The 112,126-nt window shown below is 40.8% G+C and overlaps 4 protein-coding genes across 6 annotated transcripts; 1 reads left to right on the forward strand and 3 right to left on the reverse strand.

Moving 5' to 3' along the window:
• Window positions 1-13,318: 13,318 nt before the first annotated feature.
• ASPRV1 (aspartic peptidase retroviral like 1) lies at window positions 13,319-14,893 on the forward strand. The gene has a single exon (XM_033124827.1). The coding sequence runs from the start codon at window positions 13,556-13,558 to the stop codon at window positions 14,315-14,317; it is 762 nt and encodes a 253-aa protein (XP_032980718.1). The 5' UTR covers window positions 13,319-13,555; the 3' UTR covers window positions 14,318-14,893.
• A 17,416-nt stretch (window positions 14,894-32,309) lies between these two features.
• On the reverse strand, window positions 32,310-55,481 carry MXD1 (MAX dimerization protein 1). Of its 2 annotated transcripts, XR_004424801.1 has the most exons (7): window positions 55,147-55,481; window positions 54,313-54,412; window positions 49,746-49,775; window positions 37,042-37,156; window positions 35,082-35,241; window positions 34,584-34,827; window positions 32,310-33,727 (listed from the first exon to the last, which is right to left on the reverse strand). XR_004424801.1 is itself a non-coding variant. In XM_033124423.1 (6 exons), the coding sequence occupies exons 1-6, from the start codon at window positions 55,217-55,219 to the stop codon at window positions 34,640-34,642; spliced, it is 666 nt and encodes a 221-aa protein (XP_032980314.1). In that variant the 5' UTR covers window positions 55,220-55,480; the 3' UTR covers window positions 32,310-34,639. The 2 variants fall into 2 exon arrangements, 1 of the variants encoding a protein (XP_032980314.1); XM_033124423.1 differs by having other exon boundaries at window positions 32,310-34,827; window positions 55,147-55,480.
• A 171-nt stretch (window positions 55,482-55,652) lies between these two features.
• Window positions 55,653-71,326, reverse strand: SNRNP27 (small nuclear ribonucleoprotein U4/U6.U5 subunit 27). Of its 2 annotated transcripts, XR_004424802.1 has the most exons (7): window positions 71,204-71,326; window positions 70,070-70,193; window positions 69,263-69,375; window positions 68,140-68,219; window positions 64,589-64,653; window positions 63,391-63,562; window positions 55,653-56,256 (listed from the first exon to the last, which is right to left on the reverse strand). XR_004424802.1 is itself a non-coding variant. In XM_033124424.1 (6 exons), the coding sequence occupies exons 1-6, from the start codon at window positions 71,235-71,237 to the stop codon at window positions 63,508-63,510; spliced, it is 471 nt and encodes a 156-aa protein (XP_032980315.1). In that variant the 5' UTR covers window positions 71,238-71,326; the 3' UTR covers window positions 63,149-63,507. The 2 variants fall into 2 exon arrangements, 1 of the variants encoding a protein (XP_032980315.1); XM_033124424.1 differs by lacking the exon at window positions 55,653-56,256 and having other exon boundaries at window positions 63,149-63,562.
• A 4,338-nt stretch (window positions 71,327-75,664) lies between these two features.
• Window positions 75,665-110,749, reverse strand: GMCL1 (germ cell-less 1, spermatogenesis associated). The gene is made up of 14 exons (XM_033125368.1): window positions 110,218-110,749; window positions 104,799-104,922; window positions 102,642-102,738; window positions 101,461-101,558; window positions 99,215-99,327; window positions 98,527-98,592; window positions 96,485-96,569; window positions 94,269-94,359; window positions 91,821-91,958; window positions 88,213-88,282; window positions 86,771-86,846; window positions 82,714-82,859; window positions 80,690-80,777; window positions 75,665-77,013 (listed from the first exon to the last, which is right to left on the reverse strand). Exons 1-14 carry the CDS (start codon window positions 110,475-110,477, stop codon window positions 76,885-76,887), a joined length of 1,581 nt encoding a protein of 526 aa, XP_032981259.1. The 5' UTR covers window positions 110,478-110,749; the 3' UTR covers window positions 75,665-76,884.
• Window positions 110,750-112,126: the final 1,377 nt, after the last annotated feature.

Here is a 112,126-nt window from a genome sequence, read left to right on the forward strand (position 1 = left end):
GTGGAGCCACTTCCTTGCTCACTGTCCGCTGTACCCCCCACACCTGGTAGCTGTCATCCCAGCTTCCCCACCTTCTCCATCCCTTTGCTGCCCTGCACTTTTCCTCACCAGCCACTCTTCCTTCACCTAATGCCACCAGGGCCACCAGTGAGCCCCAAGTTGCTAAAATCCTTGGGTACCTCTCAACCTCTGCCACACTTAATCTGTACTAAACATCCTCTCCTCCCTGAACCACTCTCCTCTCCTGACTTCTGGGACCCCATTCTGCTCTCTGTCGCCTTCCTCTTTCACCATGTCTCAGCCTCCTCATCCAAGGCCAGCCCTTCAAACCTGTGTCCCACAGGGCTGGTGTGGGACCCTCATCTCCTCTCAGTCACCTCCCTCCCTCCATGAGGGAGATGATTCCCAAATGCCATCTGTCAATGAGGAATTTTTCCTGAAGTCCAGATTCCAGTAGCCAGTTGGCGAGGGGACTTGTCCACTGGCTGTACCATGTGTACCGCAAACCCAGCATGTCCCAGGATGAACTCATAGTCACCCCACAAAGCCAGTCCTTGGGTTTCCACTCCAGAGAGTGCCACCATCATCCTCCATGTGACCCAGGCCAGGAACTGGGGCAGCCCCCTGAGTCCTCCCCTCCAGGTGGTCACCAGGTACTGCTGATGCTACACCTACACTCTCTCCTGATCTGTCTGCTCTCCTCATCTCTGCCCCTGAACGTGGCCTTCAGCCATAACCGTGAGAGCCAGGTTGGGTGTCAACCAGATTCCGCTATCTCAACCCAGTGTCTTGCCTCTCACCCTATGTCTCTCCATTACATTCCTCAAATGGAGCTTTCCGAAAGGCCTGTGATTCTGGACTGGAAAGACTTCCGGTTCTCCCATTGCCTTCACCACTACCAGCTTCGCCATTTATCAAGCTTTCTCCATGTGGCAGTTAAAACACTCTGGATCTGGTCTTGCCTTCCTCTTGAGCCTTCGAGGGTGAGCCAGACTGAATCACATGTAGCTCCCAACACGTCCTGCACTCTCGTGCCTCGGGGCCTTTGCACCTGCCTCCCTCTGCCTGGAGCATTCTCCGCCATTCCTCTCCTCGCTAACGCCTACTCATCCATGAAAGCTCAAATGGAGGACTACAGTCCCCAGGAGCTTGAATAAGGGTGTCTCCCTTCTGCTCTTCTCCAGCACCTTCTGCAGAGCTCTGTCTACCAGAAGGCTTATCGCCCTCGTTCTGTTTCCCCTACTAGACTGAGAGCTTTCTGAGAGCCGGTCTCATTTCTGCATCTCCAGCACCTAGCACAGACCGGCCCAGAGTTAGCCCTAAACAAATACTAGTAATGAAGGAATGCATGAATGAGCAGATGAATGAATTCTGGTTGGGGATGGGGGTGCTCACTAGGTGTTAATATTTGAAGTGAGTCCAAAAGAATGACTAAGGATTTGTGAAGCAGGAATTTGAATGGAGAAGGGCATTCCAGGGACAGGGGCTCGTATGTGCAAACCATGGAGGTTTGGAGAGGCGGATGTGTTCAGGAAAGTGTAGTGAGTTCTGCAGCTGCAGCAGAGGTTGGGTGTGTAGGGCATGCCAGAGATGGCTCTGGAGAAATGGGACGAGAGACAATGACTCTTGGCCTCTGGGAAGCCTGACTTTGTCCAATATACAATGGCAGGACAGAAAGAGTGCTTCATGAGGAAAGCAGTGCCAGGCCATGGGGGCCTAGGGAGGAGGTGATGGTCGTGACCCTGAGCAGGCCAGGGGACAGAGAGCAGGGGCAGAGGGGACAGGGGTTTAGATGGCAGTGACCTGGTGCCGGAGGAGATGTGAAGGTTGAAGTGTGGCGCTGCTGTGGTCTGGCTTGGGTTTCTGGTGGATGGAACCCTTCACCAAGATGGCAGCCATGGGGAGGAGCAGGTTTGAGAGCAAGAGAATGAGTTCAGTTTTGCTTGTAAGTTAAGACCTGGAAAGTGTACAGTGGAAGGGCTGTCAGGTTTGAAGAACCTTTTGAGGGCCCCCTTCAAGGCAGAGCTGGAGGGAGGGGGTCAGATCCGGATATTTTGTTCAATTTTCAGGAATTTTGTGAGGTAGTTAAACCTAGCTATTATTTAAAAATTAAATTATATAAAATTACAATTAGATAAATTATATTAAAAAGAAAGATAAATACTCAAAACTTATCACTTCCTGAGAATTTTACAATATTTCATAGTTTATGCTTTCAAGGTTATTTCCATCTATTATGTCTGTGGAAATACTATATGTGTTACTATGCTTTTTTCCCAACTCTGAATTCAGTGACAGCATATTGATAGTTTAAAATCAGCCATGGTGGAAATATTTACACTGTGGAAGTGGGCAAACCCCACAAATCAGGGCTTGATTTATTGTTTTGTTGACTGTCTATAGTTACGAGTTATAGAGAAAATATTAATTATGCACATTAAATTTAAGTGTATTTGTGCCATTACATTGTGACTGGCACAGAAAAACAAAGCAAAAGTTCTTTAGTGTTCAAAAACTATTATCTGGTTCCATAAAGAAGTTGCTTATATCACTGACAAAGGAGTGAAGTTCCAACATGTATCTTCACTGTTTCACCTTTTTCTTACTAGTTGGCACAAACAAAAATATCAACCAGTATTCATGTAGGAACTACAGTCATTTGTCAATTATAATTATAGGTTAGTTATGGATTCAGCAGGTCGATAAAAATCAATGAAAGCATGTGTAAGATTCAATTTGCTCTTTGCAATTTACAATAAAGTGTACTGTGTATTTTATTATTATGTATAAACTTCTAAACATCCTTTATTTCAATAAAATTTATAATACACTCATATATGCACTAATTTCTCTGCCACATGGGATGCCAGCCATCTTCTGAGAGTGAGAGACAGAGAAGAAGAGAGAAGCTGAGTGGATGAGAGGCCAGAAAGGACCTGCGAGGACGAGGCCAGAAAGATAGGAGATGACAACATGACAACAACAGAATCATAACCGTGAGAGCTAGGTGGGGTGTCAACCAGATTCCGGCCCTGGGCCAAGCCCCACTTTACGGATTTGCTTTATTAACCTCCCAGGACAACCCTAGGAGGACATGGAGGCTTGGAGGAGTTAATTCCTTTATCCATGACCCACAACCACTTAGTGGCTGAGTCAGGATGCGAACTCCGGCAGCCCGGCTCTGTTGGCAAGTCAGGAGCCTCCCTCCCATCCCTTGCTCCTTAGCAAAGCCCCTCGGACTACACACATTGGAACTGGTCCAGGACAGAGATGGGCAGGGCACGTGTGGACACCTGCCAAGGACATGGGGGCATCCAAAGGACTGGCAAAGCTGCCTCAGGCCTCTGGCCCTGGTCAGGTGTCCACCTCCCAGCTCGGTCCTGCCACCACTCCCCGGTGTCTACTTAAGCTAATAATAGGAATCGGGGCTTGGGTTTAAAAAAAAATCTTTGTTCTTTTCTAATAGTTCATTCTTTCTGTATTTTTAAAGAGTAAAATACGTAACAGATTGGAAATTTCCAAAAATTGGTCCTTCCCCTTAGAACATTTGAGAAGCACTGTCCTAACCCGCCCTTCTAATCACAATCCTCTCCTGCTGGAAGCTCTTCGTGATCCCCACGGGCTATAGCAGAGGCTTCAAATGGTGGGCGGGGACCAATCTGCGGGTTGGGAACTTAATTTAACGTGTCATTACCAGCATTAAAAAAAGAAAAAGAAGTGGCGTGAAATAGAAAATATCAGGGGATATTACATGTGGTAAATACATTTTGTTTCAGCTATATATAAAAATAAATATATACTTATATATTAAGTATATAATATATAATGTATTGATACTAAATCTGTGACACATAATTATTATATACCATATACTAATATTAAATACATATTAAATATATACATTTATATATTTATAGATAGGTATATCTATCTATCTAATATATTATAATGCATACGTGTACTGGACTATGATGAGAAATGTCTTTCTTACTATGATCACAGTAAAAACAGTTTGAATGCCGCTGGTCTATCAGGTAAAGAGCACTGCCAGGCCTGACGTTCAACGCCGTAGCAGAGAGAGCAATCGCTGAGGAAGAGCAGGCAGTGCTTCCTGGGAAAAGGGTGTAGTGAGCTGGGCTTGGAGGACGTCCAGGTTATGGATGAGCAGAGGGAACGACATGAGTGAAGACCCAGAAAGACCACGACTTTCACGCCTCAATTGTGCCGGTGCTCCAACCTGCACGGTGCTCCGACCTGGCCTCTGGGAGCGTGCCAGTCGCATGACCACCACAACCCCTGCGGTGGCATCTTAGAGGAGGGGGAGCCCCTCAGTCTGCTGGGGGAATCAAAGGAGACAGCTGGTAACACCTTAGCTGACTTCTGAGGTAAGAGTTAGGGTTCATGGTGAGAACAGGGGTGTGGGGAAGGCTCACCTGGCCAAGCGAGTGGCTTGTGAAAAGGCACAAGAGAAGCCCGTCATGTGTAGGGAACTACAAGCCATTTAGTGTAGGTGGAGCATGAAGTAGGGAGGGGGCCTTCATGTGTCACCTTGAGAGTCAGGACTTTGAGGATGAGGAGCCAAGGAGGAATGTTGAGCAGAAGAATGGCATGCGTAGACTTACGTCTCGGGACTCTGGCTGCCCCGACGAGAGTGGATTAATGGAGAGGGGCAGGAGGCAGGGAGACCTGCAGAATGACTGGTGCCATAGTTGGACCTGAGCTAGGGCACTGGGGGCACAGACGGAGGGCCGGAGGGAGACCCCACAGGAGGAGCCAACAGAAGGTGGCTGCTCATCAATCATTGGATGGGGCAGTGAGAGAAGGGGTTGTCCCGGGTGACGCCGGGGGTGCTGATTGGGCAGCTTGCTAGATGGCGGTGCCTTTTGCCCAGATGAAGAATGCAGGAGTCAGAGGGGGTCTGGGGAGAAGATAACGGATTCACTGAAAGTGGCATTCGTAGAGGACATGGCAGTGGGCAGCTGGAGCCGAGGAGTGAGGCTGGGCCAGGAAGACACACACTGGAGAGTGCAGGATGGGAGAAAGGGCTTTTGAGGGAAGCCCATGAAAGACTGAGGGGAATAGTCTTTGAGGCACAAGATCCAGAAACTTGGGTCACAAAAGCCAACTTGGTAGAAAAGACCTAAGAGGAAGAGTCGCGATGCAAATGCTTCAGAAAATCAAATTCCTGAAGGGGCCGTTGGATGTGGCCATTGGGAGGCCACTGCTGTCTGTCGCAGGGGTACCTCCAAGGGTGGTGGGGCAGGGGCTTTGGGAGCGAATGGAGAGTGACACACAGAGGTGGAGAGGGAGCAGGGTGCATCTGTTAATAGGCCCAACGCTCTGGCTTGGCGAGAGGGGTGCGGACTGGATTTCAGCACCCTCGTGCCCCACAAAGGGACATCCACATGCTGTGGCCTTGTGAGTGTGGACCAGCCCTTTTAGAAACTGGGAAGAAAGGAGAGAAGTAGTCATTGACCAAGAAGGAAGCTGTAATATGTGAGGGCTTTATTTTTTCAGCTGTGAGAGACTGGTGCGCGCTGGCTCAGATGAGAGGGGAGGACATGAAGAGGAGTACAGGACAGGGAGACCAGCAACGAGTAGCTGGGTGGGAGCCCAGGCGGGGGGGAGGGAGGGGATGCCGATGGGGAGCAGGGTTCTGTGCTGACCGGGGGCCTGGGGCCCAGTGTGCAGGCCAGTTAGCTGGGAATCTCTGTAATGGGGCCTGGGGGAGGACACCGAGTGGGAACGCTGAGGTGTGGCTGACACAGCCTGTCCTGGATGATCAGCAGTTCTGGTGACCTGCAGGCTGCCCAGGCAGCAAGCCTAGAACTGCGCAGGTCAGGCTGGGGAGGGTCTTGGCACAGAGCTTGTGTTGACTTATTATTTTATTTTTCACTACGGAAAATTTTCAAACACACCGAAAAACTGTGGGAAACGCAAACGATCGGTCCTCTTACACCTATCATTTAACTTCCATGGTTATTACTATTGTCAATGTTATTTGATGACACATTCTCCCCCTTTTAAGTACCTTTTTAAAAACTTAAAAGAAATTTAATAGACTTCAGTTTTTAGAGCAGTTTTAGGTTCACAGCAAAATTGAACAGAAGATACAGACATGTTCCACATAACCCCGGTTAAAAACTTTTTTTATTTGGACATAACTTTAAGCTGAACAGAAAATGGCAAGAACAAGTTTATTTTTAAATAGTGTTTTTCTTATTAGAGAATATAGTCTCAGAATGTATATAGAAGAAAATTGAGATCATTCATGATTTAACCAGCCAAAAATAAGTACTATCATTCTTTTGGTGTATTTCCTTCCCGTTATTTTTTTCTATGCTTATATATGTATTTTCAATTGGACTATTTTATCCAGAGACTAACGCCACCCCCCGGAGCCCTCCTGTCTGGGGTTTCCACGTGGCCTGTCCCATGGCCGTCACCCCACATCCCTCCACAGAGTCTGCCTGTGGGCAACAATTGATCCACCAGATTTTTGGTTTGTGGATGATCCCTTTCCCTGGTTTCAGTGCTAGTGCTGGTCTCCCCAGTATCATTTGTTGTTGTTGTTTTTCTTGGATACTATTGGCTGATTCTAGTGGGACGAGTTGCCCAGTGCTCCTCAGGCTACCATCTTGCCCGCCTCCCACCCTCATCTCTCTGTCTCTGAGTCTGTCTCCCTCACTCACCTGAGTGCTCACCTGCGAGGGTAGGGCTCAGGGCTGACTCATTGCTCAACGTGAGGCAGAGCTGGCCTTAAGAAATATGTATGGAATTGAATCAACCCACTTATTGGGCATTGCCTCTCCCCGTCTATGCTGCAGACTCTTGAGTGACTTACACTAACTTACAGCCACCAGTGTGGTGTCTGGTACACGGTAGCTGCTCAATAAATGTTTGTTACCACTGCCGCCAATACCCTGGAGATTTCCACACGTGGTAGGGCTCAGCTGTTTTTTCCTTCTGCTCTTTCCCGCCTCCCCCTACTCCTTCCGGATGGTATAGAAGAGAGAGACCACTTTCACATGCCAGAGGGAAGGTGGCCCTGCTTTGTCCCCCATTTTCTGTAAGTTAGGAGCAAAGCGAAGTCGGCAATGTATTCAAAGGCAGCAGTTTGCTGCGCTGAGGCTATTTTATATGCTTGCCTTGCTGACAATACCAGTTATCATTAGCAGCAATTAAAACTATTTCAGGATCAGTTCAAAGCTGCCTTTGAGGTATTTTAAGTTGGACCAAAGTCCCCCATGTGTCTAGCTCTGAGCCAAGTTCTAGTGGGTGTCATTAGAAACCCACTGGTATTTGGAGAGTACGCAGTCTGTACACTTTGATTGCCTGGATATTTTGTAAATTTCAGGGGTGTTTGTCAGAAGTGGATTAATGTCTCCAGAGCTGTTTCGACTGTCTTCCAAGTCCCAGTCCCAACCTCAGGGAAGTGGAGGGGGCCCTGAGATGTGAGAGGAGGCGGTGACGTGCCTGGGGTCTTCCCTCAGAGCCTGTCCCTCTGTCCAGGCAAAGCCCCTGCGCATCTGGGGCGTGGAGGGAGGCTGGCAGGAGCCGGAGCAGAAAGGGATGAGGGCTTGGTCGAGGGTGGGGGCACGAAGAATTGGGAAGAAGACGGGAACCCAATTTGCAGGGCCGGCCCGTGAGGGGTGGAGCGGGGAGACCTCAGAACTGTAAGTAATCTTCGGATTTGATTGAAAGGTGAAAACGGAAAGAAGCGGTTTGGGGTTCTGGCTATTGGACTGCGAGGGAGTTAGCCAGCAGCTTGTTCTGATCAGTCCTGGCCGGCCTTGGCCCTGACCCTGGGCCTGGAGGGCTGGTAATGGCTTCAGGGCCTGGGATGACGGTTCCCTAAAACCCCCGGGACCCTCCAGGGGCATCCAGGGCCACAAGGGGCAGGAAGCACGGCTGCCTGCTGATAGAGGGCGTTTAGCTTGTGGGCTGAGCCGGGTGGCTCCCGGGCGGAAGAGCTCTGGCCTGGGTGGTAAAGGAGGATGGAGGGCCACTCAAACGGGAGGAAGAGAGTCTGTAACAGTGGGAACCGGGGAAGGGCCCTCTGGCAGCGGCGCCCTGTCCCTCAGCGGCAGCACTGGCCTGTTCAGTGCGGCCTGAGGCAGGACCGAGAAGAGGGGCCAGCAAGGCCAACTGTCTTGCCCACGTGCTTCTGGCTGTGACTGACGTGACTGCTGGGTCATTTCTGCTCGGGAACAGGGACGTTAGTCTCTGAGGTTTGTGGTTTGGGAATAAGGAAGCTGCTGCGACTTAGGGTTTCCCCAGATGCCTTGCTTTGGTCAGAGCCCACCTAGATTCCCGTGGGCTCAGATCAGCACGGCATCCCTAACCAGATGTTTGTGCAGAGTTCACCTCTTTGCCCATCTTTTCAGCTTGAGGGCCTGATGCCAGAACCCACGGAAGCAGAACCTGGAAGCAGCTGGCGCTGTGCCCTCAACCCTACATCCACACACTCACACCAACCCTGGGACCGGGGCCACAGCCTGGGCTGGGGCGGGGGTTGTGCAGGCAAGGGGGACCTCGCTTGTGGCAGGGAGTGCCCAGAGGCGGGCGGAATGGAGGGCATCATGACCTTAGCGCCACAGCGTGGGGGGCAGAAGGTAGGATGACCCACTTTCAGAGCGGCGTGGCTGTGACAGGTTGCTTCAAGTGGTCGGCCTGCACATACACGTTGGTCTTAAACTTCAAAACTGGGTGTTTAAACATCTGTATCCTGTTTTCATTAGCTTGTAAGCCATGGTGATGGGGACCTGCCTAGTTTTCTGAGCCAGCAAGTGTGCCCAGAGGCTAATAAACAGCAGGTGCCTCCAATAAATAGGATTTTAATACTCAATGTAAATGTGTATGCAAATAAATCTGTGAAATGAAAGGTGGGAGCTGACTTCTATATTCAAGTTACACAATTTCTTAGCTGTGTTGAACTGAGAACTGTAGTGTGACTGTGTGTACGATGTATGTCTCACATGTGCATGGTGTATGTACAGTGTGTTTTTGCAGACAGTGTATATGCGTGTGGTGTATGGTAAGGAGTGTGTGTGTGTCTCTGTGTGTATGTTTGTGGTGTGTGTGTGTGTGTGTGTGTGTGTGTGTGTGTGTGTGTGAGGGGAGTCCTCATCAGGTTGGCTGGAGACAAAACCAGCTACGTATTTACAGTGCTTGGTGTAAAACGAAAGTGTGGGGTCTCTCATTCCAAATTACTGGTAATTTCAAGATAGCAACAGCAGAGTATCAAACCAAGCTCAGGCTTTCTGAGTGAGAGCCCCGTGAGACTCCATCGGTCAAATACCCATGAAACCTGCCCTTCTGGCTCCCTTCAACCTTCTTTTGCTGCCATGAAAAGTCCTTGAATCCCCTTTTCTCTGTCCCTGTCCAGCGCCCAGGGAGACCTTGACCTTGGAAGTGTCTGGAGCTCGCAGCCTGGAGAGGAGCTGAAGCAGTTGCCCTGTGCACTGTGGAGCTCATTTGTGCCTTTCCTGACTCTCCTGTTTCAGTCTGGGTGTCACCGGGGCACCCAAATCCATAAGGTGTCTCTCAGCTCTTTGCTCAAAATGATCTCCTGAGCAGCTTCAGGTCCCTCCCGGCCTACCTTGTGTCACGGGGCCCTGCCGTCCACCCGCAGCATGTAAAGTCTTCAAGCTCCTCCCTAGTCCCCACTCTGCTCCCAGAAGTGAGTGGTCAGACAGCAGAAGCAGAACAGAGAAGGAGTCGCAAGGCGTCCGCGTGCATCCCGCCATGGGCTTTGGCTCTCAGTGGGCCCGGTCCTGGGGGAAGAAGTGGCAGAGGGGAGCTGGGGAGCTGGGGAGCTAGGCCAGTCGGGTTGGCAGAGTTCACAGCTTGGAAATCTCAATGAGGGGGTGTGGAGGGTGGGGTCTGCCTCAGTCCTTCCTGTTTACTGTCCTCGTTTGCCTCCTCTCGGGTAAGTGCCGTGCGCCTGCTTCAGAACACCCTCTGCTAATGGTACAAGAGGGTGCCCCGCCCCAATACCTCTACTTGTCAATAATTAGCCATGATTTCTGAGGTTCCGGCAGGAGGCACCCGGCCTGACCCAGCTGGTTTAGCTCATCAGTGTACCAATAGCCTAGTGATTCTGAGGTGTGTGGTTCTGGGGTGTCCCGAGTGTGGGCATCTCCAAGGGTTAAGGGAGCGTGAGCACTCACTTCACCATGTTCCTTCTCCTAGCCAGAGCCTGGCCCCTAAACTCAAGCCCTTCCAGCTCTCAGATGGGATCCCAGATGGGACTGTGTGAACAGGCAGCCTGGAGGGCCTCCCAGAGTAGGGCCACCTGCTTCAAGGTAAAGGACCCAGAAGTGTAGAGGTTGTGGGGGAACGTGGAACAAGGTGGGCTAGAGAGGGGATTTGGGACGAGTGGAAATTGCTATAAACTTGTTAATGGGTTTTGCCTGCCCCAGAGACCGACAGAGTGACCACGGTCCCCAAGTAGGAGTATAAAACTAATCTGGCTTCCGGGGGTGGGAGGGAGTCCTGATTTAGAATTTGCCAATTCTGTGGTATAAATACTTCCACAAAGTCCAATTTCAAGCTACCAATGGGCTTAACAACCGGCTCACAAGTTTCTTGAATATTTAAAAAACCAGCTGTTGCTCAGTGCCCATTAGATCACTGCCATCAACAGTACAAGCCCCCAGGGAGTAGCTGTGCACCTTTCTGAGCCCAGCACACCCACTTCCCCGACTTTATTTGCAAAATGCCCGTCTCTGTGCATTGGACAGCCTGGGGCCCGAAGCAAGCCATCCAGCCATTCAAGCCCCTAGTGCTTCAGATCCTAGAGTCGGTGGGCTGGTCTGCCTTGTAGGTTGTCCTGCTGCTCACTGAGGTGATGGATGTGAAACAACTTTGCCAAAACAAACATCAAGCCCAACCAAGTGAAGTGCCACAACCATGTTCCAGCAACCGCCTGTTTCTAGCGCAGAGCAATGGGGAACTCTGACTTCAGTGTCCACACATTTGTTGGAAGAGCCAGTCTGGGGCATCCAGCAATCCTAGTTTGACAGCTGACAAACCATCCTGCCTCTCACCTCTTGGTTACATGCCAGCCTCCTCACACATTCTCACTTCCAGGGGACCAGGTGTGGGGGTGAAGAATGCCACAGAGCCAGGAAGCCACCAGGTCAGGTGGATGGGCCACAGAACAACACCCATCCTAGGGCTGGGAGTCTATCCACAGAAGTCCACCTGCAGAAGGGACTTCCTGGTCCTGCGGGTGATGGGGACATTTCTCCAGGTGTTTTTTTTTTAATGCAATCTTCTTGGAGACCCACCTGCCCTTGACACCTTCCCAGTGACTCTATTTCCCCCTTCTCTGGGCTCCTGGGATGGCACGATGGCCCCACCTTAGCCTGGCAGCTGTCATGAGAGATGTTGACCCAGCTGCCTCTCTGCTGGCTCACTGTGTCAGGTGGAAGGGTCTGAGATGGCAGCGAGGACCGAGGGTCTTTGGGCATGATTGGGGACTTTGAGACCATCAGAGGCAGGACTGGGGCCAGGGTCTTCTGGGATTCGGCCAGTCACTGGGCGATGAATGGTACAGGAAGCCAGTGAGGAGCAGACTATGGGCCAGGAAAAACAGCCCAGAGCCGCACATGTGCCTTTGGTTCTTGCTCCTCTCCTGTCTTAATCCCTCCTGTTTGGTGACAGCTCACGCAGGCCTGGAGCCCAGCAGAGAGCACCTGCTGACCCCAGAGTAGGTTTCTGTGGGGGCTGGAGACAGTGACATGTGTGAGCCTCACTCCCTGGTTCATCAAAGGAGACAGACTGGTGAACAAATCTGCACAGCTCACTCAACACACACTCAGAGGGGAGGGGCACATGTTGGAGAGCCAGGGGAAAGGGCTCGATGGAGGGGGGACACTTGAATGGGGTTGGAAGAGCCAGTCTGGGGCATCCAGCAATCCTAGTTTGACAGCTGACAAACCATCCTGCCTCTCACCTCTCGGTTACATGCCAGCCTCCTCACACATTCTCACTTCCAGGGGACCAGGTGTGGGGGTAAAGAATGCCACAGAGCCAGGAAGCCACCAGGTCAGGTGGATGGGCCACAGAACAACACCCATACTAGGGCTGGGAGTCTATCCACAGAAGTCCACCTGCAGAAGGGACTTCCTGGTCCTGCGGGTGATGGGGACATTTCTCCAGTGAGACCCCCAACAGCTTCAACCTCTCTGCACGGATCCAAATCAGGCTCCAGCTCTAAGACTCACAGATCTGCCTTCTGGGTATCCATGAGGGGGGGCCCAGGGTGGCCCTGCATTCCGCCCCCCAACAGCAGGAAGTCACACAGCCAGCCTCCTCCAGCCAAAGCCTTCCAGAATCTTACCCCCAGCTTCACCAACACAGCAGACATTTCCCCCTCAGAACAAAAGGGAGTGAAACTCTCTGGCTGCCCCCTTTATAAATGATCAGGTGTGTGTGCATGAGCGGTGCGGTGGGTACAGTCCTGGAAGAGGGGCTCTTGGTAGGCTCCTGGGAGGTGAGCGGGGCCAGCAGGGGAGGCCACAACACATGTGGAGCACCCAGAGCTGGAGCTGGAACCTGGTCCCGGATCCCAGATCCCAGCGTCCAGCGTCCACTCCCAGAAGTTCAAGAGCCACACCAGCCCACTTTCAGGGCCTTAAAAAGGGCATAAGGGCTGAGGCCTAGCCCAGAAAAGTGCTGACTCTGAATTATTTGTGACCAGTGACAAAAAATTACTGTAGCAATTGTGTTCATGGAAAATGCTTGTGTGTGTGTGTGTGTGTGTGTGTGTGTGTGTCCTGTCATTTAAAAACGATTTCTGTGCATTCTTGACTCTGAGACTCTTCTTTCTTTCTCTCTCTCTCTCTGTCTCTCTCTCTCTCTCAATTTCTAGGATTCCACACTTCCACACTTGGTTCAGAAAGTGTGAGAAGCACCTACTCCATGCCTCACACATAATAGGAGCACAATATAAGCTCCTTTCCTTTAACAACTCAAAGCGGTCATTTGGGGCTGAGAGCAAAAGGCTTCCCCAGTCCAGGCTGGTCCCTGCCTCCCCCTTCCTTCTCCAGCTGACGACAAACACCTAGATATCATAAGCCTTCCATGTCCTCATCTGTTATTCTGAGACAGGCTGGGGAGGGTACCTGAAAATGCCCCCTCTGACTGGGGCTGGCCTTTTTTGCAATGTGGGCTGGCCTGTGCCAGTCGTGTGGATGGATGCAGAAGGGTGAGGCACTGAACCTGCTCGTTGGGCAAGATGCTGGCAGGAGGGCGGGACAAGCAGGGGCGGAGCATCCAGAACAAAGGAGAATGGGGAGCCCTGGGGGCCCAGGCTAGGCATCAAAAAGGCTCTGCAGAGTGAGCAGGCCACAGCAGCTGCCCGCCACTGCGCCCAGCAGTCTGTCAGACAACGCTTGCCGGTCCCTTCTGCCTGCCCCAGGCTGGGCACCTAAACAACACCCTGCTTCGAGAGGCCTTGTTCTCCAGCGTGATTGCGCGGGCACTGCTCTGTGGCTTTTTCTGTTTGGCGTGGGTGGCTGCCGCAGTTCCAGAGGACAGCAGAGGCATGGCTGGGAGCGGAGCCAGGAGCCAGAAGCGTACCTTCACCCCAGAGCCTTTTGATGGAGCCAGTGTAGCTCCCCGCCTCTGGCTGCATCGCCTTGAGGTCATCAACGACCTCAACCATTGGGACGAGGGCACCCAGCTAAGGTTCCTGAAAGAGTCCCTCAGAGGAGACGCCCTGGAGGTCTACAACGCACTCAATGCCAAGGACCAGGGCAGCTACGGAGCTGTGAAAGACGCCCTGCTGAAGGCCTTCGGGGGGCCAGGGGCGGCCCACAGCCACAAGCCCAAGGAGATTGTCTTTGCCAACAGCATGGGTAAGGGCTACTACCTCAAGGGAAAGATTGGCAAAGTGCCCGTGAGGTTCCTGGTGGACTCGGGGGCCCAGGTCTCCGTGGTCCACCCGAGCCTGTGGGAGGAGGTCACTGATGGCGACTTGGACACCCTGCGGCCCTTTGAGAATGTGGTAAAAGTGGCCAATGGGGCAGAAATGAAGATCCTGGGCATCTGGGATACGGTGGTGTCGCTGGGCAAGCTGAAGCTCAAGGCCGAGTTCCTGGTGGCCAATGCCAGCGCGGAGGAAGCCATCATTGGGACCGACGTGCTGCAGGACCACAACGCCGTCCTGGACTTCGAGCATCGCACCTGCACCCTGAAAGGGAAGAAGTTCCGCCTTCTGCCTGTCGGAGGGTCCCTGGAAGATGAGTTCGACCTGGAGCTCATAGAGGAGGAGCCCTCGGAGGAGGGGCGGCAGCTCTCCGAGTGAAAAACCCCCATTTCCTTACCCCCCAAACACTGGTGGGAGACCCACCACAGTGGAGGGCAAGGGCAGGTCCTCAGGGGGGCACTGGGCTTGCCCCCTCCTTCCCTCTTCCTCCTCCCTCGGCAGGGGTCTTAATCTGCTCCTGGTGGGGGAGGCTTCCATTTGAAAAGGCACAGGTGAGGGAGAGCAGGCTGGCTTTCTGAGAGGGAGAGAGGGTCCTCATGGTTGTCAAGCTGCCGTCGCTGGCAAAGCCTCTAAGGCTGGAAGAAGGTTCCAAGACGGCTAAAATGATTGTCTTTGAGAGACGACTAGAGGAACCCTTTGATCCCCTGAGACATGGCTCAGTCACCTTCAGGTCTGTGTGGCCTGAATCAGCTGGGCTGGGTGCCAGCTGTAGGGTCCTCATGAGCCAGACCCAGCTCTCTTGGCTGAGGGTCACAGCTGCTCAGGGATTCTTCCATAGGTTCTTCCCACCTGCACGATGTATATTTCCTTCTGTCATTTGCTTTGAAACCCACGGAGCCTTGTGCCAATAATTCATTACTTCCAAAACCAATAAAGATTGAGTCATGGCAAAACCATGTAGTGTGTTGATTGGTGATGAATGGGATGGACGTGAGAGGGTGGGGAAAACAGGGAGTAAATGTCAAAGAGAAGGAAGATGCCGGTATGTACTGAGCCCCTAGCCTGGGTGTAGGAGGATGTGTACAATGACTATATATAGCTTGGACTTAATGACAGCCTCAATGTAAAATATTTTGACTTATTTCCTCCATAATTCCTGCCATTATTTCTGATTTAATCATAATTTCACTAGTCATTTCAAACTGGAATATCTTAGCATCCAAATTGCCCCTTGTACCCAAAAGTGACCCTGAAGTTATTTGTGAGATGTCTTAGTGGGGGATTGGAAAATTATGGTTATTGTAAACAAATGGGAAAGTATCTACTTGGCAAAAAGGTTCTTATAGCTTCCTGGGAGCCAGGGCTTGGAGGCGGAAAGCCAGGTCAGGGGACAAGTGTTGACCTGCCCTGGGCCAGCCCAAGGGAGTTCTGGAGGACAGAGGAGGTGGTGGCCGCAGGGAAGGTGGCGGCTCTGGTGGTGAGAGGACAGCTTCTTCCTGGAGGGACTTGGAGTGAGCCTGACACTACAGGAGTGGGATGGAGTCAGGAGACATTCCCAGATTTGGGAATGGGGTGCCCATCTCTTTCAGGATCCACCACACATTTGCTTCCAAGTGCCTGCCTCTCTCTGGGACTCAGCAGGACCAGGAATCTGAAAACCCCCAGCCTAAAGGGAGACTGAGGGGGCAAAGCTTCAAGAGCTTTCGTTGGGAGGTGGGAAGGGCCATCTTCCCTTCATGAGTGTGGAATGAGCCTTTCCTGGAGGTTTCTACCTGGACATCCCTGAGAGAGAAACAAACAACCTGCCCGGGAGCCAGAGGGAGGCATGAGGCTTCTTCCTAAGAAGCCTCTGGGACTTGCCCCGAATCTCTCAGAGCTGATCTGAGCCGAGAACTGCTGCTCCTCCTGCAAAGTCCAGCTGTCATTCCCCCCGGGAACTGAGACACCTGTTCTGCCCCTTGGCCTCCTAATTACTGAAGCCCCAGCCCTGGGCAGCCAAACATCTTCACAGGCATTAGCTCATCAAGCCTCAGGAAACTTTGGGTGATGGGAGGAAGTCTTTTCCCAGTAAAGTGTGGCCTGGAGAAGCAGTGGGCCCAGCAAGATGCCTCGAAGTGGAGGTAGGAGAACCAGGGAAAGAGGTGGTCTCCTCAAGTCCCCCGAGTCCTGCATCCCTCTTCTCAAATTTAGTTTTCAACCCCTAACAAAAGCTGCTTCTTTCCTAGGTCAAAGCCTCCCCTGAGGGGAAAACCCAGGTGGCACCTCCCTGTGACCTATTTCCTCTAGGTCCTTCAGCACATAGGCCCAAGCTGGGCTGAAGCAGGGAGGGTGAGAAGTGGGTGGGTGGGGAGACGGGCAGGGGCATGGGGGAATTGCTGGGGCAGCACCCAGGTTGTCCCCTCCCTGGCCTTCTCTAAGCTTGGCCAGCTGGTGAACAAGAATGGGTGACCAGCGTCTCAGCTGCGGAGTTCTTTCCTCTGTGTTCTGAGGGAGGAGAGCCTCTCTGAGCCACCAGGCTCTGGGCCAGCTCTCTCTCCTGGAGGAAAGTGAGCACCAAGGGTAGGCCCCGTGAGAGGAGGGGCCTGTGACATTTGCAGTACAGGCCCCCATGGAGGAAGGAACTAGGCCGTGGTTCTTACCTGGAGCACCTTAAATCTTACTTTACGTCTCACTGACCCAAGTGAGACTTATGATAGGTACTAGTGTGCAAACGTGTGAAGGTGAAACCGGGGCTGCAGGGTGGTGCACGCTGCTCTCCTGGGAGCCCCATATCAAGGGGGTGCCCTGGAGAGCAGCCAGGGAGTGGGCTGGCCCACCGCAGAGGGCTTGATGCCTGGGGAGGAGCTTGTGCTTGACTTGCATGCAAGTGTTTGAACAGCGGAGGACCTGAATGGTTAGTCTGGCTTCTAGGTGTAGGGTGCAGTAAAGCAGCACAAAACATCCAGCTTGGAAGCCACGGCTTAGGGTTGAATTTCAGATGATGGAAAGGAGACAGGTAGGCATCCATGTAAAGGTCTAATCCTGGATGTACATTGGAATCACCTGGGAAGATCAATTAAAGCTGGTTCTTCCGGTGGTCCTAACGAGCAGCCAGGCTGAGAACCCCTGGTGTAAATCCCAGCTGTACCTACCCCTTTGTGACTTCAAAGGTGATCCCCAGACTAGCAGAAAGGCAGCGTGAGCACCAGCTGGGAGCAGTAGTACAGAATCTCATTCCCACCCGGACTGGTACTAGGACCTGCAGGTGATTCTTATGCACACGAATGTTTGAAAAACCCTGGCCTAGAGCATTCTGATGGCTCTAATTAAGGGGCTACTCATGGCTCCCTCGAGACCCCTCTTCTCTAATAATGGCACTACACAGTGAGGGCCTACCAATTCCCCTGACAGTGCTAGATAATTTCTCATGCATTTATCCAGCAAACATTTATTTTTAAACTTTTGTTTTGAAATTATTTCAGACTTACAGAAAAGTTGCAAGAATAGTGCAAAAAATTTCCATATGCTTTGCCTAGTTTCCCCAAATATTAACATTTTACCAATTCATGTTATCATTTAATCCCACTCATTCTCTTTCTCTGTATCTATATGTATATGAACTATTTGAAAATTGCAAATATAATATAAACTTACTCCTCAATACTTTAGTGTTTATTTCCTAAAAAACAAGGAATTCTCTTATGTAAGCAAGCATATTACAATGATCAAAACCAGGAAATTAACATTAGAATACTATTATTATTATCTAGTCTGCAGACCTTATTACATTTTTCCAATTATCCCATTAATGACATTTATAGCAAAAGAAAACAATTGTCTTCTGGTCCAGGATCCAATCCAGCTACACATTGCCTTTAGTTATGTCTCTTTCGTCTCCTTTGATCTGAACAAATCCTCAGTCTGTCTTTGTCTTTCATGACCTTGACATTTATGAAGAGACCTAGCCACTGATTGTATAGAATGTGAATCCACATTTGGGTAACTCTGCTGTTTCCTCATGATCGGACTCAGGTTATGCATTTTGGGCAGGAATGTCCAGAAATGTTGTGTTCTCAATGCATCGTATGAGGAAGCCAGGAGGCCTGTGTGTCCATCACTGGTGAGTTTTCGTCAGTTGGTCTGCCAGGCATCTCCACTGTAAACTATTTTTCCCTGTGTAATTAATGAGTGTCTTCTGGGTTGATACTATAAAAAATATAGTCTATATTCCATATGGTATATAAATAACCTGTTTCTCATCAGATTGTCACCCACTAGATTCTTGCCTGCAAAGGTGATCTAATCCTACCTCTCTATGTGTATTAGCCGGTGCTCAACTCTAAAGAAATATCCCTTCCTGTTTATTTCTTTATTATTTACTTATATCATTGTAGACTCAGACTCTTACTTTATTCAACCAGTTATATACTTTGATGCTTAAATTGTTTTAGATTTGGCCTCAGGAGCCTCTTCAAACTGGCTCCTGTCTTCTTAGGATAGGTCTCCATTATAATCTGAGCCCTTCCTTATTTTCTGTCACAAGATGTTCCAGGATCATCTCATATCTTCCTTGCACCAGCCCTAGAATCAGTCATTTCTCCAAGGAGCCCTGGTTCCTTCTAGTGGAGTCTGGTACGCAGGACCCAGCAGCTGGGTGTTAGACGTGCTCATTGTGACCGGGGGGGGGGGGGTCATGACTTCTAGGTCCTCTCAGTGATCAGAGCTAAGACAAAAACATACAATACATCTGTATATATTTTTATATCCATTGCTCTCTATATTAAATTTTTGAGTTCACACTGATCCCTCCAATTCCAACCCAGCATCCTAGGGTTTATTCTAACCTTCCCCCTTTCCATATTCGTAACTTTTTTTCAACAATGAGAAACCTGTCTCCAGGATACTCATTTACTCAATCCTAGAATACCCAGAAAGTAATTTCAGAATTGCTAACCCATATACATATGAAAAACAAACCTAGAAGCAACCAGTTATTAATCACCTACTCAGTGCCAAGCATGGGTGGTTCTTGACAACAAATAAGAAAGACAAATTATGACATCAGACTGTAGTCATCTTAAGAAGAGCTCAGGCTTTCTGTGCCAGTTTGAAGGTATTACTTTATCTTGAGGACATAATGTGTCCCTCAGGAGGGCAGCTGGAGTCAGAGACCGAAGGGCACAGTCCTCTCATGGTGAGGACTGGCCACGAGGGAGTGGCCACCTCCGTGCCCCAGAGAGGTGACCTGGCCTGCCCACCTGGTCCTCAGCCACTGAAGACACACTGAGGCAGCTGTCAGAACTGACACTATCACACATTCCATTCCCATTAGTCACTGTCCTATCCAGAATCCCCTGTTGCCAAGCAACCCCGGGTAATAAATGCGGCTTCCCTGTCTGGGCTGCAAGAAGGGCAAATTCTGGTCAGGCCACTCTGACAGAACTCTACCCCGTGGAGTTCCTCATTGTGGGGTCATAAATTGGTTCTCCAGTTCTGACTGCTCAGATGTTGTGAGCCAGCCTTGCGCAAGCCTGGACTGGGGTGAATTCTCCAAGGCCCACATTGCCTGTGGGACTTGCCTGGGGCCAGCCTGGCCCTGCTGTGCATCTCTGAGCTCCTGTTAGAGTATTTTCCTGCTTGTGAAGTGGGCCCTGCCCTCTAGGGATTTACAGTCAGAAGAGGGAGGCAGCCAGGCCTGGGGCTGTGTCCTCTCCCATCTGTACAAGGGCACAGGGAAGGTCATGTGGTGGGTCAGTAAGGGCTCCGCAGAGAGTTTTAAGCTGACCCTTGACAGACAAGTGGCCATTTCCCAAAAGAGGTGGGAGAGAGGGAGGAAAGGGGTGGGGGGTTGGGAGACAGAGGGCCAGGTGTGGAGGATTCTGTATGATCTTTGAGGACACTCCAGAAGGCTAGGAATAGCTGATGCTGCATTTCTTCAGCTCTAATATGCACTCAATTAAAACGTACATTACACATTTAATATTATTTTTTGCAGAAAGAAAAACCCTGTAATATAAATGTATGTACCAATGGTATATCCTGATTTAAGAAGCAGTAAAACGTGTGTGTGGGGTTGGTAGTGGATGTGGGTCCTAAAGTAGAGAAAATACCTGACTTCAGCTCAGTTACCAAGTCAGATCCATGTAGCTGCCTGGGGGGTGGTGCTGTGAAGGATTCAGGGACTGTGTTCAGACACAGCCAGAAAGATGCCCTGATTGATTAGTGATGTCTGCCCTGGGAGCAAGTGTGGAGAGTGAGCGCCTGCTGTGTGTAACCAGGGCCTTCATCCTTAAGTAATAAGGAGCCTGGAAGGGTTATAGGCAGGGAAGTGACATGGTGACATCTGCATTTTTAATACGTCTGAGCCTCAGTTCACAAACTCAAAGAGGTGTGAGAAATGTCATTTTAAAATATTTTTTCTGAAATTAAAGCTAATTATGTCCAACTCTGAGTCCGCATTCAGCCAGCCTGTTGAGACAGTCACTCTGTCACTTTGGAGGCACTCCCTGTTCTGGATTAGAGAAAGGTCCCAGAATCACATGCAGCATTGAAGCACTGCGGGGAGAAGGGATGTGAGTCATGGATGCCCAGGGCACTGTTACATGGGGACACCCATGTCCCTGTCCACAGGATCCCTTTAGGCCACACGGCTGTACTACGTTTGGTGTGGGAAGCATTAGAAGACTGGATGTCAGGTCCTGCTTTCCTAGGGACACCAGGAAGCCCCTCCCTGTAATATCTTGCCAGTTCCTCAGGGTGAGGCCACTGGGTGATATGTGGGTGCCTGTTCCCCGCAGGACTGACTACCATCCATCCCATCCAGCAGATCTGTCCTCCTCGTCTCCGCTTACGCATTCCAAGGCCACCCCACACCTCCCTGTCCAGGTCACTCGAACAGATTCTCATCCATGGGGCGAGGAGGTACAAAAGACGGGGAAGAAAGGTGTCGTGTTTTATAGGCGATACTGGCTTTTGGCCCGGTAACATAAGATAGCCCTAAAAGGCCAGACTACTTACTGAGATGGAAGAACTGGGAGCAAAAGCACACATTAGTATTGCCCTGTCCCACAGTCCAGGGACAGGGAACAGGGAATCAGACTGGATGGAGGGAGGTTGTCTGGTGGGGATTCTGCACTGGTCCAGGTGCAGGCTGAAGCAGCTCCATGGGGAAGAGGGACTGACTCCCGAGGTAACGGGAAGGGGAACCAACAGGGCCTGGGGTATTAGTTATGGGATGTGGGAGCCTAGTCTAAAAGGCAGTGGTTCTCACTGGCGGCAGCTTTGCCTTCCGGGCACATTTGGTGATGTCTGGAGAGATTCGTGGCTGTTACACTTGTCGGGGGCGCAGTGCTACTGGCATCTACTGCTGACCCTCCCACAATGCACAGGATGCCCCCCCAAAACAGAATTCTCCAGCCCCAAATGGCAATTGTGCTGAGGCTGAGAACTTGGCCTGAGGTGACTCACAGGCTGCTGATTTGGCAATTTCTTTTTAAGTCTCACAAACCCCTGCAATGTTGGTTTTATCTCCATTTAACAGATGAGGAAACTGAAACTGGGGGCAGGTTTGTCTGCCCAACGGTCAATTGCTCAAAAGTTCAACGCTGAACTGAGGTTGGAGTTTAAGCTGGCCTGACTTAGACTGTTCACTTTAGTCCGCTGGAGCAGTCTGGACAAAGATTTGATCAAAATGAATTTAGGTTATTTTCATCTATTATAAACAGAGTAAGGCAAGACAAAGTAAGTGGAAGTGAATTTGAACGGTTGAAGTGTCCAACAAATAGGTCTTTGTTAACTAAGTTGTGTAAAGTATTTGCAAAGCTCGTGAACGTGGAAACATTCGTTGTTGTTGTTGTTTTTGTAATCAATTTAAAATTAAAAATTCATAAAAATCACCAAACAAGTAGAGGAGACATAATTGGCTGAAAATAAACTGGGAGAAACTACCCCCCACCAAAAACAAAACAAAACAAAACAAAAACAACTTCCACAAAATTCCAGATCCTTTTCTTTGATTGTTACTTATTATTGCTTGGTTAAGTTTTTAATCATTTAAATTCCTTTTAGTATTTTTTCATTTTGTTTTTTTCTACAGAAGCAATGAATGCTCATAGGAAAATCAGAAAATGACGTCAATCCAAAAATATATAAAGAAATTTCATGAAGAACCTTGTACCCACTCACCCTCCTTAGGTCACACATGTCATATTTTTCCAGACTTTTCTTTTTAGACATTCATATGGATGTATTTTCCTTCCTTCTTTCTTTCTTTCTCTTTCTCTCATTCTCATTATTTCTTTCTTCCTTTTTAGCAAACATAGGATTATATAGTACTTTGTTTTATAAACACCCATACTTGATTGAACCAATCCCCTATTTTTGGACATTCAGATTGTTCCCACCATTTGCTTTTAGAAACCTCACAGCACAGTAATAAAAAAGGAGTGTTCTGCAGCCACGTATAGCATACACAAATCTCACAGCTGTGTTGAGTGCAAGTAGCCAGACACAGACATGCACCGTGTGGTTCCATTTATATAATATTCTAAAACAGACGTGCAAAACGAAACTACAGTGCGTAGAAACGCAAGCTCAGGAGGCAAAATTATAAAGGCAAGAAGGGGTGTGACTATGGCAGAAGCCAGGCCAGGCAGCTGAGGTGCAATGTCAAGAAGGACATTTGGGGACACCTGGGGGCCAGCAGTGTCTTCATTCTCGACTGGTGTTTATATGGGTGTTTGTGTTATAATACACCAAGTAGCATATTAATGTTTTGTGCACTTTTATCTATATGCATAATATTTCACAATAAATTTTAAGAAATGAACAGAATTAAAATTGTTGGCTGAAATATTAAACTAGAAATTTAAAGCAAAGGGTAAAACTATTCTGAAATTTAATCAAAATACTTGAAAAGACACAAAAAGGATGTAGTTCACCTCCATACTACATCAAAATCCCAATTTTTGAAAAATAATGTAAAGTATGCTTTTAGACCAAATTGTCCTTTGGGCTGAATTGTTTGCCTCCCAACTTGTTCTTATCCAGATTGTTTCCCATCAAATTTCTTTTGTTTATGCTAAAGCCCAGTCATTTTATGTGGCCCTCACCGTGCTGCCTTTGTACATCGGCTGATGGTGATGAAGTTCTTAATTTGCAATAAAAACCTCCCTGCCTGTGTCTCACCATCTGCCCTTGGGGTGTGTGACATTAGAGACTATTGTCAGGCCTCAGTTCTGAGCCTGAAGTTTGTCTCTCATGTATCCACCCACCCCCCCCACCCATCCATCCATCCATGTACATCACTGAGCACCCACTGTATACCAGGCAACGTTCTAGGTGCTGGGACAGAGCCGAAAAGGAGAGTTTAGTCTCTGAGCTGGCAGAGCCCCATTTTTGCATCAGACAGACAAAAAACATGTCATGTGGTGGTAATGAAGTAGGAATATTTCTCTATGAGTCCCCAGATGATGTAGGGGACTTTTGAATGAGTGTCGGGATTCTGTCTCTGAGACTGAAGAATGGAAACATGGACCCAGGAGAGGCAAAGAGTTTTAAAAAGAGGATAGTTTATTGAAGAGTCAGAGCTCCCGAGTGTGGGGGATCCCGAATGGGGGTGCCCTATGACTGAGGCAAAAGCTCCTACTTTTATACCTTCCCTTGCCTATTTGGGGAAAAGGAGCTGTTTGAAGAAGGGAACTGGCGCCTTCTAATGAAATTCGTCTACCAGGTTTGTTCTGCTTGCCCATCCTGAAGGAATTAGCAAAATAACCCACTCTTATCTATCAGATCTGTTCAGTACGTCAGGCCAAAAGGAATTTTATGATTAACCTCAAGGCTTTGTTACATTTTGTCCTGGAGCAAAGGAGTGATTTCGAAACCTGGAGTTTTAGAATATGGCTGTCTTTGTTTATTCCACCAGGGAGCTCCCTGTCTACCTAACGACATGCTAAGTAACCTGTCTCAGTAAGAAGGAATGAATCAGGACAAGGGGGTTAGTAGATAGAAAGCCATGAGGGATGTGCAATGTTATGCAGAGGGAGTTGTGGGGGCCTCGTGGATAAGGTGACATTTGTACAAAGACCCAAGTGAAGTGAGGGAACAAGCCGTGAAGGTGTCAAGGTGTTGGGGAGAGCTTTCCGTGCGGAAGGAGTAACAAGTGCAAAGACCCTGGGTGTTCCAGGAACAGCCCACAGGCCAGAGTGGGTGGGGAGAGTGCGTGAGGGGTAGGTGATTGGACAGGACATCACAGAGGGTGGCCAGGGCCGGATCAGGTGTGGACTCGCCACTGAAGACACTTGGAAGTCCAGCTGAGTGGGATGGAGTTCCACATGATGGCTTTGCATCCAGGGAGCTTGGGACCTGATGTCTGTTTTGAAAAGATCTTGGAGGCTGTGGAGATAGCCTGGGGAGCAGGGAGCAGAGCCGGGAGGAAGCCAAGAGACCAGCTCAGGCCTTGCTAAGGCCTGGTGCTGTCCTGTCTCCTCTGGCAGCCCCTCCTTCCTTCTGGTTTGCCCTTTGGCCTCTTCATGTGACTGAGGGCCTTCACTCTGTGGTGGTCCCTTCACTCTGCAGACCGGGCGCTGAGGCCCCTTTTCCCTTTGACCCGCTGGTGGTAAACAGCACTCACCTCCGAGACTGGCACATTCGTGGCCAAGTACAGGAGCTTGCACTTCTCTCTTAAAATGCATTTTGTCCAAGACACCCTCTCACTTCAGCCCGTCAAACACAGTTTGGGTCCTGATTCTGTCAGGTGACCTGGGTGCCACCGTGCTACCTCGAGGTCACTCCAGATGTGGGGAACGTACCATCCATAACTGACTCCAAATTATTGTATTCAGGTTGAATGAGACAGGCTGGGGACAGGGTTCCATTCACGACATTGGACACCTTTTTGCAGGTCAAACTGCGTCTGCTAATTTAATTGCGGTGGAGCCACGAGTAATTTGTTAATAAAATGAATGTGAAAGTCATTTTCTTTTTAAAAATATGCAACAGTGCAGAGTCCAGGCTACTCCTGTAAAAAAGATTATTGTCATCTATTTGCAATCCAGTGAACTTTTTTAGTTGGGGAGAATAGGTGGTGTTCTTTCCACTTCTGACAGGTGACTCAGAGCCAGGTCAACTCTGCCGCTGCCTCTGGCATCTGTGGAAACCCCCAGAGAGCCCTGGTTCCCCTAGATCAGTCAGGATTACCTTCAGCTCTGAGGCAGCTCCCTTCTATTCTTTGGCATTTGTTTCCAGTACTTAAGGAAAATCCCACACTCACTTTCTTGCTCACCACTCTCGATTCCAATAACCTTATTCTTGCTTAGTCAACCTCACTATCTTCTGCTTGCAAAAGAAAAGACCAGATCATTTTTTATTGTACACAGGCAGGTCTCTTATACAACCATGTCTTCTTTGTTCTCTACAAAGGTGGATTTGAAATTGACTTCAAAAATTACATATATTAAAATAGGAAAAATTTTAAATAAATATCAAGATCAGAGAAAAGACTAGGGAGAGTTTAGGACACAAATATAAAAGTCACATAATTACTAAAGGTGAGGTGTGAATTTGGCTCTGAGCTTCCTGGCAGCCAAAGCAAGAAGAGAAAGATGATCCATTTAATGATTCACTGAGGAAACACACACCCATTCTTCAGGGAAAGCAATGGGATTCCTGGACTGAGTTTTGAAAGGTTGTTTTGCCCAAGATTGGAGGATCTAAGTGTGGTGGAGAGAAAGCAGGACCCAAGTCCTGTCCTGATGCCTCTTCTGGACCCCATGCTGTTCCATGTCTTATTGGTCTTCACTTGGCTGGCAGCTGCTTTGACCAAAGCTTTTAACTGCAAAGTTGCAGGGACTTGTCAAAACCTCTGTAGTTACTCGGAATATACATTTGAAGTGTGGTGTCTTTGTTGATTGTCTCGCTAGAGCTCTAGCTGTTATTGCTCTGAATTTCCTTTCTGTTGGAAAGAAGCATACAAATTATGGGACATTAGGCATTTCCCACACTTCTGATGAGATTCTTGCAAAATGTAGGCATTTTAGCGAGGGCCTCTCTCTCTCTGAACCACCCCCTCACTGCCTTGTTTCTCTTTGAGAGTCTCTGAGCTGCCCTGCAGGGCTGGAGGGGTTTTAGGGTTTGAATTTCTGAACAGCACCTAGATGACATACCACCTGAAAAACACCCCATCTCCACTGTTGGCCACATTCTGTCCCTGAGTCACCCTGTTCTCTGCACCCCCTTTCAGTTTAACCACTTCCTGCCCACTATTTGTTGTCTAAATAGCACAGTCAGAATGACATATTTGAACACTCCCCTATGATCTAATGGAGTTTTCCCTTCCAAACTGATTACTTTTCTCAATGTCAAAAATTTGTTTTCTGAAAATCTAAGTTACATTCCTGACAGTGCTCCAGCTTTTCTCCTTATTAGCAAAATAATCATAAATGCTCACATGTATCGACCGCTTCCTGAATGTCAGGCACTGGGCTAGGCTCTTTTTAATACCCTATCTCACTTAACCCCACCCCAAAACCCCAAGAAGTAAGTACAGTTAGTTCTCCGATCCACGGGTTTTATACCTGTGAATTTAACCAACCGATACAAGAAACATCTAAAAGCAAAATCCCACAGTTCTAAAAAACAAAATTAAATTTGTCACACGCTAAGCATTACACTGAATCCACACGAATGAAGTAATGTGTAGGCATATCCTGTTGTAGTCTATATGCAAATATAGGTTATATGCAAATACTACTCATTTTATATAAAGGACTTGAGCATTCTTGGATTTTGGTATCAGAGTGGGGAGTGTCCTGGAACCCTCAGGTACTGAGGGACGACTGTGCTCTCCTCATTTTACAGACTGGGAAAATAGAGCCCGAGATCCCTGACCAGGTCACCCAGAGTGTAAAGGGTGGAGTTGGCATTGGTCCTTGGACCCATCTGACCTGAGTCCATGAGCTTGATCTCCACCCAGGCCCCCTTCCCTGGTATGTGAAGGGCATGGCAGCCATGCTGTGTCCACTCCATTCCTCTTGGGCAGCTTGCTCATCTTTGTGGGTCACCATTAACTCCAGTGGTTTATGATAACAGCATCTGTTACCTTCTGAGTGATGGGAGTGTCAGCAAGGCAAGAGTTTGTCAGACACTGTTTTTAACTAAATGACTTTTCTAGCAGATGGATGTTGGGGTCTGCCGTCCCCACTGGGGACTGCCCCCCAGCTGTTACCCAGCCTGGCCATTGGGTGGGCAACAGGATTGGTCAGGCTGAGGTGTTTCTCCCTTTCCTCTGTCCCCTAGGCCCTCCCAGGTGTCTTCTCACCCCGGCACATGGGTTCCTTGAAGATGGATATATTCCTGACCCAGAGCTCCCTACCTTGCCTGTCATTGCTCACCTCTGCCCCCAGGCACGGCCAAGAGCATAGAGCATCCTATAAAAGTCTCCTCCCTCTTCAGCCCCCAGACACCCAGCTCTGTCTTGGCCGTGGGGCCATACCCTTTGCTTCTGCGCTGGCTCTTGCCTCAGTGGTCCCACTATCTTCACCGGAGATGCTGCCTTGTGCACGTAGAGGGCAGGCCCAGAAGCTCCCGTCTGGCAGAGCCTGCCCTTTCGTCACTATCTCCCAACCTGTAGCTTCCTTTTCCTCGGGACAGTTTGCTTGCCCCTAGTCAGCAGGCAGCAGCCCCATCCACCTTGTGAGTCCTCCACAAATATGCGCTGAGAATTGCACACAGGACAGGGTGGGCAGGGAGCTCCCTCCCAATCAGTGCTGAGCCCTGAACAATGTGGAGCCCCTGCCTGTGGGGCCCTCGGCCACTGGGAGCCGAATGTTCCTAATGGATGGGAAGGCCTAAGAGAGTCGTGGGAGCAAGGAGCTGTTCCAGAGTCTCTTGGCAGAGAGCCGTGGCATGTCCTTCCTCGTGGAGGCAAGTCCTTCCTCACAGTGACATCGAAGTGGTAAACCAAAGTGGTTTGATAATGGGAACACCAAGGCCTTGGAGGAAGTCGTATAATAAATCCTGGTTGAATAAGTAATGCCACGGGGTCCACAACCAAAAAGATGTGGTATAGAAGGAATGCCTTCTTCACCTCCTGCGTAGGAGGTCTTCCTCAGGAGCATGCTGGGTGATTGCCACCAGCCCCGCAGGATGTGCAGGAGCCGCGGCTATTCCTCACAGCAGGCCGAGAGGGAAGTGAAGATGGAGGGGCGCGCCATGACTTAGCAATGACAATCCACAGTCGTCTCGTGCATTCCCAATTTATGCCCCAGTAGCTGGAACCTAAGACCCCTCCACAGCAAATGGGCAGCTGCATTCAAAGGCTTCAAAGAAACAAGTTGCTCTACCTGGACAAATTGATTCTAGTTGGACACAGCTCTTGCAAACATGGAGGCAGAGCTCACTAGCTCTGTGGGCTTGGAGCAAAATGCCTCACCTCTCTCTTCCTACTTCCTCCTCTGGGAAGTAGGGATCATGCAGACACCCACCCCCCAGGGCGGAGGGCTGATGTGAGAGGTCGTGGGGGCAACTTGGCAGCCGAGTACTCAAAGTGCACTGAGCACATGTGAGTTGACCGTTATTGTGACAAGGACCCGTACAGCATAACGAAGGACACTTTCCATCAGGCTACTGTGGACACAGTCAGGAAACCTTGGAAATACGTTTTGTCATCTTGTGGGGGAGATTATCTTTATGTGAGTGCTGTCTTCGTAACTATCTGCGGTTCAAAGCTTCCTCCCTCAGTCACAGTGAACAGAGACCCTGACGCCGCAGTTGGATGTCACTTTATTGTTGCTGACAATTCGCTCTCTGGGAGGTTTAGTTTGGAGCCTGTCCACAGAGATGGATCCTAGAATCACAAATCCTAGACAGGCCTAGCATGCTGCCCCCTGCTTTTTGGAGAAAGCAGATGAGCTAGGCCACATCTCCCAAGTGGAAGTTCCAGAAAGATCCTTTTCTTTAAGACCTGCAGGCTACGTGCCATCATAGTTAGCATTGAGGGCACCATGAAAACCTTTCATAAAATTTTAGGCAGTTTTTTGAATAAGAAGTCACTGATCAAGGTGAAAAAAACCCTTTCGCTTCCTCTTGACTCTGAACAAATGCTGTCTGGTCAGGATGGCATGTTTGGCTCAGCGAACTTGCCAGGCCCAGGACTGGTGCTCCAAAGGCAGTCACACTAGAAAGGCAGCTCCAGAGGGCAGGGTTTTGTGCGTTTTGTTCATTGGTGTGTCTTCAGCTCTATGACAGAGACTGACAAAGAGCAGGTGCTCAATCCCTGTTTGTTAAATGAATGAATAAATGTCAATTAATCAAAGAGGTTAATATGTAGAAGCACCAACCTCCTACACCAGGTGCCTTTACTCCTCTGTGACTTGTGCAATACACGAGGTCTTTCACAGCGTGGTGTCCTCCGGAACATGTCCCATCACCTGCCATGTGCTCCCGGCCTCCCGGCCATACCCGAGCCCATGGAGCTGGTCCCTTCCCCACACCTGCCTCACTGCACCGGATGGCCTCCTTCCCTGCAAGGGCTCCTTTCTTAGCAAACACCACTCTTTTTTCAGGGCCCAGCTTGAATGCCACTACCTCTGTGATTTCTCATAACACATCCGTGTACAACTTTATTCCACAACTAACTTACAGTGGTGTTATCTTTCCCACCAGACCATGGCTGCTGCAAAGACGGCAAGTCTTTTGTCGTGCAGCCCCTGCACGCCAGAGATGTCGCAGTGAACAGGGAGCCAAGAGCGAGTGCACAAGTGGGTGAAATGGGTAAGTGGAACCGCCGGTGCTGTTATGAATTCTGACAAAGGGGCTAAACTGGAGCCACATGATCAAAACTCTTGTCACAGGCTCCAAGGACTGAAAACTTCTGGCCAGTAAAAATTTCCACGAAACTAAAAGAAAAAAGGAATCCGGTTAACTCAGTTCTGTAAGTAAAAACCATGAGAGGTTCAACTGGGGTACAAAACATCAATTAAGACCAAGATTTCTTTAATAATGAAATAATTTATTATTTGTTAAACGGTTGAACAATACAGAAGTTTACATGTACACAGCAAAGATTCTCTAAAACATGTGGTTGTTCTAAAAATGCATGTGCTAACTGTAGTAAAAAGCACCATTCTCTATGTCTTGACACAGGATTTACATTGGCGTAGTATTTACATAAAGAAACATCTGGAAACAGAATTGCGTACTCTCTCATCTGCTGCTCCCTGTGTAGGCTGTTTACCCCTAGGATGAGGGTCCCCAACATTGATGGTTAACGCAACATTCCCAGAGCACCAATTCTAGAGACGGGGTAAAGGCAAGTCTGGCTCTCAGGGAAAAGCTAAAATGAAGAATGCCCCCTCACCCCTCCTGCCCAGACCCCCAAAATGAGAATACAAAATTAAAATTTAAAAATCTGGATAAGTCTTGGAATTGCCTTACTAATTCTCATTTTATGATTTTTTGAGAGAAGACGAAGATACTCAGTTTCTTCAGTCATTCAATAGCTGACTCTAGCAGTGCCAGACAATTCTTTCTTCTTTCAGAAGAATGTAGTATAAGAAAATCACCCATGTAATATTAATGAAAGTCATGATAAATCACATATTGCACTCCCTCCCCTCACCCCCAGGCATCTTCAAAACAAAGAGATCTGATCATGTAGAATGAGAAATAATACCACCTCGTCTACAGGGCCTGTGGGTCGTCTTCTCCCAGGAAGGATTTTTAAAATCAGTAGTAGCCAGCTACCTAAACGTAATGCCTCCTTAGACAGAAAAACAAGAGATTGCTGTGCAGGAAACTGCCTTGCAGCCTTTGGCTTCCTGGTTCTCAACACACAGAGCCAGTAAAGGGGGAAGACAAAGAAACTTGGGGAAACAAAGACCGAGATGCAGGGAAATAGATTAGAAAGCACAATGAAAGTGGTATTCTTGCTAATACAGTACAGTATAAAAACCTAAATAATAATGTGTATGTATAGACTTTGCAAAAATAAGTTTTCTCTTTTAAGGATGGGGGAGAGGTAAGCAAAAGCCCACAAAATCCTTTAGCAAGCCCCCAAGATATTGCTAAATAATTCTTTTGAGCATCACAATCCTAACCTAGTTTATACTGGTTTTTTTTCACACCCTAGGATTTGCTCTTGGCTACTTCAGGGATGGAGAAGTGAGGCCCCATTGGGAACTCAGGTAAGGTCTCCTGTTTCTTTTGAAACAAGTAAAGGTTAAAGGAAAATGCCCATCTTAAAGAAACCCAAACCACTCCAGTGGCCCGTGGCAGGGTCGGGGACTACTTACTGCCCTTGTTTTAGTCGTGGGCTGAGAGAAAAATCGACGTCCTGCTCAAAGATGTGATGCTCTTTGAATCACTAACTAGCATTCGATGTCTGTGACTAGAGAAAGGTATCAGCAGCAGTCGCTATCAGCACCTTGATGAATTCTCGATCTCTGCTTTGCAAAGGAAAACCCAAACGAAAACACCCTGGGTGCTCAGCCTGCAGTTCTAAGCCAACAGGCAACAGCTATGTTTTCTGGGAAGTTACCAGAAGCACACATATACCGTGTTTCCCCGAAAATAAGACCGGGTCTTATGTTAATTTTTGCCTCTTAAGACGCATTAGGGCATATTTTCAGGGGATATCCTATTTTTTCATGTACAACAATCTACATTTATTCAAGTACAGTCATGTTGTCTTCTTCTGGAACATCGTCATAATGTACTAAATGCGTTTCTGGCTGACGATCTTAACTGGGGCTTATTTTCAGGGTAGGTCTTATTTTCGGGGAAACACGGTATATTTTCTCACTGCATACAGTTAAATTGGACTACATACTCTTATTTTTCCATTTGCATTGCAATGGTATCAATAAGAGTGTAGTTTAGATTACTTTTTAGTTCTTTAAAATCAATTTTCACATAAAAATATGCATGTGCCTATACTTATACACATCTCTATTTACGTACAATTGTCAAAGTCTTAAAGGCTGGGGTTTATCTTTGCCCATCCCCTCCCCCCAACAACCCTAATAGAAAGGCTTTTCATTTTGCTTTAAAAAAAACAAACAAACAAACAAAAAACAAACCCAAAACAACCAAAAAGACTGTATAGCTCATAAGTCAGGCTGGTGGCTCAGTGAATGAAAGGACAGATTGGCGAATCAGGGCTGCCGATTAGCCAGCCGCGTGGGGAGGTGGGATTAGCTGCCTTGGGCTGAGTTTGCTGGTCCTGAAGATTACAGTTTTGGTCAGAGAGAGGCCCTTCTAGCATGCTGATTCAGTTTACCTCGAGCTTTGAAAGTAATGTCTAACCCTGGTGTCAGTTTATCACAAGCGCATTAAAAATATAGCGATCTATCAAGTTCCACATTTCTATGCAAATTGAAAAGGACCAGACAAACAGTGCAAAGGTCAAATAATTACTGTTTTATATTGGGACAGTACATTTCATATTTCAACCAAAAGACAAAAATGCAGTTTAACTCAAAGGCACAACAATTAAAACACAGAAAATGGCACCACCTCTCAGATGCCTTATTTCTAAATTAAACAAACAAATACACAGATTTTGTTCCCTTCCCTCCCCCAATGCAAGCCCACAAGCTTTTTCCCAAAGTCTTGAGTTCGATGCCATCCAGCATCTAGCATCATGGACTTGTGAGGCGCTTGAACGTAGCAATTAAACAAAATGCTTGAGAGGTCTAGCGAATGGCATTCGAAAGGGACCTCAAAGTGCAGATTTATCTTTTTCAAAACTGTTACAGGCTGAGCTGGCTCTTTGAACACTATCACTCTGCTTAAATTCAGGAAGCAGGCTTTAAAAATGCAAAAGGCATACAAGTTGTATTTCAGTGCAAATCTTCAGCTGGTAATTGGAAAAGATTCCAACAATAAAAAAATCCTTTGTGTCACCTGCCCCTCTCCCCCACCCCAAGCTGAAATGAAGGGAAAAATAAAAAACAGGACAAAACAAAAACAGAAGAGTTATACCATATGACTCTGGGATCATTTAGCAATCCACTACTTCCAATTAAAAATTTTTTTTAATGCGTTAAAGAATCACGAAAAAGAGAAACACGCAAAAAGAATCTTGCTTTGTTTACACTGCTCCTCTTATCTAGAATGAGCTTCTGTGTAGAGTGCATTTGAACATTTGGTTGTGTGGAAGGTGGGGGGGGTTGGAGGCGTGGTGAGGCCGTGGGGAGCACAGGGAGGCCGCCGCTACTGGTTCAGCCGTTGAGCCCTTAGGTTGCAGTGCGTCTGTGGGTTACAGGAATGTTCTCATCACTCTGTGACATACACTGTTTCAGCGTCACAGACTTTACAAATGGTTCAAATTCAATGAAAAAGATTTGCCAGAGGCTGAAGACACCAAGACCTCAAAAATATTAAGGGGAATGAACCAATTTGGTAGATACCTACATACAAAGTTTCTAGAACATCTATAAAAGCACAAAGTCATAAGAATTTGTTTTCCATTACATTAGTTTATATAAAATGAATAAATAGTATTTATAGATTTAATGTGTCTTATGTACATATACATGTGCTCTGTTTTAGCTTAAATAAAAATGCTACAAAGTGGGAGACCACTTAAGGGAGAAATCATAGCCCAAAAGAAATATCAGCCTTTCACACTATCTACCCAAAAGCCTCCATAAAGAAGTTTCTGGGTGTGTCCAAAAATAATCAGTAAGGAGAGGAATTCTAGTAACACTGTACCATCCCCTCCTGTTCACCTGCAACACAGAGTAGAAATGTGGACTTTTCCTTTCACTGGTGATGGACACTAGCTCAACTAGTGCCAAAGCTCAGTTATTGCTGAAAGTTAAATAGGAAAATAGATTAGAATTGGACCAAATGTCACTTATTCGGGGGGGGGGGGGAAGAGGCATAATCACTTTGTGTTAAGTGGGAAATGGAGATCTCATTTATCTCTGAGGTAGGAAAAAAAAATGTTCCAGAGACAAGTAGCATAACAAACTTTGAGGGGCAATGGCCTTGTGGGTAGCCGTACACAGCGTGGTCCCAAGCACGTCGCACAAAAATAGATTGTACCGTTTTGTTTGTGAGAACAAACAATATTGGAACTTTTATCAGCTGTGCAACCCCAAAGACCTGCTCTCCAGGTGTCCATTTTAGAGTGAGAAATACCGCTCCCATCCACACGCGGGGAGGGGAAGGAGCTGGGGGGTGTGTTTGCTGGAGGTATTCCTGACTCCTCACGGGTGTGAGGTCCACGGTTAAGTGCTCTTAAATGCCGCTTTCAAGGCTTACTTTGGAGTTCTGAGACCGGGATCTCAGCTTTAGAAATTTGTTTCCTTCAGTTTCCTAAGCACAAGACACACTCGTACATTTCTGCTAGGCGAGTAACACGGTAAGCCAGAGAACTTTAAGAAAGGTCTGGTAGGTTACATGGGGACAGTAAATAAGGGGGGGAATTGCTGAGACGTGAAAGTTGCTTATTCGGTCTAAGAATTCTTGGGTGTTTCAAATTGATTGGAATGTACAGTCTCTCGGAGACAAATTTTTATGGAGAGAAAGAGAAACTAGTGGATGCAATCAGAAACCCACAATCCTAAGCACTTCCTTGAAAACGTTTACAAAGCTGATTTTGGTAAAGGTGGTACACTGAAGTTTACGTGCAAGGGGATTGTGGGCAGGTCCAATACGCTACCTAATCAGATCCGACAGGGAGAACCATCCGGGGGCAGCCGAAGCGACCGCTCTCTCTTATAGACCCAGACACGTCTTGTGATTGTCCTGGAGCTTGACTCTCTTGATGCTGGCGCTGGAGTAGCCCTCGTCACTGCCAAGACTCTGCGTGCTACCCCGCTCGTCAGAATCACTCACGCTGCTGCTGCTCCAGTCCAACTCACCCGTGAGATAGTCTGTGCTTTCAACGTCCACGTCGATCTCTTCTGTGGGAGGGCAAGAGAGACGCGTTAGAAAACTCAGGCTGAAAATCAAGGCCACGCCCGTCAAGCCCTGCTTTGGAGGCGGCTGCCTCACTGCTACCAGGAAAGAGCTTCGTTCCTGGAGGTCACGTGACTCGACTTCTCTAATTCACAAGCAGGTTCTTAGTTCCCTCTCTGCTCTGCCGCTGGCAGGTGGGAGAGCAAAAGGGATGGGGTGGGTGAGGGAGGGTGGGGGAGGGTGCAGGGAGAGGGCTCACCCCTGTCGGAGTCTGAGCGCTCGGAGGACACCGTGGAGCCAATGCTGTCCATCCGTATCCTCTCAATGCCCAGTTTCTCCAGCTGCCGCTTCAGGTGTCGCTGTTCTCGCTGAAGCTGGTCTATTTGGTGAATGGCTTTTCTGTCACAATCTTCAAGTTTCTGCAAGTCAAAGGGGCAGTTAGTTGTTGGAGCTCACAGGCAGATTTCAAAATTGACAATGACCCGGCATCTTCCTCTCTAGCAGGGAAATGGGCCACTTTTCCTTAGAAGCCATCTGGGGTGTCACTTGTCTAGCTTCTTGCAGAGACAGGAAGCTGACTGGCCAGTGACTCCTGTCTTCGTTTAACGTTTTCAGCATCCACAGGCTGTATGTAGCTGGACTGTCACAGGAATTCTAGGGTGAGCTGACACTCCAACATCCTAGTACCCCTCAATTTTGATACTGAGAAGACTGCAGGCAGGAAGCCCCAACGTGGTCTCCCTCGTCTGCAGTGATACCTGAATACCTGATCTCTGAAGTAGAGCGTGGCATGTGATGGGAGGCTTAAGGAACAGACGTCCATTAGATGCGTGCTGATTCACGTCCATGTCCCAATTACATAGGCACTTTTTTGTGTCACGCCAAATCTCAATTAACTTCTGTTTGTTAGCAGGAAATAACAATCCCTTTTGACATCTGGATTCCAAATTGTTCAACATAAGAGCTTAGAAGACACATTTCCATAGATCACTTGATTTTACAAATCTGTCCTCTAGCTTCTCATATTCTTCAAATCATTAAGAAGTTTAATTTTGATGGTTTTGCTCTAAACAGAGGTTCCTTCCCCCCCAGAGTTGTCATGTATTCAGGCTACTAACCATAATTAAAGTGACATTTGTCCAGTCATGACTATAAAAACATGCTGCACAGCGACTGGGGCTGTGGTTCTGAGGAGTCTGAACGTAACTCCCTCACCCTCTGCTACTCCAGCTTTGTACTGAGGCCGACTCTCTACCAGACCCCTGGAGGGGAGAGGCTGGGGATACAAGGTGCGTACAAAAACCTGGTCCCCTCCCTCACGGAGTCTACCTTGTAAGGATGGAGACAACCAAGTAATCACATAAACCACTGTCAGATGTCAATTGTGACAAGTGGGGACAGGTGGGTAGAGAGGGAGGGTGGTAGGGAGAGAGAGAGAGACGGACCGACCCAGTAATAGCACCACCTGTAGCAGGAAGGAGGTCCCCAGGTCATGGCAGGTTTCCCTGACAGCTGTGCTGAGCTCTGTAGGCTGACAAGCAGTTAAGTAGGTGAAGAAAGGAGGGGAAAGCAGACCAAGCAGAGGGAACACCATGTACAAAGGCCTGTGGTCAGAGAGCACGACTAGTGCCAGCGACGGGAAAAAGGGCTGGGGCAGAGAAGGTGGTGCAACAGCCTGAGGTGACGCTGTACACAGCTGAGGGTCAGGCCAGGCGGAGCATGGGGCAGGCCTGGTGACAGGGAATGTCCTGCGCCCGAGCCACAGAGGAGTTCTAAGTAGGGTGCCACATTGATTTGAGCTTTGGAAGGAGTGTTCTTCGGAAGCATGGCGATCAGCTCAGAGGCAGGCCTTGAGGAGTTTGTTATAGTAAACGCTGGGGTGAAAACGGAAGGAGACAAGGCTGTGAAATATTTATGTCTCGGAGACGACTTCGATGTAGATGACTGAGGAGCAAGAGCGAGCAAGGACAAGCCTTGTAACCAGAATGAGTTTCCGGCTTACACAGTCAGATGGACAGTTGGATGGACCACTTAACTTCTGGTGCCCAGGGGTGAGAGATACCCAGCTGGGTCTGGACGTGCTGGCTTTGGGACGCCTGTGATTCAGGACAGAGAGTGCAGAGGGAGGAACATGCTGCAGATACACATTTGCTATCATACAGCAAACAAACCCGTACTGGACGAATAAAGATAAAAAGGCATCACAAGGGTACACTTACCTTTATGTGCAATTTGGCTTTTGTTAATAAACTCAGTGTAGTGTGTCGATTTGATTCGGGACCAAGTGGCACGAGCCCCTTCAACTTCTCCAGGCACAAGCGAAGATGGGCCCGTCTACAGAAACAAAATCAAGTAGCTTTTGAGAATTTTGCGGTGGGCCAGAGGGCACCGCTAAAGAACAAGTTCTAAAAGAGTTTGAAATTCTCCAGGTCCAGTGATGGCAGATGCCACCAACGACCTCTTGCCAAATAAACACCTTTTGAAACCAGACAACACTGATGAAAACCAAGTGGAAGCAAAATCCAGGATTCTCTACAGTTAAGCCTATTTATAAAACAGGTGTCGGGGTAGGGACTAATATCTGCTATTGTTGGGCACATTTCTCAGGTTATCTCCAGGTTTCAGGGGAATGATGCAACCAAAGAGAACACATCCATATTCAGCAAATAACCACATGCCAGGGGGAGAATCCTTTGAACACCACACTTCTCTTTCCCCATTCAGGACCACTAAATCACTATAACTGTTTCATTACTATAGATGGTATTTACACATGAGTGACGTATGGGTATGGTTATTCATTACAGCTTTATTTGAAATAGCAAAAATTGAAATAACCCAACTGACCATCAGTAGGGAACTGGTTGAATAAATTGTGGTACCTCCATACAGTGGAGCACTATGCAGCTATGAAAAGGAAATGAGAATGTGCTATTATGCAAGAACTCTCAGATATATTAGGTAGAGAAAAGCAAGATATCAAACTGTGCATATAACATGCTCTCTTTGGGTAAAACATGGAGGAAAAATTATCTGTATTCGTGTTTTTTTGTATGGACATGACATGCAGAATGATACATAAGAAACTAGTCAGAATGCCTGGGAAGAGAGAAGTCAGGGAATAGTCTGCCTGGGACAAGGAAAGGGGGATAATTTTTACTAAATAATTTGTGATACTTTTTGGTTTTTCAACCATGTAAACTATTGCTATTCAAAAAGTTAAATGTATTTTTTAAAAATGATGAGAAAGTATATCCTTGGTATTGCTACACTAACAAGCACGCTGAACAGCTGGAGGTGATCCCACGCATGTTTAGAGGGTGGCAGAATGGCACAGTGGAAGGGAGAGCGAAGAGGGGAAAGGCTAGATGGGGCAGAAGCCACAGTGACCCACTGGAGAGAGAGCCATTCATCAGACTGACCAGAAGAAGCACAAGAGGTCCTAAAATTTTGGAAACTGAATAACATGTCACTGAAACCTTGGCTTTATTCCAGAACCTGGCAGATTCCATGAATGTGAGAAACAGCCAAGACTCAATGTGCTTGTTTCAGCCTACCACCTCCTGAAAGCCTCCAGGGGCCATTCCAGCCGTGCCGACTCCTCCATGTTCTGAGGACTTGTCTGTCTACACTGTTCATCCGGAAGTTCACTGTTCTGCCTGAATCGTTGGGCAGTGTTACTCAACCACCCCCTGCAACCTCCTTAGAAGGCTGGGACTGCAGCTTAATCATTGCCGCGCTGCCAGTGCCTTCCCCTCCCACGTGTTCAATGTGCGCTGAATGGATGATGCCGTCTAGTCAACTAGACTTTAAGCTCCTCGAGGACAGAGTCCATCTCTACTACATCTTTGCACCTTCAGCAGTACGCAGGGCCCTGCGGTTTTAGACACCTGGCCACCACGCACACACAATGACCTGGCGCAGAGCTCCTGAAAGCCTGGGAGGCTACTCACAGCTGAACCGGGAGAAAACCTTACAGCTTAGTTTGTCCTTTTCCTCCCTGTTAAAAATTTTACTGTATTAACAAAGTTGGGAACACAGACCAAAAGAAGAAAACTGCTTCCGGAAGCTTGAAGACAGGCCAATGTATATGGTACTGACCAAGGAAGTCAATTCACACCCTTCATATCAAGACTTTGGGAAGTTCCCCGCAAGGTGCATCTAACATGAGACACCCTCTGAGCTCCTGCCTCATCTGCTTCTGTGCCTCCTTCCTCGTCTGGATCTGGACGGAGCTGTCTCCAAGGGCCCTTTAAATCCTGACAAGCTTGAGAACAGCATTCATTCCCGACCCAGGGAGATGTAATGGTACAAATGCCTTTCTATTTTATGAGACTTCACTCGTGCTGAAAACCTGTCCATGTGTTACGGTCACAAGCAAAGACTCGCATTAAAGATCTGTTCCTTCCACTACTGCATGGCAGGGGGTGGAGCGGGGTGGGGAGAAAAGTAGAGCTTGTGTGTAAGATGTACTTGTTCACCTTGGATGATGATAATCTTCAAAGACAGCAATGGAAACAGATCCTGTTACTATGTACACCATTAGAAAATATAATCAGTCACTTGTACAGTTATCCAACTTATTTCTTGCTACAAAGTTTAGACTAATTGTCAAGTTAGAAAAAAAGCTCAGAAATTAAAATTAGATTTAGACATTTTTCAGCCTACTTATTATTTGCAAAGACGGCATGATTCAGAACAGTGTCCTATTAGTCTTTTTATTATGTGGGTTTATCTACAGATATGAGTATGTACATTTTTTAGGAAGTTTGTCTACTGGTAAAAATATAAAAAAAAAGTCATCTTTCCATGCATCGTCATTTCTAGTGACACAGGGAGTCTAGCCCAGAAAGTATGATTTTCACTACCCAAATGTGGGTTTCCAAAGAACACTCCCAGTTGTGAAAGTAGAAATAACCAATTTGACTAAATCGATCTGAGGATAATACATGTTCCTTCAGTATTTTCTGGCCTCGTTCTATGAAAATAGGACTGAAGCACTTTCTGGATTTCTGTAGCATCCAGAGCCAGCCTCTGGCCTTGGCAGTGCCTGCCTGACCTCCTCCAGCCTGATGGCTGCCCTGTCCACCTGCCACCCGTCACCCGCCTGCAGACACCCCCGGGTTGGTGCCTGGGCCAACCACAGGGAGGAACGAGGTATTTGAAGCAGGCTCAGTTCCATCACATAGTAATGAAATTCAATTTCTGAACCGGATAAAAAAGCAAACAGACCTCTATAGCAGCTCCCACCGAGGCCCCTCCCCCTGACACACACACACACACACACACACACACACACACACGCATGCACGCACGCGCACTCTCTGCCCCTGGCATCTGGGCTCCTCCAGCCAGGCCCGAGCATCCATGGCTCACAGATCCCAAACAAGCCCTTGTCTCAGCTCTCTCCCCTCAGTCCTGACCAGCCTCTTGCCACTGGCTCTGGTCTTCTAGGAGGGGCTGAGTGTCCCGTTTTGAACCAGGTCTAGCTCCCCTTTGGGGAACTAGCAGGGCTTTGCCACATATCTTCAACAGGAAGCCACTCAGTACCTCCACCTGACGTCTCTGTGGGTCTCCTCCCTTCCTATCGTCTTCAGACAGTCCCCCTGCTGCTGCCAAGAGCTGCCTTCCAGCTCCCCACCCCCAGCAAAAAACAGTTGTGCCAAATCCTGGCTCCCTCCTGCCCCCAACTGCCTCTTCTTTTTGCCCTGATCCAACTGCTTTGTACCTAGCTCATGAACTTTGACAATCTTCACCTGCTGACTCTTCAGAAATATCACTTTCATTATTCTGAATGGACTGATATACCTTTGGTCTACAGTAGCATAAAGAAACCAATCTTTGATCTGTAGGAGGAGGATGGCAATACTTAGCTGAGACGGCCACTGTGAGTATTAACTACAACAAGGTAGGGAAGCCCCTGGGCCGGGTGAAGGCTCCATATATGGTAGCAGCTTTTCTATCAGGCCTGGCTTCCTCTATAGAAGGATAATTACTGGGAGCAAACAGAGAACTATGGCACTGTAATATTCCTTTTAAATCAGTAGGGAACTCTGAGTGCCTCACTAGGTAAATAGAGGCTGTCTGATAAAATCTAATTCACTAAACTCTTCCTTTAACAAAAAACACAAAACACTAGGTATCTTTTGTCATTAAAAAAATTTCATGGAGAAATCCCACCTGAGGACAGAAGCTTCAACTCCTGCCCAGGAATTCCAGCCTGTCCTATGGATTTCAGATATGTCTAGCCATTCCTCAGTTATGTAAGCAAATTTCTTCTAATAAATCTCTTAATATATATATATATATATATATATAAATTTTCATGGAAAATCTAATCCGTATTCTATGGAGATAAAGACCTTGCTTGTGCTAAAGGTACTATTTTTTACATTAAAAAATTAGCAAGGATTTTATAAAGCTATTGCATGCAAAAGGAGAGACTCCATGGCCATCCATATATGAGTACACAAGAGGGGACGAAGGGACTTCAGGGTTGGGAGGGAAGTGTCTGAAATTCTCTGGGCCTTCCTTCTATATCTCTACTGCGATGGCCAAAGGAAAATAAAAACGGGCAAAAAGTATTGATCTTGGAAATCCAAGCTCATCGCTAGATGTGTATCCATATCCAGAGACCCTAAAATATCTCACGTTCAATAGTAACAAAAAAGGATAGCACACTTAAGAACAAACTTAAAACAGTTTGGGAAGGCTCTTTGGGAAGAAAATTGTAAAATTATGCTGAGAGACGTATGAAAATTTGAATAAACGGAAACAAGGCACATTCCTAGATATGAACTCTCAAAGTAAAGATGTCAATGTTACCAAGTTTGTCTACACATTTAACATAATTCCAAGGGGAAAAAAAATCCCAACAGTATTCTTTATAATGCTAGCAAATTAGCCTGAACTTCATCTAGAAGAATACATGTGTGAGAGACTGCCACATTTTTTTGAAAAAGAAGAATGAGGAGGAATGTGCTGTATTAGATATTAAATATGTTATAAAGATTCAATAATTAAAAACAGTATATATTAATATAGGAATAGACAAACAAATCAAGTGAACAGAATAAAAAAATTTCCAGGAATTTAGCATATTAGGGAGATAACTGCGAATTCTTGGGGAAAAGAATGGATTAGACAATGGCAAGGAAGTGGGGAGATTAATATTAAAATAAATTCTAAATATAATAAAGATTGAAATATAAAATATATTTGGACGCCACACAGTTCCGTTGTTACTTTTCCTTAACTCTAGTCAGCCACGAACCGCAGAAAACTAAACATGCGAGTGAAGGAAGCCATGAATGAAGAGGCTCGGGGCTGTGCGAGGCGGTGCCTGCCAGGGCTCTGGCACTGACGGAAGGTGCCCAAGCCAACCGGCGCGTTCTCAGACAATTTCGAATGCTGCTCTTTTCATTTCTGCCTCCACACTCAAGCTTCCTTGAAGCTGTCCATGTCTCTCAGACCAGCAGGTTTATAGGTTGCGGAATAGATGCAACGCAAAGAGTAAGACGGTAGGTAGGCTGTGCTATCTGCAGACAGTGCCCCTGAATTTACTGTGTTGCCCTTCAAGTTCTTCGTGAGTTGGATGTAGTCAAGACCGGAAAGGGTATCACATCAGGTGTGCGCATATGTGTGTCTGTGTTGTGAGGGAGGCATTGTTAACAGAGATTACCCTTCTTTATTGAAGGTGTGACCGAATGCTCTCCCTCAGATTTTCAAAGTGAAAAAAGATACAAAAAAGAATTACAAGGTCAGGGCAGAGTGAGCAGGATGGCAGCCAGTGAAGAGGGTAGATAAGTAATTAGGTTCACAGGTGGAAATCCTGAAACATACACTTGGCTCATTCATTTATTCCGCTAACATCTCTCAAAGGATTACTATGCACTGCTACCTTCCTACCTAAGAGCAGGGGACGTAATGTCGCGTAAGAGCAGGTCCCTGCCTTGGGGGTACTTAACATCCAGTTGGAGTAATCAAACAAGGAAACAGATTGTTGCAGAACTATCCATCTGAGCTCTGCAGACCATTACGACTGGCAACTCCCACCGAACGTTCCAGAATGAGCCCCCTTTTGCCCCCTAACAAGCATATTCCTTCATTTCCCTCACCCACATCTTGTTTGACTTAACTTCTCCATACAGGCTGCCAAGCTTCCATAGTCAATCATAAGCTTTTTCTTTTTCCAATAGATCACATTTATTTATTCATGCATTCATGTGCTGCAAATCTCCTACGTATCTAATTGTTCTGTTTCTTTCATTACCAAATAATGGAAGAGACCAAGTCTTCTATTTTATGTTAACCCATTAGCCTAAAAATAATAATCCATCTGCAGATGTTGACCTAGGAGTAGAATCTGGTATCTTTCGTAATTTATCCCTTCTTTCTGAGGAAAACCCTACTTCATGAACATGACACACTGGACCTCACCGAGTACGAGTTTTCATTAAAATTGGGCCTAAGATTATTAACCAAAGAAGAATCTATCTTTGTGTGGACACAGACTTAGCCAATTATATAGCTTCATAAATCCTATAGCATAACTGGAGGTGAATAAAAATAATTTCAGATATGGGTATGTGTGAAATGTATAGTGAGAAAAAGAAGTTATTTAGTATAAAGTTAAGAAGAAACAAATCTTAAGGGGTCAAAAATTACTTCCTAAAAGTGATTATAGGTCACAAGAGATTCTAACCTTCTCTAGATTTTGGGTTGAGGACAAAGCCTTACTGGGTTAAACAAAAAATCCAGATGAGGGCTACAAGTCATGCTTTGAGGGGAAAAAGTACTCTCCTCCTTTTTGTAAAATGACCCCTCTATAAAAAATTGTCAAATGCATTATTATTACCAACTTAATTAAAACTTTGGGAGGTTTTAAGGAGTTGTCAAAATTGTGATAGTAATCTCTGTAAAAAACACAAAGGTCGTTCCATACTCATATGCTAGCTGCATGGGAATATGGCCGTCTGTGAACAAGTCAGCAATTCCTGGTGGCTACATTTTGAAGTTATAAAATCACTTCTCTATTAAAAGGATGAAATATATGTCTCACTAAGATTTTCTTTCTAGAGTCCCATTTAAAAAAATACAAAATATGTATGATAATTAGTACTTGCTAGCTCTGTCTCACCCTTAGACTATTACTGTTATGACAAAAAGTCAGGGAGTGCTCCCAAGGCTCCAGGTAGGGGGTTGGGAATTGGTCGAATAACGAGCATAATCTTTTCTCCAAGTTTTTCCAAGGGCAAATGCCATCTACCCAAGAGGTATACCGTTTAGGAAAGCTGGATTCTAGTGGTGCAAGTCGAGTGCTGCTCTACCCCATGAACACAGACCAGATTTGCACACTGATACTTGTGTCCTTCCTTTGTAATACCCAGCCCTCATGTGGCAACAAAGCAATGTGGGTTTGTTACAACATCCTACAGTGAAATCTGAATGTGGTCAAGGGAGATCAGAAGCAGTAAGCGTGGTGCAATGCATAGCACAACAGGCCCCACGCAAAAGTCAGGCCCCTATCCCTTTGATATAAGGAGCTTGGCCATTTGAAAAGCCAAAAACCCAAAAGAAAGAACTATAGGGACCTGCAACGAATTAGAGTAGCCTGCCAGAATTGAGATCTGACTAAAATGGTTTCACATGCTGGACCAGATGCCACTGAAATACTGTGTCATCTCGGAGTGGAGTCCTGATGAACACCAATTATTCAGAATCTCTCAAGTGCCACCAAATGAAAATAACAGCTTAGATCAGGGGGCTGAGACCTCCTCACGAAGCCCACACAAAAATCTTTTGTCATGGGGTTCAGAAGACGCTGGCAGAGGTCATCTCTCTGGACCAGCTGTCTAATTCCAGGAAGACCTGCACATAAACCATTCCAGAAAAATGAGTGGCTGCTATTAAAGGAGATCCTAGAGCCTTCTTTTGAAAAAAGAGTCCATTCTAGCACCTGACTCCTGATAGACTGGCTGCAGTTTCTATGCATTCACTCATCTCCATTTGCTGAAGGGCTTATCGAAAGGCATTCAAACCAGAGGAATTCCATCTAAGAGAAGGCAACAGAATTATCACCAATAAAGGGCATATAACAAAAACAAAAGATGTCCTACATTCCAATAATAATTACTTAGTAATTAACAATGGGAAACCAGTTATTTAAAAATTATATAAACGCAGGAATATATATTAAAAATATATAAACCCAGGAATACCTTTTACAATAAATGTGTAAGATCTACATGGAAACACTACAAGACAGAAAGATCTGAATGAAGACGCACACCAAATCCTGGATGGAAAGATCTAATATATAAATAGAAACTTTTTAAGGTTAATTTATATTGGAATTATTTAATTTTGATTTTGAAAATCCCCAAAAAACTTTGGTGATGGGGAATTGGATTGATTACAAAACTCATCAGGAAACATAAATTGATGAAAATAGCTAAGAACATGGTAAAATCAGAAAAGTAGGGCGGAAGAGTAGAGATTTGCTTTACTAGATCCTGCAGTGCATGATAAAACGTAACTGATTAAAAGAGGAAGAGCAGATGGATCAGTGAAAAAGAACAAATCTGGAAACAGACTCAGCCATAAACAAGAATTTAGTATACAATAGAGGCAGCAACTTCAGTGAGAGAAGACTGATTCTGTAAAGATAAATGATAAATTTAACAAGTTATGTGATACACAAAGGGGCAATCTCTTTCATATACTATATCCTTTGTATTATAGAATCTTTTCAAAAGAAAGAAAAAGATAAACTCCTCAGTAGAAAACTGGGCAAAGTTTTAACAGGCAATTCTCTCTCACACACACCAAGATATGAAAGTTGTTAAGCTGTACTAGTAATACAAGAAATGCAAATCAAAACAAGTTGTCTCTGTGTTTTTGTTTTTTACTTATCAAATTCATAAACATCTTAAATTATAAACTTGTGAAGGTATAAGGAAAATATAGCCTATAACCTACCTGGTGGGTCAATATCAAAACCTATAACAAGGTGTATACCATTAATTCCATAACTATAAATTTACCTTAAAGAAATAATTATGATGTTGGACAGAGATTTATCTCCAAGGTAGATTAAGTTCATATTAGCGAAATACTGGGGAGAACCTAAAACAGGGGATTGGTTATGTGAGTTATGGCACATCCCTATGCTGTAATACTGGGTATTCACTAAAAGTAATGTTAGAAAAGGAGACTTAATGATATTGGAAAATGTTCATAATGTAGCTTAAAAAGAAGATGCAAATTATTTACTATATGATCCCATATTGATTTTTAAAAAGTCTTCACAAAAGTCTAGGTGGCTATAGAACTTAGGACTGTAGCAATTGTTCCTGCTGCAAGGTATTTTACAGGTGATTTTTATATTCTTTGTGCTTTTCTAAACTTTCCAATTTTCTACACTAAACTATATTTTTAAAGTTGTTTTCCAAAAATAATTGGAAAGAGACAATTCAAAATTCCACTGGCTTCCTCTGGCTGCTAAAATTATGGATGATTTATTTTTTGTATGATTTTCTGTATTTCTCAAAATTTTCTACAAGATTAGTTTTTTAAAAAAGAAACACGCCACACACACACACCAAGGGTGTTTCCATAGGAGGCTAGACCCACAAAATTAGTTAAAATGCAGAGAAGCCTAGGCCAATGGCAGACTCTGATATCGACGGTGATACTATACCCAGCCACGCCACCCCAGGGGCCAGGTCGTTATTGGGCTCTGTACTCCCAGCACCCACTACATGCATTGTGGGTGGTCACGGAGACCGAGTCTACTAAATGGAAAATACTACCGCCGCCACCAGCACCTCCCACCTCCACCATTCTCGAAGTCTTTTCTCTTCCCACCAATGCCAAGATATTTAAACGGTGGAGTCCCATGAACATCAATTATTCAGAATGTCTAACGTGCCACAGAAGAGGTTTCTGTGTAAAAAAACTAACCCAAGTATAATCAACTCCGCAATATCAAAGAGAAAAAAAATTCCCACTGTTACAACTTCTTTTCCTAAGTCGCTACTTTTTTTTTTTTTTTGAGAGCCATGCCAATCTTTTTTACGTGATGTTAAGGTGAAAAATGGCTAAGGTGGAGTAGCATTCAGCAAAGCAGTATTGTTTTATGGCATTCAGCTCCTAAAACCAGGGAGACTACAAGAGCAGCTGTTCAACTGACCTCAAAACCCTAAAATCTTAAGTACCCACACTAATAATGGAGAAGAACTGACAACTTTAATTTCCTCCCCTGAACGGCAGCAACCAATGCTTTGTTAAATTAAGTAAATTCGAGTCCTTACTTCCTTCTCTTCTGTTCACATGCTGTAGACTAGAGAAAGAATTATCAAGGCCTTAGAAGACCAAATTCCAAACAATAAAGGACAATAAGGAAACTAGATAAGTTAACCCTTCAACAAGCAAAACTTGACTAGTCATACAGAAGCAGTCGGAGTTATAAGCAGCTTGCCCAGTGGTGACTTCAAGTCAGTTTTCTAGAATCGTGGCCTCCAGAGCCCCTGTGCCTACCAGTCTCAGAGCTTAGTATGTTCACTGAAACTGTCTCTGTGCCTTTCTCATTAGACAAACTGCATTTCTCTAAGATGGGCTCCACGCTGATTGAATACCCCCGTGTGAACTCATTGAACACCTAGTGCTGAGCCAAGGTCTTAGGACACTGTAGGCAGAAAATAAACATCTTTGAACTGCTCTAATAAATGATAAAATCGACATTCTGCAGCATTCCCGCAGAGGTGAAAGGCACAAATCTGTGGTAAGCCTAAGAGCTCTCACCTGAAAGGACGAAATTTTAATAATGAAAATAAATGCCTAAGCCAATGTCAGAGGGGAGAAGAAGAACTAGAAGACTTTTCAGCAGAAAAACTCCCAGTTTACCCAGTTCACCCCAAACGCAGGAAGATGGGAGAGGATCTAAACATGAAAAAGAGAAGCCACATCTTACTCCCTTTGCACCTTAAGAAGAGGTACTTTTGAGTTTCCAGTTCATGATATATAAATTCCTAAAGCACATAGGAAGCTCCGACTTCAAACACAGACAGTCACAATCACAGAGAAATTAAAAGGGAAGAAGTGATGGGGAGAAGCACATGTGCAGGGAGGCACACTTACTGTCTCACTGTCTCTGTCTCTCTGTCTCTGTCTCTCACTCAATCAATTCCACAGTAGAGGAATGCTGCGTGTTCGCCTATTTCTAAGATTCACCTTCCTAGGAAGGGTCTGGTCTGCCCCTTCACTGACAAAACATGTCCTGCAGATCCTGACTCTCAGAGGAGGGCTTGCATGATACAACCACATATATTTACAGAGCCATATTACATATCATCTTGTTCATGCAGGGCACCAAGAAAGCCATTCAATCTGGATGGGTAGCCCGTATTTCAAACTGAAGGGAATTCAGAGACCAGAATGAGGCTTGATCAGTAGCTTTCAGCCCTGGCTGCACGTGAGACTCACCTGGGGAGATTAAAAAAAAAAAAAAATAGGGGCCAGCCCAGTGGATCAGGCGGTTGGAGCTCTGTGCTCCTAACGCCGAAGGCTGCTGGTTCAATTCCCACATGGGTGAGTGGGCTCTCAACCACAAGGTTGCCGGTTTGACTCCCGCAAGGGATAGTGGGCTGCGCCCCCTGCAACTAATAATGGCAGCTGGAGCTGAGCTGCGCCCTCCATAACTAAGATTGAAAGGACAACAACTTGACTTAGAAAAAGTCCTGGAAGTACACACTGTTCCCCAATAAAGTCTTGTTCCTCTTCCCCAATAAAATCTTTAAAATAAAAAAATAAAATAAAAAATAAATTAAAAAAAATACTAGGGCAGAGTCTCAACCCAAACCAATTAAATCAGAATTGCTAGGAGTGAGGTGTGGGTATTGTGTGGGTAGTGTGTGTGTGTGTGTGTGTGTGTTTAATGATCCACAAAGAATTATCATTATTTTTGTTTTCAGCATGGTAAAAGCAAGTGGTTATGTTTTTTTGGGGGTACAAAGTCTTTACTAAAGATAGATTTGCTTTAAAATATTCCATGGAGCGAGGTGGTTTTAATTATACAAGATTGGCAAAATGTTGATAATTGTTGAAGCTGGGTGATGGATACATAGGATATGATTACATTATTCACTCTACTTTTGTATATTTTAAAAAATTCTATAATAAAAAGTTATTTTATAAAATCAGCAGAAATAAAATTTGTTCTCTTCTTCTTGAATGTATTAATGTATACATATAATCTATTTACCGTTAAAAATATTTTTAAATAACATTACAATAAAAATTTTGCAAGTGATTCTAATGTGCAACCAGAGTTGAGAACCACCACAGGCTACATCATTGAAGGTGGGGCAAACTTGATTTGGAAAATAAAGCTTTAAATAAGCAGCAAGAGGCAATCCAGGTAAGAGAGGTCAGCTCAGGCTTGCAACAAGATGGAGCCCAGTGAGGATGGCAGGCCAATTTCTGCTATCATATATTTGCCTGAGTTTTGAGAATCTTTATTCACAAGTAAACTGTAAATACACACAAGTATGTGTATGTACATATATCTGTGTACGTACGTGATTTAAGACAGCACTGCCAATAATATTCAGTAGCATGTAATTTTTTTAAAACAACACCATTTGTGGAAACACTAGCTAGGCCCTAATATGCTCTATGCTCTGGCTTGTGGAATGGTCACATTGAAAGGGATTCCCTCAGGCTACAGGGGTGAGGTGGGGGGAGTAGTCTTTGGAACTGGCCAGCCGCCCCCCCCCCCAGTGATTTCCGCTTAGAGGGCCCAGAGTGAACTCTTAAATCAGGTGCTGCTTGTGGGAGGAGTCAAGGGGAACAAAAGTCTCATCTTAATGAGTAGGAAATGTATCAAAGCTACCCCATTGCAGCCCCCAAATCCCCAACTCACCTATTCTTCTCCATTTCATTGTGAGTTGATCTGAAAGAGGGAACAATATGAAAAAAGATTATTTTTATTTTTGTCTTAAAGGACTACTTCAACACCAACAAAATTATTTTAACTTCTTTCTTTCCACAGTTGGTAGGAGAGAAGACAGAGAAAGAGGGAAAAAAAAACCTCAGTGGGCTCTACTAAAGAAATTAGTCCCTTTGGGGAGTTACATAAATGTAAATATCTAAAATAGAGTTCAAGGAGAAGTGACAAACTCAGAGGCATGCATTCCCTAGTGGAAAATCCATTTTAAGAAAGGAAATAAAAGGGGTCTATTTATACAAAGAGAAAAACAGCTACACAGTGCGATGTGAATTTGGGTTATATAATTCCACAAAGCTTTCTTTAGGCTGAGGGTACAACAGTGCAGGTGGCACCCCCACCCCAGCTCCGCAGCTTTTTCTAGGTGCAGTAGCCACTCAAATTTTATGCTAAGTTGTTTGACTACAGGATTCTTTTAAATGGATAAAAATAACCCCTCAATCTTTCTACTCCCTGAAGTAACAAATTTATCATGTACAACCTCCTGAAAGATGCTACTATTGAATAGCTACCCAAGGATTTTAGGAAGGGGCTTCAAAACTCAGCTTAGCATAAAGATGACAGACTGGTTAAAGCAGCAGTTACGGTGAAATTGAAGTCCAGCTTTGCCAGCTGGAGTCCAGCTGGTACTGTGGAAGAAATAAAATTTTGTACCATCCTGTCCTTGGTTAACCCCTCTGTAAAATGGGAATAAAACTTATTGCCAATTATCTTCTGAACAAGCGTGGATCAATGAGGTAGCAACTGTAAAAGTGATTAGAGAGCCTTGGATGAAAGTTGTGGTGGACGTGAAATCCTATTAGTGTGTTTATAGCTGTCCTTGAATATAAGGTCTGGTCTCAGAATTTATGGACAGGTTTCCACAAAAGTCACAAGAAGTCAGGTAATGTGACCACGTCAGTGTCTTCCTCACACCATACCTCCCTGACTAGTTATAAACTTGAGGACCCCCTAGTGTCCTCAATGTTAAAAGGCGCTGAATCTTGACCTTATGGAGATTCTCTGCAGTCTAACCAGTTCAGGAGATTTCGCCCACTCAGGCTATGAATTCTGTGGGGCCGTAATCAGAATCTTACTGGGCCCTGGAGATAAACGGAGGATCACTACTTCCATGAATGCTCAGCCACTCAGTTACACCTGACGGGCAACCACCAAGTTCATTCACACCAGAGATTAGAGGCGGGGTGAGTGAGTGAGTGAAATTTCCAATCTGGCACTAAAACTTCTCTTCCATGAGGCTCTTGGGATACCAAGTTTTATTTGTGAGGAAAAACAAGAAAATGACAATATTTTCAGTTTTAGAATATTTGTTTCCTAGATACAGGATATGTGAACCTTCAAATTGGTTAACTTAACAGCTTTAAGTTGATTCACTTGGTTATCCCTCAGCATTCTCCAGTCATGTTTTTTCTGAAGGTTTACTTCCTTCAGTGGCTAGCAGGATATCACAGGTAACAAGATTCTGGTCTGCAACTGCAAACCTTTGGCTTTAAAGCACGTGGCATTTCAGTTTTAACAGGGAATAACAAGTTCAAAGTCTGACAGATTTTTTAAATGGATGAAAGTATACAACAGCTGGTCACGATTTCCCTGTAGACGAGGACCATCCTCAGAAAGTGGAGGAGGAGAGGAGGGTGGATATTTGAAAAGAATATGGTCGCTGATTAGAGAAAATAACAGCACACAGGGCACTCTTACCAAAATTTTTGCATTCTTTGAAATACATATAAAAAAATTCTGAGTCTTCAAGATAAACTTTTAAACAAATTTCATAGGAAGCACAACTCCTTCCTAGCTTTGAACAGAGTTCTAGAAACTTCAGATCTTATTCGATTACTTAAGGGTATTGAACACATGGTGATTTTTACAGGGGGACTTATAACTAATGGCTCAGGCATTACCGAGGTGCATTTGGTTTACTGAAACTGAGTTTGTGTTTAATAAAAAGCAGACCTTTCAAAAAATGATCAGTTCAGAGACTTCCTGCCAACTCTGTTGATGGGTCAATGTTTATATTTTTAATTAAAGCATTACAAAAATACATAGATACTGTGTGTCAAATTATTTTCCATGTGATTACTGAAAAGATTTGATAATTCTGCAATCACTAATGAAGGTCAAATGTCACCATTTAAAATATATATTCTAACTAAAAGCTAACTAAGCCAAACTGCAAAGTATCTGAGAATGGGTTCAAAAGACTCCTCATGTCAGGTCACCTATATAGCCACTGTCTCATAAAAGAAATGGGTGGCAAGTCCTGAACTTCCTCTTTCACATGAGTGCCAAAGCCTGCTTTAACAAGTTAACAGAACATAATTTTTAAACTCTGGATTTTAATTCTAAATATTTAGTAACTGATTTCAGAAATCAGTAGGAAAGAGAAAAAAAGATTCCATCTCCTTGTATTCCAGTCGTTCTGTGGATGATTCCAAACCAACCAATGTTCACAATTTCATTTGTTTTTGTTGTTTTTTTTAAACAAGCAACTAGAGAAATTTAAGATCTGCATTTCCAGTTCCAAGGAAGTTTGATATTGTGGCTAAACCTTATTTTTTATTGTCCAAGGAAAACTACCCTCCAGACTCTATATGCAAAGAGAACAGCATTTCAACCTGAATTAACAAGAATAAACTGTTATCCAATGGTTACGTAAACCAGCAGCAATCTCTCTATAGCCCTTACCTCAGTTCAAAATCCTGACCATACATAGCCTTGGACATAAGTCTAATTCAAATCAAGGGATCTTACTGCATTCCCTGGGGAGATGTCTCATTGCTCAGGTAGGGGTCATTCCAAACAGGTCATAAAGGATGTGATCACATTTAAACAAAACAACCGGTTCTTGCTTCAAATGATTGCTCGGTGCCAACTCCAGGTTTAATCATGGTCTCTTAAGAAAATGGTCTGACTGAAAATATTATACTAATTCATTATTAGTCAAGAATATGGACAACTGTGACAGCCTCTTGTTTCTAACCATGGAAAGCACACCAAACCCATTAACAGAACAGAGCTTTTCAAAAAAACAGGAGATGCAGCCTTTTTTTTTTCAGGAATAATGCTTCATATTAAAAAGAGAAAGAATATGTTTCTTGGCTTATAATTCTCAACTACCATTATTTTTCTTTCTTAATCACCTTCTGAGACCAAGCCACTTCTCTTCAACAACATCCTCTTTTTTTCCTCTCCCTACCACTGAACACCCCCCAACAACTTTGCTGTGAAACTTAGGAAAAAATAAAGTGCTAAGGATTAAGCCTTGACTGTTAATGAGGACAATTCCTCTCAAATCATGAGTGAACAAGAATAAATGCAATGAATGGACTACACTTTTTCAGAAAAATAAACCAAAAGGCTTCAAAGTTCTTCCAAACAAAATTTAAAAAATTAATACTGAAACAAAATGCAACACAGCTAAATTGTTTTGTACTATTGCATAATCCAAGTCAGTATAAACATCGTTCTTAAAGGCTCATAGTACCCATGACAGGTCTATTGGCTACCCCCTCAGGTAATGCTAAAGATGGGAGGGAATGGAAAAACCACCAGGTTCATCCTTCAGGTGCCTTCCTATTCTAGAGCTCAGTACATGTGTGCTCCTTACATCCTGTGGTTCTAAAAAACACTAAGTAAGGACAACAGAGTGAATCAAAGAAGAGGCAGCAAGAACAAGTGAGTGGTAGGTTTAAGTAGAAGAAGGCCTTCTGGTTTTTAGTGGTCTGTATTATACCACAGAGACTAACCAAATACAGTTACTTGCAGGCTGTTATTCATGAGGATGGGAAAGGGATAAGGATTTCTAAGTCAGTGATGAAAATGTCAATAATTTTATTGGAATGAAAGGTGTAATTGAATGGATCCTAATAAAACAGATTTCCTAGGCTAACTTACATTTTAAGAGAAAAGAGGGGGGAAAAGGGCAATGGCATTAATGGAGGAGTCATATGTAACAGGAAACTATGTTCAGGGCGTTAATGTATGATTTCACTGACCATTAACCAATAAACCTGTAAACCTCACCAGGAAGTAAGAACTATAAGGCTAACATAAAAGAGTTGTGACATATTAATATTTTAATATTACATGTTTCCTCCATCACCAAAAGGGCAGATTTAACCTGGCTCATTCCTCTTTGCCATTATAAATAGATATGACAAATTAGATGATCAAACCACTATATTTAATTTACATGTCAAATATGAATCTACCACCTATGCCAAGTCAAATACTTTAACATGTTTATAAAATTTTCACTATGAAAAGTAAAGAAATGGATAATATCCGTTTCTCTTTTCTTTTTCAATCTCCTCAACCAAATCAGAAGGGCTGCCTCTCCAATGGCTTAAGACCTTGTGTGCATTACTGAATCATGATCGCTACTTAATTATTGGGTTATAATCACAACAGGTAACTTTCATTCTGCAGTTTGTGTCATCTGCAGTATAATCAAAAAGGGAAAGAGAAATGTTTACCAAATTACCTGCTACTGCTGTTATTCTTCTTGGATTTGTTCCTCCGTTTTAAGGCACCTCTGTCCTTGTTATTGTATGGTAACATGGAGGCATAACCATGTTCAGCTTCTAGAAAACCGGAGGATCCAGTTAATGAATGAGCCTAGGACATCCAATACTCTCTCCCCTCCACAGTATTTCCTTTTAAAAATTTACTTATTTTTCATTAAAAGACTATTGTGGAAATAATTAAATGGAGCAAGGTGGAATTCTTCGAACAATAATTGTTTTTTAAATTGTGTGAACACCCTCAGTTCGGAGCAGGTGTAAGGAGCATTCCAGCTGCTCATTGTTGAGAAACACCCAGCAAGTCGCTCAGCGCAAGGAGCCTGGGTTTCCCATTGGCAACGTCCAGCAGGTGTGTTAAGTGGGACCAGCCTCAGGCGAAGATGCGGGGCAAACACCGTGAGCAGGGGGTGGGAGGACAGGGAGGCGCTGCTCCTCTGGCTGGGAGACCCGGCGCCAGGCCCACCTGGGAGCCGGATGGGACCAGCCCGGTGAGGTAAACCAGGGGCCTGGTTGAGGGGGCCCCGGGCACCCCTCTCAACGGATTGGGGTGGGGGAGACACTCGGGACCCCGGGGTGCAGCGGCCCCCTTTCTACCTCCATTCATTGCCTTTGGGGCAGCGGGCGGCCTCCCTTCGGACCGCGCGTGGGGAGAGCTGGAGGGGTTGGGAGCGCTCGCGGTCCCGCTCTCCGCGCCTCCAACCACCCCCGGAGCGGCCGGGAGACCGGACCCGCAGCGGGGCCCCTGAGAGACCCTCGGCCCCTGCTCGGGTCGGACTCCTCCCGTCCCCGTGCACCTCTCTCCCGCCGCTCCAGGTAGTCGGCCGCCTCCAGCAGCATCTGGATGTTCATCCGAACCGCCGCCGCCATTCTGCACCGGGGGCCGGAGCCACGGGACCAACCCCCACTGTCCACGGGCTCGCCGCCGCCGCCGGACACCCGCGCCCCGCTGTGGACCGGGCAGAGCAGGGTTGAGACAGCCTCTCTGGCGATCACGCTCGCAGGAAGGGGGAGGGGGCTGGTGAGCTGGGCACCGTCAACACCGTGACAGAACCCAGAGAAGAGCAGCAGCCACCACCGCCGCGGAGTGTTTATCCCGACTCACCATCCCCCCGCCCCCAGTCCCTTCTCTTGACAGGCCCGCTTCGGCTGCGTTCCTCATTGGACACCCCAAAGACTGCCCCGCCCCTGGCCTTCTCCGATTGGGGAGGGCATTACGGCCCCGCCCCCTGGAGTCCGCTCCTCTCGCTGGTAGGTCGAGCTTGACAAGGCCCAGGCTCCACCCCCCCTTTCCAATTGGTGACAGAATTCGCAACTCCGCCTCGTGCTCCTTCCCTGTTTTCCATTGGTTCTATACCGACAACCGGGCCCCCTTTTGCTTTGTTAGTATTGGCCAAGAGCTACAGAAAGCAAGCCACTTCGCCAGTCTCCCATTGGCGAAGCATTCCGAAACCTCCCAGCTACGATGACATCACCCTTCTCCAGGCCCAGCGATCTCTGAGTGGCTGGTGGTCAGCAGCCAGGCTACTCCTCCCGGGATCTGGCTTCAGCTGGCAGGGCGACCCGGGCGCCCGGCAGCGCTGATTCACCGGCCGTCGCGGAGCTCGACTCCACCCGGCCCCTCCCCGCCTCGGACCTGTTGCCGAGACCTGTCCCCCGGGAAAAGTTCCGGGTACCTGCCGGGCGTCCCTCGAGTGTAAGGCTGAAACCGCGCCTCGCCTATGCAGTCTGCCCCGCTTGGGTTCAGGGCCGGAGATCTGGGTCTGGTGGCCGCGGCTCCGGAGGTTCCAAAGCCTCCCGGGATCCAGGCGGCTGAGGGCCCCGCAGCGAATCCCTCTGAAGGGAGAGCGATGCTGGCAGCCCGGCAAGTGACCGGTGGGCTCCTGGCTCAGGCATGCGCCACGTGGCTGTAGGGTTTGAGGGAAAAAGCCTGGCTTTTAATCATGTTAAATGCTCGCTTCCCAGCGTTGCGTTTTTTCTTCTCTCAGAAAACGCTAGAATCGGGCTGTATACTGCCCTGAGCTCCTCTCCAAACACACTCCTGACTACCATCACGCGAGTGGGTTTTAAAAGCTGAGAAACTTCCTGTACCTAAAGAATGACGTTGAATCCTGAAATTCTTTCATCTGAATCTGTTTTAGGGTCTTTCCATTCAATTCTAGATGAAAACATTCAGAAGAATACTCCCTTTTCAAGACGGCTATAAATGGTGTGTTTATGTGTGTGTTTGTGTGTTGGGGGGGTGGTACCAGTATAAATGTGTATAGAACTAAAAAGTTTATTTAAGGATAGTTCCCCAAGGCTGTCAAGATTTCTGAGATGAAAGGTATCTCGAGACTCAAGTTACACTGTTAATATACTTGTATCTCCATTTTAAAAAATAGAAATAAAACTTGGTTTAAGTTGAGAGTCCTGAATACAGAAATGAATGAAGCATGAACACATCTGGGGTGCCAAAAATGTATACACATGACTTTGGTTATTGGTATATACTGAGTTACAATTTTAATACAGTCTTTTCCTTTCTTAAAATGTGTATACACATTTTTTTTGGCAACTTCTATTTCACAAAGGTTTTAAAAAGATTATTGTTGCAAATATATGAAAATAGCTTACTTTTGTAATTTACATACATTATCTCTATTCCTCAATATAACCCCATTAGGTAGGTTAATTATCTACATTTTGCACATAAGGAAACTGAGGTCCACAGATGGGAAGTGAACCTAGATCTGTTTCACCTAGAGCCTATGCTACCAATGCTCCCATTGGCAGTTTTAAAAGACAAGATAGTTAAGAAATAGATTTCTAAACTGCGTCATAAACACAGGAAAACGAAAATCATTTAAAGGTAATTGTGCTTGGAAATTTTAAAAGGGTTCTTTATAATGGTTGACAAACCCATTAAAATTAAATAAACTCGACAGAATTGATAAGTAGAATAAACATAGTAAATCATACCTGACATATAGGAAACACTTTCTGGTTTTAATGATTAATTGGATGTAAAAGCTGATTCTTTGAAAACATTAGTAAATATACTAAAGGTAAGGTTTTCAAGAAAGCACAAAAAATTAGAAATGAGAATGGTGATATAACAATTTTAAGGAATGTTTTTAAACTGCAAGTTATTTGTAAAACAAATTTGAAAATCATAATGAAATGAATATCATTCTACTAAAGTATCAAAACTGAATAGTGAAAATGCTTTGATTTCATTATCTTAATTTATCTTAATTTTGGATTTTGTATACTTTCATATTTTCTCTGATTTTATTATGAACACACAACGTATCTTTATTCTTTCTCTCTTACCCTCAACTCTTTTTTTTTTTAACTCAGTCTTATTTCAATCTCATGATTCTCCCCCTAGAATCATACTGAGTGAAAAACCACACTTATAAAAAATTAAAAAAGGAGAAAAGGTTGAAATCTGAGTCAGAAATAGCAAATTAATAATTTGAACAGGTATATCTTAAACTCCAAACAAAATACAAAGTTATATAACAATCAGAGAATTAGACCAAAGAATGGACCCTTACTGTTCCCTGGTGGTGGTGGAAGAAATGATCCATTAGCTAGCAACACCAACTAGGAATTCGTATCATGAAGATGTATTATTAAAGGGTATTTGGTGCCATCTACTGGAAATCAAGCAGTAAGTATGAATAAAAGGTTTTGTCTTTTTCTAGATATTATTTTACACAATGTATACGACAAGTAAAATAAGATAATCTGAAGGTACAGGTTTTGAAGAAAGAACTGAAAATCCTAAAACAAAGCAGAAGTGGTGACCCTCAGCACCTTGCCCCTCAAAGACATTACATAAACATCGACTGATAGGAACAACCCCAAAAATAAAAATTGGGAATTCCAGAATGTTTGAACCTGAATTTTATGACCAGAATTTTACATAAAAAGATATCTGTAATAGGATTAACATGGGATGACAATAGTTTATATATATCCAAGCAAGCATCAAGAGAACCTAATAGAATTGGGAAAGAAAACGTTGAAAATGGGAAAGCAAAAAAGACATAAGGTATTGTATCAATCAGATAATCTTTACTACATCTTTTAGAAAGCTAAGATTCAGTCTGCTGCCTTCAAGCGGCTTATACTCCGGGTGGGTATAGTGTAGTATGTAAATGCCAATGCTGAGTGAGCAGCAGGTTCATGAAATGCTACGGAGGTTCTGACGGAGGTTCTGACAGATGCCTCTTCAGTATTCTAGAGTGTCAAGGCAAAGGTGTATTATAATCCTTAAATTCCTAAAAAGTTCCCAAACTGGAATTAAAAAACCTTATTTATAACTGATTTTGACATCTCCTAACCATTATGACATTAAAATGAGTTTTGTTTTATTAAGTTCTTGAGGAACTGACTTTGTTCTTTAAAGTGGAAAAATCAGGACTAGAATTTTCTGCTTCAATAGGAAACAAAAAAAAAAAAAAAAAAAGAAAAAAAAAAAAGATGAAAAGGAAGCATAATATCAATCCCTTCTTTGTGGCTACTTTGGACACTCCAATATCATGATATCCAATATCATATTAAGTTTTAAAAACCTTTAAAAACACTGCTCTGCAAAAACTGGTTACTCCACAAATATTTGTGATTGTAAAAATAGCAATGGCTAAACAAATAGTGGTATATATATCACACAAAACACTATGTATCAGTTAAAAAAAAGGTAGAGGTACATACACTGGCATGGAAAGATATCAAAGGCAGTGTTGAGTAAATAATTAGTTGTAAAATGAGCCAGAGCAATCTGGCTCATTATTTATCCAGACATAAATCATAAATCATATTTATCTAGAGAAATCTAAGACACTAATTTGAAAAAATACATGTACCCCTATGTTTATTGCAGCGCTATTCACAACAGCCAAGACTTAGAAACAACTGAAATGCCCATCAGTAGACGACTGGATTAAGAAACTGTGGTACATTTATACAATGGAGTATTACTCAGCTATAAAGGAGAATGAAATCTTACCGTTTGCAACAATATGGATGGACCTAGAGAACATTATGCTAAATGAAATAAGTCAGTTGGAGAAAGTCAAATACCTACCATATAATCTCACTTATATGTGGAATCTAAAGAACTGAATAAATGAGCAAAGTAAACAGAAATAGTCTCAGAGATATAGAGAAAAAAACTGAGGGTTGCTAGAAGGGAGGGAATGGGGATGAGGGAGAAGGGGGAGGGATTAGACAGCATAAATTGGTAACTACAATATTGCCACAGGGAAATGAAAGACAGTTTAGGGAATATAATCAATAATGTTGTAAAGATTTTGTAGGGAGACCATTTCATGGTTGGTATACCACTTGACCACTGCACTGTACACCTGAAGGTGAACCTGAATAATATTGTATGTCAACTATAATTTAATATATATATATAGTCATGGGATATGGAGTATAGCATAGGGAATAGTCAGTGGAATTGTAATAGATATATACGATGTCAGAGGGGCAACAGATTGGGGGAAGGGGGTTATCATTTTGTGAGGAGTGAAATGCCTAACTATTGCATTGTTTTGTACACCTGAGACTAATTTAAAAAAAATCACTACAGCATATTGTGTGAAAAAAAAAAGCCCAAAGTATTCTCATTTCTAACTCTTACATGCATGCACAGACAAAAGTTTGGAAGGATACAGTGTGAAGGATTCTCACTGAAGAAGGGACAATAGGACCAGGATTATGGGGTACTGTTCAAAAGGGCTTTGTCATAATGTTTTAAAATTTTTACAGGAAAAAAATGTGTCCAACTATTACTTGGATAACTAACGGTTAACATAAAAATCAAGGGGGGGTTATCAGTGTGTGAGGGATATAAATGATAAATGTCTAACTATTACATTATTTTGTACACCTGAACTATAAAAAAAAAAAGACCTGCCAAAAAAAAAAAATATCAAGGAAAGCAGCTAAGTGAAAAAAGCTCACTGAACTATATTTACAAATTCAACAGATATTTATTGAGTGCTTTACTCTGTGCCAGAAGCTCCATTTCTTCCTGTCTAGTGGAAAAACCAGAAAGTAATAAATGAATATAGAGTGTGTCAGGCAGTGATAAGCTATAGGAGAAAGGAAACTGCAGAGAAGGTGGAAAAACTGGAACCCTCATACATTGCTGGTGGGAATATAAAACAGTGCAGCTACTTTGGAAAACAGTTTGACAGTGTTTCAAAAAGTTGAAGACAAAGCTACTATATGACCCTGGAATTCCACTCCTACTTATATACTCAAGAGAATTAAAAACATGTTCATACAAAAACTTGTATTCGAATGTTCATACCAGAATTATTCATAATAGCCAAAAAGTGGAATACCCCAAATGTCCATCAACTGATGAATTATAAATAAAAATGTCTATGTCCATAGAATAGAAAGAATATCATTCAGGCCAAAGAAAGAATGAAATACTGATATATGTTACAATATGGATGAACCTTGAAAACATTATTCTAAGTGCAAGAAGCCAGACACAAAAGGCCACATACTGTATGATTCCATTTACATGAAATGTCCATTTATATGAAATTGTCCAGAATAGACACATCCTTAGAGACAAAGTACATTAATGGTTTCTGGGGCAGGCAGGGATGAGGAGTGATTGTAAATGGGGAAAGAGTTTTGTTTTAGGACGATGAAAATGTTTTAGAATTAGATAGTGGTGATGGATGCTAGCGTCCAGACTGTTGAAACTTGTGGACCACAGTAAAGACTGGATTTCATTCTAAATGACAGAAAACCACCATAGCCAGGAGCAAGGTGACCTGATGCACATTTTAAAAGATTCACTTCTGCTGCTGGATGGAGAATAAATTGAGGCAGCAAGAGAAGGAAAGAGACCTATTAGGAGGCCACTGCAGTAGTCCAGGCAAGAGCAATTATATAGCGATAGGTTAGAATAGGTGGTGAAAGTGGTCAGATTCAACATATATTAAATCACTATGATGTACACTTGAAATATCTTACAATTTTATGTCAATTATACTTCAATAAATCTGTACAACAAAAAAAGTGGATTCAAAACATACTATCAGATTAGAGCCAAAAGAATTTGCTATTGGGCATGAATCAGATATTGGGCATGGGAGAAAGAGAGGAGTCAAGGATGACGCTAAGGATTTTGGTCTGAGCAAAGGAGTAAGTGGAAGGGCCATTTACTGAGATGGGGAAGCCTCAAGAAGAAGATTGGGCAGGGAAATGATTAAATGACCCAAGGAGCTCTGTACACTGTATTATACGATGCAGTCATACTACTATTATTTTCTTCATAGGGAGTAACTTGACAGGAAAGCTTTTAAAGAACTATAAAATAGGTGGTCAAATTTCAGATGCAATAAAGGATTTAAGACACTTATAAAATCATGTAAATAATAAGGATAGTGATTATAGAATTTTTAAAAATAGTAAAAGATTAAAAATAACTTCAATGTCCATCAATAGGGGATTAGTTAAAAATAAATCATAGTCTATCCTATAATGGACTATAATTGCTGCTCTTAGGGAAAAAAAAGAGGCAATATTACATGTACTGATAAGAAACAACCTTAAGATGTACAAGTGAAAAAAAGAATAGGTGCAAAATAGTGTGTAAAGTTGGCTTATATTAGAATAAAATAAGATATATATGTTTGTGTACATATGGAATATCTCTGTATACCCTTTGTGCTATATGAATTCTGTTCCATGTGTTTGTATTAATTACTTAAAAAAAAACAAACCCCATTTAAAATCTAACCACAGAGCCTCAAATATCAGTGAGAAGTGAAACAGAATGGGTAATGGTTATTTTCTTCAATATAAAAAAAGCTTCCTTCAAATAAGGAGAAGCTTACAAAAAAACAAATGGATCCACGATTTGGAATTAGCATTTCACAAAAGAAATAAATATATACGGCTAACACGTTTTTTAAATGTTCATCCTTTCTAGAAATTAAATAAAACAAAATACCATTATTTTACCCATTAGATTGAAAGCTTTAAAAAAATGATTACGCCAAAATATTGGTGCACGTGTATGAAATGGGAATGCTCATACTTTACTGGTGAGAGTCAGTGGTTACCTTTCTAGCTACATACACATACACCCACCACCATATATATTTTTTTTTTTCCTTTTTTTTTTTCCCTATCTCAAAAGCCTTCAAACATGCACACACAGCCCTTTATCTCACCCAGCAATGCCACATCTAAGAACTGAAACCTGAGGAAAATAATGCAACTAAAAAGATAAATGTAATGGGAAATACTACTCACAGCAAGTCAAGGCCAATGTTCAGCAATAAGGATGCTAATAAAGTTATGGTGCAACCAAGTACCTACTAAAAGCTGTTTCCAAAGAATATTAAAAATATATTCACAGAACATGGGAAAAAAGGGATTAGCAAAAGAGAACAGCATATATATTCTGATTTCATGGGTGGGAGTGAGAAAATAGATACCCATAGGAACCTGGAAAGACATATGCCGAAATAGTAACATTAATTATTTTTGGGGGTAGACTGCAAGTGAGTTTAGCTTTTCTTTTACTTTTTGGTTTCTCTCAACTTTTTTTTGTTTTTAAATAATAAGCATGTATTGCTTTTAAAATGGGGAGAAAGTAGTAAGTGGCATTGAAGGAAAAAACCCACCAGAATATATAAAAATCCAGTTACACTTTTTCATCCTAATTTTTAAACTAAGAGTCATGATATCTAAATCTATGTATGAAAAAAGAAAATGTGTAGGGAGATATTTTATACAGTAATAAAATATTTACCAAATACAAAGGGGTAGAAATATTGCTTTATTTGAGAAACTCACATCCAAATTACTTTTATGTGTTTTAAAAAGTCTTAATGAGCATCCAAGAAGAAAACAACCTACAGCTTCCACAGGAATAAAGACAAAAAAATGGGGTTTGATGATTGCCCCAAAATGATATTTCCTAAAGAAAAAATATGTAACATTTAACCTTTTTTTTCTTTGAGGAGAAGGTAAGTGAACTGCACATATCATAAATAAAATTTTCTTACTTTACAAGGAGGAAGGACTGTGATCCTGTTTTTGATGCATTGAAACACAAAAATACAAAATCCACTCTTCTCACTAAGATGAGGGAAAAGAACATCATTCTTCAACATTTTCAATTCTCATGCAATGAAATCCAAAGGTCTGTTGAATCCCCCTTTTCGATTCATGTACTGCCTATGATAAGAAGAAAAATTCAATGTTTATTAAGAATAAATTCCAGAATTCATAAAAATATAATCACATGCGTTAGAGGATTAAACTCTATATATTACCATTAAAATGGCAAAGTCTATGGTAAGAAGCATTCAAGGTTATTTAATCTTGAATTAAAAGAGATTATTTCACTTTCAAGATAATCTAAAATCTTTTAGGTTTCTTTAAAATCCAAACAGAAGTATAGAAATGTACTTTCAAAATGATTTGGGACGATTCTATACACTTAAAAAAAAATCAACAGAACATCCATTTTTATTTTAGGTAACACTAAACACATAGTTTAAGAAAACAGAGAAGAGTTCCAAAATAGATACGCATCAAGTAAATCCGACTGCACATTGTACTACGTTTTCCCCATAAAACCTTATTTGATGGTAATCTAATAAAGGACTGTCAATGATAATTCTGTTTCTTTAACTCACAGAATTCTCAAATCACATTATTCATATTCTAAATTCACTGGAATATTAGTCTTTTATCAGTGATAATGGGAGAGAAAAAGGCAATGTTTGAAGATGTCTTGACTTTTCCGTTCATTAGGAATTCAGTGAGATTTCACGTATGAATTGGTTTGTCCTGTGGTATTAATAAAATATGCCTATAACTAATGGAAGAATATATTTACAGTAGAAATCCTTACATAATCAATCTAGGTAAGTTATTATTCAGGAGGGATCTATTTTAAACTTATAATTATACTGAAATTAAAAGTCTAAAGACTTTTAAAAAAATTGTTTTGATGAAAGAACTATCTATACAGTCCCAAAACATTTAAGCCAACTACCCTTCTCTGTAAGTTATTAGTTCACATATAAATTGGAAATTGTTTAACATACCAGAATATAGGCAAGGAAGAATTAAAACAAGGGACTGCAACGGAAAACTGCTACATTTCCTACAAACACGATTATCCCATAAAAAATTCTTTCCCAAGCATATAATTTATATCATTGGTTCAAATGTAATAATGGGGGTTATGCATACCTGTACTTCCTCTTCTGAGACACATTTATGGCATAAGCATTTACAGAGCCATCCACCTTTTTCCCCTGGAGAAAAGCAACAAACAAATATAAAAAACAGGAAGGATACATGCATGTGGGAACAGGGAAGGTATCGGTGAAGAAAGCATTGATCAAAGAGCTGAATCCTACAGACAAACTTAAATGGCAAGATCCATCTAAGAATGCCGTAGCCCAATGAAAGAGAAATTTCAGATCCTGATGATATTCCATGAACTCCCAAGTATTACCACTTTCTGTTCACACATAGCAGTTAATACAATATTCAAACCAACAAACATACATGGTTTATATATTACGTACAAGGCATGCAGGGAAACAGGGTAGCAGATCCTAACTTTTTTTGGTCAAAGAATTTCTTGAAAACACAAACAATTTATGAATTATTTTATTCAGAAAAATTCACATTCACACAAAATTTAACTTATGACCTTAGCTCACAGTATTCTCAAATCATGGCTGAAACAGTTGCCATTCATATAAATCCTATTTCTTGCACAGGCCTTGCAATTTTGATTTTTAAATCAAGAATCAGAACACAGAACAACAGATGCTAATATTAAGTGTCACTTATATCTTGGCCTTTCTTAGGCGGCATCTAACCTCTTTTTCATTAATTGCTTTATGGGTCTTTTGATTCAGCCAAGTTAACTCACCACTTACTATTCCTTATGCCTGAATTGCCTTCCCAACTCCCACCCCATCTTCAACTATTTGGTTCTTATCTCTCAGTCAAGGCCCAATTCAAATGATCCAGCTGGCAGGAAGCACCCTCTTCTCTAACTCCCATAGAATGTTAACTGTGTTTTCCTCACAATACCCTCCGTGTTCCAACCTGCATTATCATGATGTATATACTTGATATTATTTCCCCTATGAGACTGACTGCAAGCTTCTTGATGGAGAGATATGACTGAGTCACCTTTGCATTTTCACATCCTAGACCACCGCACTTCAGGTGCTCAGAAAATGACTGTTAAATGTATGAACATTACCCATTAATGTCACATCTCTCTCTCATTCTCTCTCTCTCTCTCTCTCTCTCTCTCTCTCTCTCACACACACACACACACACACACAAAACAAAACACATGACACTCAACCTCCCCCCAATTATTACTCATGGGAGTGTTTTCTGTGTAGCGTACTTATTAGATATTCGAGTTGGGGGATAAAAAAGGATTCTTATTCTCTGGTCTAAAGGCATGTACAGGTGAGGTACATATTTAAAGAGGAGGTAAAATAAATGTTTGGTCTTACTTTTCTATTGCTGTTTGACTACATTTTGGGCGAGGGGAGAATACTGGGTAAATTACTTGAGTTGTATGATTCTGACCTCTCAAGAATAAAAGGTAGGCATGACTTGGAAAGACTGGCTTGGAAAAAAAGTAAATAATGCTAACCTTTTTACTAAGTTCAATTCCTAAAGGCTTACCGATTTTTGAAAACTATTTACAGAGTTGTATATTATTAGCCCTATTTTCATTTATATGCTGGACTAGAAAATTATCCATTAATAAACATAACTACACTTTGAATTTTTTTAAATGTAAAAATGGAAGGGAAAATAAGTGACTATATTGGCATATGAAAAGGTCCTATCGTAGATCAATGATCAAATATCACAGATAACACATGATGGGAAAAACACAAGTGAGCTGAGAGACTATAACTGATAGTCATGAAGTTACCTGCCTACAAACTAAATTAATACCCTTGTAGATGCCATAAAAAAAAAAAAAAACTACATTATTTATTCTAGTGGTACTCCACAATTTTTATGGGATCTATGAATTCTCACCTATTTTTCCTTTATAAACATCATTTTCATACAGATTACATTTAAAAGCAAAATGAGACTTCATCTTTATATTTGATTCTCAGGAAATTTCAAACATAACATTGGGCAACAGTAACCCCACTCTCCCCAAAAGAAAATTCTCGTAAGTTCCTTCTCTATTCTTCTAAAAACAGTAAAATTATAGTTGCTTTACTTTGGAGATATTTTTATTCACCCTAAATATACATTAATAAATCATTTCACTTATAAAATACTCTTTGGACAACAAAGATTTGGTGTATTCAAGGGAAAAAAGCTGATTCAAAAATTGTATTAAATTCCAAAATGGGGTTCACATAACCATTTGTGAGAATAAGAGCTCATTCTTAATTTTCTCACCTCAATGTGCAGTACTTAGTTTACACATTGTCATTAAACGAAAAAAACAAAAAACCCACAAAAAAGTGAATCCTATACAATCACATCAGTTAGAAACTTTTAACAGAATCTTAAATTTCTCCACTCATTCACAATTTAGTGGAACACAAGATTAAGGGAAGTGGATTATTTTTTCTCAAAAATCTTAATTTCCACGTGCAAAAACTAAATGGACTTAAAATTCCAGAAAAGTGTTTAAAATATATTCTTTCTCCACACACTCTCCCTGTGTCTTTCCTTACTAGCTCCCTCCATCCCCCTCTTTCCATTTCCTCTCTCCAACTCCCCTCTCTCCTATTTCTCTTCCCTCTTCCCTCTCCTTCCCTATAATCCCTGCCTTCATCTCTCCCTCCAAAATCTCTCCCAACTTCTGACTTCTTTATTTTCTCCAGTATTATGATCAAGGCTAGACAGCATTCATTCTCCAATCCACACCTCTTTTGAGCTATGAGATGTACTACGCATGTAGCTACCCAGTGTCATCTGTATCTGGCAGCTGAAATTCTTTCTTCTGTTTCCCAGCACTTCCCCTTCCCAAAACCCTTTCTTGGTTAACCCTACCACCCAGTCTTTCAGCCTGTCCCCTCAGAGTCATCACTGACTACTCTACTCATTCCCACTCCCGCCATCACCAGCACTAACTCGAACAGCTAAATGGTTCTCAATATTCCTCTCAGTTCAGGCCTTCATCAGCTTTCACTTGCATGACTCAGCAGTGCTCTCTGCCTCTAATCCAACCTGCCTTCCATCTGCTCTGGGTCCTCTTCCTAAAACACACATATAATCCTGTCATTCTTTTTCTTAAAAATTGTAGCTTCCTCTCCTCAACACCTAAAGAATCAACTTTAAATTCCTTAGCATGGCTAAGGATATTAAAAGTCCTCCGTGACTTCCCTCCTACCTCTATTTCTAGCCCATCAGCATCCTTTTACGTTACTGAAATTTGAAATTCGCACAATACACTATGCTCCTTCATGCCTACATGGCACTTTCCTGAGCTCTTCACTCCACTGCAAATGATCTTCCTCTTCTTCTTTGTCTGATCACCTCTACTGGCCCTTCAAGATCTAACTCAAACATCATCCTAGGCAAACACTCCCTGGATTCCAATGGCACCTCAGTGCTTCCTTCTTGGTGTTCTCAAAGCCCTTCACATAGATAGTTATTGTCTTCTAATGGAATAAACTTGTATTAATGGAAGAAATTACACAAGCGATAGTAAAAGAATATGAAAATGGGAGTCATAATGGATTAATTCAAACTAGAATGTTTAACTGGCTATGTGTTTTACTTACTTTTGTGGAGTCAAAGGAAGCAAATCCCATTAATTTCATCATTTCTATTTCTTCCTCTGTTTTGCCCTCTAAGTCTTCCTCTACAAAAATAAGTGATAATATTTAAACTCTATCAGTGTATACACACACACACACACACACACACACACATATAAAAAGAGGTGGCAATAAATTAAGTCAGCAGAGAACATACAAAAATATTAGCTAAAGACTTGAGTCTAACGAAAAAAATTCATGTTCAATTGGATAGAATGTAACTTAAGGTGCAAGGAAGGAATGTGCTCTCCACCAAGAGACTGCTTAAAAGGACATGCTTGGAGCTTTTAGGCTAGACCACCTTCAACCTTTCTGCTCTGACATTCGTCTATAGTCGAATGATATTTCCATGCCTCTGACTGTGGCGTTCAACTTGACCCCACGAGCTCAGTGTTCCAGAAAGGAAGTTTAGGAAAGCAGATATACATTTTTCTACATTTTTGTGTTTTTCAAGAATGAATAACAATAGGAAATTTTTATACTTTAATCAATTACTTTAATAAAATGTAGCACCTTAACTGTATTTACTTAAAAATACAAATTCTGTAATTACTTTCTGTTGGTTTTGACATATTTTGGAAAAAAAAACTTGAAATTAATTAACACAGTGAATTAATGCAGTTAATATCAGACATGATACTAGTTTTAAAGGTGTTTCCAGGGGCGGCCAGATGCTCGGTTGGTTAGAGCGCGAGCTCTCAACAAGGTTGTGGGTTCAATTCCTGCATGGGATGGGGGGTCCTCCACAACTAGATTGAAGGACAATGGTGACTTAGAGCTGATGGGCCCTGGAGAAACACACTGTTCCCCAACAAAATTAAAAAAAAAAAAAAAAAAAAAAAAAGGTACTTCCAAAACATAATATGCTCATGTTTTTAACTGTCCTCCTTATATCAGGAGCATCAGAGAGAACCAGGAGCTCATTAAGGTACACTTAAAACAAAAATCTCAAAACCATATGCAATGAACACTGTAAAAAACTTAATGTATTTCAATGTTCAAAAATTATACTTTTATAATCTTATCATGAATGAAGTTTTCTAAACAAGGCTGTACTTTTCCTAGAGTATTTATCTGATAACATTACCAGTAATCTGACGTTCTTTGCTCTTCGTTTCTTTTGCTTCTTTCTTTTCCTCATCTCTTCTTTCTTTCAGTCGAGAAGGGGAAGGAGATGTGGATCTGTGTCGTCTTGGGGATCTAATATTTAATAAGTAAAGATGTCAGGAGAGACATACCTGGCTACTGTGTTGATCAGCAAGGATATATATAAGTGCCTGAAAAGTAAAAGCTGAACAAGAGCCAGGCTCCAGAGAACCAAGAGTCCATTCCCTCTAGATGAGTTAGAAGGTTCTGCCTAAGCCCTAAATGTTAACAAAAAACAAAAAACGCAGTTCACTGCTTAAGCATCAGTCTCACTCAGTAGAGCTAGGGCTAAAAAATTTTTGTAAGGCAAAAAAATATAACCAGTTTTTAACAATTACAAACAAACAAAAAGTTGACTTAAACAGTGGATACTTATTAAGAATCAAGAGTCCATTCTAAACTTCCAACATCTTATATTCTTGATTATATACTTGAATAAACTGTTATCACCAAAAAATTAATAAAAAAACAAACAATAATACAGGACATATTTCTTATTCTTGCCAAGCACCATGTTAAGTGCTTTTCATGCATTATTTCTCATTTACTCCTAAGGCAACTCTCAGAATAGAAGCTATTATTAACCTTGTTTACCAATGGAAACGTTAAGTTTAGAATAAGGTGGACTTAAGTTCCCCTTATTTAACGCAATTGTAAATCCCCTTATAAGTGATAAGAACAAAGTTAAGGGTAACGACTAGTTTCTTTGGGGCTTGTGGTAAAACCTCTGGTTATTTTCTGCACTCACCTGGAGCGTCTTCTGTGAGGGGATCGGGAGCGGCTCCTTCTCCGATCTCTCTCGCGGGACCGGGGGGACCTTTCTCGGCGCCTGCGTTCTCTCTCCCGGGAAGCGGACCGGGACCGCCTACGCTCTAATACAACAAAACACACAAAATTGCAAAGCCGAAAATTACCTCAAATATCTAGAGCTGCGCCGTCCAACAGAAATATAATGAGGGCCATCGTTACTAGTGACATTAAGTACAAAGAAACAGGTGTACTTACTTTTAACAGCATATGTTATTTGGCCCAATATATATCCAAACTATTATCATTTAAACATGGACTCAATATAAAAAAATTACTGAGATTTTTACTTTTTTTTTTCCGGACTAAAATCAAGGAAATCCGGTGTGTATTCTACAGTTAAACAAAACTTCTTAATTGACTGAGCACTTTTTAAGTGCTCAATAGCCGTATGTGGATCGCAGCCTCATTTAACTTTTAAGAAAATCAAGTCCTGACTAGTTGAAGGTAGTAAAAACTACTACCTAAGGGGCGTAACCTTGGGTCTGTGTTAGATGTTCTTTACATCGCACTGCCTCATTTATGGGAGTGGGGGCCAGAAGACATTACGAGGTGCGCTCCCTGGACCCAAGATTCTAAATATCGATTTCCCTACTATAAACCGGGGAGGGGGGGACTAACATTGAGCGTTTGAGTATCAGTCAGTGTCGCATGCTGAGTGCTATGGAATGTGACATTATTTCTCCTATCAGTTTTGAAAGGTAGGTAATACTACCTCCAGTTCAGACCCAGAGAGGTCGGATGACCTGCACATGGTCCCCCAGATAATAAGCGAGGGAACCGTAGTCTGATTCTAAATTTCACAGCCACAAGCATAACAAAAGTTACTGTGGGAGGCTGACAAAGAGAGAAACCCTAATTTAGAAGATTAAAAAACAACAACAATAAAAACTGCCTTCAAATCGGAGGGCCCAGGTCTGCGTCCCCCATCCACTCCCGCCCCCCGCCCCCCTCGCTCTTCCGCTCAGGAGTAAATGGCCCGCCTCTCCGCCTCCCTCGTACTGGAACAACAACAACAACAAAAAGACGCGCCTCCAACGGAACCCCAAACTCTCGGAATTGCTTCTGGACTCACCCCTCCGTGGGGAGCGGCTGCGGCTGCGACCCATTCGGGGTGCTCCTTCACCTCACAGCGCCCCGGAAGCGACTCTGCAACAACTTCTGGGACGGCCGGGAACTGACTGAGCTTTTACCGCCGACTGGGAAACGTCGAAACGACTCACGAGGGTTCCGGTTTCTAAAGAAGTGAAGTTGAGCTAAGCCAGCCCAGAGTCACCCAGCCCGGTCCTGATGCCGCCACTTCAGAGCCCAAAGATTCCGGTGAGAACCAAGTTGTCATCTCCGCTCTTCCAGTCCGCGCCCCCCCGACCCCTTTTTGCGGCGGTTTCCCCATCTTTTGTGTCCGCCGTGGGCATTAAAGTGTGCTACTTAATGTTATAGAAATCTGAAAAAATCCGTACCACCCTAACACAGTTCTCATTTTCCCCATTTTTCTTTCCAGTCCTTGTCCACATGCACAAAATATTTAATATCAAACCAATGCTAAAGACAGCATTTGCAAGCAGTTTAAGTCCACACGAGGAAGCACCAGGGTGGGTCGGGAGGCAGAGGGAGCCAGGGGAAAGCACTGGTAAGAGACTTCATCGTGGTTTTTGCAGGAGGGAAGAGCAGAGGCAGAGTAAGGTTTAAGATTGGCGAATTTGAATAATTTCAGCGGGTTTGGGGATGCAGGGGCTGTTCAGAGTTGTTTGGTACCTGGTCCTGGAGTCATTAGGACAGAGGAACATTGCCTGGCTTGTGAGAGTTTGGTAAAGAAAGTAGTGGAGAGTATAGGCTGGTGTGCATATAACAGGCACTCTCCCAAGGCCAAACATTTGCTATCTGTAGGAATTAGCTAGCCCTGGGAAAGGCAGTCACAGCAAGGTCACAGGCGTCAAAACATGAAAATAAAGAGGCATGATTAGTACAATTATGCACACAAACAACCTACGGTATGTACCAGAGGATTAATCAGTGAAAAAAGACAAACCTGCTCTTGAGTAGATTGCTGGCCACTGAAGGGTACACAGTATGAAAGTGCATCCATAGGTGAAGAACATTATGAGGGCACATAAGACTGGTACCTAACCGGTTTTGAGGGCAAAGGTTGTCAAGAAAAGTTTCCAGGAGGAAATGATGTCCAAACAAGACCTGAAAGATGAGTAGAAATTAGGTGAAATGGGGTTTGTTGTGGGGAGAGGTGGGAAGAGATTGTTGAGGCTGAGGAGGCTGCATGTGCAAGGGTAAGAGGCAAGGGAGAAGATGGGCTTTGTAGAGAACTAAAAGTATGGCGGCTACTCGGGGAGCAAGGAGTGGAAATGTAAAGACAAGGCTAGAATAGACTTGGAAGCTATGATAGAGTTGTCCTGAGGCAAAGGCAATAGGGAGCCTTTGAAGGGTTTAAGGATGGGAGGGAATCATATTTGAGTTTATTCAGAGAACACTTTGGGTGATGAGTCTTAACTAGAGAGGGAATATAATAGGAGACTGATACAATAATTTAGATTGGAAATTATGGTGGCTTGTAGAAAGGTATCAGTGGGTATTGTGGAAAGTGCTTGAATTTGAGAAGTAATTGGTGAAACTGGAAAAACTTAGTGATTTTTTTGATACAGAGGATTCAAGGATGACATCCAGGTTTCTGGTCTGTGAAACTAAGTGGATGGTAGCATTATTTGCTAAAATAGGGCATATAGAAGAAGATATGTTCAGATCTGGACATGCTAATTTGAGGTGCCATGTTTAACACTCAAGAGGAGATGCCAACTAGATGTGTATCTGGAGCTCAGAAGAGAGAAGGCCAGACTGGAACTGCAGAATACGGCATCATCAGAATACAGATGTTCACTTGACGCCATTAGAGTGCATGAAATCAGCTGGTGCAGGCTCAGGCGAGAAAAGTGACTGGAGACAGCCAGAAGAACCCCAAAAGGAGACTAAGGAGTGTCCAGAGAAACAGAAGGAAAACTGGGTGAGTTGGACATCAGAGAAGTTTGAGAAAAGGCTGCTTTTTAAGAACAAGGCAGTTAATTTATGTTAGTTAAAAGGAATGAAAAACAAACAAACAAAACACCTGGAACCTATTGGATTGAGCAACAAAGTGTTGACTCAGGAAGTTTTAATTTATGAATGGCTTTTGAAGTAGAGGAAGAATTTGGAGAACCTTTGCAGTTTGGCTGAGGCAGGGCAAAATATGGCACTGGATGGAGGTAAATGTGAAAAGATGGGAGAAACTTAAGCCCATTTAAATATTGGTGTGAATGAATCAGTATAGATAAAAAAAAAAAAAAAAGTAAAGATCCAGAATAGAAAGGGGAAAAAAAAAACCAAAGGATTTTTTTTGTACCTTAAAGGTACATCAACTTTAGCCAGGAGAAGAAATGGTGTGTCTCCAAATGGCTCCTCCCCTTTAACATGTGCAATAGAAATTGGTTCTGCGAGGGCTTTGTTATTTACTTGCTGTTCAAGTTGCTCTCTCTCAGGATGTAGATTATCCAGGACCATGTATCTTCAGCATTGCATCTGGAAGAAAATCCTGTTTCCCATACATTCTAAGTTGAAGTTCTCTCATTCTAAAGGCCATTTAGATAGAATTTGAGTGGAGAGGGTGGAGTAAGGTCAACACTTGTGATTACACTTGCTTATGTTTCTTCCCCAACCAGTTATTTTCAATAAAAGCAAACTGTATTTAAAGTATGTGTGTATTTTATGTAAGAATCAGCATTAACCATGAGTGATTCTCTGCAAATGTTCTATCTCTAGCTTGGTTAAATTTTGTTTTAACTTTGCTAATCCTATTTCATATAAAATCACCAGCCTTTACAAAAGTATCCTATTTTATCATTATATATGGATGCATGCTATTGACTCAGTAATTCCTCCCCCCCCCCCGCCCCGTTAGATGTAATCTGACCACTAGTTAACAGTGAGTGATGTTTGAGGCTTTTTGCTTTTACACCCCTGTAAGTTGGACCTTGGGAAGAATTTCACACTTTTGTTTTGTAATGCAGTCAAGAGATTAGATCCACACTGTTTCAAATTATGAGTCAACATATCATTTCAGGTGACTGACAAGTTATCTGTCATTTGCACTCTTGGCTCTCTTATTTTTTCTATTCTTTATGTAGTTTCATCTTAAAGGGAATACAATTTTTGACAGTTTCAACATTGATAGTCCAATACTCTAGACCAAATCTATTTGATAGCGCTTTCTGCAATGATGGAAATATTCCATATCTGTTCTAATATGGTAGCCAATAGTTACATGTGATTACTAGGCACTTACAATGTGCCAACTGTCTCTGAGGAAGTAAATTTTAAGTTGTATTTAATTTTAATTAACTTACATTTAGATAGCTACTGTGACTCTTTATAACCCTATTTTTGCATGTGATGTTGAAAATTGTTCATTAATGATGGTAATACTATTCAAAGCCTTGAAATTTGATAAAATGTTGGCTGCTAAACACATGGTAAAAAAGCTAGTGACTACCACTGTTCATTTAACTTTGCCTTGTTAAGTTTCAAGCCAAATACATACATGTGTATTTAAAAAGGAAAGGTACATTCTTATCTCTCCTTAGTAATTTAGCATGAGACTCGGGAACATTTTCTCTTAAGGATGTCTTCTTTACTGATAGCCAAGCTAACAAAATTATTGCTGGGTATTGTTTTCTAGCCCTAGCAGCTTAAGAGTTGGCAAAGGCTATAAGGCAAAAGCTGACAAACACAAAAGCTTTCATATATAGTAGTTTATATGTCAGCTGACACTATTAATACTTTATTGAAAATATGTCTATTGAAAAAAGTGAAAAGTGTTTAGTAAGAAAACAAAAGCAGATCTTTGCTCTTAGTGTGAAGTATTAGCTAACAATTATCAACTTCTCAAATGACAACAAATCCTACTTGTGACTGAAGAAATTATGATTTTGTTTGTGGATGACACAAGCAATTTGGCCAGGAAAGAACCAATGGACAAGAAACATATATAATTCCAATTTGGTTAGTTTATATAAGTGAAATGAAATAATTTTACTCACTAATACTCAAAATTTTATCTTTACTCCCAAGATTTGTAAAAATTCAACTATTAAAATAACTCAAGATTGATATTTATATTTTTTAATATATAAGAGGCAAGGAAGCTCTGATACTATAAGATAAAATAAAAGCCTCTTATGAGATATAATTATAGCCAAATATGAAAATAAGAAATGTAGCCTCTTGATGCAGCCAAATTATTGTATTAGAAACATTTAAACTCCAGTTCTGGGGGCAGAGATGGGGAGAGGCATTTAAAAGCTTCCTTTAATCAGGAGGATGTATTTTGAAAGGATGGAAGCCATTTATAAACGTATGGACATATTACTGGGGAAGAAACACTATCAATAAATCCCAAAAGTTAAATCTAATTAGAAAATATCTAACTTGAGAGAAAAAAAATTCTGGTTTCAACTAAGTTTTTTTTTTTTGTCCATTTTATGTAAGAGCTTATTTATTCTTTTTCCAAATGGGTATTCATTGTTTGTACAGATACATAAAAGTGATTCCCATTTTTTAAAACATACTAAAAAATATACATTAACCACAAAAAGTATTCACTCTGAATGGAAAGACAATGAGCATGGCTATTTTCAAAATAGCAGTAAACACAAGAAGCCAACATATATAAATCATGACAAGTGTACATCTCATTTTTGACAAAAATAATTTCTGTTTTTACATTAATGCTTTATTACCAGTTTCTATATGACATTCTCCGACCTTATTTACATTTACTATGAAATTTCTATTAGCATGTGTAACTCAAAGGCACTCAATTCAGAGGTTATAAAGTCCTGAGCTTAAGTAGGAAATAGGATTCCCAACTAAAATTTGAACATAAATAATTCTAAAGAGCAGAGAGCATGAAAATGTTTAAAGTGTAATATTTGGTACATAAGTAATCTTATGACCTAATAACAAGGTTGTACAGAATGTCAAAGAAAAGACCATGTAAGGCAAAGGAATATAGTCAGAATCAAACTCATTTTTCTCCCCCCATTCAAGTTCATTTGGAAGTCTAAAGCTGAATTTTTTGTTGTTAAAATCTTAGGAAAGCTAAATTAAAAGCAAAATAAAATAGCATAAGAATGCTTAAGTTAATAAAGGTTCCTCAGCTTAGTCTCCAAAGCCACAAAAAAAGTATTTAATGGTAAAAAACAGCTACATATTGGAAGGATATTAGGAGGAGGAATCATAAAGAGCAGTTGAAAAAAATTAAAGAACAGCCTTAAATGCACCAACTGAAAGAGCATTTATAATTGGCCTTTCAAATTACTCTTTCAGCATTCTTTTAGACAAATAAATTTACAGATCAATAATGAAGATTCATTAACATTAGGCAGGATCAAAGTTTAAGCTAAAAATTAAATCTACATTTGGTTGCAGAGAAATGTGAAATTTACCTACAGCGAGTTTCTACTGATGCTAAATTAAAAGCATGAATTGACATGTTTCTAACAGAGATGGTTTGACAGATATTTTCTTGGCTTTAAAATTTGTTTCCATATATGCATAGAAATGTGATGAGGATAAGAAGAGTCTTCTGAATTATCTGTACAGTTCATAAGGCCTTTGTCATTGTTAGTCACCTTAGATGTGAACACCACAGGGCCATTAAATTAAAGCTGGCCAAAAAAGTTTTCAAAGTGCTAATGTTTCCAACTGATGAGATCCTCAGTTTTCTGGATTTTCTGGATGACGATTATTTTCAGTTCTTTTTTCTGGTGATATATACAGGAAATTACAGCAGATATATAAAGGAAAGATCAGAAGCCTGCTGTCCAAGTTCATCACTACTTGTTCCTGTAAAACAAATTGGTTGCTTTAATGAGCAGTAGATAGTAATATTAAAAAAAACAAACAGAAAACCAAACTGTTGAACTGAATGAACTGAAGGAGAGGGTATAGTGGTTAAAAGCTTGCATCTAGAGTCTGAGAGTTACTGCTCACACCTCAAAACTCCCACCCACTAGCTTGTGACCTTGGGCAAGTCACTGGACTTGTCAGCTGCAGCTTCCTCACTGTAAAATGGGGACAAGAATACCGATATCATAGGATTACACGAGACAATGCACATAGAGGGCTCAGCAAAGCCAGACATATATGAAGTACTCAATTATGGTAGTTATTTTCATTACTGAAAAATTTCTTATCAAGTACCTACATATTTTATGAACAGATAGAGTCCAGAAATATGTAGACTTTTCATTTGGCTTCAATTTCTGATGGCTCTTACATATAGCAAATAATTGGGATGAAGGTTGGGGGACAGTATTATCACCAACAAACATGGTTCCCACTCTTGTCTAAGATTTCCCACTGCCTCTAATACAGACATGTTATTTGCCTGTTGGAACATAAAGTACCATGTAAAATCAATATCAGGTTCAGTTCCCTCGATACGCCTGACAATGCCTTGAAATCCCACAGAGACAGGAGATGATACTACGTCTGAGAGCCACAAATCACTCATGCTACAGACCTGTTTGGAACCCTTTACTAGCAGCATTTGGTAAACAAAATACATCATCAGAGTAAAAGCAGCAGTATTGAAACAATAACTTCTACTTTTTGAATATATGGATACAGTCTCTGCAATAATATGCATTAGTTTCACCTTATTTTATACATTTTAGAGAATATAATACTAAACACTGTTTAAATTTAGAGTTTTTAATTTTTTACTGAGGCATGTGCTCCTAGTATGAAGAGGGAATAAAACTGGAACATTTGCATGACTGATGTAGGCTCAACTGGACATCGCTTCTGTGTTGGAGGAGCAATAAGATAAATTTGGATAAAGAAGGTAGGGAATACAAATGTCCCTCATATACACACATTATCTCTATATATAAATAATACACAATCTCTCTCTCTCTCACTCTCCCTCCCTCCCTCTCTCTCTCTCTATATATATATAGTATAAATAAATATTCTCCAAAACAGGCAATGTGAATAAGATGGGTAAGATGAAGTGTCAGGTGAGGCAATCACCTGCGCTGCTGGTGCTAATAGAGTTAGCAGAGATGAATGATATCAAAGTATAGGTGGCCTTTAGATGCTTGAGTCACCCTGGCCTAGTCAAAGTTGGTAGCAATAACCTGGGTGAAGGCATATTTATTAACTTGACTCCCCATCCTAGCTCTTGAATGTCTCACCAGGTGACTTTTTTTGTCCACCCCATAAATACCAGTGTTCCCTAGGTTCCCATCCTATCATATTCTCTACACATTTCCTGTAGTTTATGTCATCCAATCATTATTTCTAAGTCAGGCATTGCTTGTAACTTCCAGACCCATTTACTCACTAGCCTATCAAATTTTCACCTTAATGCCCTCAAATTAAACATGCCTTAAACCGAATCCCTCATGTCCTCATCTGTAAGTCATGTTCATTTTCCTTCCTATAATTCAAATCTCAGGAAAAACTACTATTATAAATCAAGTTGCCCAACTCAGAAAATTAGGAACTATCTTTGACTACTTTCTTTCTCATCCTTGCACGCAATTATTTCTTGAATCCATCGATATTTCTTTATTTCTGCTTTATTTCTAGAACCCGTCAAATTTCTTCATCCCCATTGTTACCTTCCTTAAATTAAGGTATTAAGGTTCTCATCATTTCTTATATGTTATCAAAAATTATTAGAAAAAAAGAGATTCATTTCATATTAGCAATTAAAATATAAAATACTAAGCATTGTATTTCCAGGAAATATGCAGGAATAACATAGGGGAAAATGATAAATTCTAGCGACATAAGAGAAAACCTAGGTAAATGTAGAAAATACCATATTCCAGAGGAAGATATCAATTTTCCACAAATTATATGTTTAACAAATGTAAATCAAAAGTCCTCATAGGAATTTTTCAGAGGAAACGTGACAAAATGATTCTATACCCCATGCAGAAGTATAATTATACACAAAGAACCCAGAGATTTTTGAAAAGACAACAATGAAGGTGGGTTTATGTTACTAGAATTAGCATTAATTTTAAAGTTAGTCTACTTAAAACAATATATTGTTGCCTCCACAACAAAGACATCCATAAAACAAAGTTTAGAAATGAAATCAAGTATATAAGGATTTAGGACATGATAAAAATGGCCTTTCAAATACAATGATACATCTGATACACTTCAGATATATCATAAAAATATTCCAATGTAAAAAATAAAAGGAGTAGAAAAAAGTACAGTGACTATTTATATAATCCTAATAATTAGGACTAAGCATCACACCAAAAGAAATCATTCAAGGGATAGACTGCATGAAGTTTGAGAGACAAATAACAAAAATGGGAAAACTATAGCATATCACAAAATGTTATTACTTTTAATTACTTTAGTAAGAGTTAAAGACTTCTCCCTCTGTCACACAACACTCTGAGCTCTAGCATGTGGTAGGGACACAAATGTTTGCTGAATGAACAAATCAAGGAATACTTGGGACATAACTATTATGCTGGCCTAGTGCTTTGTAAGTCTCTGGCAGCTTTGAGCCACGACAGGATTTTCATATGAAGTTCCAGGTAGAAGGTAAAGATACCCATTTTCTATGCAGCTCCAGAGGGCACAAGAGCGACCAACAGAGAATTCCAATAGAGGCAGATCTGAACTTTCATATTATATACCTACCTCCTCAAATCCTACCTACCGCATTGTTACCAGAGTTCCAACAATGGTTGGAGGACCCTCTGGAAGAATGCTGTTCAAGGAGTTCTCTCAGAGTATGTGAGGCTAGAATGATCACTTCCAGGTTTCTTTGCAATGCTAAATTCAGATGTTCTATGACAGTCTCTTCAGTCTGAAGAAACTTGCTAATTTCTAATAATTTATGTGAACTATAGGCTCTGAACTTTAATAAAACAGTATGTCCTTTGGAATGGTGGTTAGTTTTAATAGAAATACGTAAACTTCATCAATATTTTATACTTTTTGAAAATGGTTTACTTTCTCATCATGACATTTTGAAACTTCTACATGCATGTGAAATATGAAGAAACAAATAGCTTTAGAGAAAATCTAGGAACATTCCAGATGTCTGTCATTTTAGAAACTTATTGTGCTAGAGGCTAACGTTCTCTTAATATGCAGCAGCTATGGAGAATACTGGATTGTCTTCAAGGTGCTGCTATTAATGTATAAATAATTGCATTTATGAACACAGTGGATAAAACAATTAAAATTAATTACTTTTTGAAATGATATTTAGGATAGACAATCATTTCCTTATTATAAGCTTTTCTCTGCCCTTTAAATCAAATTGTGTGTGTTTTTTGTCTTAGTTAACACTTATAGTCAAATGAGGTAAATTACGCAGAAGTGAACATGGTGCTTCCATCTTCACCTTCAATATCTTTCAAACCAATCTTTAAATCAAATGTTAATTCTACTTAAGAATTTTAATTCTAATTAAGAAAAGAGAATTCAAAAGACAAATACTATAATAAAACAACAGAAAAGCAAATAAACATACCTGGTCCTTTTCAAGTGTAAGTATCTGATAGCCAGTTGTTCTACTACATATTAGTTTCCCACTACTATCAAAAGAGGCCAAACGTAATCTAGGATACAAAAAACCACAAATAAAAAAACAAACAAAGGATTTTTTTAAACTACAGATTAAACAAGCCCCCTCTCACTTTAATATTAATTTTTCTTTCATAGTCTCTGTTAAGTCTTTTATGTTTGATAAAAGACTTTAAAGCCTTTTCAAACTATAAACTGATTCCATTTAGATTTACAAGCTTGTGCTATTATACATATATGAGGTATTAAAATAATTTATAAATGTCTTTTTATTGATGTACTATGTACATAAAATTTACCATTTTAACCATTTTTAAGTGTACAGTTCTTGGCATTAAATATATTCACATTGTTCTGTAATCATTATCACCATCCATCTCCAGAATTTTTTCATCTGCCCCACCTGAAACTCTGTACTCAGTAAACACGAATTCTCCATTTCCCCCAAGCTCAACCACTGACACCACCATCCTACCTTCTTGTCTACTCTGGGTACCTCATGTGAGTGGAATCATACAGTATTTGTACTTTTGTGACTGGCTTATTTCACTTATCATAATGTCCTCAAGGTTCATGTTGTAGCATTTGTCAGGATCTCCTTCCATTTTAACGCTGAATAATATTCCATTGTAGACAGAAACCACATTTTGCTTATCCATTCATCTGTCAATGGACACTTGGGTTGCTTCCACCTTTTGGCTATTGTGAATAATGCTGTTATAAAAATGAGTGTACAAAACATCTGTTCAAGTTCCTGCTTTCAAATCTTTTGGGTAAATAACCAGAAGAGGAATTGCTGGATCCTATGTTTTGAGGAAATGCCATATTATTTTCCACAAGAGATGCCTCATTTTACATTCGCACCAGCAATGCTCAAAGGTCCAATTTCTCCACATCCTCACAAACACTTGTCTTGTTTTTGATAGTAGCCATGGATGGTATCTCCTTGTGTTTCTGATTTGCATTCCCTGATGATTAGTGATATTGAGCATCTTCTCATGTGCTTACTGAACATTTGTTTATCTTCTGTGGAGAAATGTTTAAGACCTTTGCCCACTTTTTAATCTGGTGGGGTTTTTTTGTTGGTGGTGTTGGTCGTGGAGTTTTAGGAAATTTCTATATATTCTGGGTATTAATTCCTTATCAGATATATGGTTAGCATATATTTTTTCTCATTCCGTGGGTTGCTTTTTTGTTGATAATGTCCTTTGATGAAGAGTTTTTAATTTTGATGAAATCCAATTTATCTTTTTCTTTTTTTGCGTGTGCTCTGGTGTCGTATTTTAGAAATCACTGCCAAATCCAATGTCAAGAAGCTTTCCCCATATATGTTTTCTTCCAACACTTATTTTATAGTTTCAGTTCTTATGTTTAGTTCTTTGATCCATTTTGTATTAATTTTTGTATACGGTATAAAGTATAAATATGTGACTTTAAAAAAAATGTGTTTATTAGGTGATTTTCCAATTTGTCAGCACCCTCTCCAGAAAAATACTGCCAACTCAACTAACAGGCAAAGTTAGACATAAATTCTACAGAAAGTGAAGGATAATAAATACCAGACATGTTTTCCTGGAAATATACCTTGCTGTATTTCCAGTTTGGACCTTTCACTTGCTAAGAATAACAGCAAGACAACAGCTTCAAGCTGTTGAAGTATCAATTCTGCATAACTCGTATTCCAGCCTATTCTTTCTCCCTGACATAACTACATCTAGATCTTATGATTTTGATTAACACATTACATAAGAATGGAGCCTTATCATTTCCTTGCAAGACCATATGTCTATATGTTCTTGAGAGATATATATATGTATATATATATATATATATATATATATACATACATATATATATATATATCTTAACAAAGATATATATAAGGTATCTTAACAAAGTTCTATTGTTGATGTAAATTATCAGGATTTTATTTCACTTCTGGAGTGAGTGGAATGGGGAAACTCAACCTACCTAAATGCTATGCTCCTTCGAGGTTGTAAACTGACAGATCCACTACATGGCTGATTCAGTGTATTGCGTTTGAAAATGATGTATCGATTGGTGTAAGTTACAAGCAGGTCAAAGCCAAAGTTAAAACCTGTCCATCTCCAGCAGTACTAAGAAATACAAAAGAGAAAGATTTACTTCAGTTTATCATGCTAACAAATCAAAGATCAAACAAATGTCTTTTTCCCCTTTAACTCATTCCACATATTTCTCTCACATAAGTCCCTACTTTTTGTCAGTGCTTTTCCCTTAAAGCTTACCACACAGAATATATCTGTGAATCTATATACATAAAGGTTTACCACACAGGAATAGTATACATCAAAGCCAGAATAGCAGCCTTTATGATCATTATTCCTTAAGATACTTTCCTACTATTGCCTCTTTATGATCTGTTTCATTACATATTCACACTGTAATTCTATCATAAGTAATATGGCTTTTTACTGCAACTCTAAGTAGGTATATCTTAGGGAATTAGGAGACAAGATGGAGGTAATTAAGAACCCAAAATTCTTAATGAAGCAAAAATATACCTTGCTTCAAAAAGACTCTAAAATATCTTAAGTAACTAACCAACAGATACACAACTGAGGTATTTTAAGTACCATCATGAGGTTCACAAGTTTGTTTATTCTATCACCTAATAGTGAGAGACTACTAAGTAAGATGGTGTGGTACAGTGAAGTAAAGTTAGGGCTTCAAGTGTTTGGTTGGCACTCTGAATTACAACACTAATTCAATAGTTCACTGATATGTATTGAGCACATATTAAGTGCCAGGTACTCTCTAGGCATTGGAAAAATAGCAGTAATTAAGTTTCTGCCCTAGGAGATTGTGTATTTTAATATGTGTACATGTTTGTGTGAAAAGGAGTAAATGAATAATACACATGGAATGGAATGAAAGAAAAGGGAACAGAACAGAATTCCAAGAGAGGGGGACAGGGTAGAGGAGTGGGGGCTAGCAGGTGGGGAGCCTGCTCGTTCAGACAGGCGGTCAGGGAAAGTCTAAGGGGATGCTAGGTGAGTGGAGTCCTGTGTCAACTAAGGAGTGGCCCAGGTGGCTATCTGGGGAAGAGTGACTTAGACCAAGAGAACAGCAAGTACAAGGCTCTGGAGGTTAAAACACGCTTAACATATCTGAGGAACAGCAAGAAGAGCTACGTGGCTAGGGCAATAACTGAGGGGGACAGAAGCTGGAGATGAGTTCCGAGAATCAGGGCACAGAAAATGTAGGGCCTCGTAGTCCATAGTAAGGAAAAGTCTGGATTTCTTCTAAGTGTGGGATGAGGCTAATGGGAACTTTTAGTGAAGGAAGTGACATGATCTAACTAGCGTTTTAAAAAGATAACTTTGGCTATTGTGCAGAAAATAGAATGTAGAGGAGCAAGAATGAAAATCGGGGGAGCAGTTATAAGGCTACTACAAAAGCCCAAGCAAGAGGTAATGGTGGCTTGGACTTGGGTGTTAGTGGTAGTCATGTGAAGAATATATTTTGAAGGTAGTGCCTGGAGGAATTTCTTATGGATACCAGGTACGGTATGAAAGAAAGAAGAATCCAAAGTTTGGAACTCACGCAATGGATGAACAGAGGAGCCATTTATGGGTTGGAGAATATTTGGGAAGGAGGAAGTTTGAGGATGATAAAATCAGAGTTCAACTTGGGACTTTTATATTTGAGATACTATTAGGATCCTAAGAAAGATGTTAAGAGAGTAGGTGAATATATGAATCTGGAGTTAGGAGTCATTAGTGTAAAGTTATGGGGCTAGGTGAGATCACTTAAAAGTGAGCATACAGAGGGAAGAAGTCCAAGTACTGAGCCATTAGTCACACCAACACTTGTCAAGAAAGAGGAGAAGGATCTAGCAAAGACTTAGAAGGAGCAGCCAATGAAGCAGGAAGAAAATCAGCACAGTATGCTGTCCTGGAAGTCAAATGGAGAATATCTCCAAGGAGTGAGTGAACAGATGTGTCATGTTGCCAAGAGCTTTCTGAAGACTAAAAACTACTTGCTTTGGCAATGTGGGAATCACTGGTGACAATGGCACAGCAGTTTCCCTGGAATTTGCTGGGGTTAAATGAACTGGAGTGGATTTAAGAAAGCATCAGAAAACAGGACGTATAGACAACAAAAACAGGCAACTTTTTCAGTAAGTTTTACTTCAAAGGGGTGCAGAGAAATGGAATGGTAGCTAGAGAGGAATGTGGGGTCAGGGAATGGTTTAAGATGGGTGATGCATGCTGCATCATGTTATATGCTAAATGAGAATGATCTATTAGAGGAGAAAAACTGAGGACGCAGGAGAGGGAGGGGATAACTGTAGGAACCAAGCTTTTGAACAGGTGAGAAGGGATGGAGTCCATGAGGGGATGGACTGGGATAGAAGCAGACAATTCATCCATTCTAATAAGAGGAAAAGCACAGCACACAGCTCCACATGCAGAGAGATTGGCAGAAGTGTTGATGGAAGGATGTACAGATTCTCTTCCTATTGCTTTTATTTTCCGAATGAAGAAAGAAGCAAGACCATCACATATGAATGAGGGTGGTAGCATTGCCCTTTTGAGAAGGTATGAGAGTTACTCAAAGAGTGAGAAGATACATTCACTAGGGAAATGTAGGAGGATCGCCATGCAACACTAAAGACCTGCTTACAGTTTACAGTTACAAATACGAGGAAATCATCCTGGGTATGGTGTTTTCTTTAGTCACATTCATCTGTTTGGAAACAGGCATGGAGTGTCTGGAAAGTTGGGATTTAACAAGAATTGGGATTTAACCAGGTAAGTTTGACAGAGTGAAAAAGGAGAAAGTGAAGTTAAGAGTGTAAGCCAGAGTCCAATTTTAAGATGGAACACAGAATACGTCAAGTAAAGAAAGGAGTAGGGATATAGTAAGAGGGTGATGGGAAAAAAGTAATATGAACAATGTACTGTACATTCCAGTGGAGTTAATAAGCTTTTGGAGCCAGGAGAGTGCTAGAAAGATAATAGGAGGTAAAGTCTGAAAATGGTATGCTTGAAATGGAGATTTTGAAAGGGGTGTATTAATAAGTGATGTAAAAATTGAGGATATACTCATAAGAAATGGGTGCCTGAGGGTGGAGCGTGAGCTCAAGAGGAAAGGAAGGTCAGGCAACGGAGATACTGAAATCACCAAGACGGTAACAAGAGTAGTGATGAGACAGCGAGCCCAGTGAACGACAGTCACAGTGAGGGTAGTGAGTGGTGTCATAGATGTATGTGCTTCACAGGAGCTGCGGGTCAGCTATGCTCGGGGGAGGGACAAGGCATGGGAGCAGCGACAAGGAGGGAGAACATCTGTCACAATTATGAAAGCAAACATAAAATAAATAACTTTTAAAAATTAAAAAGTTAAAATGAGGGAAAATTTGGGAGAAAAATAACTAAATGGTTATCTACATTAGGCTCAATTTCTTTTAAAGATGAAAAGTATAATTAGCTAGGTGGAGTTTTTAAAAATGTAGTTCATGTTCTATTAGTGGTTTGTGAAATCAATTTTATGAGTCACAATCAGCTTTTTTAAAAAATTAAATAGAAAATAGAATCTTTGGACACAGCAGCAGTAAGTATTGATTATAATACTTTTGTTTCACATTTATATTGGGTGGTAATGAAAAAACAATTCTTAATATGGGTAGCAATCAAAGGGTTTCAATGCCTTTGACTTAGGGTAATTGTAAAATAGAAAAAACTACTTTTAAGACTATGTAACAGCTCCCATATAACTTCTTATCTTAGTTTCAGGATTGCTGAGGGGATACCCTTCTCGTATCACTTAAAGGGACCCAAAAAGTTCACCACTCTGATGCAAGGCTGAATAATCAATCACCACTGAGCGTGTAACTCCTTGTCCAGGAGATCATGGTACAGAAACTATATCAAAAAAGCTCTTCTGAGGTAGGACAGGTGTCATGATTGTAACTGAAAGTGTATTTTGCACCAATAGTACAATAATTTGTATGAGAATATTAAGAGTCACAAACCATACTTACTTCACCATCTTTGGCAAGCTTTCTACCACACCTCATGCTATTTCCCTCTAGTTCTTCTTTATTGATTTCCTGAGGCCTAGAAATATATATAAAACATGAACTCTCATAGAAAATAGGAAACTATTAATTGAAAAAGAATTGAGTTAAAAAGAACAGAAAAATATGCTACTAGATTTAAAGCTAAACTTTTTGTGGTATAGATAAAAATAAGATCACATCGATTAAATATAGTTCTCACTTTAGTAGCCCTGCAGGAGTGAGCAGTTGTTTACTAACTATGGATAGAGCATTTCAGTAGGGGTAATATTATTACATACTTCTGAAAACAAGAAAACCACGTATTCTAGCTCAGTCTCTTAGGTGAGACCCTATATTAAACTCAATAAGGATTACAGATGAGAATTAAAAAATGAAGAACGTCCAACATTTAAAAACCGAATATACACAAGAAGTAGGATGACTAATAAAATGCATTATACATTACAAAATGTTTCAAATATGAATTCCATTAATTAACTTTCATTTTTAAGTTTTTGATTTATTATTTCTGTTTCAACCATCTTACTATATTTCTACACAGTAAGTATGCTGTGAATGTATTTAGAAAAAGATGGGATATACATTATAAATAAAGTGAAACTAAGAACCCTGGATAATCTCATAATCAAGAACCCTGGATAATCTCATAATCATTATCATGAGTTTTCAGCACTTTCCTACAATCACTGGAATAAACACAACTGGGCAGTTTTTTAGGAAGTTCTTTAGTATATAAAAATGGTTAAAAGAGATCAGGGGCAATAAAATTAAACTTCTTAAGGTCTCTTCTATATCTCAGATGGATTATCTCTAAATGCTGCCCATACCAAGGAGCTAGCATAAAGATAAAATAATGAACATGGAAGTATTTCTACAAGAAAGAACAGATCATTTTCTTTCCCTTAAAATGAAGGAAGTACATAAATATTTTATAGGGCGGCTTCATATGCTTTTGGGGACGGCATCTGTAACCAGATGCTGTTAATTCATTTTAGACTCAAAAGTCTTCAAAAAAACCTATTAATCAGAATTTGACACTACTACCACAAATAAGAAAATTAGTTTTACCTATACATAAAATGAAAATCATACTTTACGAAAGCATTATTGCAAGTAATATTTTAATACAGTAAAAGAAAATCGTAACACTAGGTGAAACAATATGCATTACTCAATTTCACTAATATAGCAAATGACAATTCAAACATGCCATTATACTAATTGATCAGAAAAATACATATTTACAAGATTGATAATGTTATAGAAATATAAAAATTAAGGCTGATCACACGATCTTCTCTACTTTAACAGCTTTTGATTTTTCAATATAATGAATGCATTTAAAAAATTCATCCCAAAGGTTTCTTTTTTTCCTAATGAACAATATGATGTAACATACTTACCCCATCTCACTGTCTTGTTCTGCCCGGAGCATAGCAAGCCACTGCTGTTTATACACGGAAAACAGCCATTCTAAAATGTAAAAATAAATAAATAAGAATAATCATAAGAAACACGGAAGAATATAAAGGATTTCAAATTTTTAAAATGATGATAAAATTGTTACTATTTCTAAATTCAAGTTTAAAATAGCAAATAAAGCCGGTAGTTTATATTTTACAAATATACTGTAACAATATGGCTTAATGATTTTCAAAATGGTAAATATCATCTTGCTTTGCCTTAAGATAGATTCTACTTAGATTATATACATTTAAATTAGAATTTAAATCTTTAGTTAAAAGTATATTCTTGCACTAATAGTTTTCCTTTCATAATTCATAATTTCATTTGTGAGAAACATACCTAAATATTTCAGTTTTTACAAAAGCTTTAACAGAAAACTAATAGATTATTCTTTTATTAAATTATCTAAAAATAACTAATTAATGGGAAATAAACCATCTCTAAATTGTCAGTTGAATGATGCACTCTCAAATAATTTTGGCATACTGGATTAAGATGACTATTATTAAAGAGAAAAGATTTTAATTTAAATTACTCTAAATGGAATAAAAGTTATAATTATACATATTTTCCTTTAATAATAAGCATAATTTTTCCACAAAACAAGTCTGTGTAAGCTGAAATTTTAATTATTTTAGCTAAAAACATATATATTAAAAATATAAGCCGAATCGGCTTAGCGCCGTATTTATTTTTCTGCTCTGATTCCCAACCAAAAGGATAGTTTTTCCATTTTTTAAGTGATCAATCTTTACCTAAAGGAAGGGGGAAACCCTAGTGTAATTAAAATCTGGTTTTCACTTCATAAATCTCTATCTAATAAAGGTATACAGATGGCTTGCACCGACTTATTGGTATCTTTCCTCAAAACCTATAAATACACCTTGACTGTTTCTTTTCCCAAAAATAATATTCTTGCTATTATAAGGAATAACTGCCAAATAAATATATTTGTTTCAGTAGGTAAAGACTAGTAGCAAAGTTTATGTGACTCAGTTGACATACTACATATTGTGTCTCTTATTTGCAAAGCATTTAGATTTTTAAATTCTGTTCTATTATATTTTATTTTTTGTAAAAAGCAGATCCATTCCCATTAAAACTATTTCTCAATTCACTAATGGTTACGCTTGCAGTTTGAAATTCACTCAGCTAGACAGAATATCGCTTTTCACGATTCATTTATAAAATTGGAATGAAAGGTTTACACATACATATTCTCAAATATCATCTATAATAATATCCCATGAAAATGATTTAAAATTTAAGTTCCAAAACTGAATAATCTCCTTTAAAACCAAAAGTATTTTAACAAGTTAAAATCATGGGTACATATTTTTGTCCCTCCTTTCCTGCCCTTAATCTAAAAAGAGTAAAAAGTTGTACTAGAAATCTTTCTGGTCACTGGTACTTTATTCAGTAGCAGCAGCCCAAAAATAAGTCAACAGAACACTAGTTCAAAAGCAATGTTGATGCTGACAGCTAATACATGGGGGGCGGGGGGGAGAAGCTACTCCTATTCTGGGCAGAGTGTTTTAACTGACGGAAAGCTCTCTATAGAGAGAAAATAGTATCTTCTAGGAGAGCTAAATAAATGGAAGGAAGAAATGAAGTTATGAGAGTTTGCTGACCCTGGTTCCCGAGCACATACAGAAAGGTGTGGGAGGAATGGGACAAGACAGGTCAGAGGTTATCAAGGGGGAGGGAGTATAAATGAGAGTATGGAATAAAGTAGATTTAATGATGTGACCTAAGAGATCTCTAATTCCTTGACATAATAGAGTGCAACTGTGCTTAACACAATTGAATCCTAAAATAGAATGTTTCTATACAAAGTCCTGATTTAACTTGGAATCAAACATATTTCTAAAATTTTTGACGTCAAAAGGGATGTACTAAAACTCCCCAGAATGCGTAACTTTGAATAATGTTTATATATGACTGGCACTATTTCTAAAAAATGATCATTGTACTTTAGCTAAGTAATCAAAATTATTTTAATTTATTTCAAATCTAGGATACATTGCTATTGAGAGCACACTCCAATCTATCTTATCATGAGTTATGTGGCCACTTTTTGCCACCCTCCCAAAACTGCATGGGAAATAATTTTAATTTATATTCTGCTTTTGAAACTATAACTTTTACTTGGATATATAGGAAAACCTATTTATCCATTTATATGTGTAACATGGGATATACTAACATAAAAAGAACAGCCCTCTCTGTAATTTTAAGTTAGAAAAAAAAAAATAGCTGAAATCTGGTCAGCTATAGGATCTAAATTCTTTTCAATTTTATACTGAATAAAATATTTCAGACTAAAAATACTTATATCCATCTCTCATTCCAAAAATACAAAAGCTTATCCACTTGAATCACAGACACACCTAAAGTACTTTAGAATAGACTTTTTTTTAACCTCTGAAAATTCATTTCTAAAGAGTCTTAAAAAGTATGATTAGAATGTAAGTGGCCTTGGCATCTAATATTACACCATTGCTAGGGCCTGGTGTATAACACATACTAAAACTACTGTAGAACTGCTATATTATAGGGAATATAATCCTCAGAGAAATTGTGTCTTTAAAAAACAAACAAACTCACAACCATGCAAATATAATACATATCCTCTCATCTTGGCTCTCTAAAATTAATACTATAAAAATGATTTATACAAAATTAACAGAAAAATAGTGCCTATAAACCTGCTAAAATGATTTTATAAAAATGCATTACTTTCAAATATACCAGAAGTGTTAACTCTAGGTTTGCTTTCAATTCAATACCTAAGTACACAGATTACAAGAACAATTTAAATCTATAAACACACAACTATATTAAAAATTGAGGTATCAAAATAATTACAACTTTTCAGATAAATCGATAACTAATTACTGTTTACAAATTTACAAATAAATCTTCAAACAGAAATTCTATTTTATATTTCTTATAAGCATATATAGTACACTAAACTGAATCTTATACAAGCACTAGAAATTTAACTTAGAAAAATTAAATCAGTAATTTAAAAAAATTTAAAATTATAACTAGCGAAGATATTGCATTTGCTTTGACATGAGGTTTAAGAGTAGAGTAAGAAAAAAAGAAAAGTAAATTTAAGGAGTATTAATTGAAAAAGCAGCTATAATCTTTAAATAATACTATAAAAGTCATTTTTAAAAGTCTGGTCCAAAATAGTGTACTGGTTAATCAAATTAAAGAACACCCATATTACAGAAAACTGTATAGCTATTTAAGTATTATAGAGAATATTTAATGATATGGGCAAATGCCCAAAATATATAATGTGAACGCAGAAAATTACCTATACAATATGACTTATTAGGTTGGTGCAAAAGTAATTGCGGTTTTTGTAATTATTTTTGACCTTTTAAACTGCAATTACTTTTGCACCAACCTAATATCTTTGGTATAGAAATGTACCTTCTTGGGATTAAGGATACTTTCTATTTATTAATCTTTTCTATTCTATTATAATCAGAAAGCTATTACTTAAAATCATAATCTCATGTTCTCTTACCTGAAGGTACTAGAGAATCTTGTTCAATAATTCTTGCAGAGGCCAAATCACTGATAATATATTGTAACCTTAAATGTCTGAATACTGACACAAATGGTTTTCCTTGCTCAGTTTCAAGGAAGGTCACACCTTCAAAATCTATAAAAAATAGTTTAAATTAAATAGGCATTCTTTTCAAATCTATTAATTTATTTTATTCTTAAATGTTTTTCTGGGCAGGGATACACACACATATACACACACCCCTACTAGAATACAAATAAGCTAGTTTCAAAGTTTTCAAGGATTTTATAAACCTTAGATGTGTGGATAAAAACTTGGGGAGATTTAGAAAAAAGCCCCAGGAAATTAACTTTGGAGATTACAGTGCGGCAAGATGGGAAAGGAATGCTTGAGAAGGGTAGTTAGGATTATGGTGTCTCTCCAGAATCCCCTCTCCAAGGCAATGAATGAACACTCCAGTGGAACTCGAGAGCCCAAATGCCTCACTCAAGGGTCTTTGCAAGATACACAGGTCATAGAATGTCTCTTGGGATTCTTCTAACTTATGCTTTAGTTACATGTGATGAATACTTGCCAATTCATTAATTCTCTATTAAAATACTTTAAAGACATTGTAGCCATGGATTTGCAACACATAGGTAGTATTTATTATTAAAATAATTCAAGTTTAAGAAGTATATAAATTTTTTCTTTTAGGGAGAATTGAAGGTTATTTCTAGAAATACGTACTCCCAGTTGCATTCCAGTGTGCTTTCGTGAGTGGGAGGGAAAGGTCTAGAGTTACTGCTGTCAAACAGGGCCTCATGCGTAGGCCCTAGTCTGTTTTCTATTAAACAAGATCTACCCATGGGAGTGTACTGCACCCTGCTGCAATTAAGGACAGGGAAAAAAAGCTGTGCGTTGCGACGGAAGACTATCATGTCTCAAACTATGCTATGGAACACAGGTTTGCTGTGAACCAGAAAGGAGGTGTTGCCCACTAAAATAATTTTTTTCTTGAAAATTGCAAAAAGACAGTCAAGTTAATGAAAAGAATTTTCACAATTTTCAAATTTTTATCCCAAACATTTTTTGTACTCCTTTGGCACCTGCCTACAGGCAAACAAAGCAAGAAAGTAGTAAACTCATTTTAAAAATTAATAGTTAACTTTGTTTACTTATACAACAGGCATGGAACTGTGGATTTACATGTCTTAGCGTTTTTTTTGTGTGTGTGTTTTTTTTTTTTTTAGTAATAATGTTAGTTCTACCTCATATGTTGAATTAAATGTGCCAATTTCATGGGGGTGTACTAAGAATACATTATGTTCTTATCATAGGTGCTTAGGTGCTTATCTTAGGTACTCCATCACATGAAATCAAGTTATAAAAATCTAATTCTAGATTGTCTCATAGAAATCTGGAAATTATCCCATGAAGCCTTTTCTTTAAGGACAATAGAATTGACCAATTTACTTTTGTAAGGATTCATGGAATTTTAAAAAATGCATTTTAAAGATTCTAGCTGACTAAAACGTGGCCATACTAATTGCACTAGCCAAAATCAATAGCAATCTATACATATGATTGCAAAAAAATTTCTAAATTTCTGTTTTTTCTTGTCGTCCTGACCCATATATATCTGAAAAGTATAATAATTAGGAAAACCTAAGAGAAATAAACCAAAATATAATGGATGAGGGGACCACAAGTGATTTTTCTGTCCTATTTCTCGAGTATTAAAAATAAACAAAAAAGGTAGCCAAGCATGGACCAAAAATGACAGTAAACTAGGAAAATCATGAACTAAGGATTGTGATTTATCTACTTCCTTGCACTTGAGGGCCATTAAAATTTTTTTCTGTATCTGTTTTAGCAAAGTAAAAACATAAATATATTGCATGCTCCACCTTTGTCTAGATAAGAAAGATCTATGGCAGTTGATCTTAACCAATTTTAGATCAGACTTTCCTGGGAATCTCATGAAAGGTATGGAAGCTCCCTCCCAATACCCCCAAATGCAACACACACAGACACAAAATTTTGCATGCACTTTTAGGGGTTAGTGACACACCTAAGCCTGTTCATAACTCCCCCAAACCCCCATATTAAGAACTGCTGCCTGAAACACAGGGTTTAATTTGTTGGGGGAAAATTCAGTGTTGTCTAACAAAAGACAAATGCTATAACTAAGATCGGTCAGATAAAAATGGGAAAAATAGTAATTTGGGGGATCAAATTTTGGTGTTCTTCAAGGAATAATAATTCAGTAAACACTAAGCAAGGCATTTTTCTTATCTGGCCTCAATTTTCTCAGTGTAAATAAGGGGCTGAATTAGATAATTTCTAGGGTACTCTCCCGCTCTAAAATTCTCTAGGTCTATAAGTAAGTCAGGGCCTGATTTTAATAAATTTCAATTAAAAAAAACCAGATGAACAAGTTCTCAATAAAATTTTCAGGCATACCTTTTCTCTTCTTAGAAAACCAGACATCTGTTTCAGTCAAAAGCTGTTTTAAAGATCCATTCCAAGAAGGCACAAGTTGAAGGAACATCCACTAGGTTAAAAAGTAAATAAGAAAAAAAAATTACAAGATTATATCTTATTATGATTTTATATTTTCAAACTGCTGCCACCTTAAAACATAATACCTAAATAACTTAATTTTCATTACAAGCAATTGAAAGAAGTAGAACTATTAAATGACATGCTTACAAGATTTAAATTAATCATGGCATTAATTGTTGTTCAATGATAAAAACTAGGTGAGCATGTGATAAAGAATAAACTAATCCTTGAAAGTATTTATGGTCTCAAACACACTGTAGTTACACTATTAAAAAGTAAAGGTTTAATGTGTATATATTAGCAATTTTATACTAATTAATTCCACTCACCGATGAACTCAATTTCACTATATACTATGTGAGATTATAAAAGGAAGAAATTAAACAAGGGAAAAAGGAGTTTCTTACTGTCTTATTGCTGTTGAGCCAGTATGCAGAGAAGTGAAGAGCATGGACTTTTAAATCCTGACCCTGCTACTTAATAGCTAGGCAAATTGCCTGATTTCTCTGGGCCTTAATTTTGTCCTTTGTTTCAGGAGCATGATAATGTCTACCTCATACGGTAGGAGTAAAACAGTATGTGTAACGTACTTGGAATAGTGCTTGGCACACACTAAGCATTTATCATTGCTGGCATAGAAGCAGTTCCAACAACAGGAAACAACGAAAGCTCAGTGGCTCAGAGCTAGTAATGAGCTGCCTACTACTCCTTTAATGATCAGATAACCCAGGTACTAAACTTCCTTGAAGGAAAATAGTACAAGAATCTCATCTTACCATAAAAACAAACTACTACAATGATACACTAGAAGGTGTCTCATTCCCAGGTTTCACTACTGTGTTAAATGCAGGCTCCATGCTGGGTACAAAAAGTTAAAGGTAAAATTATGCAGTGGGAAAAGCAAGAGATTATGACTGGTAATACATGGGTTGTGCCCAAGTCTGCCACTTAGTAACTGTAAGAATGTTAAGTCTTAATATCTATAGAATAATAATAATTACTATTATTAAAAAGTTAAAAACGACAAAAAAAGAGTAGTAGTCATTTTGTCTCTTCAGAGAGTTGTTAAAATTACATTTAAAATGTTGAAACCTTTCAAAAGGATGACATAAAACATACGCCTGAAGTGCACATAGTCTTCAAAAGAAGAATTTCAATGTTTTCTAGAAAAAGTACGTGTGAAAATTTCCTCCGATAGCCATAAATTCAACTAAAGTTCAACTTTGAAAAACATTTATTTATTTTTCATACAGTTGACAGTCAATGTTATTTTATATTAATTAGTTTCAGGTGTACAGTGTAGTGGTTACATTGATATAATTAATAAAGTGATCCCCCTCCCTCGATTAGTCTAGTACCCACTTGGCACACAGTTACTACATATCACTGACTATATTCCCTGTGCTGTACTTTACATCCCCATGACTATTTTGTAACTACCAATTTGTATTTCTTAATCCCTTCTCCCTTTTCACCCTGAAAACATTTCTGAAAACCATATATTACTGACCCTTGAACGACATGGGTTTGAACTGTGCAGTTCTACTTATACATGGACTTCTTTCAATAAGTACTGTAAATGTTATTTTTTCTTCCTTATGATTTTCTTCACAACATTTTTTCTCTAGCTTACTTTACTGTAAGAATACAGAATTCATGTAACATACAGCATGCGTGTTAACTGACTGCATGTTATCAGTAAGGTGTCTGGTCAACAGTAGGCTATTAGTAGTTACTAGGAGTTAAGTTTTTACGGAGTCAAATTTTTGACTGAGGGGGTGGTTTCTGTGCCTCTAACCCCTGAGTTGTTCAAGAGTCAACTGTAAAACATTTAACATTTCTGATTATGTAAATAACATAACAATAACATGTTTGTTGTTGAAAAAAAATCTGGGAAAAAACAGAAATGTAATCCTAGGAAAGAACAATATTAAAATCACTCATGATACCAAATGACTAAATGTAAAGACTACTTAACATTTTGGCATATTTCCTTTTACTTTTCTTATATTTATAATTATTCCCTTATCACTGGACACTAGCTCTTTCCAGTTTTCCACTATTACAATCAATACTGAGGTGATATCCTTACACATATCATATTATGTCAATACCTTTTTAAGAGCTGTGTATACATCCATCTCCACTTGCATCACAAATAAGTTAGATGAACCAATGAGCTGTTTCATAACATTTATGCTAGAAAAAATAAAACAGAGGTAATGAGTTTATCTTCATGCACAGACTAAAAGAGCCTGGTGGAACTGAAAACTGTATCTTTCTGATCCAAAGAAATGTGGAATTAAAAATTACATCAGTCTTTTTGCCCAAGACGAAGAATCTTAGACAGAAAACAATTTATTTGAACACACGGATCATTCAGATAGTGTGTTATGAAAGGTTTTTTTTTGTACTGATAGGAAAACGAAGAGCTTCGACCTGCTAATTAATCAAGTTAAAGCAAGGTCCCAAAATAAGATAACTTTTAGTATTCTCTGATAAAATGGCAGCCTTCCCTTTTCTTTTCTCCTCATTCAATGTTTAAAAATAAAAAACTTGTCAAAATTCATTGAAATAGCTGTACCTTCAAAGTAACCTTTAAACTCTAGGCTTAAGAGAATTGCTTAGTCATAAAACATGTTTTTATTATTATTAAAGAGAGTAACAACAAGAAATATGTTAGGTTAAATTTGGAGTAAAAAAGTACCAACAGTTGTTTTCCTCCCCGTCCCCCTTTTTCTTTCTTTCCTTTAAGTCAAAAAAAGCCAGAAGAGCATCTGCATTTTAAAGATGACCAGTATGATCTATCTTCCTTTTGAAAAAGCTCAATGAGAAATTATAAAAGAAAAAAATTAAAGTGTTTCTAATGATTTTCAAACCAAATATACTGCAGAGCTTTGTTTATGCTATGACATCACTAAGTAATGATTTTTTGGTAGAATAATGCCTCTCAAACTTTCCTACCAAAGAACCTCTTAAGGGCAGAGAAAAGGAAAGGACCCAGGAATCCAGGAGGTGGTCCAGCTATAAAAACAACACTTCTATTAATTCTTGTATGTTATCTTGAAAGGTCAAAAAAATTTGAAATTTCTCTATTCCATAATGTTTTTAAACGTAAATGTGTTTAACTCTCGCTCAGTTCCCATGTCACCCCATCCCACGACCCCCAATCGGTAAAAATTGACATCCCAGGAAGCTACGCAACATAAACTCTTTGGCTTTGTACATTTCCATTGGAATGTCACCTACTACTAGGGACATTTGTACCCTTGTCTCAGAAGCACCACTGTCAAGGAAATGCAAGTCTGAAAATGACTGTAAAGCCTACTGGCCTCTAAAAGATCATTCCCACCCTGAATTTCTCAGACTCCCCCATTACTACAAATAAGCTCCTTGAGGGCAGATACCATGACATAATCATCTCTGAATCCTTCATGGCCCCGATCAGAGGACCTTTATACATAGTGGACATTCTGGAAGGATTTATAGAAGGAAGGAAGGAATAACAAGCAGACTTAATTCAAAAGGCCAACCTAATTGTGAATTTAATTTTATTAGGTTTATCAAAAAGTTTACAACATTGGGACGGCCGGTTAGCTCAGTTAGAACGCGGTGCTCTTAACAACAAGGTTGCCGGTTCGATCCCCACATGGGCCACTGTGAGCTACGCCCTCCACAACTAGACTGAAACAACTACTTGACTTGGAGCTGATAGATCCTGGAAAAACACACTTGAAATAAATAAAAGTTAAAAAAAAAAAAAAAATTCCATCCATTAAAAAAAAAAGTTTACAACAATTTCCTCAAACTTCTCAATGGTAAAGATGGTTTTTAAATTAAACTGTTAGATTCTCTAAGAGCCCAACAAAAGTGAGGTAGCACTCGAGACTTCTCTAAAATTTTATAGCAGCACTGGATTTTTCTATTAAAATTGGGTAAAACAGTTGACATAATATACATTATATCATTTACAATGAAGAAATTTGAGTAGCATTTCTTCAGTTCATGGATGCAGCCAAGATACCTTTCATTAAATTGTTCACTTTTTCATAAGCAATATATTTTTGTTTTACACAAATATATCTTGCATATTTCTGATAAATGAAAAACAGTATTTTAGAATGATTAATTATAAAGTTATTTAAAATTCAAATACCTGAGTTCTTTAAAAAGTTCAACATTCTGGTGGGTCATCAAATTGTTTAGAAGCCATTCAAGGCACCTGAAATTAAAACATGGAATTACATTATACACCATATACTTATGATTTATTAAAGTAGGACTTACAGTTAAAATAAAAATAGAACATTAGTCTTGCTAGGACATGCTCAATTTTTTAAATTTATCAATTTAAAATTTAGTATTACTTTTGTCAGCAGTCATTATGGGAATATTCCCTTTATATTAATAAGAGCATTTCTAATCGAGAAAACCTCATTTCAAGTTTGTGTTAAATGGTTTATGAAGGGGTTTACAGATTTCCATGACCGTCTTTATTATTTGAAAATGGGTACTGCAATTCTCAAGAGTTAAAAACATTGTCAATAGTTGCTGATATGACGTCTATTATGCTTACTACTTGAAAGAATCTGATAGAAAAATCTACTGGAAAGAGTGACCATAGTTTTTCTAAGCATGTATAACCCGCCCGTGATCACGTACAAAGACAACACTTTTGAGGAATTTACTAATTAGTCCAAATGTAAAAGAGGACTTTTTAATAACTAAATCCCATTCACCTATCTTTTTTTCTTTCTTTCTTATAGCTATACATTCTCTTAACAAACCAAAGCAGCCAAATTCCCAAAAGTGGGATGGAAGAAAAAACAAAAAGGGTAACTCACTTTTTCTTTACAGAATCTAATCCATAGGTCCCTGCTGATGTGTAATAGCCACATACAGTTTTCACATTAATTGTTTCCTTCATTGTTTCACCACACTGCTGTATTAAACCATCCTGTAAATATAAATAAGCACTGGAAAGGCCCATTTCATGTGGGGAAAAATTAGGTCTGAATATGTGCTTTTATATATTAAAAAGTGAAAAAAAAAAGAAAAAGAAAAAGAAAGAAAAGAAAACTCATTAAGTGTAGCAAGCCTAAGTTTTTATAAGTCCAGGAAAAATACTGGAAAAATTGAGCAAGTATTCAACTAAATACTTGGAATTGAAAATGGAAGAGAGGGGGTAAAAGCAGTAAGGTAGAGATGACTATTGCTATTCTCTTTTTTTCTATTCTTCCCCTCCCTGAGACCTTTGCAAATTTAAACATTATTCTGTCTGTTTTGCTAGTTCCTTTAGAATGAAGACCTCTTTACGTAGTCAATTACTGGTAGCTGACTATGTGAGTGATGGGCTAGGCAAGTAAACTGTTAATCATCGGAAAGTGTTTATTAAAAGTTTAAAACACCTAGCAACAGCTAAGAGATGCATCTAAATCAAATATATTATTGTTTCAAATTTACACTGAAATTTAATCTAAAAGGTTTATACAGAAGATCTCAAATGAACTAACATTATTCAATATATGGAAAGAATACTGCCACTTTTTACTCAAATTTCTGAAATATATTCATGCAAGTATATTATTGAGTTAAATAGGTAAGTCATAAAGATAATGAAGGAAGTGGATTTAGAACAAAACCAAAACAGAACTAAAGTTAGAAAATAAAGTATACTTAGTAGAAATAAGTATTGAAAGGATCAAAACATTTTAAAAATAAAATGACTTCAACCAAGTATATCTAACAAACTATTAACTAATGCTTCAAATAAATCAGTATACAAATGCCACATAAAAGGGAAAGTTTTTTTTAAAGATCAAAATAAAACATTGACTCCATTAGGATTTTAAACTTACCTGGCAGTCATTCCAGACTCCTCCCCTTTCCTATTAGTATCTCATCTGTCACCAGGTAAAGCTGGATTATCCCTGCTTAACCTCTCTGGTATTCAAGAGTTTCCTCTCCATTCTTAGTGCAATAGCTTCTTTAGCTGACCTTACTGTAGAACCTTAATTTAGGTCCTCACTGGGATTATTGAAATAGGATTTATACTCTTCTTTCCTTCAATCCATCCTTCACATTGTTCCTGAAGCATTCTTTCTGAAACATAACTTTGTCTTTCCACTGATTAAAATCTTCCAAATAGTACTTACATATAAAGTCTAAACTTCTTAAAAGGTACAGAGAGGACTTTCATGATCTGGCCTCTGCCTCTGTGTCTCCAAACCTTCTTATATTCTATGCTGGAGCCATGTTCCACTCAGACTCTCTAATCCTCCATTTTCATCTCTCTAGGTCTCAGTTTATTGTCTGAAATGGTCTTCCATTCCCTTTCTTCTTACTTTGCAAAAGAAATATATTTTCAGTTTTCAAGACAAAACCTCAAACACAACTTCCTTGACAACATCAGGTTGAACTGCTTTGTGCATCCACTAAATCCTACAGGATGTTTATTATCGTACTATATAATATTGGACAACTCTTCCTTTGCTTGGGTCTGCATATCAACCCTCCTTCCCCGACTTCACACTCATCATACTGTGAACTTCTTGAAGGTGGGGACTATATCTGAATTTACCTTTGGATCTTTATACCTAGTTTGGCACATTGCTCAATACAATTCTGCTGAATGAACAAATCTGTCATTCTACCAATGGATTACATACATTTATGTAGTTTACACACAATTATTTCATAATTAAGAAAAAATTTACATAGTAAGCACTGGATTTTTTCAAAGCCATGAGCTAAATAAATTAGTAATTATAAGGTATCTATTTCATAACAGTCAAGATAAGTCATTAATGAATAGAAATCTGTAAATGGACTTAGACAAGTAAATTTTGTCTACATTACAATCATTCTTATATATCTACACAGAAATAGCTTGCATTCATCTTACATAGACATCATGACCCTTTCAGTCATAATAAATTGCTTTGGGTTAAGCATTTTAAGTGACATCACAAATGGCATATTTATACATTTCATTTTTATTATAAAAATTGTAAAAATTTTTGTTTTTGGAATAGATACTTCAAACAAAGATACAACTGTGATCCTTTGTTTGAATAATGTGCATACTTACCAACTGTAGCATACACGCTGCTGCCAAAATGGCAATAACTCGACTAGGCTTTATTAAGACATCATCTCGATACAGTGACCCAAATGCAACCTGCAGGGCTGAAAGCAAAAGTACACATGTAGAATGAAATAACAATCTATGTAGAAGAGTATTATAAAAACAACAACAACTGTCTGCACACACTAGGACGTATGTCGAAATCTAATATGTACTTAAAAGGATAAGAGAAGTATCACTAATTAAAATGCTAGTAATGGTTACTGACTGATGATGCTAACTTAATAGGAATGCTGTAAATTTCCATTTATTTTCCCTAATCGACTTGGATTCTTCTACATCTAATCTTGACCTTAACGGTCAGAAACAGTTTTATAAAGAAACCCTGAGGAGACCAATCATTAAGTACAGCACACAGACACAAGGATAACCTCGCCCCTGGTGCTTTCAGTGCTTCCCCACTGGGAAGTGTGGAATAGCTCACGGTCCCGTCCATGCCACACTCTCACCCAGCCACCACAGCTAGGTAAGCCTGCTCATCCTTCTCTCCATTGCTCCTCTCATCTATGTCCCACGTGATTTGCTTTATTCATATTCTTAACTTTTCTCTTTGCCTATGTGGTTGAGTACCGGGTACTTCCACTTGGGCTATCAAAGAGGGAGCAAAAGGAGCACTGGAATATCAATTAGGAGAACTACAATCTGATCTAGGTTCACTGAACTGCTCTGAGACCTAAAATAAGCCCCTTAAATCTTCCAGGCCTCAGCTTCCTCATCTAAGAACAGCTCTAAATCAATACTGATTATAAGATTTGTACCTTATTGTTCCCAGAAAAGGTCTTCATATATAGGGAATAATAAATATTATTTACCAGCTTTTTTATGTAATTAAAATAAATGGTCACACTTTTCCTTCCTTCACCCTACACCCTCCATATCCCAGGCAGATATTATTTGTAAACATAAGTAAACATTGATTTGGCCCACATGACTGAAAAGATTAGGGACAGGCAGAACAGAACTGATAAACCATGGAGTAAATCAATATAATGTTGCCTTGAGGTATTAAATGGAGCTTTTTCTAGCTTACAAGGTTAGAAGAAAATATTTACTTTCTACCAAAAGAATAAAAAGGTTGTGTTTTTATGATTTTGCATAGTGGTAATAATTATGGTGGTCGTTACCTTCTACATCAATATTCTGGTCAGGAATCTCCAGTTCAATAATATTCATGCTGGATTCTTTCCAAGAACCACTGAACATACTAGAAAAGTAGCCAGACTTAAAAAAACAGAAAAAAATCAACAATTATCCAGTACTTTCTGTCTTCCAAATTATTTCCCCATTTCTAATTTTAAGCCAACTGTTTTATGGAAACTAATCCATTCTATTATTTCAGAAGAAAAAGAATTGCCAAATGTCTATAGGAGAAAAGAAATTGAAATAAGGACACTTTTAGGTATATCAAAATATTTTCAGTTTAGTACTAATTTAATGAAAACTAAACCAAATTCTCATATCACTATCTGAATTCCTACACTACTATTTGAACCTCATTAAGTTTTTACTTAGTTAAAACAATGTTTTAGTATATTACATGTATATGTTTTCCTTCTCAATATTATAACTTTCAAACTTATAAATTTAAGTATCTCATAAACATATGACAGCACACAAGGTTGAATATATAAAAATGTACTGAGGAAAAGAATAGACTAAAAGCTCTCAAACTGTTAAATCCTTTGTGCACCTCAGTGGCTATAAAGGGTCCAGACCAGCCCTGAGCTGACATTAACAGGATGATCACCAAGAAATTAGGGAAAATCCAAAGTTTAGTTTTATCTAATCAGAAAATTCCAGAATGGACCTAAATTCTTGGAAAGGTAGCAGAATGGATGAAGTCTTTAGTTACTTTCTAGGTAGCACCTTGCATATTAGATTTTGGAATGGATCAAGTACTAGCTAATTTATTTTAAAAATTTTACTGAGTACTTAGCATACATAAGGCGCTGTAAATATAGCATAAATAAAACACATTGCTTTTGTCCTCAGGAGCTTCTGTATTAGCATGTGGCTTGTGCTATAATCAATCTATTTCTCTTGAAAGGGAAAGCCTTAGCAGAGGCATTCTCATCCTTAAATTCACAAAACTGCTTTGAGATTCAAAAGAAAGTACAGTGGACCATATCCTCAAGTTGAGACCAATATTCTGATATAGTCTCCAGGCTATCTATACACGTTAAGGCAAAGTAAAACTTCAAAAAATTAATAAAAAACATTACAATGAAAACATTAGGAAAAAACTCCTTTCAAATATTTCTACTGAAAAATCTTAAACTATACTGTTTTACTGGTAATTATTGTCGAAAGATGTAAAAGAGAAGGAAAATATAAGCTGCACAGGATAAGAACTGAATTGTTCACTGTTATATTCCCAGTGCCTAGAACAATGATTTGAAGAAAGAATAGACAGATTTGATGAAAAAAATAAGTGAATAAAATATTTGAGCCATTAGAGCAACATTTTATTTTGAAAGTTTTGAATCTCTATAATGATAGTTAGTATTTTCAGAACAGAAATCAAAAAGTTGTATAAGCTAAATGACTTAGGCTATATACTTTTTTGGTGTTATGTTCAATTTAACTGCATTTTCCAGAAGAGAAGGAAAAATAAGTGTCAAGAACTTTCCATTCACATTTAATCTTAACTACAAAGCAACATTTCAGCTGAATTTACCCAATTAAAAAAATCACATACAAAATAAACAAATTCAGCAATTTTAACTTTAAACGTTTTTCTCTGTGACTTTTTCCCTTTTGTCAACAGAAGGCACTAAAATAAGCACCTTAATGAAATAGTGATTATTATTATAAAATAAAAAGGTATTGCTAAGCTGGTATGACAAATTCAAAATCTGTTTTCTAGACCAAACTAATTTTCACTAACAATGTTTGCCATATTTCTAAGAAAACAAGACTTTCTAAATCAAAAGACTTGACTTACCCACTGTTCATGCAAAAGATTACTGTGAAATGCAATAAGAACATGACTTAAAAGAGTCTGAGGTTTTTTTTACTCAACGACACAGACAAACTGGTGGTTACCAGAGGGGAAGGGGGATGGGGGGAGGTAGAAGAGGGTAAAGGGGGTCAATTATATGGTGATGGAAGGAGACTAAACTGGGTGCTGAGTGCACAATGCAATATACAAATGATATAATATTGTACATTTAAAACTCATATAATATTATTAACCGTCGCCCCATTAAATTTAATTTAAAAAAAGAATTTGAGTTTTTTTAAATGACTACCTTGGTTACTCAAATAGAAAAAATACTTACTTGACATAAATATATTTTGTGTAAGCTCCATTCTTCTCCTAGAGCACAAATTTTAATGTCACTATTTTCACCATTCAAAAATAATGTTTGATAAATATATTTGGATGTACTCTTTAATTTTTTCCTGTTAAAAGAAATGCAAATGTTATACATGTGTAAAACTGAATGTTTTACTCATTTTGCATATAACTCAAAATACTCCTTTTGTTCAACTCTATTAAATAGAGCCAACTTGTGTAAAAGGACAGAGGGATATTTATTATATATTTAAATCTGCTCATGTATGAAAGAGTACATAAGAAACTAACAATAGTGGTTATCCCTGGGGTACTCTATTCCCAAGAAAGGTAATAGTGGATAGATGGGGCAGCATGAAAGGGAGACCTTTCACTGTACATCTTTTTGCAATTTTTGATTTTTGAACTAAGCGAATTACCCATTCAATAAATTCGAATAAGTCAGAGTAATTTTTACTTATTTCCTTATTTAGAAATCAGCACTATGGAGGATCTCAATACAATTGCAATAATACCGCTACGCAACTACAAGATGGAGAACATGAGCAAAAATTTCATCCATCCATTTAAAAATAATTTACATTTCATCTTATTTCGGTACCATACCAAAGTATTCTAAAATCTAGTTAAAATGCCCCCGCCTCTCCCCGCATTGGACAACTGATTTGCAGCCTTAGACCAAAGGTTTTCAAAACTATGCTCAATGGAAAAGTGTCTTAGCGGCCACAAGGGACAGCCAAAAAGTGAATGCTGGGCATCCCAACCTAAGTTCAACCGGGGCAACATCACATATTTTATCTGTAAACATCTTGGATTTCTGTGTAAGATTTCATTTACACGAAGAATTTTTTTTTTTTAAGTTTGATAATCATTGCTTGAGATGATCCAGTAAATAAGAAAAGTCCTAGGTAGGGGCTGATTTCTGGCCAATCTTGACAGCTTTCCTAGTAGTTAAAAAAATTTAATCTTTTTTAAAAATGAAGTAGTTGTTTTGGATGGTGTCTTGAACCAGTGTATTTAACACCTCTTTCCAATAGTCAGTAAAACTAGCACATGCTTTGGTGGTGGAGAGACTTGGATTTGGGTCCCAGCTTCATCCACAGCTCAGTTACCCCAGATGTAAAGATACAATGGCATCCACTTCACTGGGTTACTGTGAGAAATCAATGAGACAATGTAGTTTCCGGTTCCTGATAGCACTCTCCCCAACTTACATTAAAAGAATAAAAGTACAGAAAGGAATAAGCTCACAATCGTAAAAAGGTGAGGGTGGGCTTATCACCCGATGAGAGAATTCTATGGATCTGGAAGTTAGAAAATAAATTGGAATGGAAAGAGCACTGAAACCCACAGTCCTAAAAATACCACGAAGGTCTAGGATGAAGGCTGAGGCCCATCTGCCTTTCAGAATGCACTCTCACTGAATACAGAGTATAAATAACTCAGGCATAAAGATTCCAAGGTTTTTCTAGAGAGAAATAGAACAAATCTATCAAGAAGATCTAAGACTTTATAGTGTTGGTGTTGGTGCCCAGATGACGCAATCCTCATTCTAGCTTATGGGAAATGCCTAGTAGCTCCCAACCTATTCACCCTAAATCATGGTCCCCAAACTGTGTGTCAAAGCACCTGGAGCACCACGGCAAACTCAGGTAAGCATGTGGAATATTTTAAATGTGAAGGAAACACTGCAACATTTTTCAGATACCCTGAAATCCACTACTATCAAGTTGTTTGGACCTAACTATGAGGTATTTCTTTAGAATCAGAGGCACCACGAAAAAAATTACTGAGGCACTAAGGGTATTGTAAACAAAAAATGTTTGGGAATCTCTGCTCTAAAACAAAGCATGCCCCACCCATATCTAACTTAGTAGTCAGTCTTCTTACTCAAAGGAGAGGTGTAATAGAAATGGAACTAATTACTCAAAACAAAACACACCACACACCTCCACACCCCCCACCCCCCCACACACAAACACACACCTCAGTTGCTCATTCTTAAATGTAAGCAGACAACCAAAGACCACCAAACCTGAGGAAAATTAGGAACATTAAAGATGATTAAAAGAAACTGGCCCCAGAGGAAACATAATTCAGGGAAAAGAGAACTTAAAAACAAACAAAATCACTCTTAATTAAAACATCTAGAGATCTGACAATATTACATTTATAAAATAGCAGGATGCTAATAAAGGATTACTCAGAACAAGAAAAAAAAAGAGTTCTTAAAACATGGTTACTGAAATTAAAAAGCCAAAAGTGAGGCTGACTGACAAAGTTAAGGAAATTTCTCAGACATAAAGCAAAAAAGACCTAGAAAGGAAAAAAGAAAAGAGAAAGAAGTACAACCCAAGAAATCCAAAATTCAGTTAAGAGGGGTCCAATAAAGAGAAAACAAAGATAACAGGATAAAGGAAATTATGGAAGAGAATAATGGAACAAAGTCTCTTCCAACCAAAGTAGTCTCTAGATTGTAAGCATACACCAAGTACCAAGACCATTAAAAGACCCACACTTAGCACATTATAGTTAAATCCCAAAATATCAAAGAGAGAGAGAGAAAAAAAAAGGTCACCTAAAAAGAAAAGAGAATTAGACCAGGATCGCATTTCTCATGAACACTGTGGGTTAGAAGACAATTCAGTAATATCATCAAAGATATGAAAAGTTATTTTAAATTAGATTTCCATACCCAGTCAAAGAATGAAGTGAGAGACTAAATTTACATTTAGATAAGCACAAATTACCTCCTTTTGCACCCTTTCTTTAGAAAATACTTGAGCATGTGGTTCCCTAAAATGAGTGAGAAAGAAAAAGATATAGGCTACAAAAAACAGTGAGTCCCAGGATAAGTTCAGACCTAGAGAGCAATGGATCCAGATTGGAAAAGAAGGGTGGAGGGACCCAGGAGGGAGGCCTTGGGTTTAGAAGAGGAGTCCATACAGGTGTGTTTGGAAAAATAAAAGAACCCTGAAGATATGATGAAGGAAAATTATTCTTTTGTCAACAAAGAGGGTGTGGGGAGAGGCAGTCAGAAACTCCAGGAAAATAAAAAAGCAATAAAAAAAGGCATTATCTTAATAAGATAACAGGGCCTGGAAACAGGGCTGACTTAATGCACTTGACAGAATGTTAGAAAATTTCTCCAAGAGAAAAACAGAGTTGTGACATTGGGCCTATTAAGTATCATTTATACCATAGTCCTAGCACACTACTTGATCCTGCAGTGAACACTTTTTATAGTTGTTATAACAGATACTGTGCTAGATTTCATGTTTTAGAAACAATCTATGGATAAAACACTCAAGATCTGGTTGCAGAACAGTTGAGTTTTAACAGTCTTGTTAACATATAATAAACCGTGCAGTTGACAAAAGGTATGAGATGGAAGGCAGGCCTGGAAGCCAAAGCTTTTCATGGAGTAGCTGGCTGAAGTGGGGAGCACACCAGACAACCTCAGGAAGCACATCAGTGCCAGAATTCTAGGTCTTAGTATTTGCTTGCACCCTTTATCTGATATACTAAATTCCGACGTGCATTTTCTAATAAAGGTTTGCTTTAAAGACTTTCCACTCCAGTCCACTCATGTAGTCCAGGGGTTGGCAAACTTTTTCTATAAAGATCTAGACAGTAAATATTTTCAGCTTTGTAAGCCAGACTGGCTCCAAGCAAGTTTTGTCGGCATGCTAGCGAGCAGTTTCCTGCTTGCCAGCCTCAGCCTACCACATCTGAGCAAATTTCTCCTCCATCTGATGGGCAACAGCCATATCTCATCCAACTTCTGAATCTCAGCTTGGAAAAGGCAACCCTATTCTAAATATGTTCCTTCCTTGGGAATTCTGTCTCAGCCCTAGTAGTAACCGCTCCCTATATTTTCTATTCCTGTATTTTTTAGAGATCTCTTTACCTTAGTGGTTTACCTTCAGTAGTTATTTCTGGTTACTTGCTAAAAATGGTTATATTAAATTTTCCCTGTTCAAATTACTGTGTGGTTTCTTTCTTTTAAATAGGCCCTAGCACATATATTTCAATAATGTCACTAAATATAAATGGCCTAAATAATAATTAAAATGCAGAGATTCTCCAATTGGATGTAAAAAAAAAAAAAGACCCAATTTATGCTATCAACAAGATACCTACTTTAAATATAAAGACACAGGTAAAAAGGGAAAGGATGGAAAAAGATACACCTTTTAAACACTTATCAAAAGAAAATGGTAGGGACTATATCACCAGGGATAAAGAGAGGCATTTTGTAACGATAAGGGGAGTCAATTCATCAAGGAGACATAATATTTATTGACTACTTCTGTACCAGGCACTGTGCATTGTATACATTCTAATATTTGTCAAACCTACAAATATTAGGCAAGTATTAGTGTCTCCATTTTACTTATGAGGAAATAAGGCTATTACGTGCAGAATACAGACTAGAACTCAGAATCTGAGCTGTTAGAACTACACTACGTTGACTCTTCAAAAACGTAACCGAACAATTTGACAGTGTGGATCCATTTTTGTAAATAAACACAACCCTTCTTACATAAAACTGTACGAAAGATTTTATAAATCAAACTATTAACATAAGTTATCTACAATGCTTTTGTTTTACAATACAAAGGTTTGTGTCGCAAAAATTTTGGAATTAAAAAAAAATTTCATTTAAAAAATTACGTGTGACCCCACTGACGACCTTTAAAAACAAACAGAGCAACCAGATTATGTGAAAACACATTCTACTTAAAAACTGCACTCTAGTTCACAAGTAAATATCCTGGTTTTCCAATCTTCGAAAAAAAGTTAAGCAAGCTGCAGCACAGCCTTACACATATCCACCGTCAATGCTCAAGTACTCGAGACTCTGCAACAAGGCTGTTTCTAGGAAGGAACATATACGTACACTACTGACAAACTTCACCTTTACCGTTAAGAACTGTGTGTAATCATTTCGCCGTCCACTGAGTGGACGACCACAGGAGTGCCCATCTCACAGACTAAATTTACGTGTCTGTACGATTTCAGGCAACCAGATGCAAAACAACTTACTCTAGTGTCACCCACTCAGCGAGGACAAAGGTGTATTACAGAAGACCAACCAGCCGGTCGTGTCTAAGGTTTAATGAGGCGCAAGCCTCGGCTTGGCGTTTCTGTCTCATCTTGGGTCTATAACATCAGCCAGGCAGCGTCTGTGGTTTATAATCCAGGGCACCAGGCGTCTCCCAAGACGCTCCCCATCCGCCCTGCATCAGGCCGGCTTCCCCATTTACCCTGCCAAGGACACGTCCGTTCCTGAGAGGCTGAGAGAGCGCCGGAGCCCCCAAGCACACCGGGCGCCTGGCTCGTCCCCCGGCCGGGCCGCAGAAGCCGCCCAACAGGTGCGGGCGCATCCCACCACGTACCTTCGCGGGGTGTTGAGGAGGCGCTGCTGCTCGTCCCCTTCCTCTTCATCCTCGTCTGTCTCGGAGTCGGGGTGACAGTAGCAGAGGGCCCCGCTGCTCCGCTTGCGTTTGCGGCTGCCCGGGCAATAATAGAAGCCGTGGCCGGCTGCTTCGCCGCCAGTCTCCAGCCTCCGGGCCGAGCCCCCCGCCCCAGAAGCCGGCTCCTGCTGGGCTCGGGCTCGCCCCTGGTGGCGCAGCACTCGGCTGCTCAACAAGCCCATGGGCCACAGCTCCCTGGGATTTCAGGGAGCGCACCTCAGGGAGCCCAGCGGACCCGGTCTCCCGCCATGGCCCGGCTGCTGCCTCGGGTCTCCACCCAGCCGGGTGCCTACACTGCCACCTTCTCACGCGCAGCCCCAACCGTCGCAGCGGACACTACCGCCTCCATCCTCCGCCCCGCCCGCCGCCTCTATCCGCGCGGCGCGTAAGGACCGCAGGACCTTAGCCCCCTCCGCTTTCGCAACAAAGCGCGGACCGCAGCGTGCATGCGCGCGACGAGCCTCCGGAAGGGGCGGGGAAAAGTGGGTGCGCGTGGCGGGTGGAGCCTGCGCAGAACCGCCGACACGGGGCCAGGCGCGCGGGGTCTGGCTGGGTGTTTTTTAGTGCCGTCTTCCTGGCTCTCGTTCTAGCCTAAATTTGGGGGCCCACCTAACTTTTAACGTTACTTCACACACCCCTTTGTGTTAACTAGACTGGGAATTGCAGCTCATTCATTGTTTTTGCGAAGGTTTTTCTGAGTTCCAGATGTCCACCGTGCCCTATGCTGTGCTAGGGGCCAAAAGATGGAGTGCTATTTGAGCTCTTCCTTGAAAGAGTCACGACGTGCTGGGGTCACGCACTGCAGAAATGGGGCATGGCTTTCCGAGGGAAGAAGACCTAGAAGGTGGAGCTTTGCTAGGTCTTTGGGTTTCTTAAACCTCAAGTTTCCGCTCTCCTAGACGGATTATGGCAAACGTTCCCTGTACTCCTTTCCACCCAGCGACAGTGAGACGTCTGAATAGGGTCTGTACCGGGATTGTCAGGGTTTAAAGTGCTTCTGGAGGCCCGAACAAAACTTACCCAAGTATCTGAGCAAATACTAAAGGTGTCTGCCTAGAGTATGCAGCCCTTGCTATGGACTCTGGACAGCCAGCTTTCACTCCCTGACCCCCTCCCGCTACTTTTTAAATAAAATATCTATAATGAAATTATTTCTAATGCAATATTTTAGGTGAAATATTTATAATGAATTACTCAGAGTAATACGATATGGACCCACCACAACTATGATAAATTTTAATAAACAATTTATTACATTTGCTTTGATTCATTCTTTTAAATAGAATAGACAGGTAGAAGCTCCATCTCCATCTCAATCTGTCTCTCTTCCTCCCCTATAGTGACCACTAACCTGAGAATGGTATGTATCATTATTCCCATGCTTGTTCTTATACCTATACCTGTTAGCAATATATTTTCTTTTTCATGCTTAGACATGTAATTAAATGGAATTATACTATACCTATCACTCTGCACATTTAGCCTCTCAAAATTATACTTTTGAGACTTATCCAATAGACAAATCTCTTGTTAATTTTCACTGCTCATTGTATGACTAACCCACGATTTGTTTATCCTTCCTCTTACTGAGGAATTAGGTTGTTTCTTCTTTAATGCTCTTACAGAGCAGCAACGAACACCATGTGCAAGAGATTCATCAAGTGCATTCCCAGAAGTGAAATTCCTTGGGAACTTTCAACTTTAACTGTTGTCAAATTGCTCTCTGAAATGACTGAACCAATTTATACTCCCATCAGCAGTATAGGTAGTTTGGGTGCCCCAGTGGACTGGTGTTTGACACCCTGAGAAATCTGAAGCAAGAGGCCAGCTG

This window comes from Rhinolophus ferrumequinum, chromosome 13, assembly GCF_004115265.2.
Source record: "Rhinolophus ferrumequinum isolate MPI-CBG mRhiFer1 chromosome 13, mRhiFer1_v1.p, whole genome shotgun sequence".
In the NCBI taxonomy this organism is placed as follows: domain Eukaryota; kingdom Metazoa; phylum Chordata; class Mammalia; order Chiroptera; family Rhinolophidae; genus Rhinolophus; species Rhinolophus ferrumequinum.

Bases quoted from the DNA above. Each gene is read 5' to 3' on its own strand.
- ASPRV1 (XM_033124827.1), top strand. From the start codon at position 13,556: ATGGCTGGGAGCGGAGCCAGGAGCCAGAAGCGTACCTTCACCCCAGAG.
- MXD1 (XM_033124423.1), bottom strand. From the start codon at position 55,219: ATGGCGGCGGCGGTTCGGATGAACATCCAGATGCTGCTGGAGGCGGCC. The intron at 49,776-54,312 runs GTAATTTGGTAA...TCCCTCTTTCAG, and splicing joins AAGAATAACAGCAGTAGCAG to ATCAACTCACAATGAAATGG. The intron at 34,828-35,081 runs GTGAGCCCTCTC...GCCCTCCCACAG, and splicing joins GCGCTCAGACTCCGACAGGG to AAGAGATCGACGTGGACGTT.
- SNRNP27 (XM_033124424.1), bottom strand. From the start codon at position 71,237: ATGGGTCGCAGCCGCAGCCGCTCCCCACGGAGGG. The intron at 70,194-71,203 runs GTGAGTCCAGAA...TTGTTGTATTAG, and splicing joins CAGCCGCTCCCCACGGAGGG to AGCGTAGGCGGTCCCGGTCC. The intron at 68,220-69,262 runs GTAATGTTATCA...TTATTTTTGTAG, and splicing joins CAAAGAACGTCAGATTACTG to AGGAAGACTTAGAGGGCAAA.
- GMCL1 (XM_033125368.1), bottom strand. From the start codon at position 110,477: ATGGGCTTGTTGAGCAGCCGAGTGCTGCGCCACCAGGGGCGAGCCCGA. The intron at 99,328-101,460 runs GTAAGTATGCAC...TTATATTTACAG, and splicing joins CAGCGTGTATGCTACAGTTG to GATGGTTTAATACAGCAGTG. The intron at 94,360-96,484 runs GTATTGACATAA...TTTTTAACCTAG, and splicing joins TATACACAGCTCTTAAAAAG to TGGATGTTCCTTCAACTTGT.